This window comes from Sorex fumeus, unplaced genomic scaffold (genome assembly GCF_029834395.1).
Source record: "Sorex fumeus unplaced genomic scaffold, SorFum_2.1 ptg000034l, whole genome shotgun sequence".
Classification (NCBI taxonomy): Eukaryota; Metazoa; Chordata; class Mammalia; order Eulipotyphla; family Soricidae; genus Sorex; species Sorex fumeus.
This window is the reverse complement of record NW_026606091.1, coordinates 37704854-37849032: the sequence shown is the minus strand read 5'-3', so window position 1 is coordinate 37849032 and position 144179 is coordinate 37704854. Positions and strand designations below refer to the sequence as shown.

The following is a 144179-nucleotide window of genomic DNA, read 5'->3' as shown; positions in this document are numbered from 1 at the left end:
ATATTTTATGCTAAACATTATTTTACTGATGATAGTATGCAATGTCATAACACTTAAAGTTGTGGATCAAAGTGAGAGTATAGTGTGTACAGCATTTTCCTTGGACTCTGTCAACCCAGATTCCATCTCAAGTATCATATGTGGTTCTCTGAGCCTATTAAGTGTTATCCCTGAGCACTGACTCAGGGGTGAAACCTGAGCACCACTATGTAGCCCTAAAACACTGTCACAGTGTCCTCCCGTTGTTCATTGATTTTGCTCGAGAGGGCCCAGTAACGTCTCCATTTTGAGACTTCTTGTTACTGTGTTTGGCATATCAAATATGTCATGGGTAGCTTGTCAGGCTTTGCTGTGTGGGCGAGATACTCTCAGTAGCTTGCCGGGCTCTCCAAGAGGGGTGGAGAAATCAAACCCAGCTCGACCGAGCTGCCTGCGCACAAGGCAAACGCCATATCACCGTGCTATTGCTCCAGCCAGTAGCCCTAAAAACAAAACAATATTTTTTAATTTACAAATAAAGAAATTTATATATTTTATCAATTATTTTTAAATTGTCAATATACTTGGCCTAAAATAAAAAGAAACCCTATAAACACAATAATAGGTATATATACCATATATAACAGAAAGGGTTTTTATTCAAGCTACGTAAAACAGTCACAATATTGCACAAAACAACTCCATAACCAACTTTTTTAAAATGAAAAAAGATGAAAAGACAATTCCCCAAAGATAATATACATATGGCCAGTAGGTGTATGGAAAAGTGTTTAATGCCACTTGTTTTCTGAAAAATGCAAATTATAAGAAAATATCACCTCATGTCAGTGAGAATGGTATTAATCAAAAAGACTAGAAATAACCAAAATTGTTTGGTCTGGTTCAACCTCTATGAAAACAGTATTGAGACTTCTCAAGAAAATAAATAGAGACTCCAGTGTTTCCACTTCTTACCCTCAATCCCCAAAGTACAAAAAAAATCAATTTAATAATAATAATAATATATATTCACTCATATATCCAGGGTGTGAAAACAGTTCAAATAACCAAAAGATAAATGGATAAAGTTGCAATATAAATCCATAATAGAATAATATGCAGCTTTAAGAAAAGATAAAATTTTGTTCCTTTCTATAACTTTGGTATAATGGGAAGTCAACATGTTATGTGAAATAAATCAGAGGGAGAAGGGCAAATGCTGGATTATCTCCTTTGTGATTTATAGAGCAGCAAAACAGGAAATAAATTATATCAGGCCAAGACAAACTATTGGCCTTGGATTCCAAAACATATTGTCAACCAGTTTGGGGGTGAGTTGGAAGGAAGAGCTGGAGTTCGAATAGAAGTACACAAAGACAGGTGTAATGGGACTTTGACTCTTTGGTAGTGTGAGGTGAAGTGATTAAGTGATTATGTACACTAAAAATCGTAAAAACTTACAGTACTATAACCATGTTATATAAGCTATAATAAGTGATAATAATAATATACAAAATTAAATAAAATCAATGTAGCACTGTCCTCCCGTTGTTCATCGATTTGCTCGAGCAGGCTTAGTAGCGTCTCCATTGTGAGGCTTGTTACTGTGTTTGGCATATCAAATTCATAAAAGGTAGCTTGCCAGACTTTGCCATGTGGGTGAGATACTCTCAGTAGCTTGCCAAGCTCTTCAAGAGAGGTGGAGGAGTCAAACTCTGTTCAGCCATGTTGGCTGTGTGCAAGGCAAACACCCTACTGCTGTGCTATCCCTCTAGCCATAAATAAAAGCGGAGGGAAAAGATCTTATTTTGCATTCCTATCTCTTCACTAGTACATGTCACTTAATCTTGTTGCTAATTTTAAACTGCATAAAAAATAGGTAGTGGCAATTCCCTATAGGATAGTCAGAAAATTATGGGGAATACAGAGACTGTTATTTGTGCAGAAAAGATTACAAACCTATATGAATAGAAGGACTTTAACTTATAGGATCTGACAGTTCTTTAGAGACTGCTTGTTGTTGTAGTTTCCCATAGTTCTTTTGGTTATTCTACTTGTGAAATTTGAACAAGCAAAAGCAAATTTATGACTGGTAATTTTTATAAAATATAACCAATGCCATTTTAACTAGTACTAATTATATTGAGATTTTTTAATTAGCCCTTTGGGTAATGAAGACAGAAAATAAAAAATAATTATTAAAGGCAGATGTCATTTACCTAAGTAAGTATTCTTCATTCTATTACAAAGCAAGTCCCTAATGACTAGCTATTAAGATGGACTTTCTAGCTATTAGGTAGGTAATGGATAAAAGGGAGTTTGATTCATTGATTTTGATGTGTATATATTCTCAATGGGGTTCATGAATTTTTATCATTTACTCATCAAGAATTCTAAAACTAAATGCTGTCTTCACATTATTCATGGGGTGAATTTGGTGCTCGCTTGTTTAATTGACTAGAAAGCATTAATACACCAAGATTGATAGAAGTTGAATTTGGATACTTAATTATTTTTTCAGTATTACTCTGGTAAGATGCTTGTAGATGAAAATTTACTATGTTCAAAACAAGACATATTTTTTAAACCAATCTATGATGATGCTGGAATGTTTTTTTTCTTTAATGCTGAATTTATAGCACAAATATTCTGATCCTAATCTTTTTGACAATGAAATGTCATAAAACACTGTATATTCTATTGTGAAATATTATGTGTCTTTGGAATTTAAAATTTTAATCTATAAATGAACAAATGGATCACATCACTTCTTTAAAAGTTTTTAATTTATGTTTGCTGTATTCCAAGTGGGCTAGAGCGATAGCACAGTGGTAGGGCGTTTGGCTTGCACGCAGCCAACATGGCCGACCCGAGTTCGATTCTTCCGCCCCTCTCAGAGAGCCCGACAAGCTACCCAGAGTATCTCGCCCGCATGACAGAGCCTGGCAAGCTACCCGTGATGTATTCGATATGCCAAACACAGTAACAACAAAAGTCTCTAATGGAGATGTTACTGGGCCCGCTCGAGCAAATTGATGAACAACGGGAGGAAAGTGAAGTGAAAAGTGAAGTGTTCCAAGTAACTTTGGAGTGGAGATGATAATAGCTCTCCTATCAAATAACTTAGTTTTGTAATAGAAAGAAAGTATATTATTATTATAATATGAAGCTACTACATAAAAGATGAAGCATACTTAAACTTAGCTATGACCAAACAAAATAGTATGTGTTTTCACCTTTGCTGAAACTGAGGAATCTCCTCAAACCAACCTACATTTCATAACATTTTGACAGATAAACCTGACCTGAAGAATAATCTTTTATTTGTTTGTTTTGGGGGCCAGATCCTGCAGTGCTCAAGAACTACTTCTGACTCTGTGTTCAGGGATTACTCCTGGCAAATTCAGAGCACCATATGGGGTTTTGAGAATCAAACCCAGGTCAGCAACATGCAAGGCAAATATGTTACCCACTGTACTACGGTTCCCGTCAGAGAAGAATAAATAACCTTGAGGGATTTTGGACAGATATTTGAAAATGTTGACTTCCAGGAAAGAGCATAAATATCTTCCTCATCTCCTATAATAAAACTAAAATTAATGTTTCATTGATAATATCTTTTCTCTAAAACTTAATTAAAAAAAGTTTCTCTAATTTTAAGTGTACTCCTGAAAGAGTAAGCACAGGACTCTTTCAACATGTAATTTGAAAAAAATTTGTACCGCATGATTTCTATCTGGTGAGTATATTGGTTTCCTAGGGCTGCTGTACTAAAGTAGGACAACTGGGGGCTGGGCGATAGTACAGTGGGTAGGGCATTTTCCTTGCATGTGCAAGCCACCCGGGTTCGATTCCCAGCATCCCATATGGTCCCCTGAGCACCTCCAATAGTAATTCCTGAGTTCAGGGCCAGGAGTAACACCTGTGCATTGCCGGGTGTGACCCAAAAAACAAAAACCAAAAAAAAAAAAAAAGTGGAAATTGTCTCTTAGTTCTGGATTTTAAATGTATAAAGTCAAAGTGTTCTTAGTGATACCTGGTCCCTGAAATCTGTAGCGTCAATTCCTCTTTGCATGATGAGTCATTATTAAAACTGTTTATAGTTTTAATAATGTTTTCAGCATTCTTTGGTATTCTCGAACTCACAGCATCTCAATCTCTGTCTCTCCTTTTCCCGTGGTGTAAGTATATATGTGTGTTTTCATGTGTGTCTTTCTGTCTGTTTCACAACGTTTTCTATTTGCTGTAAGGATTCCAGTCAGATTCAACTGGAGTTTGTCGCAATGATCCTAGTGATTAAACTCAATTGTATCCGCAAATATATATTTTAAGTAAAGTCACATTCACAGTAACCTTACATGATGGCAAATGAGACAAGGATTAAAACATAATTTGAAGAATTCAACTCAACCTTAAATAGTTCATTTTCATTTGGGGGCAGGGTGGGGCAAACCCAGTAGTGTTCATGGCTTACTCCTGCCTCTGCTCAGATATTACTACTAAAATGGCTGAGAAGGCTTATGTAGTCCCTGGGATTGTACCCAGGTCCCATGCACACAAGTCGAGTGACTGATCTCTGTTGCTATAATCCCCACACACATTTCTATTCTTGTAGTTTCATTATTCTATATACAAAAATTATTTATTAGAAAGTATATTTCCCAAGTGAGTGAATCTATCATATAAATTCATATTAGCATGCACTTCTCTAATAGAGTATTTAATACTATTTTAAAAGAGAACCCAACAAAATAAAATAAAATTTAACTTAATAATGGTTAAGGTGATTGAAATATAATGAATTGAAAGCATGGGAAAAAGACAAGTCAGAAAATCACTTTATGTATTGATGACAGAGGCAGTGAGGTTTAAGAATGAAATAAAATTCATTCATGATATAGAAAATTTAATACATTTTAGCTAAATATTGCCTAGAAACCCTAAAGACTAAGAAATTCCAAAGGAAATGGATGATTCTTAGTGACAACATATCAACTTGGATGCAGGAAAAATATATTATTACAACTTTAAAATGTACAAATGGTAGGAAGTCAAGTACTAAAAAGTACCCTGAGTGGACTGGAATGATAATACAGTGGGTGGGTAGGGAGTTTGCCTTGTTGTCAGTCAATCTTATCTCCATCCCAGGCAAATATATGTAATATACCTAAATAATTTTGTTATTCAGAATATGTTACTACAATATGAGTAACAATTCAGGTAAACAATTCTACTTGACTACTTTCTTATGATTATGAACATAAAATAAAAGTGGACTCTAACAACTTATAGATCATTAGAATTTAGTCTAAAGTTTTGAAGATGACTTACTAACAGGAATTTATCAATATGTTATTTTAATAAATTATAGAAGGAAACCACGTTATTTTATCAAAAATATAGAAAAGAGTTAATAAAGTTCAACCAAGATTATACTAAAAACAAAATTTGACAATTGAATGCTGCACAATGATTTTCATTATTGATGTCTGCTAGAGTGTAATAGGAAACAGACTCTGTATAATTTTGTGCTAAATACTCATGTTCCACTAAGGAATGGGTAGAATCAAGATATATTGTTTATTATGATCGCTAGTACAGGCTGGAGTGATAGCACAGCAGATAGGTCATTTCACTTGCACAAGGCCAAGTCGGGTTCTGTTCCTCCACCCCTCTCAGAGAGGCCGGCAAGCTACCGAGAGTATCCCGCCCACGTGGCAAAGCCTGGCAAGCTCCCTGTGGTGTGTTTAATATGCCCAAAACAGTAACAACAAGTCTCACAATTTGTTCTGAGATGTTACTGGTGCCTGCTCAAGCAAATCGATGAACAAGAGGAAGACAGTGCTACAGTGCTGTGATTGCTAGTATAATGTTAGAATGGGAATATCACAAGGTGAGGAAAATTTTCTTCATCTGCTATAAACTGACTAATGTAAATAACATTTTTGATTTCTAGAATATGAGTTTTTCAGTAGTAATAACTGAATTTTTATGAATATGTATATAATATATTCACATAGCTTTGTAGTACCTCTAATATGTGTATATAGGCACTTTATTTAAAATATATTGTTTAATTGTTTTTGTTATATTTATTTATTGAATCACTGTGGGGAAAGTTACAAAGCTTTCAGGTTTAAGTCTTGGTCATACAATGATCAAACCCCTTTCCCTTCAGCAGTACTTATTTTTCATCACCAAGAACCCCAATATACATCCCCTCCCACTCCTCCCAATGCCTGTGAGGCAGGTGATTTCTACTTAACTCTCTCTCTCTCTACTCTGATTACATTTATTATTTTGACAAAAGATGCACCATTATTGTTGAGAGTTTCTGCCCAACAATCAGAACTGCTGAAAAGTGTTGTGAAATAATTTGTTTTCTGTAGCTGTTTATGAGAACCAAATGATGCCATTTGGTTCTGATCTGATTTTTTATCTCTGATATTCTACTACTTAAGTCTGGAGGGATTTCTGCCAAGAGCCGGATAATTAAGAGATTGGTTCCTGTGCCTCTGATGCCATGGCCGTGCCGGAGAGCCATTCATGGGGGGCAACTTGTGACCCGTGTGAAGGACGAGCCAGTACCGCCCCCCCTTACCATGAAGCTGCAGTTACCCTGTCACCGCCAGCTCATACCTGGCTTTTCAATAAGCTCTGACACGGCAGCCACCTTGCTGCCCGGGGAAGGGGTCGGGGGAAGGCAGAAGGGATAGACACCCTTTCCCTCCCGGGGAGGCATGGCACCGTAGTTTAACACATAGTCTATTCACTTTTCTGACACAAGCTGCCGGGCTCTGGATTAAGTCCTCTTGTCTCTAGAGCCAAGACTGTGCCGGAGAGCTGCTCATGGGGGGCGGGGAGGGGGCAACTTGTGACCTCGGTAGGGTATGAAAGATGAGAAAATATATTGTTTTAATTTTTAAAAATTATTATGAAAATTTATCACTTAAACCATAGAGTTAGAGAACAATAAAGTGATTTATGATGACAAAACTTTATCAGATTTTTTATCTTTATTGCATTTCAGGGATATCAGGGAAAAAAATTGGTTCCTGTGCCTCTGGTGCCATGGCCGTGCTGGAGAGTCGCTCATTAGGGGCAACTCATGGCCAGGGTGAAGGACGAGCCGGTACTGCTCCACATTTCATGAAGCTGCAGTTGCTCCATCACTGCTGGGGCAATTTGATAAATTTTTTTAATCAAAAAAATTGATGATTATTCTAGTTGAGGCATAATGTACTTTAGCTTAGTCCAAAGAAGATTTTGGCTGATTCTGATGTCATAAAAACATTTGGGTCTAATACTGAAAACACAGTAACAAGTCTCACGATGGAGATGTTACTGGACCCGCTCGAGCAAATCGATGAATAACGGGAGGACCGTGACCGTGAATACTGAAAACAAGCTTATGTTAATATCTAATGTGACTGTGAATATATAAAGTGAAAAAATATAACCTCAGTCCTATGATAGTTGTTTTTATATGATTTTCAAACTGAAGCTTATTTCTGCTAGTAGGTAAGTTTCATTTCTCATAAAGACATCTATGGCTCTTCAGAGAGTTAATTGCCAGCTACCTGTTATTTAGTGCTAAATTAATTCTTAGTTCCATTTCTTATATATAATGTTCTGTGATAGTACTTTAAAAAATTGTTACACCATGATAGACCATCACAAAGCTATTCATGATTGGTTTTCAATCATACAATGTTCCAGCATCCATACCTCTATTAGTGTATATTTGCAAGCACCAAAGTCCCCAATTTTCCTCCCATCCCCACCCCTCACCCTACCACAACCCCTGTGCATCTGTTTCTGTGGCAGGCACATTTCTTCTTGCTCTCTCTCTCTCTCCCTTTGTGCATTATGATTTACAAATGGCTGGAAGCTTTGGGGTGTGGATATAACTTCTTGGGCTTCTGAAAGTACAGGGTGGAGAAGGAGGTGGCCCATCTTGACCTTGAAAGAGTTTGGAGCTTCAGTCACAAAACCTGAATACCCCAGTGTTCAGCCGAGTAATTTCTTGGTGAGGTCCAACCCAAGATTGTGTAGTCTGGCTGGGGGCATGATAGAGATTTTGGATTGTGGAAGCAATTAGCTGTGGGGGACTCTGCTTTCTAAGGCACTGGCAAACCTGCCTACTTTCAGTGTACCCCGTCTGTACAGCCTTGTGCAGGTCCAAGGTTAACTACATCTTCTGATATCTTTTGAGATTTATTTATGGGTCTCTGAAGCAAGGCTGGTGCAAGAGCTTCCAAGGTGGAGCTTTAGTTAATTTTGGAGTGACTGCTGGTACTTCCAGGAGTGTAGGGTAGTGTGGGGAGGTAGCCTCTAGACAGTCTCCAAAAACTCAGGATCAAGTTTTCAAGAAATCTTGAGGTTCTGACTCCAAGAGATCTTGGAGATTTCAGTTGCAAAAGCCCTATACTCAAATTTCCAGCAGGTTAATATCTTGGTGAGGTTTTCCTGGGAGAGTGGAATCTGGCCAGGGCCAGGTGGTGATTTGGGTTGTGAGAGCAAGTGGCTCTGCTTGGAAGAGTGTTGGCAAACCCTCTCCCCTCTGAAGTACCCCATCTGCACAGCCTTGCTGGGTCTATGATTAATTGCAGCTTCTGATTCTTATGAGATGTATTTATAGGCCTCTGAAACAAGGCCAATAAATGAGCTTGCATGGCTGAGCCAGAGGTGACTTGTGGGCATGGTTCCCATATACCTAACTTTCAGAGGTTTAATTTTTCTGAAAACTCGATCTTGAGTTTTTGGAGCCTGTCTAGAGGCATGGTAGCAATTTGGGGGTATCAGGCACACTGAGATCACCATCAGGCTGCTGATGCACATACTCCGAAGGTCCTGGTTGACCTTTCAGTAGTGACACATCCCCTGGGCCCCTGTAGCGATAGCAAGCAGTGGTCCCAGCAGATTCAGGACAGGTCTGGACTGCTAGAGTATGCAGCTTGATCACTTTGGGTGGTCTGTAGCCACCAAGTCCAGAATAACTTGATTGGGAGCACACACCCCCACCTTCGTCTCTAGATAGTTGGCGCCCAGGGAGGATTTCCTCCATGATATACTGCAGGCTGTGTGGGCTGGTCCATGGAGGAAATGGCAACAAGGTCACTCCACCGGTGACCGATTGCCACGACGCCATAGAAAGGATCTGTAGCAGCTCCTCAACTCTGGGACCTCAACACCCATGCTCTGCAATGGTGCCAAGCTGGACCTGAAGAGCCCTATTCAGACTCCTTATAACTCTGATGTTGCCCCTAGCACTGAGAGTTGTAAGACCTTCATCAGCTGGTGGTCACATTGCTGCCATCCTCACGGGTTCCCCGTGATAGTACTTTTCTTATATACTTTCTCATCAGGCTATGACTTCATTAAAATAAAAATTAACTCACAGTGGAATTTCACCACATTATTATTTATATTATTATTTTACCCTATTATTATTTAACCAAAGATTGGTAAAATATAAGGACTCACACACATAACAGCTCAAAACAACACACGTTTATTATCTCTCTCCTCTCCAGGGCAGTAGACCCAGTGGATCAAAATGTCCTGGGGCTTAGATCTGAGCAGGTTTTGGGGGAGAGGTTTGCAGCCCCTCAGGCCACTCCACCGTCAAGCCTGCAGTGAGCCACCAAATCCTGCTCATGCTCTGAATTTCTTTTAGTTCATCCCTTAAGCCTCCAGACCAATTCTCTGCTTTACCATGTGCCGTGCAATTAGAGATGGTCCTCTTGGATGATCTGGATCATCTAAGTCCCTAACCTTAAGGGCATCTACAAACTTCCTCCAGCCAGGACACCGTAACCTATTCACAGGTTCCAAGGATGAGGGCACATGGGCATCTTAGAAAGAGGGGGCATGCAGCCTACCATGATTTGTTTCACATCCCCAAGAACTTGATGTGACTCGATGAACCACTGTGCCTTTGGGGACTATGCTTCAGCTCCAGCCTTCTGTGGCTTTAATTGCTGTCAGCTCTTTGGCACGTGCTTGTGCAGCAATGAAATGTCTGCATTTTCTGAAGTTCCGGCCCTGTGAACCCATTTGATTTTTTGTAGACGTGATTTCAAGTCTGGGCATAATTCTCTGTCAACTGTATGATCTGCAAATATTTTCTCCAGATTTATGGGTTGCCTACACATTTTCTTCAACTTCTATCAGAGAGTGGATGAAAGGTTTAACTTGTCCCTAGGTCTAATTTATCATTGTTCCCCTTTTTCTGTTACTGGTTTTGGAGTTTGGGGGCACACCTGCTTGTGCTAGGCTGATTCCTGGTTCCACACTCAGAAATCATTCTCTGGGTTGGAGCAATAGTACAGCGGGTAAGGCATTTGCCTTGCATGCGGCCGACCCGGGTTCGATTCCCAGCATCCTATATGGTCCCCTGAGTACCACCATGAGTAATTCCTTAGTAGAGAGCCAGGAGTAACCCCTGATCATTGCCAGGTGTGACCCAAAAAGCATAAAAAAAGAAATAACTCTCGGTGGGGTCAGAGGACCATATGGAGTGCCAGAGATCAAACCCAGACTGGCTGCATGCAAGGGAAATGCCCTACTTGCTGTCCTATCGCTCTGGCCTCTTAAGCATTTGAGCTGATTACAATATACATACAGGGTTAAAACTGCTCATTTAAATGCTTGCAGATGTATAAGTGGAAAAGCATAATGCAGGAACAGAATAAAGGAGAATTTTCTGGGCTAAGATATTTTTCCTACTTTATATTTTCTTGCATGCTGTCTACCAGGGTTTTATTCCTCAGTTCATCTCAGAGAGCCCAGCAAGCTACTGAGAAAAACTCACCACTCGGCAAAGCCTGGCAAGCTACCCTGGACATATTCGATATGCCAAAAACAGTAACAACAAGTCCCACAATTTGTTGTGAGACATTACTGGTGCCCTCTCGAGCAAATCAATGAACAATGGGAGGACAATGCTACAATGCAGTGCTACTATTTATGAAACTATAAACTGAGTGTACAAAATAAAAAATCAGCCTTCTTTGGTCTGAATCAAAGTGCTCTGGTTAATCCCTATTATATAGATATAGATGACAAAAATACTCCTGTAGCAGAAATGAAGCAAAATATGCCTAAAATATGTGTAATTAAAATTTATGGTTGCACAATGTATAAAGGCAGAAAATTCAATTTTGTATTTTGAGGAACCAATCAAAATACTTAAAATCAATTGTTACAGGGATAATAAATTCATACTCAATCTTCCTTACAATTTTCTGACAGAATGGAGTGCTGGCTATCATATCATCTAAGGATTCCCTTATGTGCTTTAGTCTGTCAGCTAAAAAAGATTCAATTGATTATGACAGATGGACATGAAGTCTGTCACAGTCCTGATGGATTGAGCAGGAAAAAGCTTGATAAATGCTTTGAGACAGATTATGTCTTGATAATTATTTGTGCAAAGTCAATTATCTGTGCTGAGGACTTACTGTAATCTTTTCTAGGAATATTATTATTGCCTACTAATTAGCATACACTTAACCTAATTTTAACTTAAAATATCTGCTAATTTTATGTTGAAATGCTTTTTTGTAGCCATAGAGAACACATCTCATCAAAATCATCAACCTTTTATTTGCACTTTTTAATATTATGGGTATTCTGATTTGTTTTATGAGCATTAGTATTAGATTTATTTTAAATGTGAAATATAAAAGTTTGACTAGATCACAACTGTATAAATTATAATTGTATACAGTGTTATACCATCAATATTATATATATATATATATATGTGTGTGTGTGTGTGTGTGTGTATGACCCAGAATGCTTCCACTGCTCCACTCTGTATCCTGCCTACACGGCAGAGCCTGGCAAGCTCCCCATAGAGTATTCCATATGCCAAAAACAGTAACAACAAGTCCCACAATGGAGATGTTACCAGTGCCCACTTGAGCAAATTGATGAACAATGGGAGGACAGTGCTACAGTGCTACAGTGTCCTACATATTCCTAGTTCTATGCTGATTTACAAGACTTTAATCATTATTTCCACGAGGCTTTTGGATTTAAAATTCAATTAGAGGGGAGAGAGAAATTCCTCCATTCACTAGACAATATTCTATGTATACAGTAGTCCTTGGGTTCCATCCCTGACAATGCATGGCTCTCAATCATTGCCAGATATGGCCCTGATGGTCCCCAGTCCCCTGAATCTCAGCAATACCTAACTACTGGGTCTGAGAATGAACCATCAGGGAGCTATTTCTAGGAGTGTCATTGGGAACCTAAAATCTTCTGGAAAGCTTTATGAAAAATACTCATAAAAATTAAACCTTTGTAATATTTTTAATTTGTTAATTGAATTTGGGAGAGACTCTGCCAAGTAGTACTCAGGATGCCCGGAAACCCATTCTGCAAATTCTCAGTGAGCCAAACCTTGCACTGGGAGGGTGTAAAGAGGCAGTGTTTCTTATGCACTGCAATGCTGAGCATTACCTAGGCCACCAGACAGGTGCCCTATGACCTCCAGAACTGTATGGGAAAAGCCTAGTGACATCCAGGATGGTGGTGCTTGACGGACCAGGTGGTACCACGTACGAAATAAGAACTATAGCCTTATATTCTATGAATAGGATATCTCTTGTTTCTTGAAAATTGACTTTTTGTGGAACAATACTACACATATATTGATTAGTCAAATAAGAAGAAATGTAACTTTAGAATTTTTAATGCATGCAAGCAAGATGCTAGGCTAACATGTTTATAGACCAGCAAAATAGGAAGGGGCTTTATGTGGGAAGAATTATTAATTGAATGTATTTCAGAGTCATTACTGAATCTTAACAAATGGATTTCTTTCTTCAGAATCACTATTTTTTTTCAAAACAATATTCTCCTTGTTTTCCTTCACATATTAGTTTAAAAAGAAAGTGGCGGTGGTGCAGGGGGTTCCTTCTTCTTAGTCTACATGTTATAGTCATCCAGCTTAGAGGATCTCAACTCCTTCCTAGGAGCTCCCTGAACCTCCAATCCCACTTCTTTGTTTTTAATCGCTGAGGTCTTGTTTTTTATACTTCCTTGGGGTTTTAGTTTGCACTTTCAATTGACTTCCAACTTGTTTGATGTTAATGAGAGGAACAGCTCAGAGATGAGAGTGTTCAAAATAAAGACAAAGCCATCATTTGTCATCCTCCTTATAAATTTTTTTTCAGTATTGAATCTGGGCTGGAGCAATAGCATAGTGGTAGGGTGTTTGCCTTACAAGCGGCCAACATGGCCGACCCGAGTTCGATACCTCCGCCCCTCTCGGAGAGCCCGGCAAGCTATCTCGCCTGCACGGCAGATACTCTGGCAAGACACCCGTGACGTATTCGATATGCCAAACACAGTAACTACAAGTCTCATGATGGAGATGGTACTGGGCCCGCTCGAGCAAATCGATGAACAATGGGAGGACCATGACCATGATTGAATCTACCTCTTAAACTTAGTCAAGGGAAAGGCCTAGCTCAAACTCTTGTAAAGTGATTCCAGTATCTGGACGCATAATCTTCTCTCCCTCTTAGGTTAGAACTGGTTGTGCTTTTCTATATTGTAAACTGTAAGACCCAAAAGGAAAGAGAGAGAGAGAGATAGAGAGACAGACACAGAGACAGAGAGTGACAAAGAGAGAAACAGAGAGAGAGAGAAACAGACAGAGAGGAGAGAAGTACCTGCCATAGAGGTAGATGGAGGGTGAGGAACAGGAAGGAAACTGGGATATTGGTGATGGGAAATGTACATTAGTGAAGGAATAGTGTTGAAACAGATGGCTGAAATCCAATCATGAAGAACTTTGTAACTGTGTATCTCACTGTGACTCAATTTAAAAAAAAATGACAAATTGAATTTCATTAATCAAGGAAACAAACAGTCGATGGGAAAACATTTTCAAAAATGACATCTGATAAGGGATTCTATTCAAAATTTACAAACAGCTCTTTAAACTCAACATTATATACTTTTAAACTAGCCAAATATCTTAACAGAAGCTTTACTGTAAATGAGATAAAGATGGCCAAAAAATCTATAATATTGCTCCTCATCATAAGTAGTCAAGGAAATAAAAATTAAGACAATAATCTTCATGTACTTTCCTTTCGTTTTGCTTTGGGGCAGGGGATGGGGTTCAGGATGGAAATATCTAAATATGATGGTGGGAAAGTGTAATGGTGGTGGGATTGGTGTTAGAATATTAAATGTAATCAAATATTGTGAACAACTTTGTAAAAATAAAATAAAAATTAAAAAATGAATTTCAAAAAAGCAGTGCAGTATTATTCACTATAATTCTTATTCAGCACATTAGGAGTCCACATATGTTTATCTTTAATTCACTTTCTAGTCAACAAAATATATCATTAACTCCCCTTTTCACTTTTAGGAATCAGGCAACATTTTGTTCTGTTTCTGTGCAGAATATTGTGGATTCAATGATAAGTGAGATTACACAGCATTTGGCTTTGTGTTATTTTACCTGTAATATCCGTTGTGAATAATGCCCTATTTTAAATGGTAAAGTCCTTGACCTTGAATACATTACAAAACTTTTAGCATTTTTTAATTGTCTCTGCTCATGTTTTATTTTTTTTACACGTTGTTTTGGAATAGTCAAAGAGAATAGTCAAAGACATGCACACAGAGGAATGTCAATTAACATCTCTATTATGTATCCATTGACTATTTATTAAAGCTTTCATTTACTTCTTTTGTGTTTTGATTTTCATGATTTTTCATGAATATTGATTCACTACCATTACTGTCTAAATTATGTGATATGGAGAGGTGGTATTTCTTGATTTTGGGTATTTTTCTTTTATCTTTTTGCTGGTAGTGGTGGTGGTAGTGGTGGTGGTGGTGTGTGTGTATGTGTGTGTGTGTGTGTGTGTGTATCCCTTTTTCTTAAATATTGACACTTATCTTTACTCTTTAAAAGGCCCTTTTAATGTTTCCTGCAATACTGGCTTAGTGATGATACATATCTTTAGCTTTTTCTTACTTTGAAGTGTTTTAACATATAATTTAATTAAATAAGAGTGATTTTTAAAGGTATTGATAGTTAAACTTTATTAAAGAGATTAGCATCAATCCCACAACCAGTTCAACTTCCCTCACGAGTGTTTCCAAGTTCTCTCCCACTCCACCAGCCTGCAACCTTGACAGGTACATTTTAGTTTGGATTTTATTTGTTCAGTTGAGTGTGTGGTTTGGATATATGGCTATAGGACTCCCCGCTTTACCTATGTGCCTGAGGCCCTAGGCTTCTGCTTTCCCATTACTTACGTTTCTCATCGTCTTCCTTCCTATCCCCTCAATTTCCTTCCTTCTTTGTCCTTGTCCTCTCTATACTCTGGAGTCAAGTTTAATCTTGGAACCTTCCTTATACAACACTGAAATTGTTTCATATACCACAGATAAATGAGATCATTCCTTGTTTGTCCATCCTCTTTCAGCTTACTTCACTCAAGAAGATGTCTTCTAGTTACATCCAGGTTGCAGCAAATTGTATGATTGTATCATTCCTTGCAGCTTCACATTGTGCATATCTACCACATCTTCATAATCCTGAAAATCTTAATCAATATTTCTATTTAACTGTTAACATTTCCTGGTAAAGAACACTTGTTGAAAGAGCTATCCTTCCAACACTTTGAGTAATATATATATATATATATATATATATATATATAATATACATATTTATGACTACTGATAATTTTATGGGTTCCCTTGTATGTGAAAACCTACTTTTCACTTATTGCTTTAAAAGGCCCTCCTTATATTTTTAACTTTTTTTTAAATTAAAATGCATCTTGAAACTATCTGGGCTTTTTGTACCTATTTTCATAAAAGCAGGAATACCCCTTTCCTTCATAAATTAGAGATGCTCTCAGTCAGTATTCCTAGAAATATATTTTCAGGCACCCCTTATCTTTCTATGCCTCAGAGCCTATGATATACAATTTTCTTCCAATGTTTTCCTAAAATTTCTGTAAGGTATCTTTTGACACTGAAAATTATTATTTTTTTTTCTCACCAGGGTCAGTTCTATCATGTCATTATCTGATTCACTTATCTGCTTTTTTGTTTTTCACAGTCTGATGTTGAGTCATATATATTTTTCAGATTAATAATTTCATTTTCCAGCTATCGATTTCTGTTTAGATGTTTCTTAAATGTTCCGGTTCATTCATTTTTCTCCAAAGTAGGTGCACATTTTTACAAACTATTACTTTGAGCTGTTTATTGTATACTTTAAAAATTATGCTCATTTATTTATCATTATTTTGTTATCGTGAGCTTTTAGACATGTTTCCGTGTCCTTATTTTGACCGACTCTCGTTCATTCTACTACTTCTCCTTGTCTTATAGCTTTGATCCTTAAGTCTTGTGAAGTCCAGCAGAACAAATCCCTAAAGCCAACAAAGACAACTATTTCATATATGTTCCATCTATAGACCCTGTCTGTCCTTTACTAAATACTTGAGACCTGGTGTGAGGATCTATTCACCCAACCAATGCATGGTACATTCAGTATCATGTGATGGATAGTTAAGACTCTGGATTTATGTCAAGCACAGTGTGTTTATATGACATAAAGTGGGTTTGTTTGCTTGTTTTGTAAAGGCCCGGCTTGAAAAAATGTTCACCATTCGTGAATTGTGACAGTTACTCCAGGCAATAGTACACACCAGAGTGTGGCATGGATGTTTGGGGTACAAGATGAAGATGGAAACTCTTTCTGTATTTTTGATGGATTTATTAGTTGTGGTTTTTTATCTTAGTACATTTTATGTTTCATTTTCTGAATGTGCCATGGCTCTTTACCTATAAACCTACCAAAGGATATCTTGACTGCTTATGTGTCTTAGTAACAACAAATAAAGATGCTATTTCAAATTTGCATGAATATTTCCAGCAAAAAACTGCTTTTAGATTTTTTAGGAAAAAATACTAATGAATGTTATTATCAGATTATGGAAAAATATGTTTAGATTAACAAGGAACTGAAAACAGTCTTTTAGATAAGTGTCTGTACCATCTCATCTTGAGAATGAACATTCCTGTTACTGTTTCCTTGTAAGCATTTACAGTGTTTCTGATTATGGTCATTCAAACAATTGGGCACTGATATATCATTTTTACTGTCTTATCAGTAGTCATATATATATGTATATATATATATATATATATATATATATATATCAAAGTGTTGGAAGGATAGTTCTTTCAACCAGGTGTTCTTTACCAGGAAATGTTAACAGTTAAATAGAAATATTGATTAAGATTTTCAGGATTATGATGATGTGGTATATATGCACAATGTGAAGCTGCAAGGAATGATAGAATCATACAATTTGCTGCAACATGGATGTAACTAGAAGACATCTTGTTGAGTGAAGTAAGCTGGAAGAGGATGGACAAACTAGGAATGATCTCACTTATCTGTGGCATATGAAACAATTTCAGTGTTGTATAAGGAAGGTTCCAAGATTAAACTTGACTCCAGAGTATAGAGAGGACAAGGACAAAGAAGGAAGGAAATTGAGGGGATAGGAAGGAAGACGATGAGAAACGGAAGTAATGGGAAAGCAGAAGCCTAGGGCCTCAGGCACGTAGGTAAAGCGGGGAGTCCTATAGCCATATATCCAAACCACACACGCCACTGAACAAATAAAATCCAAACTAAAATGTGCCTGTCAAGGTGGCAGGCTGGTGGAGTGGGAGAGAAATTGGAAACACTCGTGAGGGAAGTTGAACTGGTTGTGGGATTGATGCTAATCTCTTTAATGAAGTTTAACTATCAATACCTTTAAAAATCACTCTTATTTAATTAAATTATATGTTAAAATACTTCAAAGAAAGAAAAAGCTAAAGATATGTATCATCACTAAGCCAGTATTGCAGGAAACATTAAAGGGCCTTTTAAAGAGTAAAGATAAGTGTCAATATTTAAGAAAAAGGGATACACACACACACACACACACACACACACACATACACACACCACCACCACCACCACTACCACCACCACTACCAGCAAAAAGATAAAAGAAAAATACCCCAAATCAAGAAATACCACCTCTCCATATCACATAATTTAGACAGTAATGGTAGTGAATCAATATTCATGAAAAATCATGAAAATCAAAACACAAAAGAAGTAAATGAAAGCTTTAATAAATAGTCAATGGATACATAATAGAGATGTTAATTGACATTCCTCTGTGTGCATGTCTTTGACTATTCTCTTTGACTATTCCAAAACAACGTGTAAAAAAAATAAAACATGAGCAGAGACAATTAAAAAAATGCTAAAAGTTTTGTAATGTATTCAAGGTCAAGGACTTTACCATTTAAAATAGGGCATTATTCACAACGGATATTACAGGTAAAATAACACAAAGCCAAATGCTGTGTAATCTCACTTATCATTGAATCCACAATATTCTGCACAGAAACAGAACAAAATGATGGCTGATTCCTAAAAGTGAAAAGGGGAGTTGATGATATATATTGTTGACTAGAAAGTGAATTAAAGATAAACATATGTGGACTCCTAATGTGCTGAATAAAAATTCATTTTTAATTTTTATTTTATTTTTATAAAGTAGTTCACAATATTTGATTACATTTAATATTCAAACGCCAATCCCACCACCATTACACTTTCCCACCATCATATTTAGATATTTCCATCCTGTACCCCACCCCCTGCACCAAAGCAAAACGGAAGGAAAGCACATGAAGATTGTTGTATTTCACCAAGAGACCATTAAGCCCTTCTATAAAAGATCAACCATATCCACATAGTGACCAAGCTCATTGAGGTTTCAGGAGAGTTCAAGATGCCGCTCTAATGGTCATTGATTTAAAGAAGACCTTTGATTCTGTTAAGACTGAAGCCGTCGTCGAAGCCCTAGCCAAACAGGGCGTTCAAACTCAGTACATCAGGATCCTCTGTGAGCTGTATTAGGAATTCACCAATACGATCTCACCATTCTACAAGGAAGTGATCATCAACATCAAGAGAGGGGTTCAGCAGAGTGATACCATTTCATGGAAAATCTTCAGTGCCACCCTCGAGAACATCATGCGAAGACTGGAATGGGAAGAAATGAAGTTAGACGGTCAACTACACCACCTCTGCTTTGCTGATGACATTGTTCTAATAACACCAAACATTAACCAAGCGGCACAAATGCTGGCGGACTTCGACCATGAGTGTGGAAAGGTCAGACTGCAGCTGAATCTCACCAAGACGTATGTTCATGAAGAACAGACTCGTTCCTGACATTCCAGTTGTTATCAATGGAATGAACATCTCCAAATGCAGCAGTTATGTGTACCTGAGTTGAGAACCAACTTGACGAATGACCTGGCATCTGAGATGCGCTGGAGGAAGAGAGTGGTGCGGAAAGCCTTCAAGAAGTTGTTAAGAGAATGAGGAACCTCTGGTTCCAGGCACATCTTTTCAACTCCATTGTTCTTCCTGCATTAACATATGCCTCAGAGACCTAGGCCCTATGAAGAAAACAGGATGAGAGCGCTATTCGGGTATCCCAAAGAGGAATCGAAAGAGCTATGCTTGTAGTATCACACTACACTCAAGTGAGAAGAGGAAAGCAGAGTTGCAACTTCCGTCGAAGATCGAATATCAGAAGAACTGCCCCATTTGCCAAGCCATCAAAAATCAGATGGGCCAGATACATAGTGCGATTTGGAGACGACTGCTGGACTAGAGCTGTTAACAACTAGATTCCACGGGACGTCAAAAGAGCACCTGCAGGGCTGGAGCAATAGCACAGCGGGTAGAGCGTTTGCCTTGCACGTGGCCAACCCGGGTTCGATTCCCAGCATCCCATATGGTCCCATAAGCACCGCCAGGGGTAATTCCTAAGCGCAGAGCCAGGAGGAACCCCTGTGCATTGCCGGGTGTGACCCAAAAAGCAAAAAAGAAAAGAACACCTGGCTGCCCACCTACAAGATGGTCGGACTTCTTCGTCAAGACCCTGAACAAACGGTTTGATGCACTCCATGTTCTTGGAGTGAGCAGATATCATTTGGCTACATTAGCAGGCGACAGGGTCGAATGGAGACGTTACTGGTGCACGCTCAAGAAAATCGATGAACAACGGGGTGACAAATGATTACAAGTGATAAAAGATTACTAACATTGTTAAGGTTGAGCCTTGTGTACTTACATACATTTATACATCTGTAAACATATGTTTCCCTCCAAGGTTGGTTGCCTTCTACTTTAAACCCCACAAATATAGTGCAGTACTCTTAGAATTTTAATTTTAATGTTGTATATCTAAAACGTTATAGAAAACTGAATTAGGATAATTATTTAATCATTAAAGTAGCAGAAGAGAGATGTTTATAGATCTCATTGCCAAGAGGCATTTCAGTAAAAATAGCTCATCCTTATTGAGTGCCTACTATGTGTCACATTCTGTTGAATTATTTCATATGTTTCATTTTATTGGATCCTCAAATAGACCTATGAAGAGGTATTATTTAGTGTTCATTTGATTTTTTAATTTAAACTTTTTTGGTGCTTTGGGGGGGCTGGAGCGATAGCACAGCGGTAGGGCATTTGCCTTGCATGCAGCTGACCCAGGTTCGATTCTTCCGCCCCTCTCGGAGAGCTGGCAAGCTACCAAGATTATCTCACCCGCACAGCAAAGCCCGGCAAGATACCCATGACATATTTGGTATGCCAAACACAGTAACAACAAGTCTTACAATGGAGACATTACTGGGCCCGCTCGAGCAAATCAATGAACAACAGGACAGTACTACAGTGCAATGCTAGTCTTAGAATGAGTGGTGTGGTGTATGAGATGTTTTGGCTGTGTGGTCCAGGAACAGTTTCACTCATGGGTGAGGTTTGGCCAGAGCATGTGGAGTGGCCGTGAGCATGGCAGCGATTGAGTTCTGGAGGTTTTAGGCTATTGGGCTGGGTCTTTTGGGGCAGGCGAAGCCTCACCTGCACCCCTCTCGGGTGCCCCAAGTGAAACAGCCTGGCATGCCATTCTGTGGCATGGCTATGGCTGAAATTTGTTAATTTCAGATCCTAAAAGTTGATAAAGTACAGTGTGAGATAATGAATGTTAAATTCTTGGATGAATATTTGCAGTAAGTACCTCTGTAAATCATTATGAATACAACAGTGTATAAAAAGTATTACATGTTAATTATAGCTCATAAAACCAGTAGGGAGAATTATCAAACACACTACAAATAATTAGGCCTTTAAACTGATTAAGATAGTGCTTATACTAAGGAAAAAGGAAAGAAGGAATCATAATTGCATATTACCAAATGTAAAAACTGATCTGATAATGCTACATCTGTATTTTATGTTTGCAACAGCATATTTTCTGGAAAAAATAAAAGTGGAGAAATGTTTAAAAAATCAGTAGCTGCCAAAATGAAGGGTGGAATGAATCAGCAAAGCAGAGAGGTTTTAGAGCATTGAAATTATTCTGATGTGTGGAAGTAGTAGATAAACATTATTACTTTTGCCAAAATTCATAGATTTATAATAACAAGATTTCACAATAATTAATACTAATTTTTGACACTTTGGTAATAATGAGGTTACACTGTATGTTCCTATATAGTAACAAATGTACTATTTTTATAAGCTCCTCATCAACATTTTTTCCCACACATTTTGTTGTGATCCTAAAACTTCCTAAAAGAAGTCTATAAAATATAATATAAAAAATACAAAGAAGATCACATGTCTTCCATTAACAGCTAGCATTTGGTTTAAAATTGATTTTTTTTTTTACCATGTGGTTGATAGCTCAGAAACTTTTATAATGAAAAACAAGGTCTTGTTCTTTATAAGAATATCTTTGTTACTTTACTTGGTAAAAATATAAATTAATTTTAGAAGTAAATTTATTTCTATACAAAAAATTAAAAAAATGCATCTTTTAGACATGTACAATAAAAACTTCCAATGGAAAATCCAAATAATGTTCTATTTCTATTTTTAAGTATATAGGTAATGACTTGATGTAGACAGATAGTGCTTTATTTTTATCCCCATTTCAAAGTGTTATAAATACAAATAAAATTTTACAAAAGAGACCAGCAAGCACTTATAATGAGAATATTGAGAATATTTGGCATATTTCTAGTCATGTCTGGCAAATTAAGCTAGTTATCCCGGTACTGATCATATTAGAGAGATAATCAACAATTAGAAGAACATAAAGTTTTTTAGTTAAGGAGACATTTATTGGTCTGTGGAAAATAACACTGTAGTACTAAAAAAAATACAGAAGTTCGTATTCTGTATTTGAAAAGGTGGAAAGAAATACTCTAAAATATGTTTGAAATACCTATAATAAAATACCTCATATGTTTTATAACTATTATCCCATTCAAATTTCAGAGATTACTAGATTTAGAAATATAATATATAAAATTACAAAATTCAAATTTAAATATAGACTTTTGTGACTTCAAAGTCTTCTTAGAGAAAGACATGCCAGATGATTTCACTCCTATGTTAGATACAGGGTAGCAAAGAAAACTGATAAAACTAAAGAAAAGAAAATCTTTGGTTTTGATCTAAAAATAATGAGATCAGAATTACTATTAGGCTATGGTGGAAGGATATGGGAACTATAGTGGAGGACATGACATAGTAGCATATATAAAGAAGAGTGGTAAGTCATAATTCTAAATAAATGCAATCTTATTAGCCAACATTATTTCAAATTTTAGAAGTCTATTCTATTTTCATCATGTTAACCTATGTCTCACATACTCACATAGGTCATATTCCATCTATCAGGCAATGGTTTGGATACTTAAAAACATTAAATGAGATGTAAATGACAGCATTTCATAATTCCTCCATCTTAGAAATAACTTTGGGCAAACAGTTAAACCAATAACTAGCTCCACCCAATAATTTACCTTGTAACCCAAAGGGCATATTATTTTATTATAACACAAATGTTCCTTAGTTTCAGTTTCAAACTAAACAAGATCATCTTTATTGAGAAAAATTTAATAGACTTACAAGGATGTGAGGGTAAAGAAAGAAAGGAATATGTGTTCAAGAGAAAGTGTGCTTGAGAGTAAAAAAAAAAAGTAGGAAAATACCCATTCAAGGGAGATTAAAGGATTTAAAGAGCTAGCTAACAAGCAAAGAAACATCGTATTGTGTTCAAGAAAGATTATGGTGGCTACAGTGGTGATGGGTATCGTGTTGGAAAATATCATTAGTAGTACTGTAAACCACAGAATGTCAATAAAAGAAATGTTTAAGTTGGAGCCCGAAATAGCAAGAAGACCATCTAATAAACCAATTCCCAACTCATCAACGGTAGTACAAGAGAAATTTGAAGATAATTATATACTGGAAATTTCCTTCATTTCTATTTTCTCATGTTTGATTAGACTCATTCCAATTCTTAAATCTAGCCAAGTAAAATTAAGTTAGATTGAGTCCACTTTAAGCCGGATGGTAAATACAGGCCATATTCACCTCCACTGATGCTGGTCTCTGGGAAAACATATTATAAACTGAGTATAGGATACAGGAAAATAAGAAGTTCTATAACAATATGAGTCTTTCATACCTTAGTACAACCTAGCTCTGGTGCCTAACACTAAGGAAATATTAATTGAATGAGTCATTTCTAGATATATTTTAATACATCAGTGACTAAAATATATGAAATGGAAGTGCCTGTAAGTTTTAGAGTAGCATGGGCTTTAATTGCAAGTTTAATGCTGCTCATGGGTTATTTGACGGTGAAGTTATTTGTTTACTTTTCCTGATTTATTTGAATTAGGCCCAGGCTGCTGAGCCCAGCTGTTTTTTAAAGTAAGAATATTTATTTATTATTCACCTTACATTACACCTTGACAAGTTTTTAGCTCACTAAAGTTATTAACATGCATATTGAATATGTTATTGTCTTGAAAACTGCTATCTGAAGCACATATGACATTTGGATTATATAACCAATATTGAAAATTTGTGTATAGACAGCTGGCTAAGAAAGCGAAGGGGACTCACTTACAGGTATAAAAACTATAAACGCATGCTTTTATAGTGGGTAAAGGATTTTTCAGCATAAACTTCTCTTGAAGAAGAGATGTATTGCAAATAGGATTTAACTCAAATGGGACAAGTGAGCACTTGTAAATACTAAATAAAGTGAATACCTTGGTTCATTCTAACAATTTGAAGGTACAATTAAATAGGGTTTCTTGAAAACAGCTGAAACCTGAGCCTTTAAAGATATCTTCAATATTTTGGTCAAAGTAAATCAAAACTGATATTTATGTTCTGACGCTTTGGTATTAAAATCTCTTGTTTGCCTGGAAAGACTGGATTGATTGCATAATTTCCAGGTAGAGGTGAGGTGATCATGGTCCAATTTAATAAGAAATAACAGCTAGTAAAGATCACACCCAGTCATGCAGTCAGAGTTATGCTCTCTGAGGTGAAATTATTTGTCCGAAGCTTCAGTGATCTCAGTAAATCTATCACTTGGAGTATCAGCATATATCACACTTCTGAAGGGGTGATAACCTCAGTTTTATATTGACAAGAGCTTCCTTGGTGAAATAATAGAGGTGAGAATCCTAATGTTACCACTCTAGAAATGTTCATCTGACGATTGAGTTCTGGAAGCCTCTTGAATTCCATCTCTTCATGTGTAGAAAGAATAATAGGGGACAAGCAATTAGCACTGAAGTCAGCATGCACCCAGAAGTTAATTCAAAACTGTGCACCAAATGCCCACGTTCCACAATAACATCGCTGGCTACAGACCTTAAGACCTCACAACACTGCTGGTGTGACTTTGGTGGCCCTGGCATTGCAATCCCAAGCAGTATTATATTCCCTTGTGGAGCTGTCCTCACTGAGCCAGAATCACTAGCCTCTCAGCATTGTTTCAGAGCCCCCAAAAGAATAAATAACATATTAGTTTTCCATTGTTACCCTAAGAAAAGTTTGTTTATCTTGTTATTTTACAGTTCAGCCAGTTTAGAAGTCATAAAAAGAATCTCACTGTATTAAAATCAAGGCATCAGCAGAAATGTTTCTATTGATGCTAAGGGAATGAATGTGTTTCTTTTCCTTTTATAAATTCTAGAGGCTACTAAAATTATTAAATTTATTTTGTTTCATATTCTATTGTTAAAATAAACAACATAGTACCTCTAATATTTAATAGAAACACACTATTATTTTAACTGTGATCAGAAAAAATATTTAGGGACAAGACATGGTATAATGAGTAGGACACTAGCCTTGCACTCAGTCAATCTCTTGCATTTTTAAATGGTCCCCTGGGCCCCACCAGGAGTGATCCCTGAGCATAGATCCAGGAGTAAGCCTGAGCACTGGTTGGTATGATGCAGAAACAAAAAAAAAACTAAATTTTAAGTACTCAAGAGATTAGTTGGGGGGGGGTCATAAAAAAATCAGAATAGCTAAACCGCACTATCTCCTTGACCCTTTTTCTTATTCACCAAATCGTTGAACTAAATAAACTCAATAGTACCAGCAAATTCCATCTTTCATATGAAGTAACATGTTATCAAATTTCTGAAATTAGAACATAGGTCTTGTAAGGATGATATCATACCTGATCACAACTTTCATAAAACTCAATGTTCAGAGCTAAGAATAGATATTTTTTATTTTATAAGCATTAGAGCTTGGATTAAGTATATCATAATTCTCAGTAAAAATGCTCCTTCTCCCATACTGTAACAATTGAAAAGATAGACATTGCATTAAACTATTAGTGTATGCTAAAACATATTAATTATTGTAAAGGAAAAACATTTTCTTCAAATTGAGAGTGGGTCATAAAATACTCTACTTTTGTTTTACTTGAATATTTTATATATTATAACATGTATGTCTATTAGAAGTCTACAGCTAAGTTTTTTCAGAGAGAGATTAAAATTAAAAACGCATTTTGGGGCTGGAGCGATAGCACAGCAGGTAGGGCGTTTGCCTTGCATGTGGCCAACCCGGGTTTGATACCCAGAATCCCATATGGTCCCCCGAGCACTGCCAGGAGTAATTCCTGAGTGCATGAGCCTGGAGTAGACCCTGTGCATCGCTGGGTATGATCCAAAAAGAAAAACAATGCATTTGGAATACCAATGCAAGCAGTACATAGCAATAAAGGTAGAGTTCAGAAAATAGAAAATGAAATTCATTGGGATTATCAGTAGTTAACATTTCTCTGAAAACTTGTAAAGAAAAATACATGATAACATTTACAGTCTAAAGACAAAATACAATATCTTCCAGGACTGACAGACTTTCATAAAAATCTTAATCCCAAAAGGATTTTTTAAAGCTTTCAGCTACTTGATCTAGTTGAGCAACTGGGGAATTTCAAGACAAAGGAATGCTTGATGTTTCTGCAAAGCTGAAAGGAGTTCAGAACAGAGAAAGAGGATTCAATATGGGAAAGAAATAAGGCCAAAGGTGACTATAATCATTTATAGATTTTTGGAGCTGTTGCTCGTTGCATTCAGCATAAAATATGTGTTCAATCCAGTCTTACCTAGATAAGTGAAAGGGTGACCTTAGGTGACCACTAAGTTACAAATTTTGTGTCCTATTTATGTTGTGTATGTCTAGGAACAAATTTACATCAGAGAATATCTTTGATTATATGTGAAAGAACATACATTCCTCAATAAAATTATAATATCACAATATCTTTAAAGATTATAAGAAATTCTTAAATGTAAAGTGAAAAACCGCCTTAAAAAGTCTCAGTTTTTTGATTTCCATCACAGTCCCACATGACTGAGTGATTTCCCAAAAGTTTTGCTACATGGGCTCCTGGGAGCAATAATTAAGTGTACAATCCCTAACTCACTGTGCAAACACAAGTCACTGCAGAAACAACAAGAACAAAGTAGAAGGGGGGTGAGATAAAATTTACCTAAAAGTTATTTGGTTACTTATAATTAAAAATAATTATGAACAATTGTGACCTTCACCAACAATGTTGGTGGTTCTGTGTTCTGGTATTTGTTTCCATACTTTGGCAACCCATTTGTTGAGGAATAAAACCTCATATTTTATTTTTTTTGTAAATGGTTTCACAATAATTGATTTTAGATATTTTTAATTTATTTCATTTGCATATTTTATTTATATACTTCTTTTGTTATGTTTTGATTATTGTACAGTAATGGAATTAAAGATACTCCCTCCAGTGCTATTAAAAAATATAATCCACACTAAAAAATGTAAACATCCATAATACTATAATATTATGTTATGGTATTATAGTAGAATATTGTAAACAAAACTGAAGTATCATTGAATAGACTAATTGGGTGATTTTAGTACTGAAAGGATTTGATTTTATTCAGAATAAAATGAAAAATAGAGTGATCTCTTTCATATAAGGAATATAAGATAATATAGAGAATATCAAATAGTCAATGGCAACAGCCCCTGGAGTGCCTGGAGAACCGAGTTAACCAAGAGGGTAGAAAGGGAGAGTTGGAACCTTGAGATATTGGCAGAAGCAGACTAATATTCTGGTAATGGCATTGGTATTAGAACATTGTAGCCCTGAAGCTTTGTTATTAATAGAACTAAAAATCACAATGGCTATGTAAAATTAATAACGTAAAGAAATAAAGTTGTGGAGCTGCAGTCATACCACAGCAGGCAAGATGCTTGTCTCCCATAAGACAGACTAAGGTTTATTCCCCTATACCCCATGTAATCTCATGAGCCCTGACAGAGGTAGGAGAAAGGCCTCAACAGCACTGTGCATGGTCCAAATTTTTTTTAACAAAGAATAGAAAAGAAATTTGTTTGCAAGGTTAAGTTTTTAAAAATGCCTTTGTGTACTCTTTGACAGAGCAAATGTGATTTCTGGGTATGGCTCCTGTAATACAAGAGGCATTATTAGGACAGAATTTGTGTTTCTTCAATAGAGTCGACTCCACTTTTCATACTTAAAGGCACTGTTTACAAAGTATTATAATAAGATGATCATACAGACAATACAAACCCATATTCTCATTTAATGTTAGAGTCAAAGGTGGAATAGAGTTTAGTTACTTTATTCAGATTGAATCCTAGTTAGTTTGAAACCTTAAATTTCAACCTCATCAATTCGGGTCATTGAGATCATCTGATAATCTCTTAATTTGATGGTTTATATTTATTCTTTGAAATTTTATGAATAACAAATATCTGCAATTTTAATTAGCATGATATGAAACATGGTATTTGTAAAAGAAAATAATTATATCTTTTGAAAATTCATCTGAGTTATTCTTGTTTGCTGCATCTTTAAAATTTGCAAAACATACCATCAAAAATAAGAGAAACCATATACATTGGGACATTCATATAAATTTAACAAATAGAGTGTAAAAGTTTTCTTTTATCAAGTTACCCTGTTGACCACTTCCAGAGAGAGAAACTAAAGAGACAGTAGTATGGATGTAGAGAGCTGCATAAGTTGATTTAAAAAGCAAAAATTAGAGCCTAAGAGTTAGAACAGGGACTCAGGAGTTGCCTTTTGGTCTGTTTGCCAGCCAGCCTCATTTAAGGTCCCCAGTTTATGCATGGGTTCCAGAGTCCTAGATGTCCTCCACAAAATAAGCAGCATAAAAGTCAGAATTAGAATGATAGGATAAATGACAATGAAAAATATTCCTTCAGAAAGGAAATAATTTGTGAAAGACAAAAGAGTCAGAATGCAGGATTCATCTTCCTTGTATTATACACAACTTTAGAAATATGTTCAGAATAGCACGGTGTCACAGTATTCAGTCTTTGCTTGACTGCTTCACATCATATTGCAGATCATAGCCAGATTTTGTAAATCAAATCAACTAATACATATTCCATTTCCCCTATCTATTCAACTTATATTTTTGTCATAATATCCAGTGAAAGGTATAACCACTAGATTGTACTCCCGTCAGTAATTACATGTTTTTGATTGCCCCATTTTAAAATATTTTTCATATACTTTAGTTTTCTGAAAATTAAGATAGTAAGATAGTTTTATATATTGAAAGTGGTTTAGCAGAGGAAAGACATTTAAAGGAATACATATTTCATTTTCTGTGTGCATAATTTTATTTTACCATTTAAAATAAGATGTATATGGAATGTATATGAAAGTGCATCCATAAAAACATGACACATTTTGAGCACTTATGTATACATATGATACATAAAATATTGCATATTTTATACAAAACTTGTAATTTATTTGAACTCCAAACAAGAGTTCACATATTTCATAATATTTATATATTTGGTTTTAAAACTGTGTTTAGTACTGGTATTGGAGAGAGCTGGTAGTCAACTGTAGGGTGTTTCCCTTGGAAATGGCCAACCTGGGTTTCATCCCCAGAATCTCATATGTTACTCAGGAGATGAAACCCAGGTTAGGCAGGAATAAGTCCTGAGCACAGCTGGGTGGGTGTGATTCCCAAACCACACACACACACACACACACACACACACACACACACACACAAGCATGCACACACACATTTTTAGTAACAATGTAGAAGGATTCATTTGCTATTTTAGATATTTATCTTGAAGCCAAAGTAGAAACTAAATTGCTTATAATGTACTGTTTATAACTTTAAAAGAATCTGATTAATACATTGATATTAATCATAAATTATAGAAAATTTTGAATTTTTTGTTTTCCATTCAGATATGTGTAAGTCATAAGAATCATTCATACAGTAATTCATACAAAATAAAAGGGTATTTAAATGATTACATTTGTAAGTTGTTCAGCAAATGTTTTCTTCAGGAAAGCTTTCAATGATTCTAACAAAACTGTGTTAAGACATTTGATATAACAAAAAGTAGTTCTTATTACATCCTACATACTGATAACTGAATCCAGCTGATGCCAGATGAGAATAAAGCACAAACAATAAAAAAATGGACAGTATTGCTTTTTTAGTTTACTGATGCAGCTGAAAAAAAAATATATCACCTAGAAATAAAATGTTCAAAGGACATTTAAGTGGGAAAGACTGTAATGATAAATAAAATTGCATTGTCTCTCCATGGTCCATAAAATTGAATTTTATTTTATTCTAATTGGTTTTTGATTTAAAACAAATAAAAAATCCCTATAGGGGAAGTTTAAAAAAGAACATTTTGAGTGTATTTATTTTATGAGGTTTGACCCTAGTAGTTATCTACTGTACTATGAACCATTTCATCATTATTAAAGAATAAAATATTGAATCTCTTAGTTAAAAAATATTGTAGGAAAAGCACACAAAATTGCATATTAACCTTAGCTTCAAGTTATTTAAATAAGTAGACATTCATACCTGAGTAATGTAATGGTCAGAGCAAACATTAACTACTTATCTAAGTCTTCTGAATTTTCATTTTCTTGCAATTAACTATGAGTGAGACATAACTAATAATGTTTGAAAGTATATAATCTTCCAGTTATCTTTTTAAGAGGTGGTTATATTCACTCTACTTGATTCTGTACATATTGTAAAATGAGAAAATCCTCAACCAATTTATAATTGCCTATAACAAATGACATGATTTCTCTGACTGAGAGGAATTAAATATATGGCAGTTTATTTAAAACTATGTTAACCATCAGGTATATAAAAAGGAATTAATCAAGATGAAAATGAATAATAATTCAAAGACTAAGATATTTCATAAGACACATGATGGAAGGCAGTATGATACTTTAAAGTAGAAAAATTGTGGAATCACATGGAATTAAGTAGATTACTTCAGTATTTGAAAGCCCATCATGAGCAAAGGGATTATGTCTGTTTTTAGATAAGTATTTTAAATATAGATTTATATTTAAGTGAAGTCCGCGTCTTGTGCAAGATTGGTTCAAGTGTGTCTGCTACCTAAGATAATAAGCTCTAGTTTGTATATGGATTGAAGCATTAATTCAAATATATTAAAGAGTTTTTTAATGTAAGAGTTATGTAGGTATTATCTCTTCTGTACTATTGCTATTTTGACTTTATTACTGAATTTTTTGATGCATTTTTATATTATTACTGAATTTTAACAAGCATATGTCCCCTACATATGAGATTGTTATGAGTTTATGTATATTTCATTCAGCTAGAGCATTGACTATCAAAGATTAATGACTTTAATAGTAATGTAACTAATCCAGATTTTACTGATGTGGTATGCATGTTGAAATTTCTCAAGGAAACAGGTTGTTTGTATATAGTTCACTAACTGAAGTGAAGTGAGGGGCTATCCAAAAAGAGCTTATAGCCTTGTGCAATTAAGAGGACTGAGTTCTGAGAAGGCAACTGCAATTAAAATTTGTAAAGAAAAATTCTGTAGAGAACATAGGCAAACACACGACAAAGATATATATACACACACACACACAAAAAAAGATTTAACAATGAACAATTCCTTGATATTTCAGTTCAGTCATAGTCTGTGTATAACTAATACCAGCCTACCAGTGAGTTGGATAAAATGAGATGAAAAATGTACAATTTCACTGACAAATGAAGCTTAATGAACTGTACATACAGACATGCTTGTGTGTGAATGTGCGCAATCACACACACACAAACTTTGTTAAGACTGACCAAAATCAACTCATAGAAAATAATGATCAATATATAATAACAAAGATATTAAAGACAGGGGATGTATAGTAAAAGACTTATCTACAGAGACAAGTTATTAGATACCATGTGAGAAACATGGGAATTTATATTTCTAGTGTTTTATTGTAATTGTCTCTCATATACTTTTTGTTCATGTACACTATATCAGTAAACTGTTAGATTATAAATTACTACCATATTCACCAATTTTACTGAATTCTATGGCATAGGACTTCCGGGAGTGTAGAAGTGGTATATGACACTTCTTTAGAAGGAACCTACATTAATCAGTGATTTAATTAGCAAATTGACCAGAGCAGGAATGGAATTTGTTCCTTGACCCCACACATGTGATGTTTAATCACATACACAGTGATATTAAAGGTATATAATGCCCTTTTACTTGCATAAGTATGTTGCTCATATACTTAGGAGGCTACGCTGTCTGAGAACGCTGCAAGAAATAAACCTGCATCATCTCAAGACCTCTCAATGCTCTCTTGTTATTGCTGGGTCTAATTGGATCACTTTTCTGAAACAATGTGTACTTGAAACAAAAATTCTAATTTGCAATTTAACTTTTTGAATTATCTTTTAAAATGATTTTGGAAATTACACTGATATAAATATTGATACAAAATCTATGCATAATACTTCATGTGAGGAAGGATTATGTGGTGACAATAGAGTTGATATTTATTTAGAGAATGCATTAGTGCAACACACACAGCATATACGTTATATGACTTATTTTTGTTTTTTTAGCCAAAGGAGAAAATCTTGGCTCTGTGCTTAGGGGATTTCTTGGGGTACTCAAGGGACCATGGAGTATCAGATATTGAACTCAAATACTGATATATATATATATAAATATATCCAGAAATATCAGATACTGCTCTCAAATGCAAAACTTGGGTTCAGTCATTGAACTATTTCTCCAGTCCAAGATATCTAATTTAATCTTTAAAATTGTCCCATTACGTTAATATTTCTCCTGATTAAAATTGTATGCATGTGAAGGAACTCTACTCAGGCAGATGAAGATTTAAGTTATAAACTCTAAGAGCATTGATTTACTTTGTTTATGGCACACACAACTAACAAAATAAAAAAATACTAACAAATTTCTCTTTAGATATTAATTGCAATAAAATTTTGCATGACAAAAAAAGAAAATATTTTAAAAATATATAATATGGTCAATTTATCTAACAAAAACGTAGTCTGAAATTTTTGCCATCTTTTAACTTCCACTATATATTAACAGAAGCTTTAGCTATTGTATATGTACATGTGTCTCATTGACTATGATTTCATAATGATGAAATACATTTTGAAAAGGCTACTTTCTTCACCCCAAAGCATATAAGATATAGAAACTATGGCCAAGTAGTTGCAAATGTTAAAATAAACCAAGCAAATTAGTTGACTATAAACTCAAGAGTCACATGCTCTTTCCTTGGCCAATTTCCAGGACCTCCCAGCAATTAGTAGAGTACCAAATAAAGTCTTTATTCTAGTGGTATTTATTTAAAATAACTTGCCAGGATTTATTTTTAAAATTCTCTTTATAAGCTAAAAATAAAAGTGAGGAGAAAATTATGTTTCAGTATCATGCTTTTAAAAATTATCTAAAACAATCTGTTATACTAGGAACAAAATTGGCTTTGTCCTCCAAATATTATACCTGTCTTTTAGACATGAGATTTCTCCATTCTTCATGTTGATGCTATGGTTTGAGAAAAATGTCGCTTCTTTGTTAACAAGTGTGGACAGATCCAGACCAGTATTTATCTCAGTCCATCTTACTACTAATACCTGACATGGCTTTCATGGGAAAAAAAAAAGTGGATCCTGCCCTTCAGTTCCCCAGTTCCTTGTGTGGGGTGGTCTGTTGATATAGACATGACCTGACCTTAAAACCTTCTTGTTATATTTATTTCCCCTAAGCTTGAGGGCATGAAGACTGCAGAAGGTGGACAGTATGGAACCACAGATCTAGGCAACTGAGGCTTTGGATCACCCTCTAAACATCCCTAACTGCACTGAAACTCCTTTTCTCATTGCCCCAAAGTCAGTAGGAAATTGCCTGATTGAACAGACTCCCATTTCCCCACTGCAGTTAGAATCTTGTCTTTGAGAGTAAGGTAAAGGAATAGAAGTTTAGAGTTTCTCCTCACAAACTTCTTCATTTTAGCTGTTTCATTTCTGCATGAAAATTCCTGCAACTTTATCTCAGCTCTCCTTAAAATTGGAGGCCCATAGTTTTCTCAGGGCTGTAAATTATGTACCTAGGCCTTTGGCTAGATATTAAAGATTCTGTTTAGGCCAATGGGAAATATGTAACCTAAAAGGTTTTAAGTAAACACACAGCAGCCTAAATAGAAATGTAAAATGTTAATTTTATTTTAGCAACACACAAAAAACGCTAAAATGAATGAAAGGTCTCTGTTAAGCAAAGTCCTAGTTATCCTATAAAAACACCCAGGAAAGGAGCCATAATTAATGTAGCCTTGTGGTAAATTCCTCCCTTAAGGGCAAGAGGATTTCTTTACCTTCTACTCTTCAATCAACTTTTCTGTTTTAAAAATATGCATATTTAAAAAGTAACAGGGTAGGGGCTTTATTAATTGAAATGTAATTCTCAGGAGTAGGACAACAGAAGAAATAAAACTGTTATTTCTGTTTCCCTCTAGTATTTCTGCTTCCTTAAGACACATTGAATAATATATACAGTCATGCACATTTTACTTTCAGGGGCATCAATTTACAAAAAGACTTTCATTAAAGCACCTTGAGTTTGAAATCATCTTCTCTGAAAATTATTTGAAAAGAAAGCACAATAATTTAATTGAATGACTCACTCTTCTGATATTTCACTGAATACATATACCACAATATGGAATAATTCTTATTTTCTCCGTTGCTAGTTTTAAATTCCATATTTATCTTTAACTCTGTGTTTTAATATCACATATGAATTACTTGTAGGTAATTACTTAGTGTTGCAAGCAGATGGGGGGGGTATACTGGTAATGAGTTTTTGGTAAATGATAAAATAAGAAATTACCCAGCCCTGAAATAGCTCAAAGGTATGAAGAGCTACACCTTTGAAATGCAAATCCTGAGCTCTTTAGAGAACATCAGAACCACCCAAAAGCTGAAAGTGAGGCCCTACCCAGAGAAAGAGAGAAACTAAAGGAAACTATAAGGTCCTGTTAAAATATTAACCCCTGAACATAGATCCCAGATAAGCCTTGAGCACTACTGGGTGGGACCCAAAGCCCCTCACCCGCGAAAACAAAGCAAAGCAAAACCAGAAAAGATATCTAGAATCCAAGACTTTTCCAGTGACAACCACCAATCACCCTTTATATATACAGAGAATATCTAGATTAACTTTCACATGCATATAGAGAACTCCAGGCCAAGACAATTTGGAGAAATAATATATAACCTTCTCCCAAAAGCCATTTTTGGCTTTTTCGCTTTTTCTACTCTGAAGAAGTCCTTGTTCGCTCTACAGTGTTCTTTTTCTCTTTCATCACAGTCCACTGAGTAAGTTTCTTTTAATAAAAACTGTTGATTTAGTATTTCTCCTCCTTCTGAAATCCTATTCTAAGGAGGGAAGAAAAATTATTGAATTTTCTTTCCTGCAAAGAGCAACTGCTCCCCTCCAGCCCTCATCCAAGACTTCCTGTGCACTCAGGTGGTGGGGACCAGTTCTTGTACCCTACAGAGTCAGTGGGCTTCAGATGCAGCTTGATGACTGCCTAATGGGCTGGCAGTTAAGCCACCATTGTCATGTACATTGATGCTCATAGCCATTTTTTTAAGTTTTGACCCACTCCAGGCATTTCCCATGAGGCAGAGGTGGGTTGAGCAGAGAGGTGGAAACTTCCTCCAGGGTACTTTCCTCACTCCCACTTTACTAAGCAACAGCAACATTTAGATCCTGTATTTGTATCCACAGACCCAGTCTTGTTTTTTAATTGGTGAGTTAGGGTTGCTATGTAGTGACTGTAGTGACTAATTGCTATATTCTATATTTTATAATTTGATGTTATGCTAAGTAACCATCTGTGTTGGTTTGCTCTTTGCCGGTTGGCACCATTGCTGCCCTTTTGCCATGATGAGGCAGTGAACTGAGAGTTCAAGATGCCACTTTGTCTAATGTTCATCAATTTAAAGAAGGCCTTTGATTCTGTGGAGACCAAAGTGGTCATCGAAGCCCTAGCCAAACAGAGTGTTCAAACTCAGTACGTCTGGATCCTCTGTGAGCTGTACTAGGGATTCACCACCAGAATCTCACCATTCTACAAGGAAGCGATCAACATAAAGAGAGGGGTTCGACAGGGTGGTACCATTTCACCGAAACTCTTCAGTGCCACCCTTGAGAAAGTTATATGATGACTGGAATGGGAAGAAATGGGAGTGAAGATAGACGATCAGCAACTACACCACCTCCTCTTAACTGATGAGATAGTTCTAATAACACCAAACATTAGCCAAGCAGCACAAATGCTGGCTGACTTCAACTGTGAGTGTGGAAAGGTCGGACTGCAGCTGAATCTCACAAAGACAATGTTCATGAGAAATGGACTAGTTCCTCATGTTATTTCCATTTGCTCTCAACGGAACAAAAATCTCCGAATGCAGCAGTTATGTGTACCTAGGTCAAGAACTCAACATGACAAATGACCTGGCACCTGAACTGTGCAGGAGGAAGAGAGCAGCGTGGAATGCCTTCAAGAGAGTTGAAGAAGTGGTTAAGAGGAAGAAGAACCTCCGGCTTCGGGCACATCTTTTCAACTCAACCGTTCTTCCTGCACTAACGTATGACTCAGAGACCAGGGCCCTACAAAAACAGGATGGAAACGCTATTCAGGTCTCCCAAAGAGAAATCGAAAGAGCTGTGCTTGGAATATCACGTTTGACTCAAGTGAGAGGAGGAATCTGGAGTTCTGACCTCTGTCAATGCTCAAGAATCAGGGATGCTGCCTCGTTTGTCCAGGTGTCAAAAATCAGATGGGCCTGACACGTTATGTGATTTATAGATGACCGCTGGACTAGAGCTATTACTGACTGAATTTCATGGGATATCAAAAGGACATATGGCCACCTACCTACAAGATGGTCGGACTTCTTCGTCAAAATCCTGAACAGATGGTTTGAGGCTCTTTGTATTCCTGAAGAGAGCAGACACTATTGGGCTACACTAGGACTCGACAGGAACAAATGGAAACATTACTGGCACCCGCTCAAGCAAATCAATTATCAATGGGATAACAAGTAATACAGATGATGTTATGCTAAGTTTTTTTTCCAGGATTTTCTAATTATTGTCATTCTTGGGATAGTTTTTAGAGTTTTCTTTATCATTCTTTATTACTTCTAAGTACCTCGGCTTCATATTTTTATTTTTGATATCATAAAGGGCTGGAGCGATAGCACAGTGATAGGGCATTTGCCTTGCATGCAGCCAGCCTGGCCGAGCTGGGTTCAATTCCTCTGCCCCTCTCAGATTGCCCAGCAAGCTACCGAGAGTATCTTGCCCACGTGGCAAAGCCTGGCAAGCTGCCTGCAAACATATTCGATATGCCAAACACAGTAACAACAAGTCTCAAGATGGAGACGTTACTGGGCCCCTTCGAGCAAATCGATGAACAATGGAGGACAGTGAGGACAGTGACAGTGACAGATATCATAAAGTACGTATCAGTATATTACAGTGTTTAAAATGTTTAGAAGCAATTATTCTACTTAAACCTTATAATAGCCCTTTGAAAGGTATCAATATTCCTATTTTATTCATAAAAGAAATAGGACTGGAAGATGAAACAACTTTATGGATCCAGCCTATAAGCACAGGAAGTCTAGAGTTGAGTCTGTTATATAACTCAAGAGGCATAATGTGTAGTTTAACATATAAGTAATGACTATCAATGAAATTTTAGTGCAGCAACTCTATTAAGTTAAAATTTTAAATAAGGCAAAATTGTCTAATGTGACAACACAAACTAATGCATTTTTCTTTTCATCATTAAAATATATATATATATATATATATATAGAGAGAGAGAGAGAGAGAGAGAGAGAGAGAGAGGTTCTAGCAGCTTCGGGAGGGACGCACATGGAGCAGTGAGGGAGGAAGGGGATACCCGCTTAGCCAGCCAGATCAGCCGAATCAACCCTGGTGATCAATGGGGTGACAGATGTCGCAGTCAGATCGCCCTCACATCCTCCTGCCCCCGGACCTGGCTGTCCTCGCTGGGGCCCCTTGGAGGGAGCGGGTTGAGTTTCCCTCCCCACCCCGACCAGGGCTCTGGCAGCTGAAGACCTCCAGAACCAACCATCACCATGCTGAGACACTCTCCACAAGCAGGAAGGTACCGGCAGAGGAACAAAGGCATGCGGGTCCCTGGGCTGAGATCTCCAAGCCTGCTCGAATCGGGGCTGAGCATCCTCCACCCAGATCCTCCAAATTCCAGTAAGCAGGGGTCACACCCACCAACTGGCCCCCTGGCGCCATGTAATCCCATCAACGGCCAAGACCCAGAGACTATAAAACCCAGAGACTATAAAACCCAGCATGTGGCCACATTTGCGCCCGAGCGATATCTTATTATGACATCTTATTATCTCATTCCTACTTTGGACAAACTGGCAGGCTACCGAATGTAACCTGCCCACACGGCAGAGTCTGGCAAACTCCCCGTGGCATTCCCAATATGCCAAATACCAGTAACAATGATGGGTCTCATTCTCATAACTCTGAAAGAGCCTTGGATATGGCACTTTTTAAAAAATCTCATGGTTAGGACAAAGGAGACATTACTGGGGCCTGCTCGAGGCAATTGATGAATGACAGGATGGTCATGATCGTGATCATGATATATAAATATGTATATATATATAGAGAGAGAGAGAGTGAGACAGAGACAGAGACAGAGACTGAAATAGAGAGAGAAAGAGATCTTAAAAATTTGGTACGAAGTTACAAATGAAAGTACAAATTTTTGAGAAGAAGAAAGAAAGAATATTCAATAGTTAGTTACTATATGCCCACTACTGGGCTAGCTAAAAATACACATTTTCCTCATGTATTAGAAACAGCATCATTTTGAATGACATAAAATATATGCCACCTGACAGATGGTTATTTTTTCAAAACATTGATGTTTATCAACTTTTAAATGCAAGTTAATGAAGAGAAACCTAGAAAAAGTTTTCTTTGTTAAATAAAATAGGTTTTTAAATCTCAAATTCAGGGACAATGAATTATAATCACTTTATAACTCACTTGGATGTCAAATTACATATGTCTGATTAAATCAATAGTCCTTTGTAAGAAACATACTAAAAATATTTAAATCAAACGGAAGTTTAGTCAGATTTGACTTTATTAAAGAAAATTCAAAGTAGACATTGATTATACATACTTTCATTATGACATTATTTATATTCCTTCTCTTTTGACTTCACTTGAAAGAAAGTTCATTTCTTTTTAAACAGATAATAAACGATACAATAGAGACTTATCTTTACCAATTACCCTGTATAGGAGAGCAGGAAATGAAAAGGGAAACGTAATTAGCCTAGATAAATGGATTCATGACCCCATTAATTTAATGGCAGGGGGCATTCAATACATAAAGAATTTTATCAAATCTTTCTAATCATTATCATTTTACAAACACTTTCTTTGGAGCTTTCTCCTGTTAAGTCATACTTTATCAGAGATATCATTATCCTCATGGGGTGAAAATTTCAACCCAGTTAATGAGGCCATTCAGAACATAAAACAACCCAAGTTTGTTAATTGTATTGACATGTGACTCATAACATATGTAAGAGAATTAAATTTTATTGGAGAGAATAGACACTGGTGAATCAACCTTGCCCATGGTCAAACCTTGGTTTCACCCTCTATAACACATGTGGTTCCTTGAACACAGACAGGGTATAAGAACTAGGAATAAACCCTGAGTACCACCATGTATGGCCAAAATTCACTCCTGTCCCAGAAAAGTAAATTGTACCTTTAAAAAATACTGTCAAAAAAGCTTTTTAAATATCTCCCTCAGAAAGGTTTTTAAAATCGAGTCTGCTTTTACCAGAAAAGCAATGTTGTGATTTTTTTTTGTATGTCTCCTTTATTTTTCACAAACTTTTTATGGAAGTTGAGCAGTACTGCAACTATTAAATTATACACCTTGAAAGAATTTGGCATAAGTATGCATCTATAAATCCATTACCACTATCAAGATTACAAAAAAATATTTCACATACATCCAAAGTTCACTCATGGAAATTGTGATTCCTCTTACTCATTGTCCCTTTTTCTTCACCAAGTTCAATTTATATATACGACAATGTTCTATTAATAGACTCATTTGGTATGTAATCTTTTATTTTTTTTATTTATTTTTTTATAGTTTATTTCTTTATTGAATCACTGTGGGAAAAGTTACAGAGCTTTTGGGTTTAGGTCTCAGTCATGTAAGTATCAAACACATTTCCCTTTACCAATACTTATTTTTAACCGTGAACCCCAACCCAATAGAACCCCACCTCCCACCCCTCCCAATTCCTGTGAGGCAGATGAGTTCTAGTTAATACTCTATCTACATTGACTAGATACATTGTTTCGATAGAAGATGCACAATTATTGTTTAGAGTTTACGACCCCCCCCCCCAATCAGATATGCTGAAACAGCGTTGTGAAATGATTTGCTTTCTACAGCTTGGTTTAAGAATAAAATGATGTCGCGGCCGTGCGGGTATGTACTCTTTTAAATACGCTCTTTTATTTATTCATAATAATATTCAAGTTAAACCTGGCATCACTGTATGTAATAATGTTATTTCTTTTTTAACTAGTATTTTATGCATATACCGGGGTGTTTTATTCCCTCACTTACTAGTATATAGATTATTTTCATGTTTCTGGCAGCTATCTTTTTGGATACATATTACTCCACGTGCATATTTTCTATGATCCACAAAACATTTTTAATATAGGCATAGTATACTGTATGTGCACTAATACTTTTAACAGAATTTAATAAAACTAAATCTATATAGATAAGTTTTGATTTCACAATTTAAAGTCTTTTAGAAAAATCAAAATAAAAAATGTTCAAGGTAACAAATTAGTGAGTACTTGCTTTTTTATTTTTCTAATTTTGCCTATATTGTACTCAATTTCTAGAAGCTTATTGCATCATGTTTTGCTTTGTCTTTTCATTAAAGGAAATGAACCCTATGTATAACTGGGTCACTGTCACTGTCACTGTCCTCCCGTTGTTCATCGATTTGCTTGAGCCGGCCCAGTAACGTCTCCATTGTGACACTTATTAGTGTGTTTGGCATATCGAATACATTGCAGGTAGCTTGCCAGGCTTTGCCTGTGCAGACGAGATACTCTCGATAGCTTGCCAGGCTCTCTGAGGGGCGGAGGAATCAACTCAGGTTGGCCATGTTGGCTGCGTGCAAGGCAAATGTCCTACCGCTGTGCTATTGCCAATCAAGGATATTATTATATAGCCAGAACCATATTTTCCATGTCTATTTATGGCTTGATATGTATGGCATATGGCTGATTTCTAGTAACTGATATTTGTCAGTATTATAAATCAGACCTATAAATAACTTCCAATGTCATTGCACTCTACTTATTTTTGTACTTTCTTATGTACTGGTGATGTGCTGATATCTAGAGAGCTTGGAAGCTATATACTGACAATAATAGAGCTTTGTCAGTCTAGATACTGAATATACTGAATGTCTTCACAGAGTATTCTTTCCCTCCACATTAAGAATCAGGATCATAATTGTGAATATTTTATTGTAACCTAAAATATATACTTTTATATGTCTCCAAACCTAATTATGTATTTAATGGTCATCTACTGACTGCCTGGTATCCACGAGAAATTTTTGTTTATAATTAATGCTAATAATATAATGCTTATTAGATGTCAGAGGCTACAATAGTACTTGATATGCATTCGTTCATTCAATTGTACCACAGTCTTATAAATGGGTACCAAAATGCTCATTTTGCATATGCAGAAATTAAAACTCAAGGGATTTATATCACTTTTCAAATGTTACGCAGCTGGAAGATGACAAAACAAAATTCAAACTCTGGAGCCCATATTTCTGATCCCAGAGCTATCCTGCCCCTTCTTTTCTAAGAAATGGAATCATATCAACAACAACAATAAAGAATCTATGCACATAGCCTGGGAATGTTTTTAAAAAAATAGGAGACTTGGGAGAAACAAGCACTAAATAGATTCAGAATTTGTCATGAAAGAGGTAACAATAAATATAGTAAACACTGCAATTTTTAAAAAAGGTATAATGGAATGACTATATAATATGTGAAAGTTATATTCTCAGAGTTAAATAGTTTCATAATTTTACCAGTAAGTTAATGACAATACTGATTATTAAGATATATATGAGAATAAGTATATAAAGTATGTACAGATATTGCTCAGTTTCCCTTTCAACTTTTAAATTTGAAACTTTAGTGAAACACCAAATTACCTCAAAAGCAAACAAAAAATCGACAATAGGTTATATAAAAGAAAATAAGAGGGGAATGGGAAATATATTTTTTGGATACTATTTTTGAATAGACTTGAAATATGTACAGAAACAAATAAAAATGCAAGAATAAACAATGAGGGGGAGAAACAAGAGCACAAAAGTGCTATTTAATGACTTGAATAAGAAAGCATATTCCATTAGAATGGAGAGAGTATCAAGTATAATGTTTAGTCTATGAGGATCAAAGAGATAGTATAGCAGGTGGGTCATTTACCTTGGATAGAGCCAACCTGGATTTGATCCCTGTAAGATACACTGACTTGTCCTATCTGCCTTGCTACAGGGAGATTAGGTTTATTGGGTTACTCCCATCACAGTGCTCCCATTTATCTGTGTTTTTTTATAACCTCTTTCCTTTATGCTCTGCTTCTCCTACTGGTCAATCACCTTTATTTCCTAAACAGACTCTGTTAACTTGTAAATATTCCTTTTCTCTTCTCAAATCCTTTGCATAGTTAATTCAGAGTACTGTCCTTTTTGTATAGACACAAGAAGATAGTTAATGTTATGCTGTTGTAACTTGGGAGTTAATTGACTTTGAATGATATTCACTTCTGGGATCTACTTTCTTGACTTAAACCTCAGGTGCTAGCCTTACTTCCTAGCACCCCAAAAGCAGGGTCCCAATGAGGGACTGGATGGACTTATGGCAAGCTGTGAACTACCCTGGTATCAAAATAGGCCAGGTCAAAGCACCATAATAATTAACTATAAGTTAAGAGCATGGTCATGGACAAATTCTATTATGATCCAAAAACCAATAGCTGGATTAGGACCCTGCAAGGTTTAGAAAAGATTAATCTGGCCTGAGCACTGGTAGCCTGAGATGTACAGTGAGATTTGCCCAGGAGAGCCACCCTACAAGCTTAATGTATCTCTTAATGTGTCCATACAAAATAACTAATACTAAGAATTAGAATTAAGATGTTAACTAAGATGTTACTTAAGTTATTGGACTAAGGAGAGGAGAAATACCCCTAAGTGTTATTTTGCCCTTGAACAGAAGAAAGGCTTTCATATGTTAATTGTTCTACTGGATGGGGTGTGATGGCTACCTCAATGCAGGGAGTTGGTGAGAGACTAGAGAGAGAACAGGCTGCAAGATAGACTGTGGGGAGACTAGCATGGGGGACAGAAGGAGATGGGAATGAGGGGCAGTGTGAGACTAGAATGGGGAGCTTCGAGAGACTGGAACAGGTGCATGGGGAAATGGAATAAACGGCAATTGATCATCAACCAGCCTGGCCCTCATATCCTCCTTCGCCTGGCCATGTCATTGGCCGTCCCCAGTGGGGGAGTGACCGAGACCACCGAAAGCAGGAAGAGAGAAATCTGCGGAGCTTCCCAACTTCCTGGTGTTTACACAGATCCCCAGAATTACATATACTCAGTCGACTTCCTGAAGTGACCTCTGAAAAAGAGCAAAGAGTAAACCCTTTGTGTTTCAAAGCTTTAACTATAAATCACTATTTTTGAAGTTTTGTTTGATATGCCGTCTTGAAGAATTTTCTGTGGCTGACTCTTTTATCAAGCTTCTCGTTGTTTCTTATATCTTAGGCACACAAGAAATCCTTTTCAACCCTCCCCTCCAGTTTGTGATCTCACTTGAATTTCAAAGGTCCAATACTTGATATGTCCACCAGAAAAAGCTAAAACCTTTTTCCTCTGAATGATTTATGCATCTAGAGCTGAAACTTGAGAGCAGGCGTGCTACTTAATGTCCACAAATAGATCACTGTAAAATTGAATTTTGGTTTTCTCTGTACATTGAAAAGTAGCACTGAAGCTTCCCCATCTCATTTTCTCTGATGTTCATGCACACAAAAACACTTGCACACACACACACACACACACACACACACACACACACACACACTTATACTCATGTAGTTCTGATTTCTATAATTTAATTTCAAATATTTTCTTAGTCAAAACAAAAAAAGATTCACGAATAAAGTTAATTACTATAGTTTTTCCTTGTCTTCTGAAGACTATGAAGAACTCAGATTAAGATTTTTATCTCTGGGCAAAAATCCCTTTCTTTCTAATGTTTACAAATGAAAGCTAATAATACGTTTTTGCAGTTGCATTACTTTTAACTGTGGAAGTTTTCCCCAAGAGTGTAGGGTTTTGTAGTTAGATAAATATGCAATCTGATGAGAGATTTTTTTTAATTAATTTGAATAATGAAGTTTGAAAATTTTTGACAGTGTTTAGATAATCCTACAAACTACTGAGTGATCTCCTATTCAGATTTCTTTGGAGCTAATTGACTTAAAACCTGTCAAATCTGCACTCATGAACATTGCAGTGTTATGTTGACAGTAACATGATATGCTGGATATGATGTTCCTCATTTGATAATACAAGACAAAATTAGGGGAAAAAATCAATATATTCCTTCTATATTTATTGACCTTTCCAAAACAGAATATAATCAATAAGACTTGTTTTTTCACTGCCATCTTCATTCACTAGTAGCAGCATCAGCATTGTCATTTTCTTAAAAGGAAGTTTGAGGATCAATTTAACTGTGAATAAATTTCAGTGACCTACAACTAATCTATCCTGTGAGCTGAAACTGCTTTGTTATAGTCACTGACAGAGGAGAAAATTTGAAATCAAATCTATACAATACCAGTGTAACCAGTGAATTGTTAAAGATTATAAAGAACAGTAATTTACCATAATACATAAGAAAGAGCTTCCTTTCTCATTGTATTGTGTATGATTAAGATGTCCCTTTTTTTCTGTTCATAAAATAATGGACTTGAGGAAGCATATTTCAGCTAAAATTATAGATTGTTTTAGAATTATAAGTATGGTTTTAAAGTGTTATAATTGAAGGTAAATAACTGCATTTTCTTGTAAAAATATACTGATTTTACTCAGTGATTCCACATAGGGAGATAATTACAGGATCCTAAGATGAAGTAAATGTCTCTAAGTGTTTTCTCTTATACAAGATGATAGTGTAAGAGATAAATCACTTTAGTAGACTAGAAGACTATTTAAAGTGGTTATACTCAGAGCCCTGGGTGCACAGAGGATCCAAGACAAAAGTCAAATGATTCACTTGATTCGCTTGCTGTACTTATTGTATGAAACCTTTTGTCATATTTTGTGGTGACATGCTTTATTTTCAAAAGTTCTATTAAAGTACATTGAAGGCAGTGATTTTAACACCGCCTTCAATCTAGAACTTGTTTCTGTTTAGATGTTTCCCACATTATCAAATCTCATTATTTTAATGATCACAACAAAATAAATTCAGTTAGTGATTTATCTAGTTTTAGCAATAAGGCTAATCATGTTTTCATATATATTTGAAAATATCTGGAGAATTATTATTTCCTGTGTGAGTTCATTATAACTACTCTCAGTGGTTTAATGCTGGTTACTGCTATTAACTCTATCATGACATCTCCTAGTAACATCCTGCATTTTCTAGAAAATGTCTTTCTAGGCTGTTTTCTACACAGTAATTTCATTTCAATTATACTCATTCTTATCTCACTAAGGTATTTTTTGAGGTTAAAATATCTCTAGGGAGAGAACAAAAGGGAATGCCCTGCACAGAGGCAGGGTGGGTTGGGGGGGGGGGATGATGGGTGGGAAAGATACTGGGACCTGTGGTGGTGGAAAATGGGCACTGGTGGAGGGATGGGCATTTGATCATTGTATAATTGAAACCCAAGCACAAAAATTTGTAAGTCTACAACTGTACCTCATGGTGTTTCACTAATAAAAATTTAAAAAAATAAAATAAAATATCTCTAGGTATAGTATATTATTAAGCTTTCAGGTATACAGAAATATAACTTCTATTGACCTATGGTTATTAATAGGTCCTACTCAACTTTATAAAGCCTTAAGACATTTGGGCCTGCCTATTTAGTATATTCCATGAAGCAGACCATTTCTCACAAAATAAGAACAGCAATGAACTAGAGAGACAGTATAGCAGGTAAGGCTCTGTTTTATGTGCGGCTGACCTAGGGCCAATCTCTGGTATAGCATATAGTGCCTGAGAATTGCTACAAGTGACTTTGAACACAGAACCAAGAGTATGTGCTGAGCATTGCCAGGTGTGGCAGGAAAAAAAATGATAAAAACAATAACAAAAGTACCAACAGTTCTATCCCTGTCTAAGGATTCAATTTAACTTTACAGGACCCATAAAAGAAGGTTTTCACCCAATTTTGACTTGAAGAATCTTTTCCCTTTCTTTATTTTTTTCCCAAATATCAAACTTATCTACAGATAATACATATTATATATGCCACAGAATTCAGAGGAACACTTCTTCTTCTTTTGTAAAACAAACAAATACCAGAATAAAAGCCCAAAGTGGATTTCCCAGACATTCATGATTTCAAGCCAAATCAATTCAATACCCAAACTAGTATATAAATCATTGAAATATGTTAAATATTTAGCATCTCTTCAATATCCTGATTCTTAAAAATTGAGTTTATAAGTTATTTAAATATATACAAAATGCTGTAGACTTAAGGAACTAATTACATTTAACAATAATAATTTTGAAATTATTTTTCTTGCTGGAATACCATTAATCTATCACTGTATTCTTTTAGATGAAATTCACTGTGAATATTAAGTACACTATCTGCTTTTACTTATGTTGATTAAGGTATTTGTTTGACCAAATTAAGCATCATGTATTTACTGAGTATAAATTAATTAGGCTTATTCTGAATTTAAAATGAATTCATCGAGTATATGATTAAATTTAATATATCTAAACAAATAGTTATGTGAGGTCTTTAGGCATATAATTATGAACCATTAAATTGCCACACCAATTCATTAGCTAACTATAAACAATAATGATTGTATAATGTTTTTATTTGTTCAGATATTTACTCAAAATATTATATTTAACTGTTTTCTTTGTGTTCTTATTGCATCATAATATTGACACATTTATCATTTCATGTTTATCTTTGTTTTCAATAAAATTTAAGTTCTAGTCTCAGCAAGGGCTGGAGCAAAAACACAGTGGGGAGGGCATTTGCCTTACATGCAGCCAACCTGGGTTCGATTCCTCCATCCCTGTAGGAGAGCCCAGCAAGCTACTGAGAGTATGTCGCCCGCATGGCAGAGCCTGGCAAGTCCCTTGTAGTGTATTCATACACCAAAAACAGTAAGAACAAGTCTCACAATGGAGACATTACTGGTGCCTGCTCAAGAAAATCAATGAACAACGGGAGAACAATGCTACAGTGCTACAGTGCTACTCTCAGCAAGTGCAATCAGCTGATAGTGTTATTACAATTCGAATTTTACATTAAAGACACAGGTATTATTTGTTTTCGGATCATTTTACCAAACTTTCCTCACTCCTACAATTTCAAACTCTTGTCAACAATAACTTTCTACAGTTTTTAAAAATATGACTTAATTTTAGATTTTTTGTCATTGATATCATATGGCACTTATCTTAGTTTTGCTTAAGATTGGGTCAATTTATTTTAATTGCAAATGGTAGGATAGATTTTTCACCAGAGTTGAATAATATTTCTGTGTTATTTGTGTATGTATCTCTATTTTATTCATATACCAATGGGCACACATGATGTTTCATTATGTAGACTATGAATAATTAGGCATTGCATTTAAATTGCATGTCCTTTTACTGTCAAATATAGAACTCTTCTTAATGTTTTTAAAATACAGTCTGTTATTTTGTTGATTGTCTCTTACTTTTTGTAATGTTTCTGTGTAATTATGTTCATGATATATATCTTTAGAAGAATATCACAATGTAACTCTCTGTACTTTTTTGCTGTATTTTATCAAAAATGCTTTAAATCATTAAGCCCTAATATGCCTTATACAGTTTCAAGTAGTGTCATTACTGATATTCTTTTTGACCATTTAATAAATTTCTAAGTTATGTTTAGATTATTTCTAAAGTGGATTTAGGTTTATATTAGATTAGATTTTTAATTTTATTTTATAATTTTTAGATTTTTATTTAGATTATTTTATATTTTTATTTAGATTAAAATTGAATTATTATTTTATTAAAATAAAATTACTTTATTAAAATGCATTAAACTTTATTTCTATTAGATGTGAGTGTATGGCGTAAGGAGTGATTTTAAATTATGAAAAAATATTCTTTATGAAATTATAGACAAACACGTGCTTGTGGAATTTTCCTGGTTTTATGTATACTCAATGTATTGTAATATTCATTTTTGTGGATGGTCAATATATTCCTGTCTTCGCCAGACAACGCCCATTCACATGACTGTGTTCTTTTGTCATTATTTAGCACATTCTATAGAGTAAAAGTCAAACATTTAGGACAAGTGCTTTTCCTACATCATCCTAAAATAAAGTATCACTTGTCATTTGTCATCCCATTGTTCATCAATTTGCTCCAGCAGGCGCCAGTAATATTTCCATTTGTCCCTGCCGTGTCCTAATGTAGCCCAATGTCATCTGTTTGTTCCAGGAACATGAAGATCCTCAAACTGTTTGATCAGGGTCTTGATGAAGAAGTCTGACCATCTCGTAGGTGGGCGGCCACGCATTCTTTTGACATCCGTGGAATCCAGTTGGTAACGACTCTAGTCCAGCAGTTATCTCCAAATCGTATTTCATGTCCGGCCCATCTGATTTTCAACGCCTTGCCAAGAGACAGAGTCCCTGATTCTCAATCCTCAATGGAGTGTGCTACTCAGGATTCCTTCTCTCACTTGAGTGAAGTGTGATACTCCAAGCGTAGCTCTTTCAGTTCCTCTTTGGGAGACCCAAATAGCGTTCTCATCCTGTTTTCATAGGGGCCGGGTCTCTGAGGAGTGTGTTTGTGCAGGAAGAACAGTAGAGTCGCAAAAACAGGCCTGGAGCAATCCTCTTAATGCTTTCAAGAGCTTTGAAGAAGTTGTTAAGAGGACAAATAACCTAAAATAAAGTCATTGTTTAAATAGTGCTAATTAATGGAAAGCTAAAATCTATTTGTTAGGTCCACTCAACAATACCAGACGCTTGCATTTCCCAGTATCAATGAAGACACTGTGTAAACACACACACACACACACACACACATCAATCATTTAATATATACACAGAAATATATACATTTAGTCATTTAATATATGCATACAAATATATACACACATACATACATTAAAAGTGAAAAACTGAATTCACATTTCTACTCAATATTGTAACTTGTATTCACAATTAATTATTGGACACTGAATAAAACATTTTCTATATTATTGAATAAAATTACTAATTGTGTAACTTCCCCACTACTTAAATCTCTCATATGCCATCACTTTCTCCTTTTTGCAGATGCCATTCTCCCTGCAGGTTTGCTACAAAGTCTGCTACATTTTAATGTAAAACTCTCCCAACCATATTGATACCCAAAGCTTCCTCCTTGACCTCCTGTCTCCGACTCACCAGACGGTAAGGATACTGCATTCTCACGTGGGAATCTTTCTGACTCTCTTAGGAATCAGAGTTTCTTATCTGCCTTTCTGCCTGAAGCCCTCCTCCTACAGTTTAAGCACAGACACTGGGCCCTAAAATGACATCACTGCTAAAGCTGCAGGAAGCAGGATTGGAGAAGGGAGTAACGTTTGATTGACTACAGTCCTCGTTTTGCTCCAGTTACTGGATGCAGAACCAGATAGTCCATGGAGATAACTTAGGGAAGAAAAAAACAAAAGGGAAATAGAAAAATAACAAAAATGTGAAAATTAATCAGAACATTTGAAATTGCTTCAGGGTTAGATAGATATTACAGAGGGTAGAGCATTTCCCTTACCTGCCATTAACATGGTTCAATCTCTAGCACTAGAGATGGTCCTCTGAGCCCTGCTTGGAGTGATCCCTGAACACAGAGTCCTGAGATTAACTGAATAGGACCCCAAAACAAAAAAAGAAAAATATTTTAAAAAATAAAATACATAATTTAGAACAGTCAAGCTAGCAGTAAGATATCTTTAAAATGCACTGAAGCACTGTCATCCCGTTATTCATCGATTTGCTCAAACGGGCACCAGTAATGTCTCCATTGTGAGACTTGTTACTGTTTTTGGCATATCTAATATGTCACGGATAGCTTGCCAGGCTCTGCTGTGCAGGTTGAATACTCTCAATAGCTTGAAGGGCTCTCCAAGAGGGACAGAGGAATCAAACCCAGATCTGCCACTTGTAAGCCAAATGCCCTACTTTCTGTGCTATCACTTCATTATATTTTTTAAATTTTTTTAAAAAAGTAATAAAATTTTTATTTTTGTTTATTTATTTTACTGTGTCTGGCATATCGAATACGTCACAGGGAGCTTGCCAGGCTCTGCCATGCTGGCGAGATACTCTCGGTAGTTTGCCGGGCTCTCTGAGAGGGGCGGAGGAATCGAACTCGGGTCCGCTATGTTGGCTGCGTGCAAGGCAAACGCCCTACCGCTGTCTCAGGGATTACTCCTTTCTGGCTTTATGTGAAGGGTCAGTTGTTATAGATTCGGGGCAGCGCATGAAGTGCTGGAGATGGAATCAGAGTCAGCCACATGCAAGGAAAGCACCTTACCAGCTATATTATTGCCCTAGCCCTTATGTTTTCTAATTATAATGGTGTGTACTACTCATTTTCTGTCATATATCCTGCAAAATAAATCATTCCACATGTTTTAATTTGTTATTTTATTTCATTATTTGCTTAAATATTACATTTGTGATAATTTAAGCCTATAGTTTATTCTGTTGCTGGAATATAGAAAAGAACAACAAAATATAGGTTTACTAATTATTGGTTATGAAAAATTGAGTACTTTATTATTATTGGCTTCCTCTTTTTTGCACTGTAAAACATTTAAAGCATTTTTTAAAGTTCTACATTCTAAGCCATAAACTAATATATAATAAAACTAATGTGTCCTCATAAAATGAAAAATATAAAATAGTGTGAATCCATTTAGAGTTTCTGGTTACAGTCTGAAGTATTCCAAGTAGGCAATTAAGTTTGCAAGTGACATTGAAAGTTATGTTCTTGAGAAACTATTATAGCTTATTTTACTTGCAAAGGTCTTGTATAAACAACAAGAATCATTCAAAATGTTTACAATTGAAAATAGCTGAAATGTACACAAACATATGAATAGCTAAATGAATGTGATGTATTAATGCAATAAGTTATCTGCAATAAGAATATATGTTTTATTGATGCAAAAATGGCCTGTAAGTATCTAAAAATAGATATAGAATGCAAAACAACAATCCCCAAAAGATTATTTTGTTATTGCTAATATGATAATAAAATGAGTTATGAAGTTTATGTACAATTTACATATAATTTTTCAGTAAATGGCAAAATGCATGGTTTCTGCTCCTACAAAAATTTGTTTAGTCACTCAGAGCCCACTTCTTTTCCTTTTTTTCTGTTTTTTGGGTCACACCCAGTGATGCACAGAGTTTACTCCTGGCTCATGCACCCAGGAATTAGTCCTGGAGGTGCTCAGGGGACCATATGGGATGCTGAGAATAGAACCCTGGTCGGCTGCATGCAAGGCAAACACTCTACCCACTGTGTTATTGCTCCAGCCCCTCCAGGCTTATTCTTAAAAAAAAATCAGCCCCTCCAGGCTTATTCTTAAAAAAAATCAGTTACAGTAATTTTACTAAATGAGTTTTTAACTGCAGTAAAAATGAATGGTTTTTATGTTTTGTAAAATTGTAATACAGAAGACCACTACCATGTAAAGGTAAAAGGCATTCTTAAGGCATTGCTTATACAACTTTTAATATGGAAAATAATAAACTTAGTAACAAATGTAAATTAAATTCCAGCCTGTAATTCAAAATAGATGGAAAATATATGCTGATTAATAGCTCCTCTTTGTGTATCTGTTTTTATGATGCACAGGCATCATTTTCCTTCCTTTGATTTTTGATTGTGAACCTGTGAGAATAGTCTCATATTCAATGGGGTCTTTTTTCCCAGTGCGATTGATAATTGCTTTAGGAACTTTTTGTTGTTGTGTAGATTTTCTGTTGATACTGAAGGAATGGGTCATAATGCGTGGGACAAGATATCTTTCTGATGGGAATGTTCTTTTCTGTTAGGAAGTGAATAATATTAAAGCACTGCAAAAAAAATTGTGTTAGAAGAAAGAAAGAAAGTCAATTAAGAAAACTATACTGGACAATGCAAAATAAAGGAATTGAAAAACTGTGTCAAGAAAAATTAATGCTGACCCAGAGAGATGCTACAACTTGTTGAGTGCTTTCCTTGCATGCAGCCTTTGATTCCAGATGGTCTGCCACGTTTCTGCTTCGAGTTATCCCTGAGAACAGTTTCCAATTTTATGAGGGATAGTCAAATTCTTTAAAACCATTATTGCTTTTGGAAATTACCTTTAAAGAAAATGAAAAGTATGAATAAATGCTAAACAGAATTAGGATACACACTGAAATAAATGCATTTGATTGCCTCAGTATCGAGAACTTCTTGCCACATATTTTTTCTCTTCCACTCTGGCTGCGAAATTAAACAATTCATTCTCTAGAATTCCTATTCTTATATTCCTAAGTCTAACTTATACTTTTTAAAATTTATTTCATAAATTTTTATTTTTAACAAAATTAAGCAAAAAGAGTCAAGGCACAATAATACTGGAGAGATTGTAGAAAAAACAGGCTCTAATATTTTCAGATGTGACAGCACATTCCAGAATCCCATGGTAATCTACTGACAGAAAAGAAGAATCAGTATCTTTTATGTTGACAAATTTTATGGTGTTACTTACAGAATTTTAACTACGTATTTTTTTTTATTTTAACTGGTGCATATTTGAGAAATTTTTAATTCTGTGATAAATCTCGATATATAAATGTCAGAGAAGAGTATATATTCTAAATTCACATATACTGTTTTTAAGTATGTATGGACTATAAAGATTCAATAAGACCTTATGTCACTGCAAAACTTTTAAAATACTGAAAATGCAGCATAAGAAAACAAAAGATCTTTGTGTAGTATATTTTGTGATGAAATTCTTAAAACAAAAATGTCAAAATCTCTTGCTTGTTAATTATTGGTTAGGGAAACACAGGTGTGCTTTTTTATTATCTTTTATCTTTTTTTATGAGAGTACACCCTAAAATATTTAAAGCCGTAAAACGTGTATATATTGCAGTATAAATTTATATCTGAAGAAAAAAACACATGCTTCTCTGTGAAATTATAAATAAAGAGTCTATAAATTCACTTTGCATTTTTGATGACATCTAGATTTTTTGAATGTGTGATTGTGTTGGCAAGTAACACCAAGTTAGCAAGTAAGTTCAGTGGGAAAAAGTCCTCCTAGGAATAAAATGTATAAAGTTATGAGAAGAAACCACTAGTGAAAACATCACTACTATTCAAGGCAGTGTTTTTTGAAATACATAATTCCTTTATGAATATCAAATATGTATAATTTATTTTGTATACTTTTTCTCATTTCAGAAATGCAATGTTTACAATGGTCTATTTGGAAAAAAATGAGTTTAGTCTAAAAGCACAAACTCAAATGAATTGTTAGCTCAAACTATTACTATGTAATCCCATGACCTTCTCTCATCTATACCTTGCTTATTTGAAAAATAGGGGAGTTTAAAAAATCTGTTCTTTTTTATTTAATATGAGAAGGTTGCTACTTGAAGGAACTACCTGATAAGGATAAGAAAATTTGTCACTTGTATCACTTGTCATCCCATTAATCGTTGATTTGCTCGAGCGGGCACTAGTAACATCTCCATTCGTCCCTGTTGCATGCTAGTGCAGCCAATGGCATCTGCTCGCTCCAGGAACACTAAAGAACTCAAACTATTTATTCAGGGTTTTGACAAAGAATTATGAACATCTTGCAGGTGGACAACCATGTGTCCTTTTGACATCTCATAGAATCCAGTCAGTAATAGCTCTAGTCCAGCGGTCATCTCTAAATTTCACTATGTGTCCGGCCCATCTGATTTTTGACGCCTTGGCAAACGACAGCATCCCTGATTCTTGGTTGTCGACAGAGGTCACAAATCCGGATTCCTTCCCTCACTTCAGTGATGCATGATACTCCAAGCATAGCTCTTTCAATTCCTCTTTGGGATATCCAAATAGTGTCCTCATCCTGCTTTCGTAGGCCCAGGTCTCTGAGGCATATGTTAGAGCTGGAAGAATGGTGGAGTCGAAAAGATGTATCCGGAGCTGCAGGTTTTTTGTCCTCTTAACAACTTCTTCAACGCTCTTGAAGGTACTCCACACTGTTCTCTTTCTCCTGCAAAGTTCTGATGCCTTATGTTGAGTTCTCGACCCAGGTACACATAGCTGCTGCATTCGGAACTGTTTGTTCCATTGAGAGCAAATGGAATGTCAGAGACGAGTTCATTTTTCATGAACATTGTCTTGGTGAAAGTCAGTTGCAGTCCAATCTTTCCACACTCATGGTCAAAGTCAGCCAGCATTTGTGCCGCTTGACTAATGTTTGGTGTTATTAGAACAATGTCATCAGCAAAGCAGAGGTGGTGTAATTGCCGACCGCCTATCTTCACTCCCATTCCTTCCCATTCCAGTTGTGCATGACATTCTTGTGGGTGACACTAAAGAGTTTTGATGAAATGGTATCACCCTGCTGAATCCCTCTCTTGATGTCAATGATCACTTCTCTGTAAAACGGTGAGATCTTGTTGGTCAATCTATAATACAGCTCATGGAGGATCCTGATGTACTGAGTTTAAACGCACTGTTTGGCTAGGGCCTCGATGACTGCTTCAGTCACAACAGAATGAAAGGCCTACTTTAAATCAACGATGTTAGACAGAGAAGCATCTTGAACTCTTGCAAAACCTCAATGAGCTTGGTTACAGTGTGGACATGGTCAATAGTGCTGAATCTTTTTCAGAACCCAGCTTGCTCGCATGGTTGTCCTTCGTCTAGTGTTCTGCCTATTCTATTCAGCATGACTCAAGTGAAAAACTTGTAGATGACAGACAACAGGCAGATCAGGCAATAGTTACCGATGTTGTGGATGTCTCCCTTCCTGTACAACAGAACGTTCTTCTGGTTTTCCATTGGGACAGAACCTTGCATTCAGACAGATAGTGTATAAAGAGCCAAGCCAGTGTATTGACGAGTACTGGAGGCACATTCTTCAGGTGTTTGGTTCTGACCTTGTCTGAAATGGGTGCTGTATGTGTCTTTACCAATGAAATGGTGTGTTGGAATTCATAAAGGAGAACGTTGGGAACGACATATTCATCCTGTGGAATTTGGTATGTGGGCAGGTGGACATGGATATCAAAGAGATCTGAGTAGAAGTCATAGACAATCCATTGTCCTTCAGGAAAATGTGATAGATCCTTTAGGATGTCGGCAGGCAGTCATCTTGTAGTTGGCGAAAGACAGATAAGCATTGCAAACACTTTACCCAGCTTCTGCCACATCGACCAATGCTGCTGCTCTTCTATCTTTGAGGTCTTCCTTTATCACTTCTCTGCACTGCTTTGCAAGCTTGGATGTTAGCTTGTGGTTGCCTGAGGCTCCTGCCAAATCATGTTGGCAAATGAGCTTGGAGAGTTTCCGAAGACAAAGAAGATTTAAAATGATAATTTATTTGATGATAAACATGAAAATTATGGACATTTTGATAATGATATTCACCTGATATTCACATACTGGAAGAAATATAAATTGGATGTTATATCTAACAATTAAATATAGACCTCATTTGACATTTTCATTTCATTTTTTTCATCATCCTGTTAATCGTCGATTGCCTCGAGCAGGCCCCAGTAACGTCTCTTTCATCCTAGCCCTGAGATTATATTCAGGGCTCTTTAGGAGAATGAGACCCATCATTGTTACTGGTATTTGGCATATTTGGTAGGCCACGGGGAGTTTGCCAGACTCTGCCCTGTGGGCAGGCTACATTCGACAGCCTGCAAGTTTGTCCAAAGTAGGAATGAGATAATAAGATGTCATAAAAAGATGTCCTGATAAGATGGCGCGGTTCCGGGATCTGGATTTTATAGTCTCTGAGTCTTGGCCGCTGATGGGATTACACGGCGCCAGGGGGCCAGGTGGTGGGTGTGACCCCCGCCTACTGGAATTTGGAGGATCTGGGTGGAAGATGCTCGACTCCAATTCGAGTAGGCTTGGAGGTCTCGGCCCCGGAACCCGCGTGGCTTTGTCCCTCTGCCAGTACCTTCAGGTGTGCGGAGAGTGGTCTCAGCATGGTGGTGGCTGGTCCTGGAGGTCTCCGGCTGCCGTAGCCCTGGCCGGGGCGGGGAGGAAAGCTCAACCCGCTCCCCTCCAAGGGACTCCGGGAAGGAACACCGAAGCGCGGGGGCAGAGACTGCACTGCTCTCGTCCGGGATCTGGATTTTATAGTCTCTGAGTCTTGGCCGCTGATGGGATTACACGGCGCCAGGGGGCCAGGTGGTGGGTGTGACCCCCGCCTACTGGAATTTGGAGGATCTGGGTGGAAGATGCTCGACTCCAATTCGAGTAGGCTTGGAGGTCTCGGCCCCGGAACCCGCGTGGCTTTGTCCCTCTGCCAGTACCTTCAGGTGTGCGGAGAGTGGTCTCAGCATGGTGGTGGCTGGTCCTGGAGGTCTCCGGCTGCCGTAGCCCTGGCCGGGGCGGGGAGGAAAGCTCAACCCGCTCCCCTCCAAGGGACTCCGGGAAGGAACACCGAAGCGCGGGGGCAGAGACTGCACTGCTCTCGTCCGGGATCTGGATTTTATAGTCTCTGAGTCTTGGCCGCTGATGGGATTACACGGCGCCAGGGGGCCAGGTGGTGGGTGTGACCCCCGCCTACTGGAATTTGGAGGATCTGGGTGGAAGATGCTCGACTCCAATTCGAGTAGGCTTGGAGGTCTCGGCCCCGGAACCCGCGTGGCTTTGTCCCTCTGCCAGTACCTTCAGGTGTGCGGAGAGTGGTCTCAGCATGGTGGTGGCTGGTCCTGGAGGTCTCCGGCTGCCGTAGCCCTGGCCGGGGCGGGGAGGAAAGCTCAACCCGCTCCCCTCCAAGGGACTCCGGGAAGGAACACCGAAGCGCGGGGGCAGAGACTGCACTGCTCTCGTCCGGGATCTGGATTTTATAGTCTCTGAGTCTTGGCCGCTGATGGGATTACACGGCGCCAGGGGGCCAGGTGGTGGGTGTGACCCCCGCCTACTGGAATTTGGAGGATCTGGGTGGAAGATGCTCGACTCCAATTCGAGTAGGCTTGGAGGTCTCGGCCCCGGAACCCGCGTGGCTTTGTCCCTCTGCCAGTACCTTCAGGTGTGCGGAGAGTGGTCTCAGCATGGTGGTGGCTGGTCCTGGAGGTCTCCGGCTGCCGTAGCCCTGGCCGGGGCGGGGAGGAAAGCTCAACCCGCTCCCCTCCAAGGGACTCCGGGAAGGAACACCGAAGCGCGGGGGCAGAGACTGCACTGCTCTCGTCCGGGATCTGGATTTTATAGTCTCTGAGTCTTGGCCGCTGATGGGATTACACGGCGCCAGGGGGCCAGGTGGTGGGTGTGACCCCCGCCTACTGGAATTTGGAGGATCTGGGTGGAAGATGTTCGACTCCAATTCGAGTAGGCTTGGAGGTCTCGGCCCCGGAACCCGCGTGGCTTTGTCCCTCTGCCAGTACCTTCAGGTGTGCGGAGAGTGGTCTCAGCATGGTGGTGGCTGGTCCTGGAGGTCTCCGGCTGCCGTAGCCCTGGCCGGGGCGGGGAGGAAAGCTCAACCGCTCCCCTCCAAGGGACTCCGGGAAGGAACACCGAAGCGCGGGGGCAGAGACTGCGTGAGCGCGCCGGCCGGTCCCCATGATCCCGCCCAGGCCCGGAGGAGCCAGCACCTCGAGAGCTCGGAAGCAGCGTGCTGTTTTCTGCCCTTGTGTTCTTGTTCTGTTCCCTGCCCTCTCCTCATTGTGACGCTGCCCCTCCGGAGCCGCGGGTTGGCGACCTTCGCGTGAACGTGTTCATTTGACATATGGACTGTATTTTGCAGAGAATGTCTCCTCTGTAGTTCAGGAGCACGAAAGCCACTCCCTGATGTCTGTGTCTTGGCAAAACAGGCCTTATTTTTCAATTAAGTTTGAGTGACATTGTGTTATTAGAACCCAAAGTTCATAGGGTCACTAGGCCTATGCTATTCCACAGGGTGTTGAGAGGTTCTCTTGTGCTATGGATTGAATTCTAGTTATCTAACACTTTGAGTTATCTTCCTGACCTCTGGGCCATACTTTTTTAATAGTATTTTAGAAAATTTAGTTTACTCTCTAATACTATGCTGTACCAAACAGTGTACATGAAGCTGCTGATACAATGACATTTGGTAAAATTGTATTTATTTAACATTTTTAAAGAATGTTTCTTTTGATATTTCAAAAATTAAAATTAATAATTCAAAATTAAAATAAAATACAATTTTACCAAGTGTCATAATACCTTCATTTATAGTGTTCTTAAATGAAGGTATAAATAGGTGTATAGGTCATATTGCAAGGCAAAAAGAAAAAAATTCCCTGAACTTAATAAAGTTTCCTTAAAAGTACTCTTTCTCATTAGGTTTGCTATTTTTATTTCTTCTTCAACGCTATGTAGTGAAGAGAATTTCCTTTCTCCATTTAATGTTACTACTGCCTTTATTATAAATTAACTGCCCCTATCTATCTATCTATCTATCTATATATATATATATATTACATTTTGGAATTGGAAACTATTCTCTGTTGATGGGAATGTTTTCTAGTTCAACATCTATGAAAAGTAGCTTGGAGGTTTCTTCAAAATGTCAAAATTTTGAATTTTTTAAAAGTGAATGTTCAGAAACTTGTTTTATTGAAATTATTGGTTTTATTAAATGCTGAATATGACTGCATGAAGAAATAGTTTGACATTTCAAATACTTGACTCAAGTAGAGAAACAAATATATTTATAACATCACATAAATTTTACTCAAAATGCAAATTTTAAAGTTGAAAACAGAAGTCTATTTGCTTTGTTCTGTGCCACAACTATTCCCAGCTGTGATCATGCAAGTTATAAATACATATACAGCAGCTAAGTCTTGGTTAAAAAAAATTGCCAAGTTAAATGACATGAATCATCAAACAATTTCCTTTCATCTTAACTTCATAGGAGATGTAAGAAGTATTAAGAGTATGTAAAATACTACCGATCAACCCAAACACAATTTTGACAATTTTAGCAAATTATGCTTGTCACATCTGGACTGAAAAATAAACTATAGAAATTTATTACTGCTCTTTAATACTGTCATAAAACTCCTCTGATATTCAGTAAGAAACTGGCAAATTATACACTAGATATAATTCATATTTCCTAGAAAAGATAAATATCTTATTTCATACAGAGTTGCTTCTTCTATGAAGAAATTTTTTATCTAATATAATAGGAAATGTATTTCATGAGACTAGTGACTTTACTAAATGGTAAAAATAATGACATATAAAGTTCTTCAATTTAAGTGATAAAAAAGATTGCTAAGTGTTGACTTTAGCCTTTTTTGAGCATTATCTGCTCTTTATATAAACTTAAAACTTTTATAAAAAAATTTTTTTAACTAGCAACGATAAGTGTATCACACACCCTTATTGTTCTGCCTTTGATCTTTAAGATTCACTTGGGTTACTTCCTCCTCCTCAGACACCTCTGCCAAGACTGACTCTTGCTGGTCCTTGAGGATATATCACCAAGGAAATTGAAGGCTGACCCTTCCCATTTTCAGAAATGTCTGAAGCATCAAACTACAGATTGTGTTATCTGTTTTCTCCAGGAAGAGGTTAAAAAAACAGGTAAAGTAACAGAATTTCAGAAAAATTAATCAAGGAAAGATAAAAAGAGCAGGGCAATAACCTTTCTATTCCTTTTCTTGTTCTCTGGTATGAAACATGATGATATTCCATGTGGATGCATGACTGGTTTTGTCTGTCCTAAAGAAATGAGTTGTTTAGTTATATTCTATACCTTTTACACTCAGTGTCCTGGGATTACATCAGTAAGCATTAACATTTGTCTTAAGAAGGTGCTTTTAGTTAATAGTTGTCTTCATCTGCCAGGGAATCCAATACACAAAATAGTTATAATTTAAAAATGTTATTAAAATTGTGGTACCCAAAATATAAGAAGTATGTCACAGTTTCTGTGCCACTTCCAAGGTATCTTTTTGGTTTAAATTCCACACAGAAAATACTATAAGTGTTTTATGAAATGTATAAACACTTATAGAAAACTCAAAAGAGTTGTATACTGTCTCTAATGTTCAAAGTCCAGTGGGATGCTGGATCTTTATTTTGACAATAGAAGCAAACACAAAAAAAGTTTTTAATTTGGCTAAAGAAAACCTTGAACATTGTGAATTTGTTCCAAATGTACTTTGGTAGAAGTCTTTTGAATTTACTGGTATAACAATGTATAGAAATTCTTCTGCTAAACCATAACATGCTTCCTGGTATCAAATGGCAGAGCATTTAATAATCACAGTCTCACTGGGACTTCTCTAAGTACTCTTTTTAAATTGGTAAATCCTTGCCAATTATCCTATACCCATGGAATAAAAAGGTATATGCAAGAAATAATAAATTTCTACTAATTCCTCAGATATTAAAATCGTAAACGTACCTTGAATTTACCCAAAGATTCCCATCACAAGTTATTTTCGAGTACTTGAATATTCACTAAAATCCATTAAGTCAACTCAAATTTCTCTGTGGAGTAATAAGTGAATAAGTGTTTAGATCTCATAGAGTCATAAATGTTTGAGTCTCTAGTCTGAAATTCCTTACATTTTGAATAACCACCTATTTTTAAATCCCTCTTGAAGACAGGAAGAAATCAGCATTGCTTCCAACAATCTTTTCTTTAAAACCTCTGAATTTAAAGGAGGGAAGCAGCAAGTGATTAGGCTACAGAATATTTTTAAAAGCTTCATATTACTTAATAAGGCTCACTGTACTTTCCAAGCATTTCAACTGTGCTTTGTGGTCATGGAAGGTCAGCAAAAGACTTTCTGATGCTTATTTTGAGGGGAGGGGTACAAAAGGGCAGGGTCACACCCTGCAATACTCAAGGCTTTTACCTGACTTTGTATTCAGGAATAACTCTGTCTGTGCTCAGGAGATCATATACAGTGTTCCAGGCATCACATAGAGTTACCACATAATGTTTTCAATCTTTAAGGGCTATATATTCAGGGGTGAAATCATCAATACACACATCAATCTATTTTCTGTTTGAGGATTCTCTGACTCTGCATCACAGCCCCATTGTTTCTGAATTGAGCCAGATAGTTTATACCTTCTGACTGGTTCAGAATTATACTTTAGACTTATACAGAATCAAATTGGAAATATCTATTACCTAATTGTTATGATAATTGGCTTTGACCAAATTTTAACTTAAGGACTATAGAAGTTTATAGGAAAGATGTGATGATTGCAAATTTCTCAAGGTTTATTTGGGTTAGTTTTCCATTCTTGACAAGGTCACATATAACAGTTTTTTTAGCCTATTATGAATATTAATCAGTGTCTTATATATTACTAGGGCAAGGGAGCTGGTTTCAGAAAAATCTACTGAGAGTTTACTTAACAAGGACCTATTGAAAATATGCACACACATAAAGTAATACAGCACAAGTAGACACAGCTCTGAAAGAATATATAACATACAAACCTCAAAAATGTGTTCTGTTGGATCACTGGTTAAAGAAATTTTGGTACATTTACACAGCGGAGTACTATGTAGCTGTTAGAAAAGACAAAGTCATGAAATTTACATACAAGTGGTACTACATGGAAAATATCACGTTAAGCGAAATGACTCAGAAAGAGAGGGATAGACATAGAAAGATTGCATTCATCTGGGAAACATAAAGTAACAAAATAGGAGACTAACACCCAAGAATGGCCGAGATTAGTACCAGGAATTTTGCTCCATGGCTTGGAGGCCAGCCACACATGCTAGGGGAAAAGGGAGCTCAGATAGAGAAGGGAGCACCAAGTAAAGGGTGTTGGGAGGATCCTCCCAGGATGGGAGAAGCATGCTGAAAGTAGATTATAGACCAAACATGATTGCCACCCACTGCCTCTCTTGCAAACTACAGGACTCAAAAGGAGAGAGAACAAAAGGGAATGCCCTACCACAGAGGCAGGGTGGGATGGGGGGTAATGGGGGGTAGGAGGAATACTGGGATCCGTGGTGGTGGAAAATGGGTACTAGTGGAGGGATGGGGTATTTGATCATTGTATAATTGAAACCCAAACACAAAAATTTCTAAGTCTACAACTGTACCTCATGGTGTCTCATTAATAAATATAAAAAAAAAGTATTCTGTTGGATTCTAATTTATCTAAAATAAGTATTGTAAACTGGAAAATGAAGCTAAGCTAAAAGATAGTCTTGGAAAATTGCTATTTATCATGTATAAAAAGATAAATCCCCCCTTTCGTCCCCCTGCCCCCTAGGTAGTCAGAGGGATACTGGGAATATTGGTGGTAAAAAATTTGCAATAGTGGAGGGATGGGTACTCAATCGTTGCATGACTGGAATTTAACCATGAAAGACTGTAACTGTATCTCACAGTGTTTCAATAAAAAATGAATTTAAAAAAGATAACTCAAAAAGATGAGATCTCACTGGGGCCTCCAAGGGCTGGAGCGATAGCACAGCGGTAGGGCGTTCGCCTTACAAGCGGCCAAAATGGCCGACCCGAGTTCGATTCCTCCGCCCCTCTCAGAGAGCCCGGCAAGCTACCGAGAGTATTCGATATGCCAGACACAGTAACAACAAAGTCTCCAATGGAGACGTTACTGGGCCCGCTCGAGCAAATCGACGATCAACGGGAGGGCCTTTACCTTTACCTTTAACTCAAAAAGGGTCATAGAGGTAGGACAGGGTTTAAGGTGTTTTTTTTTTTAATGCAGCTGACTTGGCTCCATCCTCTGTACCAGAAGGGGGTCCTGAGCATTTCCAGGAGTGAGCACTGAGCACAGAGGCAGGAGTAGACTCTTAGAACTGCTGTTAGTATGGACCAACAGAACAAGTAAGCATAAATTATAACAACAAGTAGTTATAAGTCAAAATGTAAAACTTAAAATTATAACTATCAAGAAACAAAAACAATATTTTATAATTATGATTTTTGGCTCAAGATTTCTTATATATTTAGTAGCACAAAAGATAAAAGAGAGCATGACAATAAGTTATTATATCTAAAACCTTCTCTTCATAAATCATTAGGAGAATAAAATAATGTGCCAGAGTGATAGTATAGTGGTAGGGCACTTGCCTGGCACAAGGCCTACACAGGTTTTATCATCCGTAACTCCATATGCCAGGAATTATTTCCAAGTGCACGGCCAGGAAATTTCCTGAGAACCTACACCACCAGGTATGGCCCAATATTAAAAAAACTAAACATAAAAATGTGATAAAATATGTATTTTATGCATATAATATATACCTTACTGAAGAATATTCATAAACATTTGAAAATTAAATAATAGAGCATAAAATGTCCATTTCACAAACATTTTTATACAAAGTTTGAAAAATTATTCAAGCTCTTAGAACAAGTTGTCATTTTACAGATTAAAAAGGTTCATGTGCAAAGGGATTTCATATTACTATGAATAAGAAAAGTAAGCTGACATCATAAGGAAATATCTATTTAAATGATTAAAGATATAACTATTATTATAAAAGGAACTATGTCAAATTTTAGATACAATGTAAACACCGGGAAATCTCAAATATTTCTGGAGAACAGAAAATGGTGAAGCAATGGAAACATTCAATTTTTTCAAATGTAACCTTTATATGCTCCAACAACTATGTTCCTCAATTTTGGCACAAATATATAATTCAACTTTTATAAAAAAAACCTGTATAAGAAAATTTTATAGTGATTTTATAATAAAATTCCAACTTTTAAAATAATTCCAAAACGGTTCAATTGTTAAATGGATTAGAATATAAAGATTATTCATACAACACACATTCTAATGTGCTGTGTTTAATGAAATAAGTTAAAATCAAAAGACTAATTATGATTAATTTACATTACAGAAGAAGGAAAACACTGCCAAATTTCTTGCAGAGATAAATTAATTGTATGAAATAAATTGTTGAGTAGAGGACGAGAATAATGAGTGATGGGTGATGAAGACAAAGTTTCACTGAGTTTCAGGAAGATTTTTACTGAAAGTGTTGCTTTGACTAAAACTGTAGACTAGGCTAAGAGATGAATTACAAATAAACCATACAGTACAATATAATATTAAGACAAGAGTTGAGCTAAATGGAATGTTTTGTAATAGCAAAAAGCAGGAAATTATATCACCAGCTTCAGTACTGAGGCATTTGCATGATTTATTCTGATTATGAAAACATTATAATAAGATATAGTTTATGATGGGCTGGAGCGATTGCAGAGCAGTAGGGCATTTGCCTTGCATGCAGCCAACATGGCCGACTTGAGTTCGATTCCTCCGCCCCTCTCAGAGAGCCCGGCAAGCTACCGAGAGTATCTTGCCCGCACGGCAGAGCCTGGCAAGTTCCCCATGACGTATTCGATATGCCAAACACAGTAACAACAAGCCTCATGATGGAGACGTTACTGGGCCCACTCGAGCAAATCGATGAACAACGGGAGGACCGTGACCGTGATAGTTATATGATAATATATGAAAGAATTTCTATCAGGAATTTTAACTCACTTTTTTCTGAGCTGTACCCTGTAATGTTCAAGTTTTACTCGTGACTCTGTGCTCAGGGATCATTCACGGTTATGCTTATGGGACTTTATAGGGTTTCCGGGATTGAACTCAGGTCAGCCTCATCAAGGCTAGAGTTTTAGCTACCATCCTATTTCTCTGATGCAGGAATTTCAGCATTTATGAAATCACTAAGATGAAAACATTGGCATTTATGTGGTATTGTGTATATTCTCATCTGGGGAAGGACAATGGAGGCATTTCATGTAACTGAAGGAATTGAGAAGTTCTTCTGAAGCAAGAAAGTTAATCCTCTAAAATTCAGTATTATTCCTTATAAAGGTTCATTGCATATTGACAAGAAGAGATTCATTTTAAGTTTATAATAAGACTAGAGGTGTAATCAGTTTTATGACATTTATCACACCTTTCTTAACACTGTCACCTGAGGTTCTCTGACAGTGAAGTTCTCTGGCACCAGCAAATCACAAAATTGAAGTAAATAAGCAGACAGTGAAAACAATATAAGTAGCACTAGAGGTGCATGAGAAATCACTGTCAATGGTAGATGATTTTTGATGCTACGTTCTGAAACCTTATCATCACCTGTGTTCTCGCCTTCAAGATGTTGTAAAATTGAGAATATGTTTTTAATATGCAGTATAATGAAAGGTTCATTTCAACTGTCTTACAGCATGCTTTACTTTATTTTTTGTTTTTGCTCAAAACTGTTGCACTTAAATATTTTCACGTTATTTATCTATGTTTATCTAATATATGACTATTAAAATATTGAATACTGTTCACAAAAGTAAAAAAAAAGTAAACGGTACTAGTACAAATTTCGTTTCATTTATTAGGGCTGGTTTTCCTATTTTGTGGCATTTATCAAAGTATAACCTCTACTGAAAGTAACATGATTTATAATAACTATGGAACGATAGCACAGCAGGTTTGCCTGCACGTGGCTGAGCTGGGTTTGATTCCTGTGTACCTCTCAGAGAGCCCAGCAAGCTACCGAGAGTATCCCACCTGCATGGCAAAGCCTGGGAAGCTCCCTGTGGTGTATTTGGTATGCCAAAAACAGTAACAACAAGTCTTACAATGGAGACATTACTGGTGCCCGCTCAAGCAAATCAATGAACAACGGAAGGACAGCTCAGTGCTATTTTTTTACTTGGTTTTACTTTAAAATATTATCAATAATATTTTAGTGTCTTCAAAACTGTTTGAGACTTTTGATTTAAATGTTCATATAAAGATAGTTGAGAACTAATTACGGCTATTTTTACAGAAAAACAAAAGCAACCCCCTGAGCAGATTAATAAATTAGTCATTAATATACATTGCGATTTAACTAAAACATTAAATTATATAAAATATGTAATGAGTATGATAAAGATTAAAAATAAATTTTCCTGATTCTTAAAATTGTTTTAAAGAAATAGGTAACAAAATACACATTTTTTTAAAAAAATAATTCTAAGAATTAGGAATATGTTGAAGAATCATGAGAAATGTTACACATTTTCAAATACATTACCAAAGAACTTGATGACATTAGGGAGATGGTCAATGTCTTTGACTTAGAGATAGAAGCATAAGAACCTTATTAGGTATTCAAAGATGAGTAGCTTTTTATGAGTTTATCCCCCAAACTGGAAATGTGTCATTATCAATAAAAACTTTTTTTTTGTCACACCTAGAGATGCAGAGGGGTTACTCCTGGCTCTGAATTCAGGAATCACTCCTGGCGGTGCTCAGGGGACCATATGGGATGACGGGAATCAAACCTGGGTCAGCTGTGTGCAAGGAAAATGCCCTACCCTCTGTGATTTCTCTCTAGTCCCTTAATCAATAACAACTTAATCACATAGACTTCCAGTCAACTGTGTTATTTTAATTACATATATATGTGAATATTTTAGTTAATAAAAGATGCATTTTTGTTTATTTTAAAAATAAACTGAGAACTGGATAGATAATACAATGGCTAAAGGGCACTTGCTTGTATGCGGCTAACTGGATTTAAACCTCTGTAACTACATCATTCTCTAAGCAGTGCTAGAACAGAACCAGGAATAAGCCCTGGGCATGTTTGGGTGTGGTCCCCAAACAAACAAAGAGTTGAGCCTAGAAATATCTATATATTGAGCACCAATATATGATAAAATTCATTATGTGAAAGAATTCAGAGCATTTTTCTAATAAGAATAATATACAAAGTTTGAATGATATGACTATTTCTTCCACAATTTAATTGATTAGGTTTTTTATTTCTGATGTAAAATACATAGGTGGATATTTCAGTGAATAGCATATTAAGTTCAATAAAGTACATAAATGAGAAATGAATCTCTCTTTAGAGTGCAATGATTTCCTATGTTTGTTAAATTCTCTCTGAACCTTAGTTTTCTCATCTGCTAAATTAAAAAAAAAACACAATAGTAATCTAATTAACAGTACTATTATGTAAGTGTTTACATTGTAATGTGCTTAGTAAATGTCAGGTTATCAGAAATGTATAATGTAATGAGTCTTTTCCTATAATTAAACTATGATAAGAAAACCAAAATTAGAAATAAGGGATTAGCAATAAAAATTAAAACATGACATATACAATCTAGAAATCTCCTAAAATTGTCATTCAAGAATTTATTAAAAAAAACTGCTGTGCTGCTGAGGAAATATAACAGACAGCTAATTTAGCAGAATACATTATACAGTTCACAAAGAGAACATATATATGCATTATATGACCAAGAAGAAATCATTAAGCAATAATGGTGTAGAAATATCTATTAAAGTTCTGAGGAAAACTGTTGATTAATTTTTGAGAATTATTTTAGATAAATATTTTAAGCTTCCATAAAAATTACCAAGTTCATTAAGAATATTCTATTTTAAATATAAAAATAATTTATATTATATTAGATAATCAGTTTAAAAGAGAACATTGGAAAATCTTACTAAATATACAATTTTTTAAAGCAGAAATGGTGTTTATAAAATTAAACAAGATTTCATTTGTCTTTAGCATTTTACATTTTTGTTTAGCATTTTTGATACAAAAACAAAAGATAAGGATGATAATGCTAGGAGTGATCCCTGAGAGCAGAGGTAGGCTTAAGCCCTGAGCAAGCAAAGAATGATGGCATTATAGCCAAGCTATTCTCCTGTGCTTGTGCATGTCATTGAGTACTAGAATAGCATTCATTAGGGAGGACATCTGGTACATTGATAATTCAAATGTCAGTTTGGGAAAGACAGTCCTCAAGGGTAGTGATATTTAGATTTACTTTCTATCTAACTACAGACAAATGCTTTACCAATGAGTTATATCCCCTACCTCCTTTATATCTGGAAACTTTTACTTAGGCAATAAAGAGAAAGTGACAAGCTCCTATCCATACCATGGGGGCATTTATAGCATAATTCAAGGAAAGAAGAAGCAGAAAACGAAATATGTAAAGAGCACAATTTTGAAATAGGTTTTGGGACTCTAAAGAAAAATCTCAAGGTTAACTGCAATGCATTTGGAGGTATTACCTTATAGCTGGAGGCAGGGGTCTGTTCATCTATTTTTTATTCAGTATAATGCACTGTAAGCAGCAAATTCTGAAATACCCCTGAAAAGCAAATTGAGTATGGTGATACAAATCAAATTCAAGTGTTAAAATACATGGATACAGTTAGAATTTAAAAAAATACCCCCTACGTCCAGCTATTAGTATTAAGTGAAAGATTTAGAATCAGTTCAGAATCATTTAAGTCTAGAAATGGAGCCAGTCTAGAAATCTGAACGGCTAAAAGGCACATGAGAAAATGCTCTACCTCATTAATCATCATTAATCAACAATGAAATATCATTTCACACCACAGAGACTGGCCCAGATCCAAAAGAACAAAAGCAACCAATTTGGCGCAGGTCTGCGTGAAAGGGACGCTCCTTTATTGCTTGTGGGAATGCTGAATGGTTCAGCCCTTTTGGAAAACAGTATAGACGATTCTCCAAAAATTAGAAATTGAGCACCCATTTGACCCAGCAATACCAGTCCTGGGAATATATTCCAGAGAGGGAAAAAGTATAGTTGAAGTGATATCTGCACTTGTTTGTTCATTGCAGCATTGTTTACAATAGGTAGAATCTGGAAACCTGAGTGCCCGAGAACAATTGACTGGTTAAAGAAACTTTGGTACATCTACACAATGGATAGCACAGCGGGTAGGGCGTTTGCCTTGCATGCAACCGACATGACTGACCCGAGTTTGATTCCGCGATCCCTCTCAGAGAGCCCAGCAAGCTACCGAGAGTATCTCGCCCGCACTGCAGAGCCTGGCAAGCTTCCCGTGACGCACTTGGTATGCCAAACACAGTAACAACAAGTCTCACAGCGGAGACGTTACTGGTCTGCTTGAGCAAATCGATGAACAACGGGAGGACAGTGCTACAGACAGTGCTACAGTGCTACACAATGGAGTACTATGTAGCTATTAGAAAAGATGAAGTCATGAAATTTACATACAAGTGATACTACATGGAAGGTATCATGTTATGCGAAATGAGTCAGAAAGAGAGAGAAAGACATAGAAGGATTGCATTCATCTGGGGAATATAAAGTAACGAAATAGGAGACTAACACCCAAGAATAGCCAAGATAAGTAACAGGAGGTTTACTCCATGGCTTGGAGGCCAGTCGCACATGTTGGGGGAAAAGGCAACTCAGATAGAGAAGTTAGCATCAAATAAAGGTGTTGGGAGGATCCTCCCAGGATGGGAGATGCATGCTGAAAGTAGACTATAGACCAAACATGATTGCCACTCAATGCCTCTTCTGCAAACCATGGCACCCCAAAGGAGGGAGAGAACAAAAGTGAATGCCCTGCCACAGAGGCAGGGTGGAATTGGGGGGATGGGGGATGGGAGGGATACTGGGATTAGTGGTGCTGGAGAATGGGCACTGGTGGAGGGATGGGTACGTGATCATTGTACAACTGAAACCCAAGCACAAAAATTTGTAAGTCTACAACTGTACCTCATGGTGTTTCCTAATAAAAATTAGGAAAAAAAAATAAAGAAATGGAGCCATACGATCCTGTCTAAGAAGCGAGAATGATAGATGCAGGTATCAGTCATCATCTGACAATCAACAAATAATAAATTGTCATCTGTGTCAAAAGACTGGTTTTATTGATCAGCCAATCCTTGTCAGCAAGTTGAATTGTGGATAATGTCAGAGATTGCCCTTTGGTTGCCAGATTTTCTGCCCACCTGGTTCCAGAGGATGTCAGTGAAAACAAATCGTTCTCTTTTATATCAATGATAGACAAGCTCTAGAAACTGCAAAGTCTAATGGGAATGAGTGGCATTACCACATATGAGAATAAAATTGACAATATTGTCTAGCCACACACAGTTAAAAATGACAAAATCTCATGCCTTGGTACTTCTGGAGCTGGAGAAATAGTACAGCGAACGGCATTTACCTTACATGCAGTGCACCTGGGTTTGATCCCCGGCATCCCATATGGCTCCCCAGGCACTACAAGGAATGATTTCTGAGTGCTGAGCCAGGGGTGGCATCTGAGCATAGATAGATGTGGCCCCAAAGACGAACAAACACAAAAAAGACTCATGTTTGGGTAACCACTTTCAGGGGGAAAAAAAGTAATGATAGATTCACACATGAGATTCCTTCTTTCTATTTCTCTTATTTCCTAAACAAAACCTTTCACTATAAAAACGTTAGAGAGACTGGGGAGATTGCTCAAATAGTGAGAGAAGATGCTTTGTGTGTATTAAGCTCTGAGTCTATTATCTGATACTTTATGCCCTCCATCCCAAGCACCACATCAATGGCCTGTGCCCTGAATGGTGAATATATAAAAAAATCATATATTGTTTTTATATTTTAATATAACTACAGGTACAACTTAACTGATAGTTTGCTATATTTAGTCTTTATATTCAAGAAAGCAAACAACATAATTAGTTTACTCAAGTTCTTTCTTCATTGTTATTTAGTCATGTATTTACTATCTATAATAAAATGTATATGTGGACAAATTATGTTTCTATTGTTATTATGAATGGTCATTTTGTTTGCTTCTCTGGTCACACTTAGCAGTACTTGGAGTCTGCTCCCTGGGTTGAGGGGTTACTCCTGCAGTTCTGGGTGATTATGTGCTGCGAGAGATAGGACCTGGGCCTCTAGCATCCAAGCATGCACACTAGTCTCTTGAGTTATCTCTCCAGCCATGAATAAGTTTTTCTAAAAATTAGTACTGCAATTATATAAGAAATTGGTAAGTTTCTCCTTATGTAGTTATTAATTCAGTATCTTGATCTTGACCCTGGAATAATGTTCACAGCAGATATATATCTTGCATTCTAGGTCATCATGTTATGTGCAAAATGACAATTTTACCACCGTGAGTCTTGCATTCAGTATATTCAGGAATACATTATATAAAAGTGTCAATTTTTCTCCTAGCCCTGAGATTTTTTTTTTTAAAGTGCCATATTCAAGGCTTTTTCAGGGTTAGGAGAATGAGACCCATCATTGTTACTGGTATTTGGCATATTGGGTATACCACAGGGAGTTTGCCAGACTCTGTCGTGTGGGCAGGTTACATTTGGTAGCCTGCCAGTTTGACAGGCAGAGGAACCCAGGGCCCAACAGCTGAAGACCACCGGGGCCCAGCCAAGGCCATGCTGGGACCACTCTCCACACACTTGGATGAGCCTCACGCATAAAAGAGCTGGCAGAGGAACCCAGGTGTGTGGGACCCGGGGCTGAGATCTCCAAGCCTGCACGGTTTGGAACTGGACCTGCCAGTAACTAGACAATTACACCCACCAACTGCTGTGTAACTCCAACAACGGCCAGGATCCAGAGATTATCACACTCAGCTCCCGGAAGCGCGTGGCCGCATTCACGGCTGCGCGACATCTTATCATCTCATTCATAATTTGGTCAAACTGGCAGGCTACCAAATGTAACCTGCCCACACGGCAGAGTCTGGCAAACTCCCCGTGGTATACCCAACATGCCAAATACCAGTAACAATGATGGGTCTCATTCTCCTAACCCTGAAAAAGCCTTGAATATGGCAGTTTAAAAAAAAAAAATCTCAGGGCTAGGACGAAGAAGACGTTACTGGCACCTGCTCGAGGCAATCGACGAACAACAGGGTGGTCGTGATCATGATCGTGAGGATACATTCACTATTTGTGAATGTTTCAACATTTATGATTCATTATAAATGTTAAATTATAGTATTTATTGAGGTGAACTTTTCTTAAACTTTATGTAAATTTCTTTAGTATTATGCCAATATTCCTTTAATATGTACAAAATTTTTATGCAGTTATAAGGACATGCACATAAAATCAGGAATAGACACCTATGTAATTTGCTGATATTAGCACTCTGTTGGTCAGCCATTACATGTCACATCCAGCAGTGTCCTTGGGCCTGGTCCATACCACATGGTGCTCAGAAGTCACAAAACAAGACACTCTGGCTGTTTTTCAGGGCTCCCCTGGATATTTCTATACATCTTTGGCAGTGTCATATGCTACCAGTATTAGGGGCAAATAGTTGATCTTAGAAGTATGTTTCATTTAAAGTTGTATGCATTAGGATGGCGGTAAGGGGATTGAGATCAAACCCAGTGATGCTCAGTCCTTACTCCTGGTTCTGTACCCAAGGATCTCTCCTGGTGGTGTTTGAAGGACCATGTGCAGTAGAAAGATTGAACCAGGGTGTGATAAATGTAAGGCAAGTGCTTCACCCTGTACTATCTCTCTAATCACTAAATTAATACTCATGTTATGGGCTGGAGCGATAGCACAGCAGCTAGGGTGTTTGCCTTGCATGCAGCCAACCCAGGTTCAATTCCTCTGTCGGTCTTGGATAGCCTGGCAAGCTACTAAGAGTATTCCGTCCTCATGGTAAAGTCTTGCAGTCTTCCTGTGGCGTATTCTATATGCCAAAAACAGTAACAAGTCTCACAATGGAGACATTACTGGTGCCCGTTCAAGTAAATTGAAGGACAACAGGGGACAGTGCTACAGTGCTACAGTTATTAATTATATGCGCTATAATAAAACTGCAGTTTAGAAACTCTTCTAAATTTCTTTTAGCATGTAGTGAATTCCTTTGCCTGATGTTCCATCCTTTTCAGAAAATTGTTTCACCGTTCTCTTTTGAAACGCAAAGATTAGATTTGAAAAAGTCATAGCCCAAAAACCTAAGTAGAGAAAGTCAGAGGAAAAAATATTTAGATGAAGCCCTTGTGAATGGAGCCCTGCTCACCTACTGTGATATTTTAAATAACTTCCTTATGTATTTGCATCTCCCATAGTGGGTGTATTTTACCCCAGGGGCATATGCCTGAGCTTCATATTGTCTGCACCTATAATTTATGAAATAAATTAGGCTCCTGAGGAAAAAAATATGGCCCTGGTTGTTTACATATCCCACTTCACTTTTCTTTTATCTGCAGGGGTCACATACATTTCTTTTTAAACTTATTTTAAGAAAACTAGAAGGGTATTCCCAAACTGTGGTTGTTGGCTTCTTATTTGATTGAAGTACTCTTTAGCAGAGTGCAATTTTTTCACTTCTGCCAGTGAGGCACGGATTTATAAGACGAATCTCTAGCTTTATCATGCTTTCAACATAGAAACATGGCCAGTTATCATTCTACTTTTATGGATTTTGTGAATTTTATTATAGAGATAGTTATAGACATGCTATAGGACTATTCTCTTTAAATAACTAACTAACTTAGAGATGCATTTTGCTTTGGAAGTAAATTTTTTTTCCTTTCCTGATTTGCTTATGTCATTTTAGCACTTGAAGGCAGAATACCGCCTTTCTTGTCTTTGTAGTTTCTGTCTCTCTGAACCGATATTTTACACACTTCATTTACATGTTTAGTCTCAAAATACATAGGGATTTAACACATTCATAGATACTTTCTTTTCTTCATTTTTTAATTCTTAAGTCAAATAATTTTTAAATGTCACTAAGGGATTCTTCTTTGTTGTCTCTGTAGTTCTCAGATATTTGTTCATACAATTTATGCTCTTGTTTGAATATTTATATTCACTTGCATTTAATATGCTTCAAATATTTTATCAAAAAAAGACTTCTTCCTTTGGAAATAGATTTTCCTTGAATTATATAATTACTATTAATATTTGAGCATTTGATTGGTTTTTGCATTGATTTCAATTTTATCTTTGAAACATTATAGTTTAACTATATCTCTTATTTAATTAAAGCTGATTTTATAGTCTATGATTTTTTCCCATTTATATCAACTTACATATCTTAAACATCTATTTCAGATGGTAATTTATTTTATTTATGATACACTTCATCTACAATATTAGCATTCTAACGTTCCTACAGAAAGATGTAGCAGGACATGTCTGGACTTGAATCTGTAATGACAATCTGACAGTCTTGAATTCTGTAATGGACTTTAATTTTCTTTTAACATCTTTTATTCCTCATTAATTCCAGTCAATTTCCTAATTCTTTATGTACGTTTCGGGGTCCATATTAATTTTGAGGGTGGTGGAAGTTGGGAGATTGAAAACTTTCCAAACATTTTACTTGTATGATAAGACAAAGTGGTAAAATACTATGCTATTTTTGTAATATATGTCTATTGCAGCAATGTTGGAATTGCAGCAAACATTCAGAAACAAATGTATAATCCTCCAAATATAGTACAGTATGCCTCCTCACTGGCATGTTATGAATATGATAAGAGGTGAGTTCTGTATTAATATGAAAAACTATCTAAGATTTTTAAATTTCATTTCTTTGTGTTCTTGGACTGCATCTGGTAGTACTCAGTGCTTACTCCTGGCTCATTCTCAGGGTTCAGAGGACAATATGGAGTGCTGGGGATAAAACCTGAGTCAGGTGTGTACAAGACAAGCACCTTACCCTCTATACTCTCTCTCCAGTGCCTACTGAAGATATTATTAAAGAGGTAGAGAAAACTTCAGAGCTGTGCATAAAATATTATCATTTGTGTAATTAATATAAATTAATACTCACATCACTTAAAATTTCAAAGGCTATATAAAAATTTTAATAGTTATTATACCACAAAGAAAAGATTTAATTGATATATTGATTTATTTTAAGAATTATACTTCAAAATCTATCTCTTGATTTCAAGGAAACATTGAAGGAAGGTATAGTCGAGTAAACAAATAATAATAATCATTTGTATTGTATTATATGTAGTGAGACAGAATGATCAAGTCTTTTAGGAGAATCAAACATTGTACTAAAAATTTAAAAGAACTTTTGATGTTAAAAATTAGGAAATGAACATTGGGGGACAGAGAGATAGCTCAGCTCATAGGGCTGGCTTATATGTGGTTGACAAGGGTTCAATAATTGGCTTCACATATGGCCTTCGTAGCACCACCAGGTGGTGGCCCATGGTGGCCCTCCCGTTGATCGTCGATTTGCTCGAGCGGGCCCAGTAACGTCTCCATTGGAGACTTTGTTGTTACTGTGTCTGGCATATCGAATACTCTCGGTAGCTTGTCGGGCTCTCCGAGAGGGGCGGAGGAATCGAACTCGGGTCGGCCATTTTGGCCGCTTGTAAGGCCAACGCCCTACCGCTGTGCTATCGCTCTAGCCTCCAAACAAGCACCACCAGGAATGGTCCCTAAATGCCGAGCCAGGATTAATCCCTAAGAAATGGTGGGTATGAATCAAAAATCAAATGAAAAAAACTAGAGGAACAATTTGAACATGTGGCTTTCAGATAACTTTATAATATGCACATTAAGAAAACTTAAATCTTATTTTATAATTCTCATATGCATTAAAATATACTCATATATAGTATGGAACACAATATAGCTATTAAAAATTGTACAGCAATCTTACTAAATTATGTATCAGTATATGCATGTACATGTGTTTATACATGCAGTTAGACACAAATACAAATGTACACACGTACATACAAGTGCATATATGAATATGTTACAATACATACATAATGAACACTCTGGTGGATACTTATGATCACACGCATATTTACATGCATGTATACATAGCTATATCTGCATAAACAAATACATGATTCTACACATATTTGCACTGCCAGGTTTGTGGGTTGTGACATTTTGAGGGACCTCTATGCAGGACCTGGGGATGGATGGAGCCACTTGACTAGTGATTTGGTGCCAGGGTCATAGAAGTGAACAAAACAATATTCAGTGGTGCTCAAGGGGATATGGAGGACAGAGGATGGAACTGGGGGGGGGGGCATCTTATGCATACAGAAATTAGCTCCAACCCTATGATCTGTCTCTCAGCCCCATCTTTGTCATATTTTAACTTGCGCAATTCACACCCCACATCTTTAGTTCTGTAATTACCTTAAAAAGTAACCTAACAGCTATGTACTAGAGAAAACAGCAACCAAGACCCCCTCTCCCACCCCTTCCCCAAATGGCATGGCAGAATGAGTTTATAATACCACCATTTTCACTTAATCCTAACCATTTGATCTGGAGGGCACTGACCTGGAAATGTTAGCTCGGCAAGATTGTCTTTATTTGATCTGACTCAGCTCAGTGCAAACAATTTTACCTTCAGGGTATTTGTAGAAAGCTATCAGTGGTTATTGTTTAACTGTGGACCAGCCTGAGGTAGCAATTACAGTGGGGGGAACAAGAGACCAAATAAAGTACTTCGAGGGAAGAGCTGGAATAAGATGTCAGTAGAAGAGTGTATAAGAGTAACAGATATTCCAAAGAATGCTAAATGTTATTTATTGGGGCTGTGAGCATGTACAGGACAGTCATTATTATTTAAATTTTTGTTTGTTCTTTTGGGAACCATACATGGCAGTGCTCAGGGAAATTCTAGCTCTGAGGTCAGGGATCACTCCCAGTGGACCTGGGGACCACATGGGGTATTGGGGATGCAACCTTAGCTGGCACACAAGTAGCAAGTGCTCTACTCACTATCCTGTCACTCTGTCCCCAGATATATTTGACCTAGTGAAACAGTGAACAGGGAATGATTCAGTGGCACAGAGCACTTTCTTTGCAGGAACAAAACCTTGAATTTGATCTGCAATTCTGCCTATCTAGGTCAATTGCAGTCCTGGGTTCCTGCTGTTTATGATCTTCCCATCATAATGTAGCAAGTGGTCTCTAGCCCACCACAACCAGGCATGTGGGAGTACTTCAAATAGTGCTTGAGCCCTTGTAACAAACCTATCTAAAGACATGCGAACACAATTGTCAGGAGTGTGATCCCTGGGGAACAGGTGTGTGAGCAGTGCAGTGAACCCCCATGAGCGTTGCAAACAGAATCTCTGCGAGCCCTGAAACTAATGTCGTATCATCCTAATTGAGCACAGGAGGCAAGGTGAGATCACCACAACCGAATGTGTGGTTCCTCTCAAACATCTTAGTCAAATGTGTGAAAAGTACAGACCCATATCATTGAAACAACAAGAAGAAATAGGAAGGAAATGAAAGGGAAATGCATTGTTTCAGTAGAAGATCTTAGTCTCTATGGAATGGACCCTATTTCCTGTACTATATCCTTAGTCACTGGTATATCTATATTTAAGATGTCTAGTAAAACAATATGTTCATTTGAAAAAACTAAAGAAAAGAGCATGAAAATCTGTTGCAAAAAAGTTATGTCAAAGAAGTATTAAACTATTTGATGTGCATAATGAGTGTATAATTACTCTCTCAGAACATTTCGATAAAAAAGAAAGTAGTTACTAGTTTTTATTTAGATTATAAGGTTGAACACTCATTTTAAAAACTCATTTATATAACAAAAAATTTCTCTGTTTCAACACCTTTCTTTTGTTCCTGCTGGTTTGTTGTCTTCTCTTTTGCCCTCTGTTTTTATAGAGTCTGCGAAGGATTCTAAAAACCTGACACATCACTGGTACCACAGCTACTTAACTGATTATGGGTAGATTCCTCTTCTTTTGTAGCTTGAAAAGATTCAATGTTAGAAAAATTTGACAACAAAAATTATAAGTAAAAGTGTGTATTAAATATTTAATTTTGATGTAAATGACATAAGAGAAACTACAAGGCTATTTTTATTCAGAAACACATTTTTCTTCATAAACATAAAACAATAAAATACCATATTAACTAATGTAAATGCACTATAGATTGTATTTTCATTCATGTCATAATAGGTATGTTTTCAAGAGCTATTTACCCACATTATTACATAAATAATACCACTTTCTAAAAATATTGAGATAACATTGATTTATAAGACTTTATATTTGTCTGCTTTGGGGATCTAACTTTAACACCTAGTCCCAATTCCAAAGTGTCAGATATTCTTCTTGACAGCTCTTGATCACTTCCACCCTTTTAATTAACTCCCCCACTTCTTGTGTTGACCTTAGATCTGGGGTCAGGATGCAACGGTTTGTTTCTGGTGGGATGTGTCTGTTCTCGTATGTTATTTCTTCATTTATCAAATGAGTGCGATCTTACTTATCTTTCTCATTTTAACTTCTTTGTTTTTATCTTTCACACTTATCTTTTGTATTTATCATTCTCATTCTAACTTGTTTATTTAGCCTAACCCCCTCTGGTTCAATTCATGTTGTAACAAAAGACAGTATTTATCTATTTTTTTTATAGTTGAGTGATATTCTCTTATGTATATACACCAGATCTTGCTTCTCCACCAATATGCCAATTGGGAACTTGGATTGCTTCACTGTAAATTGCACTGTAATGAATCTAAGTATGCATATGTCTTCTTGACCTAGTGTTCTTGATTTCTTTGACTGAATACATGTATGTATGCATATATACGTATGTATATGTATCCCATATGTGTGTATCTATATGTATGTATGTATTCTGACTATTTATTGAAGACATGTTTTGTTCTCTATATTATATTCTTGTCTACTTTGCTATAAATTCATATGCTAATATGTCTGTTGATATATGTGACTATTTAGGGCTCCTGGAGTCTATTTTATTGTTTTATGTTTCTACTTTTATCCCAGGAACATTATTTTGAATAAAGTAGTTTTGTCTTATAGTTTAAAGTTTAGGTATAAGATTAAAGCTTTTATTATTGTTCTTTTTTCTTCAGAATGTATTTGGCTACATGGGGTCTTTATAATACTATTTGTAAAAGAAGTACACAATAACATGAAATTGCTCCCAGGTAAGTCCTGGCTAAAGTGGGCTTTATAGCTTTTACTTTTGGGTATAGCTTCGGTTTAGGTGGTACTCAGGGGCTTTTTCTGATGTGGTACTCAGGGAATTAGAAAGTACTAGAGAATGAATGAACCCAGGCCTCCCACATGCAAAGTATATGTTCAAACAATTGAGCACTCTCTTTGGACTACATAAAGGGTGTATGTATAATAATGTAGAATAATGTTGTAATTTTTTTTCTGTAATGAACAACCATGAGAATTAATTTAATGAGAAAAAAAGCATTCAAGTTAAAAGTAGTGAATATTAATCTAGATTAAATAAGACAGGCACATCAATAGTGATAAAAGTTAAGTCAATGACCTGACTTCCAATAGCTAATTTAGGAACAATTAAAAATTAAGAAGAGACGAATACAGTTTACAATATATTTTTTAGAGTAGAATTAAAGTTGGGAAGATAAAGTTGCAATTAGTTTAGATTTGCCAGAAGTGCCAATGTGAGATTTTTAAATGTAGCTCCAAAGAACTTGTCATAAGAAGATTGAAAACTATATTTAAATGCACAGGAATAGAGATGAATCATGACTTCCAAAAATAAATAATGGCCCAATATCAGGTGTCAACGGATGCACCAGGTAGAAAATGTGAATCTCTTCAATCAGAATTAACTACAGACACACAACACACACACACACACGCACACACACACACACACACACACACACACACACACACACCACTCATTTCTAAAGAGAATTTCATTTATTTTTATTCATTTGATGCAGAACTTTTGTTTTTTTCTTCATCAGATCTCCCTCATAATACAATAGATTTCCCATTGTTAAATTGATATTGCAAGGGAAATAAGTTTTTAATACCAGGTATAGACCCTCTATTTTAATGATATGTATGTTAGATAACAACCTTCAGTATTAGCGAAACTGTTTTAGTTTGTCTTTTCATCAGATGGCAAAAAGTCATCTAACTTCTTTGGGATCTTGCACCCCAAGAACTGGCTTCCCTGGCTTTTAATACACTCTGATAAAATCAGACTGTTTGATAAGTCAGGGTTCCCTCAGTTGTGAAAGATTAAAAAAAAATAATAACTATTGCAGTTAAGTCGAAGGGAGAGATTATTACAAAATGACACAGAATTGAAGTAGGGAGTCTTTGATACTTGAATGTTTTCCTAAATTGTTGAGATCTACGTTTTCTGTAGTCTTGGCTTCTTTCTACAAATAAACTTTTGTTTTTAAACTGCAAGGTTAGAAACTTTCTGTTCCATATATTTCTTGCTCGCACATTTTCAGCTACATCTCTAAATTGAAGTGGATTGCTTTTTCTTTTTGATCAAAATATTCAAGCAAATTTTGACTACTTAAAGAAATATTTGTGAAAAAATGAATATAGGGAAAAAAAGTTTGTTGCCAGAAATGTAAGGTGGACTGGATCATGAAATATAAAATAAGAGGTACTTAAAGAGAAAGATTCAGTATTACTATTTGGTCTTTTTAGACTGCAGAACAACAAGAAATTATCTTCATGATCATATTTACAAATGGGGTGATGCATATTAATGTGTAAGTATTGAAAAGTTAGTAAAAAAATTTTCCTCCTTAGAGAATCAATGATTACAGGAAGAGCTCACAAATTAACTTAGTTTTGTAATTAAAACAGAAACCCTGCTATTTTTATCTTATCTCTGGGTACAAAGTGCTCTCTACTCACTTCCCGCCAAGGGACATGCTGTTCACACTTATTTCTAATGTTGTCAGAAAATGTGTTAGTTTTGTTTCCATAGAGCCTAGTTATCAAATATCTATCCCTAAAGGGTGAATTCCATCCCATAAATTTATTTTGTGACTTTACAAATCACTAATTTTATGCTTTATTTAAACAAGTTTATTTGCATAGACTCACCAAGAGATATAAGTTAATATTTAAAAATCTCTTATCTCATTTAATTCAAATAGAAACATATGTTATTAAAGCATTACAGCTGATATCTGTCTGGAGATTTTATAGCCATCCTGTCTATAATTGTATATGTTAATGAAATTATTTTGAATTTTTTCTTTGTTTTGAGGCCACACTGATCTGTGCTCAGGACTTTCTCCGAGCTCTGTACTCAGTGATCACTCCCGGAAGAGTTTGAGGACCCATATGGTATGCCAGGGATTAAACCTGGGACAGTTGCATGTAAGGCAAGCACCCTAACCTCTTTGCAATGTCTCTAATCAGTCCCTCTCTCTTGAATGTTCTTATTCCTCTCTACACAATCAAAAATCTGTTTCACTGTTATTTAAATAGTACCCATATACTATTTAAATATAGTAAACATTAGTCTTTGCTAAATATTCTTAGTTTGTACTTTTATTATTAATTAATATTGTAAGATTCCAGATAAGTTTGAAGACATAAAAATATCCTGTATTTTGAATGAAAAAGGTAAACACTGTTATAGTGAATATAATTCAATAGTGGAAAATGTTAAACTTTATACAGTTAAGAATGAAACAGTTTTTATTTGCATGCTGACACCAACAATGTGGATTTATAATTTATGTGCTCCTAAATTGCAGATTAATTGACTGAAAATGTAGGTAAGGACTGGTATTTTCAATGCTCTACAGAATTTGAACCTGAGGGAACATATTTAGGTAGATCAAATTATAAAAGTTATTACTAAAAAGATGTCAGCCAAACTTTTAACATATTCTTAGAGGCTGAGAGATCACTGGTGACAGTCTCAGAATGGTAACCTCAGAGACAGTGAAATTTATATCAATGCTCACATTCTTTTCTTTTTTGTTTTTCATTTTTTTTGGGAGAGGGTCACACCTAGTGATGCTCAGGGGTTACTCCTGACTCAGAACTCAGGAATTAACTCCTGGCGGTGCTCAGGGAAACATATGGGATGCTGGGAATCGAACCTTGGTCGACCATGTACAAGGCAAACAGTCTACCTGCTGTGCGATCACTCCAGCCCCACTCACATTCTTTTCTAATAAATACTGGAACATAATTTTAGCAATTCCTAAGAAAATATCTCTTTTTTGTGAAGGCTAGAGGGGAGAGGTTACATCAGCCACTAAAAGAAATTCAGAAAAATACACCTGGATTCTACTTCCCTTCACCTATTTCCAAAAGCATTAAATTGTACAAACAAAGGTTACCAACAGTATTGCTCTCAAAACTGGAAACCTATTGGGGCCTGAGTAATAGAACCGTGGAAAGGGCACTTACCTTCTATGTGTTTGAAGCAGAATGAGTTCACACATGTGAGAGGACTCCAGCTCTGAAAATGATGGCAACTCATCCCACCTTCCCATAATCAATGACACTAACAATGATGAAGAAAGGTGAAGTATTAATTTACAGTAGGAAGAGACGTAAGGATGTGAAAGACTTTCTTACTTCAAAAAAGTTAACTCTAAAATTGAGGGTGGAAAAATAATGAGAAAAATTATGTGGAAAAAAAAGGTCTTAAAAAAAAGAGAAATTTGATTTATGATTAGAAATTGAGCTCCCATTTGACCCAGCAACATCACTTCTGGGAATATATCCGGGAAATGAAAAAAAGTATAGTGGAAATGACATCTGCACTTGTATGTTCATTGCAGCACTTTTTACATTAGCCAGAATATGGAAAAAACCTGAGTGCCTGAGAACAGATGACTGAAGAAACTTGGTACATCTACACAATGGAATACTATGCAACTGTTAGAAAAATTAAGTCATGAAATTTGCATATAAGTGCATCAACATGGAGAGTATCATGCTAAGTGAAATGAGTCAGAAAGAGAAGGACAGACATAAAAGGACTGCACTCATTTTTGGAATATAAAGTAACAGAATGGGAGACTAACACCCAAGGATAGTAGAGATAAGGACCAGGAGGATTGCTCCATGGCTTGGAAGATGGCCTTACATGCTGGGGAAAAAGGCAGTTGAGATAGAGAAGGGACCACCAACTAAAGGATGCTTGGAAGACCCGTTTGGGATGTGAGATGTGCACTGAAAGTAGACTATAGACCGAACATGATGGCCACTTAATACTTGCATTGCAGACCACAACATCCTAAAGAAGAGAGAGAGAGAGAGTAAAAGGGAATGTGCCTGCCACAGGGGGTGAGGGGCGTGGGGAGGATGGGAGGAATATTGGGAACATTGGTGGTGGAGAACGGGCACTGGTATTTGAATATGGTTCCTGCAAACCAGAATTATCTCTAATATTTTGCCAGTTTATATGTTTTTCTCTAAAAAAATTTCTGGTCTCAAGCTCCTCCTCCCTATTTAAAGAAATAAAGCATTTATATTTTCACTTGTGGGTTCTCTGTTGTATTCACAACACTATCTCTGCTCTAGCCATCTCAATCTCTTTGAAATTGAGATATTACTTTTCTCAACATGAAGCATAATTAACTTTATAATAATGTGCAAGAGCTTCAAAAACTTGCAGTACCAAAAGAAAAAAATCTTCAAAACTCTGATATTTTAGTTATCTAAAATGTCATCTTATTGAAGATTATAATGTGACTAAGCAGTGATTGTGTGAACAATTTTCGTGATTGCAAACGTCCAGTCTTTGTGTAGTTCTATGCACACTGATTATTTTTAATATTGTGGATTATATTTTATGAGATATATTGCTAAATATATTTAATATAAATGTAAACTATCTGACTTAAAATTATGCCACACCAATATCATATTTGAAAGTGAATTCCTGAAATTCCTTTATGTACTTTTATTTTATTCAGCTTTACTAACTGTTCAAATTTAATTTTGTTTGCCATTACTTGACAATATTATATATTCAAAAACACATTCCTGACTATTTTCAAAACAGTTTACATTACAATTGTACATAAACCACTTTAATATTTTTATTATTGCTAAACAAGTCTTCTGTTTTTAAAATAATGAAGATTTGTTATTTCATTTTTTCTTTGGCACATATTTTCCTTTGGCATACTCACATACATAAAGTTCTTTTATAACCTACCTTATCCTTTAAGTATAAATGAATCTAATATTGCATGCATTTCTCGATTGGTCCTTATAAAATATTTATGTTTTTGCTAAGCCTTTAATATATTACTCTTTCATAAAAACGAGCTTGCATGCATTTACCAACCCCATTGTTCTCTATTACATTAATGTCTTGCTATAAATTAATCTCAAATTTCCTGATAGTTTATTTGTCTTGCTTTAAAGTATCTTGAGTAGTACTTTATTGTTTTCCACCAAATAATTGAAGAGATATACAACTTTTCTTGATATAACATTGGCCACATTTCATGTTTGATAAGATGTATACTCATTTCCAGTTATTTAAAAATAATTTATACTTTAAATATTAACCATTTTCTCAATTGAGGATTAAAATTGTTGCACAAATTCCCAGAATTTTAATCTGTGGTGCAGAGAATCTTTCTCATCTGTCCTTTACTTATTGATAAATTAATTTCAACATAAAATAATTAACCTTTTAGAATCTTATAGAAATGATATACTTTTCTTTATATTTATAAATTATCAAGTTCTTCATCTCAGTAAATCATTAATTTTAAATATACAGTACATACAAAAATGGAATGTCTATAGTTTACTCAAATAGGACATCATTAGGGAAGAATCTGAACTTAGAGCAACCAACCACAGCAAAGAGGTGAAGAATTTGAGGACAATAGAGCTCTGAGAAACTCCCTGAATCTTTACCAAGTTGCCACAGTTAATTTTTACTGGAAAATTTAAATTAAGCCATGTGTGTAAAGGGAGCTGTTAACAAAGTAATTCCTGCTGGATCAACCTACTAAATATGTTTCTGCTTAATTGTACAGCAATATATTTCCCAGGGTGCATGGTAGGAGACGCTAAGATAATGCTGTGTAATCACAAGGTTTTAGAAAACATATCTCTTCACTGTCCAACATTTGTCCATATAATTTTTCTTCACAGATTAATTTGGGGAATTCAGTAGAGCTGAATTTTATTACTCTAATAAAAGAAAGCAATATTGTGAAACTAAATCCTATAGGATAGGAGTATTCTCTAGAGCACAGGGATATTTTTAATCATATTTCATGGATTTTTCTCATGGTAGAGAGATCTATTTTCATTCATTCAGTCTTTGAAGAGTGGTAGGAGAAATCTAAAAATTCTATAGATTTCATTACATTTTTGAAAGGTGCAGGGATATTTGTGAGCATGCGTAGAGAAAGGAGCTTTGTATGTATGGAAAGTAGAGGTCAAGTTTAGTTTTTAAATTAAATACTTCATTTAAACAACTACAAACATCATGCAGGGAGTTAAGTGGGCTTCTGGAAGTTTGCTACAAGAGAATTTAAGTTCATGCTTATTGTTAGGCAGACGAAAAGAATGAAAGAGAATAGGAATCTGACTAGTGGTACAAAAAGGACTCAGAAGTTTTGCAGTCCTAGAATTGTCCTGTCACCTGTGGTTTGTAGTTAAATATGGTATAGGTGGTGATCAGGAAGCAGGCAGTGGAAATTTAAGTATTGCAATAAAATCCTGAATATCCATAGAAACGGGGTTTATGCTGGGTCCTTGAAGATAAGGAATTATTTTGAAAATGCAATTGAACTGTTTATTCTCAGTTACAGTCCTGACATGAGTATTATATCTCCTTTACTCAAAGCAAGGTAGCAATTTTTGGGGGTGATAACTACATAGTCAAGCAAAGAGGAAAAACATAGACATAGGAGGATTTATAGTATGCTAAAAGAAAGAGTATTGAAATAGTTCTGAAATTCTATTGCTCCTCTGAGGCACTAGGGCTGGAGTGATAGCACAGCGGTAGGGCGTTTGCCTTGTACGCATCCAACATGTATCTCGTCCGCACGGCAGAGACTGGCAAGCTCCCCGTGACGTATTCGATATGCCAGACACAGTAACAATACCTAGAATAGTTAAGAAAATCTATGCAACATGGTCTTTGGGAGATGAAAACAATAAAAATAATATTCTATTATTAAAAAAATTTAGTTATACACTTTGATTTACATAGTTTACAAATGGTTGTCATTCAATGTTCACTTTATAGTCCATTTTATGATTTCATTGTTTTAAAATTTCTGTCTTGCGTGTAGTAGAACAAATATATTTATAAACTTTTGGTGAAGCATTTTACAGCTTTACAAGATAAAATCGTTGATAAGATTTTCTAAAATTATATGTGTATGGCTGGAGAAATAGGATAGCGGTAGGGCGTTTGCCTTGCACGCAGCCAACATGCCACGACCCGAGTTCGAGTCCTCCGCCCCTCTCGGAGAGCCCGGCAAGCTACCGAGAGTATCTCGCCCGCACGGCAGAGCCTGGCAAGCTCCCCGTGACGTATTCGATATGCCAGACACAGTAACAACAAAGTCTCCAATGGAGACGTTACTGGGCCCGCTCGAGCAAATCGATGATCAACAGGAGGGCCTTTACTTACTTACTTACTTATCATAATAAAGTTTAAAATCAGAAGAGATTAAATAGATTGACACCATTGATTGTATGATTTTGAAATATTTAGGACAAAAGTGAGATTTGGCTTAAAATAAAAATATTGATTGCATTATTTGTATTTTTAAGTAAAGAGATCATTCATATAATTAGCTGATATTCTTAAATTTTGTGATGCTGTATCAATATGGAGAATATAGAACACAAGCAAATTTTTGAAAATTTCAAACTGCCTATTCTCTGATCCAAAATAATAAATGGATGGTAGAAGTTGAAATGTAGAAAGAATTATTTATCCCTGTAGTTTTCACTAACTACTAAATAACTACTTTCAAATATCCATAATGTTCTCCATTGTCTCTTCAGTGCTCTGGATCTTGTTTTAAATTTCCATTTGCCATCTGGTTGTGTAATTCCTATTGACAAAAGATACCAGAAACTCAATTTTTCCTCAGTGCAGTCAGATCATTTTTGTCTGTAAACACCAAGACTATTTGTTGTTTTCTTTAAAAAACCAGGACTTTTGGAATTTTATTTTACTATAAAAATTCTAGATGATGATGCTTGTGACAGAATAACGGCAGACTGCTTTTAAAATTTTTATCAGAATTTTGGGCATCAGGCTCAGACCTTAGCTCTAGCACTCTATTTATATGAAATAAATGTTTGGTACTATATTTTCTAACATCCTAAGCAGACTGAAAATTTCATGACAAGACAAATCAAAACAAATCCATAAAAACTTAGCACTTTCCATTCTATTAGGCATTTATTCACTTAATCACTTAACTTCCCGTTAGTCCTTGATTTGCTTGAGCGGGTGCCAGTAACGTCTCCATTTGTCCCTGTCGCTTGCTAGAGTAGCCCAATGGCATCTGTTCGCTCCGGGAACATGAAGGGCCTCAAACCGATCGTTCATGATCTTGACGAAGAAGTCTGACCATCTGGTAGGTGGGCGGCCACGTGGTCTTTTGACATCCCGTGGAATCCAGTCGATAACAGCTCTAGTCCAGCGGTAATCTTTAAATCTCATTACGTGACCAGCCCATCTGATTTTCGACACCTTGGCAAATGAGACAGCGTCCCTGATTCTTGATCGTCAACGTATGTCAGAACTCCGGATTCTTTCTCTCATTTGAGTGAAACGTGATATTCCAAGCATAGCTCTTTCTATTCTTCTTTGGGAGACCTGAATAGCAATCTCATCTTGTTTGCGTAGGGCCCAGGTCTCTGAGGCATATGTTAATGCAGGAAGAACAGTGGAATCAAAGAGATGTGCCCGGAGCCGGAGGTTCTTCATCCTCTTAGCTATTTCTTTGACGTTCTTGAAGGCGTTCCAAGCCGCTCTCTTCCTCCTGTGCAGCTCGGGTGCCAGGTCATTTGTCATGTTGACCTCTCGATCAAGGTACACATAGCTGTTGCATTCGGAGATGGTCGTTCCGTTGAGAGCGAATGGGGCGTCAGGAACGAGGCATCATCACCTTCTACAAGATCATTGTGGGTGATTTTAATGCCAAGATAGGACCGAGAAGATCAGCTGAAGAACTTCACATCGGGACCCATGGCCTAGAATGGAACGAACAGGGTGAGAGACTGTCTGAGTTCATCATGTCAACCAAGACCATTCATGGTACTCACAGTTCCAGAAGGCAGAATCTAAACGATGGACATGGGAGTCTCCCGGTGGACGATTCCACAACGAAATAGACCACATCATTTTCAATCGATGGTTTTGCCTGACTGATATCGCTGTTGTCCCAAAATTTCGAATGGGATCGGACCACCGTCTCCTTCGTGCAAAATTCTACTTCACAGAGCGGGGAGAAAGGGCTGCAAAGTTCAAAAAGAGAACTCCCAGAATGACCACCAACTGGGAACTCTTTGGTACTATTGCGGCAACATGGGAAGATGCCATTGTTGACAACATTGACGAGGAATACGATCAACTGGTTCAGCACCTCCATGAATGTGCGAGGAACACCAAGAGAGAGATAGCCACAAAAAATCGCCTATCTTCGAAAACTCTTGAGCTAATTCGCCAGCGTGGTTTGACGCATGCCTCAGGCAACCGCAAGCTAACGTCCGAGCTCGCAAAGCAGTGCAGAGATGTGATCAAGGAAGACCTCAAAGAGAGAAGAGCAGAAGTACTGGTAGATGCGGCAGAAGCCGGGAAAAGTATTCGTAACGCCTGCCTGTCCTTCGCCAACTACAAGACCAAGATGACTGCCCTCTGACGTCCTGATGGATCCATCACATCCTCCAGAACGGCAATGGAGAAGATTATCCATGACTTCTACTCAAATCTCTTCGATAGCGATGTCCACTTGCCAACATACCAAATTCCACAGGATGGATATGTCGTTCCCAACGTTCTCCCTTCCGAAATCTGACACGCCATTTCGTTGGTAAAGAAACAAATAGCACCTGGCCCAGACAAGGTCAGACCTGAACACCTGAAGAACCTGCCGTCAGTACTCATCAATACACTGGCTCGGCTCTTCACTCACTACCTGTCTGAATGCAAGGTTCCGTCCCAATGGAAAACCAGCAGGACCGTACTACTGTTCAAGAAGGGAGACATCCATGACATTGGCAACTAACGCCCGATCTGCCTATTGTCTGTCATCTACAAGTTGGTTCACTCGAGTCATCTTAAATAGGATTGGCAGAACACTAGATGAAGGACAACCATGCGAGCAAGCAGGGTTCCGCAAAGGATTCAGCACCATCGACCATATCCACACAATAACCAAGCTCATTGAGGTTTCTCGGGAGTTCAAGATGCCGCTCTGCTTAACGTTCATTGATTTAAAGAAGGCCTTTGATTCTGTTGAGACGGAAGCGGTCATTGAAGCCCTAGCCAATCAGGGCATTCAAGCCCAATACATCAGGATCCTCCGTGAGCTGTATTGCGGATTCACTACCAGGATCTCACCATTCTACAAAGAAGTGATCGTTGATGTCAAGAGAGGGGTGCGGCAGGGTGATACCATTTCACCGAAACTCTTCAGTGCCACCCTCGAGAACATCATGCGACGACTGGAATGGGAAGGAATGGGAGTGAAGATAGATGGTCGGCAACTACACCACCTTCGCTTTGCTGATGACATTGTTTTAATAACACCAAACATCAGCCAAGCGGCACAAATGCTGGCCGACTTTGACTGTAAGTGTGGAAAGGTAGGACTACAGCTGAATCTTACGAAGACAATGTTTATGAGAATCAGGCATTTATTAAGTGAAGAAATTATCAAATGAAGCTCAAACAACCTTCAGAAAATTTTGAAAAAGGAGTATATCCAGTGAAACTTCTTTTCTCCCTATTTGCACTGTCGTCTGTTTGTTTATCAATTTGCTCGAGCGGGCACCAGTAACGTCTCCATTGTGAGACTTTTTGTTACTGTTTATGGCATATTGAAGATGCCACAGGAAGCTTGCCAGCCCTGAGAGTGAGATACTCTCCGTAGCTTGCCGGGCTCTTCAAGAGGGATGGAGGAATTGAACCCAGGTCAGCCACGTAGCACCATCCATAAGTAAAACAATGTATTTAATTTCCTCTCCTATTCAGACTGACAGTTTACATATACAAGAAACAACATTGCTTTAGTATTTTGATTTTTATATGGTAATTATATGACTCATAAAATGCCTTCCTATTAATAGCAATGCCAATACTAGATGCTTTATTAAGTCTGAATGATATCTTCATTTTTTATAATATTTAACCTGGTAAGAAAGCAAAACAATAAAAGAACTGCTAAGTCTTCCTTATATTTTATTACTCATAATTTTTAATTGCAGTAGTATGTGAAACTGTGACAACTCTTCTATTTGTGAGGTAGGTGAAATAAAAGAAATGTTTCTATTAGCATCCTCTAACTTTACTGTTCCACAGTAATATGTGGTACTCTTTAAATTACTTGGCTCCATTAAATATCAGCAGGATCTGTAATGTTGAAAGCTGATACTTCAACAATATGGGAATACTCTGAAGCAATTCGAGAATTAAAAGGGTGGCTTCTAACATCATTTTACTGTATTTCATGATTATGTCATCACAATATCAGTTGCTAATATATTTTTGTTAAAATTCACATGAAAAGATAGGTAATGTTATATGTATATCGACATATGTACATATATATATAAAATATAACTCTGTAATCACAGTTCTGTTCATTGCTTGATCAAATTTTATGCCAGAACCATATTGTTTTATTCATTATATCTCTATGATATTTTGGGACTTTATACTTTTGGAACACAAGTTTCTTTTAGCTTAATTTTTTCCCTAAGTGATTGTATTGATTGTGTCGAACAGTTTAATTTTATGTTGAACATAAGAGTATCTGCTCGAGTGGGCCCAGTAACGTCTCCATTGGAGACTTTGTTGTTACTGTGTTTGGCATATCGAATACGTCACGGGGAGCTTGCCAGGCTCTGCCGTGTGGGCGAGATACTCTCGGTAGCTTGCCAGGCTCTCCGAGAGGGGCGGAGGAATCGAACTCGGGTCGGCCATGTTGGCTGTGTGCAAGCCAAACGCCCTACCGCTGTGCTATCGCTCCAGCCCATAAGAGTATTTAAGAGTATTTAACATTTATAAAATAGTTTATACCACCTTACAGATTACATTACTTTTTTACAGAATTTGCTTATATATTATATTGACTTTCTCATTAGAGAATTATTTCCTATTTTGTCACTCTAGAAAGGCTGGTCAGTTAAATTTATATTGGTAATTGAAGTTAGCTACTTTTTATGATATTGATTGTTAGAATTATTATAAATCAGGTCTTGCACTTGTTATATTTTTATATACAAGATGTATTTAATTATAAGAATAATAGAGAAAAACTAAAATATCCATACAGTTTTCTAACTACATATTTTAATTTTATGATAAATGATATAATAACTTGAATTTCCCCCAGTTTTCAAGTAGAAAATCATATAATCTCCTATCATAAGTAGTTTTCCACTTCTCTTCAAAATTAGAGGTCATATTTCTTCTAACTTGTAGATAATAAAGGTGAATGTAGCAGTATATTTAAATGAAACACATTATTCCACTGACAGTTTTTTATTTTAAACAATTGTTCTTATACAAATTGAGTTTTTTCTGATCATCTACTTTAAAGTATATTTTATTAAGTGGAAAATCATAGTAATAGAAACGTTTGTATTGCTGAGTCAAACTCTGTATTATTTTCTAAAATCTAAACCTCATCATTCCCAGGACATTTCAAAATTTGCATTTTTGCTCGAGCGGGCCCAGTAACGTCTCCATTGGAGACTTTGTTGTTACTGTGTCTGGCATATCGAATACTCTCGGTAGCTTGCCGGGCTCTCCGAGAGGGGCGGAGGAATCGAACTCGGGTCGGCCATGTTGGCCGCTTGTAAGGCGAACGCCCTACCCGCTGTGCATTTATTATGAATATTTGGGGTAAAATATTTAGAATATGGTCCCTATTCTAAAGTGCTTCCTTCCTTCAGAGTCTCTTGAATCATCTGTGAATTCCATATTATTTTTGGAAGTGATGGGGGCTATGTGAGATGGTGAGCTCACCCAGCACTGCTTACGGCTTACACTTCTGGTTCTATGCTCAGGGATTTCACCTGGAAGTGCTTGGGGGAACCATATTCAGTACCAAGGGCATAATCAGGTTCAGTCTCATATAAGAAAAATGCCTTAATCTTAATGTTCTCTCTCTGGTTCCATTAGACTGGGTTCTTAACTACTGTGTCTGTTCTTTTCTTCTTTAAGTAGTCCAAACAAAAAGTACATATTGTTTTACTTTAAAAGATGTTGCAACTAAATATTTCTATTGGAGCGCACTCCAGATTTTAAATTCAAGATGGTCTTGTATTTTTTTTTTCAAAAACATTGTCTGCTATAACTAACGTTTTTCTTTCTTTGTTGGAGAGGCCACACCTAAAGGTGCTCAGGGTTTACTCCTTACTCTAAGAATTAATTTAGTTAATATATAATCTCCAAAACACCTGGAGGATACAAGGGTGGTTTAAATTTTGAGCATTTTATCTATTATTATTCACATAATAGGTATTAGTTAATTGACTTCTCACTCTATTTGGCTGATATGTATTGCTCGAGCGGGCCCAGTAACGTCTCCATTAGAGACTTTGTTGTTACTGTGTTTGGCATATCGAATACTCTCGGTAGCTTGCCGGGCTCTCCGAGAGGGGCGGAGGAATTGAACTCGGGTCAGCCATGTTGGCCGCTTGTAAGGCGAACGCCCTACCCGCTGTGCTATCGCTCCAGCCCTGATATGTATTAAATCATTAGATAATAATGTCAGTAGTTTTTATTTTTATTTCTAAAAATATAAATGCATTTGTATATTAAGTAATAGAAATTATAATCAATTACACATAGCACAGAGGAATTAATTACTTGAACTCTTTCAGAAATTTATTATGTTGTTATTTTTGTAGACACACACCATATAACTTTTGAGCTTTAAGCAATTTTATGAGTTTTTAACAATATAAAAATGCTTAGCAATACTTTGGGAAATTCCGATCATCATTTAAAATAGAGATAAGGATGTAAAAGGATAATTTTAGTAGACAAAGTTTAAGAGAGAAAATGAATTACTCAGACTGGCAAAAATAAGAAAAAAGTGGTGGGGTGGGTTTTGTGACAGTGTCAGAAATGTATTAGCAATATTGAAAGGAAAGCAAATGTTTGCAGGTAATACATGAATTAATTAAAAGGTAGATATTCCAAATAATTACATCTTTTTAACATTTTCTGAATGTAAAGGACCAGAAATGTACAGTAGGATCTATTGAACTCAACAGGACTTAATATGGTAAGAAGATACAATAAAACTGTTTTATTGTCCATGATATGGTACAGATATACAATAAAACTATTTTACTGTCCATGACACCCTACAATTTTACTTATCATTTTTAAGGATTTCATATCTATTATCTTTAGGTATTGTTATTCTTATAAAATGCAAGAATTTTGACCAAAGGTTAAGATAAACTGTTGGTATTGAGTAATAGCTTTCTGTTAGGTATCATGTTCTCTACATACTTTATCTCATTTAAGATTTACAATAACAGGAAGGTAAAAATTATCATCATTTCACTATAACTTATGAAACTCAAAGAATTTTAATAGCACATAAGAGGAAAGCTAGTATGCTTTAGAAAAAAAAAAACTTATATCTATTACTGGTCTTAAAGAAAATTAGTCTCATTCCGAAAAACTGATCATTACTATCCAAACCCCACCATAAAGACATTATGAAATTATTATTAAATGAGTTCAGTAAAATATAATGGATTCATGGATATAGACTAAAGAGAAATATTGTTTTAATTAAACTGGAGCTACATGAAACTTGTTACTTTATTAAAAATTTGTGCCTTTACTATTGGATCTTTGTATTCTTATTACAGCTATGTAAGATCCACAAGAATTAGCCTGGTTGTAATGTCCAAGATTCTCGATTTGTTAGACTGTAATATTGGGCAAGTATTTAATATATTTGTGTTAGATATTTTATGTGTAAAATGAACTGAAATAACCTAAGTCTATATGATTTTGAGGATTATATAAATTATTTAATTCTATATGATATTTTAGAATTATATATGTGTGTGTTTATACATGCATATGTTTTCCTTTGGTCATTAAGTCTTTAAGACAGTTTGTTACTTTTTGATGATGATCACAGTGCTAAGGGTGGGTGTCTTCCAAGCAATTTCCAGGCAATGGAGTTGTGGGTAGGGTAGATTATTCATGGCAAAATTTATCCAACCAATTCACTGGTTAGGCCCATCAGTGTCAGGAGATCACCAACCAGAGCTACCAAGCTCCTGGAGCCATATGGTACCAAGGATTAAATTTAATAATTTTAAGTATGAAAAACATGTATTGAAAACATCAGAGCTATGCCTCTACTCCGAGGAACGAATTACATTTTATCCACTAAGGAAATAAGTTTTAGAAAGGCAACTTACCCAAGATAATTCAGACAGTTACTGGCAGTTCAAGTTCAGGCAATCCGACTTATATGTTCCCTATAACTTATCACCGCATTATACTGCTTCCTCTATCACTTGTGAATCCACTCAAATATAAAAGCATCACTATCTTCAAGAAGGTGATTTCCATGTGTATCAATAACCAATATCCAGACAGAGCATCCAAAAGTCTATGGAGGAAGTAAACTAGGTTACAATAACAATAGCTAAAAATAATTGAGCACTCTATTTAGATTTACTCAGTTAACATTCAAAATAAATACTATATGGGTGTATGGTGCCGCCAGCAGGTCCAATTGTACCTGTGAGGCGAGTGCATCAGCAGCCTCATGGCGCCTTCAGACTTCCAGATACCCCAAAATTGCTGCTGTGCCTTTGGTCAGACCCCAAAAACTTGGGGCAAAGTTTACCAAGAAAGTAAATGGCCAAAAGTTAGGTATGTGGGAAACACACCCACAAACCACCTCCGGCTCAGCTATATAATTGGAGGCAAGGCCTCTTTGGTTCCTGATTGAACTGCTTAATGGACATGATCCCAGAGACTCAGAAACGAATCTCAGAACCCAGTGGCTTTAGGTAGAAATGCGTCTGGTCTCTGCAGTAGGCTACCGGTGCTGGGCCAACCCAGGTGGGAATAGGTTTCGTGCCTTGGCCTGTTCCCCCTGGCAGCCCAGTGGCCGCCATCCATCTGAGGCCACTGGATAGTCACATTTGGGACCCCAGTGACGAGACAAACAGGGCCTCACGGGATGAGGGTGGAGCCGGGCTTGTCCTCCCCACCCCAATGAGATCCCAAGTCATCGCCCACATATGGCCTCTCTGGCTCCTGATCAAGCTGCTTAATGGCCATGATCCCAGAGACTCAGAAACAAATCTCAAAACCCAGTGGCGTTTGGCAGAAATGCATCCAGACTCCACAGTACATTACTGTCGCCGGGCCACCCCAGGGAGGAAAGGGTGTTGTCCCTCCACCTGCTCCCTCTTTGCGACTTGGTGGCTGTCATCCTCCAGAGGCCATTGGACAGTCAGATTTGGGCCTGCAGTGACGAAACTTGTTGGGTCTCATGGGATGGAGGGGGGAGGTGGAGCCGGGCCTGTCCTCCCCACCCTAACGAGACCCCAAGTCATCGCCTACAAACGGCCTCTCTGGCTCCTCATCAAGCTGCTCAACGGCCATGATCCCAGAGACTCAGGAGCAGATCTCTAAACCCAGTGGCTTTTGGCAGAAATCCCTCCAGATTTAAGTGTTAAAATTTCAGAATTTCAAAACCACATGGCCCTACTGCAGCCACACGACATCATATGTTATTCATAACCAGCAATAGAACACAAATTGTCTATTGTTGCCTTTTCAGCAGATCTGAGTGTTGGGGTAAAATCTCAAATAATGGTGGGTCTGGTGTCGAAATAGTGAATGTGATCAAAGTAGAGAGAGACTAATGTAGAAATCATCTGCCCCACAGGCAGGGGGAGGGTGTGGGATGGGGTATACTGGGATTTTTGGTGGTGGAGAATGGGCACTGGTGAAGGTACGGGTGTTTCATTGTATGACTGAGACTTAGACCCAAAAGCTTTGTAACTGCTCTCACAGTGATTCAATAAATAAAATTATAAAAAATGGAAAAAGGAAAAAAAAAAGTAAGGTGGAGTTCATGCACAATTCAATCAGCTAATCAGTGGCTGAATAAATAGCAGTACTCCTACAAAAAAAGAGAAAAAAACAAAATAAATACTATAAAGTAGATACTTTTGTTGTACATTTTATATATGAGAATATTAAATATACAGAGATGAAATAACTAGCTTAAGATGTCACAGTTAGTGGGCTAGAATGATTGGATGCACTTGCTTTGCATCCTGTTCACACAGGAATATCCCCAGGGATCAGTCCTAAGTCAGGAAAAGATCCTGAGCACTGCTAGTTTAAGGACCAACATTTCCCTTCAAGATAGCAGTTAAAAGACGTGAAATGCAAGTTAAAGGAGAATCAGCATTTAAAATGTGTCTCTTTCTGACCAGGTTATCAGTGTGGTACTTAGCTACCCTATTGACTTGTTAATCCATTCTCTTAAAAACTTGAGGTAATAAATATTGAAATTGAAAACTCATATTTAAATATATATTATATACATAATATGTATGAATTGTATTGTAAGAACAAAAGCAGATTTTCCTGTACTGGTGAGTTCTTAAAAACTGTATGAAAGATTTGAATTCAAAACTCAGTAAATGAAAAATTAGAGTTTAATTATACAAATACAGGTGGGTCCTGGTCCTTCCCCAGAAGTCCAGCCTCTCCTTTTAGGGTGTCCCATGACTGTCTACTTGTCTCCTGTAAATGACGGTCAGGTGCTGTCCCACCCTGGCCTATCCCTTGAATGTTGTCTCTGTCTTGTCTCTGCTCTGCTCTCTATAACTCATGTAAGCTTTCCTCAGTTTCTGGCCATGGCCAATTGTCTGAGACTCCTGTGTCCCATATTCTCCTTCTGTCTGGTCCTGCATGGACCTCCTGTACTGGATCCAGTGTCCCAGTCTACCTGATCCTGGAGTTCCGGGACTGGGGGCCTCCTTTCATTTGCTTCCAAATCTCACCCCAGGCATCCCATTCTACATTCTCATTGGCTACCTGTTCCTTGGGTGGAAATTTAAAGTGACCTGGTGCTCCACACCTCAGCTCCTGCTGTATCATTATGATTTGTATATTCATTATGCACATCTGCATATGTACACATATATCTTCTATTTCAATATACTATCTTCAGTTCACTATATTACAGCTAATTTGCATTAATGCTTTCTCTCTATCACTGTCTAACCTAAGCTAGGAAATAAGAAATAATGGGAGGGCCGAGTTTGCTGCACAGTGATAGGTTATATGCACATAGAGGGGTTCCTCTATTCAATTCCTAGCATTACTGAAGAAGCAACATGATAGGAAAATTACACCAAGAGAAAAATATGCTGATCTGATTGAGGTGGAGTTTGTCACAGTCCCATTTCTGTGGGCTTTGATTAGCACCAGTCCTAGCTAAATTAAATAGTGTTAAATCACTAAAGCATTATCATTGACGGAGACTTAATGACTTATTTATGTTAACAAGTGATGTTATCAAACAATTTAAACATTGTCCTGATTGCAAATACTGATATTTTAATTCCACAAATGCTTTTTTAAAAGGAGTTAGTGAATAAAGTGCCTATTTTAAAAATTCAATAAATTCACAGAGTAAACAACAAAAAAGGAAAAATAAAGGGAGAAAGTTCTTAAAATATAGATCATTATCAACCACTCATAACATTAAGATTTAATCATATATATTTTCAAATATCATAGCACAGCATTTAGAAAATTTACATGTTTAAATTAATAATTAGCAAAAACTGGGGATTAGAGAGAAAACATGAAGGACATAACATGAATTATTCTACAGGAAAATTTAGAAAATTTATTACGTTAAATGCAGAACTGGATGTGACTTTTGTAAGTAGATAGAAATAAAAACAAACTAAACTTTAATGTTTGTTTTGAAACAGATATGAGATGAGTCTGTGACACTGTAGCATGAGTTACAAACAAGTTCTATATAAAAAATGAAATCTAGAGGTGTTACAGTTGATTTGGAAGGGAAAGGAAAGGGGATCCAGCTAGCCTAATCCTCTAATTAGTTATTGAAAATCTTACCAACATGAAGGATAGTCAGATTGCCGAAATAGTCATTGAATTGGTAAGAGTAGAAATAAGATGACTAGAGGGGATGCAGGATGGGAAACTTTTCTTTTGAGCACTCACCTCTGCCCATGGAAAGCAGCAGTTCTCACCTTTGTGGTCCGAGAACCAAGGAGAGACAAAGGGTCAAAGAGCCATAGGACTACAGACCTTGAGTGGAGGACTATGGAGCCTCAGCAACAGAATGCAGAGCAGCCAACCTCAGACTAGGAGCACGGTTCATGAGACAGAGCCTTGCAGTGCCACATGGGTCTCTGGATGAGTGACTTCATGTACTGGAATGGTAAGTGAGGGAACAGTACGAGTGACAAAGCATAGTACACAAGAAAAGAGAGGATGGCAAAGGGGCAGGACAATTGGCATCATACGCAGGTGAAAGAGAGAGAAGCCAGTAGAGAGGGATCTAGAATTACCAAAACTGCATAGTAAAGAAACTTTAATATCATAGCATAGGGAGTTTTGTATGCTAAGAGAATCCAATTCTCTACTCATGAGTTAGACCAGTTCCCAAGTAACAATATGATGGATATGTAGGATGGATCAAAGGGTGTGTGGTTAGGTCCATGAAATGGTAAACATCAAAGTGAGATAAATAGATTTAAATGGCAGTCTAAATTCCTTGGGAATAATAAAAAGCAACATAGAGGCTAGGTAATATCATGTGCTTTAGCATAAGCCTACCCAAATGAAAATCCTCTACTATTTAAAGCTGAATCATGGTCACTGATGTACCAAATTCTTGAGTCTATTTCTTTTCTATTAAAAGGGGACAGTAATAAGAGCTTTTGCTTCATAAAGTTTATATGCTCATTAAATAAGATATATAGTAAATTCAAGAGTTTATCATTGTCCACTACATTGTTCCTATGGAGATGTTACCTTTTAGTATCCCAGAAAAATGTATTGTTTTTCACTGTATTCCAAAAGGTATCATCCTAGAAAACATCAGCAAGTCTTAACCCCCGTGGTTTCCTTCTTTCTGGAGTGCTGTCTCAATATTTGATCTTTTATAGTTTCTAACTGCACTCAAAATTGGTTCATCCTAGTAAAACTCTTCCTTGTTTATGAACTTCATTGCCTCCAGTATTGTAGTAACTGGCAGATAAGTTGAGAGATAAAAAATTACAATCTACTAGTTTGCTCTCGTTTCAAAGATCAGGATCCATCTACTTCATTTCATATTAGACTGATATCTAGAGATTCAGACATATTTTATGTCAGACATACACTTTATCCAATGTTTATAACTTTAGCAGGAATTTCTTTTTTTGTGTGTTTGTTTACTAAAAGCCACCATACTGGTACAAGGTATAGACAAAACTCATCTATAGAATTAATTGCTCTTTGCAATAAAAAAAACTGCTGAATTTTCCCCTATTTGTTGAAATGTATTTTCTATATCCTTTCAATGCAGTCTCTGGAATAACAGTAAAACTGACAGGTTAATGGTGAAATTGGTTTTCATTAAGAATCTCAATGAAAATGATCTTTATAATTTTTTGTTATAGTTTTTTTTCATTCTTGCAGAACAAAAAATGCCCAATTTTTAGAATCACAATGAAGATAAATTAAGCTTTCTTTTGATTTGGGAACCACACCTGCAAATCCTCCAGGATGGTCCTGTTACAGGTTTGGGGACCATAGTAGGGTGTGTGAAATCCAACCTGGGTTTGACTATGCAAGGCATGCACCTTACCTCCTGTCCTATCTCAAAATTTAAAACTGAAATTTAAAACTGAAAATTTTTATATCCATGATTGTGGCATCATGATGAAGCTCTTAGTTGAAGATCTAAACATCGTGAAATAGGAAGAGATGAGAAACACATTTTTTATCATAACTGTATAATACTATGAGTTTAGCAATCACTGAAGTTCATCTGTACTCTGCCAAATTTTACGTCTCTTTGTTCTCCTAAACTGTTTCAGGCTGGGTTTTTTACTCAGTTTTCAAAAGTGAGTGTTTGAACTGATAGTTTTGCAATTAACAAATTCTTTTAACAAAATCTTTTGAATGATACTTATTATTCCCATAATCTAACTAAGAAAACTCAGAAAAGGGAAATGCCCATTACTATCAAAGATTTTACTTTGAGGTAAATACCTATGGTAAGGAATGACATACAATACAAAAAAGCAAAAGTTTAGAGGTAGAGCAATAGTTAGCAGTTGAGCACAAGCTTTGCATGCAAGGAGTCTGGGTTTGATACCCAGCACTGCATGGTTCCTTCGAACACACAGTAGGGAATAACACTTGAGCACCAGCAATTACGGTCCTCAAACAAAAACAATATAAATAGTAAAGACAGTTTAGGAAAATATATTTTAGATACATCTTATTTTTGTGCTTTTCAACCATAAAATTACTTATTTAGGGCTGTTTTTAAGTCATTTATTAGCATGAGCCCTAATTATTTTGAGTCTACCACTTCCATTGCTGAGCTTAATTAAAGGTCATATTTAATTGTGATTGTGACAGCTTATAATTTTTCTGATTTAATTTCAAATGGTGAGTACACAAAATAGCAACTATTTCTGGAACTATCTAAGGATAGTGGCTAATTTTATTTCCTTCACTAGAACTTTGATTACTATAGCTATACTCAAGTCTACCATCTACTAGACCCAACCATTAAATACTCAAAAATTTAACCTATTTAGTAGAAATGGTGTGGCTTTTTGTTCTTATTTTCTTTTATAAAATAAAGAGGTGTATTAAAGAATTAGAGAAATACCAGATATTAACAACTTTGTACCATACAAATCCAAAAATCTTCTTTAAATAACTGTGATTGCATAGCATAATGGATATTATATTCTTACAATCATCTGACATTCCACTTCAATGTCTTTTTTCACTTTCCAGAGCAAATAAATGGTAAGGTGATAACAAGCATATATACCTTTACTGGGTGAAGTAAAACCTAAAGAATGTGCAACAGTTATAGTTATAAATATTCAACACCAAAAGAGCTTGAAAGGTAATTGAATTAATCATGTCAAAGACTCAATGGTATTAAAAAAAGTTAAAATAGCAAAGATTTGTTTTTCACTTAGAAGAAAGATAGCACAATGTACATAAGAATAGAAAAATGCCATGGTACAATGCAATATTAAGAATTGTAAAGAATATGAAGTGAATGAAGCCTCAAAAACTACTCTCAAACATTCAAGAGCATAAACATTGGAAAGCAGCCTGACAACATAAATTGAAATTGTTACATTCTGATTTAGTAATACAACTTTTAAATATTTATCCCAGTAAAATTGTTTTATAGTCAATTGGGAACAGCACAATAGTCTAAGTCACTGACACTGTCACTGTCCTCCCAATTGTTCATCGATTTGCTCGAGCGGGCCCAGTAACGTCTCCATTTTGAGACTTGTTGTTATTGTGTTTGGCATATTGAATATGTCACAAGTAGCTTGCCAGGTTTTGCTGTGCGGGCGAGATAATCTCAGTAGCTTGCCAGACTCTCCGAGAGGGGCAGAGGAATCGAAGCCGGCTTGGCCGGGCTGGCTGCACTCAAAGCAAATGTCCTACCCCTGTGCTATCGTTCCAGTCGCCCATAGTCTAAGAAACTGAAAGCAAATGATATCAACTGTATAATAGTTTCTATTCAAATTTAATAATTATTTTCACAAACATTCTTTAAAAATTTGAATGTAAATTTAATTTCACATGTTATAAACAATATAATTTCTTTCAAATGTTATGGAAATAGCTTTAAAAGATAAGGGCCAAAGAGATAGTGCAGTCGGTAGGGTGTTTGTTTTGCAGGTGCCCCATCTGGGCTCCATCCCAAATCGTATAGGGTTGTGGGGCCCCACCAGAGTATTCTCTAAATTCAGAGCCTGGAGTAAGCTCAGAGCATTGCAAAATATGGCTAAAAGCAAAGCAACAATAAGAAGAATAGTTGAGAAATTTTAACATAAATGTTTTTTAAAGTGTGTGTGTATGCGTGTATGTGTGTGCATGAGCTTGGGTTCAATTCCCAGCAAAATCCCTGCCCTTAATATAAAATCTTCTGAGCCAAAAGAATGATTGGATAAAAAATTAATGAAATTAAGAATATTAAAATTTTATCTTAAATTTAAATATAAATTCTTTGACGCATAATCAAGCTAGAATTTTAAAATTTTGTAATTTTTTTAAACATTAATGTTTATCCTAATTATATTTGGAGAATTTTAATTTCAGAGATGGTCATTACTAGCCAATACACCTTCTGCTCCTAAGATATCAAACCATAAAGGTAAAGGTAAAGGTAAAGGCCCTCCCGTTGATCATCGATTTGCTCGAGCGGGCCCAGTAACGTCTCCATTGGAGACTTTGTTGTTACTGTGTCTGGCATATCGAATACGTCACGGGGAGCTTGCCAGGCTCTGCCGTGCGGGCGAGATACTCTCGGTAGCTTGCCGGGCTCTCCGAGAGGGGCGGAGGAATCAAACTCGGTTCGGCCATATTTGCTGCGTGCAAGGCAAACACCCTACCGCTGTGCTATCGCTCCAGCCCAAGATATCAAACCATATATCTAATAATTAGCAATTCTTACTTTCTTCTAGACACCAAGATGTGAAAGTGAATTGGGGCCAGTGCAATAGTATAATGGGTAAAGCATTTGAAAAATGCAATAAAAACAAACTAAAATGTAATATATTACATAATAAAATACAGAAGAAGAGAGGATACAAACACAGGCATAAGAATTTTGGAAACCCCTCAAAAGTGGCTCTCCGGCATGGCCATTGCCCTAGAGGCACATGGACCTAATCCAGAGCCCAGCAGCTTGCAGCAGAAATGTGAATAGACTATGCGTTAAAGTACGGCGCAGTGCCTACTTCCCTCCGCCCCCAGAGAAAGGGTGTCTGTCTCTTTTGCCTCCCCTTCTCCATCCCCCGCAGCCCCGCAGCACAGTGGCCGCTTCCTCAGAGTTTATTGGACAGCCAGGTATGAGCCGGTGGTGATGGGTCACTGCAGCCTCATGGGATAGGGGGCAGAACCAGCATGCCCTTCATGCCCTAATGAGGCCATGAATTGCCCCCACAAATGGCTCCCTGGCATGGCCATGGCCCCAGAGTCACACAAACCAATCTTGTAATTATCCGGCTTTTGGCAGAAATCCTTCCAGACATAATTAGTAGAATATCAGAAATCCAAAATCACGTGGCCACTATCGAGGTTATGAGACATTATACGATCTGCATAACCAGCAATAGAAGACAAATTATTTCACAATGCCTTTTCAGCAGTTCTGATTGTTAGGAGGAAATTCCAAATAATAATGTGCATCTTTTGCTGAAATAATGAGTGTAATCAAAGTAGTAAGAGAGAGTTAAACAGAAATAATCTGCCTCACAGGCATTGGGAGGGGTGGAAATGGTGGTATATTGGGGTTCTTGGTGGTGAAGAATGTGCACTGGTGAGGGGATGGGTGTTTGATCATTATATGACTAAGACTTAAACGTGAAAGATTTGCAACTTTTCTCATGGTGATTCAATAAATAAATTTAAAAAAATAGAATTTTGGAAAAGTAGGAGCTGGAGTGATAGCACAGAGGGTAGGGCATTTGCCTTAGAAGCGGCCAACCTGGGTTTGATTTCCAGCATCCCATATGGTACCCCAAGAACCGCCAGGAATAATTCCTGAGCGCAGAGCCAGGAGTAACCCCTGTGCATTGCTGGTGTGACCCAAAATTTAAAAATAATAAATAATAAAAAAAAGAATTTTGGAAAACTATGCCAGGGGTGTGGTGGAAATATTTCTAATTTTTCACTTAGCCACTTACCATTTATTCATTCGTATGCATCTATATATCCATCCATTTGCCCAATCATCCATCTGTGCATCAAATAATGATCTCTTTCCTCTCTCTCTCTCTCTCTCTCTGTCTCTCTCTCTCTCTCTCTGTCTCTCTCTCTTACAAACACACACACACACAAACACCGAATTTTGTAGTCTATGTGTCACTGGTAAATTTGTTTTTAATTTTATTTGAGTTATCATGGTTAGCATTATTCTTTATAACAGGATTTCATGCACACAATATTACAGCACCATACCCATCACCAAAGTGGCTGCTGTCCTCCACTATTACTGGCAATTACTTTTTACATAAAGCACAATTTTTATGTCAGTTATGTCATTTATACTATGTCTATGTGAACAAACATAGAGCTTCTTCTATGTAAGGAACTATTCAAAGTCTTTTTAATGCAAAGTAGAATAAAATAAAATTCTCTTCTTAGAGGTCATTGAAAGTGGATTGAGTAATATTATGATATATTATATTCAGTAGAATAAGGGAGAGAAAATGTGAGGCATTGAAATATATGTTGATAACAGCAGACTTCACAAAAAACATATTATTTCACTTATTTATTTATTGGCTTTTGGACAACATCTAGCAGTTCTCAGGACTTACTCTGCACTCAGAGATTATTCAAGGGATCACATGGGATGCCAGGATTGAACTCGGTTCAGTTGTATTCAAGGTAAGTACCCTACATACTATACTATCTTTCTGGATCCAATAATATCTTTATTTCTTAAGTATATTCTTACAGGAAAATATATGAACATCATCATTAGTTTCAGCTATTTATGTTAAAAAGTAAGGTCTGTTATTTTTATTTTTGTTATAAAACTGAAACAAAATTCCTAATAAGATATTTTCTTTACATTATCTGATTCCCACTATTTCTCAACTTACAAATGATTGTAAAGTTATCATTATAATTTGTCACCTCAATATCTTGCTCAACTAGATGCAGTCTAACATAAATATTTGTGAGTTAATGAAATGCAATTTTAGTTCTGTTTCAACAGTTTTCTGGTTTCAAAGACTATTTTTTCTCTGAGTATACATACCTCTGCCTGAGGCATTATGTATGTATATATATATATTTTTTTTCAGTTGGGAAGGCTCTCTGCAGTGGTACCTGGGTAACTATGTGATGCTGGGGATTAAAGTCAGAGCTCTGGAACCTTTGAGTTATCTCCCCAGCTCTTGAGATATCATCCTAAAGTGACATCTACAATCAATTTTTAAGTAGGCATTGGCCCATCAAATTTTGCACAAGCACAAAATCTGATTATTATTATTTTTTGCTCCAATCATCCATATCAAGAGAGGGGTTCGGCAGGGTGATACCATTTCACCAAAACTCTTCAGTGCCACCCTCGAGAACATCATGCGACGACTGGAATGGGAAAGCATGGGAGTGAAGATAGATGGTCGGCAACTACACCACATACGCTTTGCTGATGACATCGTTCTAATAACACCAAACATCAGCCAAGCGGCACAAATGCTGAACGACTTTGACCGTGAATGTGGAAAGGCCGGACTATAGCTGAATCTTACGAAGACAATGTTTATGAGAAACAGCCTTGTTCCTGACGCTCCATTCGCTCTCAACGGAACCACCATCTCCGAATGCAACAGTTATATATACCTTGGTCGAGAAATCAGCATGATGAATGACCTAGCACCTGAGTTGCGCAGGAGGAAGAGAGCGGCTTGGAATGCCTTCAAGAGCATTGAAGAAATAACTAAAAGGACAAAGAACCTCCAGCTACGAGCACATCTCTTTGATTCCACTATTCTTCCTGCATTAACATATGCCTCAGAGACCTGGACCCTACGAAAACAGGATGAGAACACTATTCGGGTCTCTCAAAGAGGAATCGAAAGAACTATGCTTGGAATATCACGATTCACTCAAATGAGAGATAGAATCCGGAGTTCTGATCTTCGTCAGCGCTCAAGAATCAGGGACGCTGTCTCATTTGCCAAGACATCAAAAATCAGATGGGCTGGACACGTAATGAGGTTTACAGACAACCGCTGGACTAGAGCCATTACTGATTGGATTCCACGGGACATCAAAAGATCACGTGGACGCCCACCTACAAGATGGTCAGACTTCTTCGTCAAGACCCTGAATGATCGGTTTGAGGCTCTGCATGTTCCTAGAACGAACAGATACCATTGGGCTACGCTAGCACGCAACCGGGATGAATGGAGACGTTACTGGCACCCGCTCGAATAAATCGATGAATAATGGGGATTAAGTGATTTGCTCCAACAACAATATAGATAAATTTATTATTTTATTTATTTAATAAATAATAAATTTATTAAAAAATTAATTTCATTTTAAATTTTTAATAATTTTATTATTTTGGTCCAACAATGATATAAAGGTAAAGGCCCTCCCGTTGATCGTCGATTTGCTCGAGTGGGCCCAGTAGCGTCTCCATTGGAGACTTTGTTGTTACTGTGTCTGGCATATCAAATACTCTCGGTAGCTTGCCGGGCTCTCCGAGAGGGGCAGAGGAATCGAACTCGGGTCGGCCATGTTGGCCGCTTGTAAGGTGAACGCCCTACCCGCTGTGCTATCGCTCCAGCCCCATGGTGATATAGATAAAATATTTGGATTAACTGTTTTATTTTCTTTATTTTTTAATTAAAATAACCCCGGTTGGGACTGGAGAGATAGCACAGTGGGTAGGGCGTTTGCCTTGCATGCGGCTGACCCACATTCCACTCCCAGCATCTCATATGATATGGTCCCCTGAGCACCGCCAGTAGTAACTCCTGCGCGCAGAGCCAGGAGTAACCCCTGTGAATCGCCAGGTGTGATACAAAAAGAAAAAAAAACACAAATTTGTTCACTATGCAATTGTTTCAGTTATTTACTGTTCCTGGAGTGATAGCACAGCGGTAGGGCGTTCGCCTTACACGCGGCCAACATGGCCGACCCGAGTTCGATTCCTCTGCCCCTCTTGGAGAAACCCGGCAAGCTACCGAGAGTATTCGATATGCCAGACACAGTAACAACAAAGTCTCCAATGGAGACGTTACTGGGCCCGCTCGAGCAAATCGACGATCAACGGGAGGGCCTTTACTTTTACTTACTTACTGTTCCAACACCACCAGTGTGACCTTCCCTCCACCAATGTCCCCAGTTCCCTCCCCCGCAACCTGCCCCTTTAGGCACATAACAAATTTACTTTATATTATTTGTTCAAACAAAACTTTAAGAAATAGCAAATAAAATGATAAGAGAATAAATTAGTAAGAGACAATTTGTGATTGCTGTATGATTTTAACCTATGTAAATAAGGAAAATAAAACACCTTAATAAAACAGGATAAAATATTGATTAAAATTTATTTTATATTTGGATAAGATTATGGAAATAATCATGCTTTCCCTGTCATTAACACTAAAAAAATTCTGTGCCAACGTATTTTGGATTTTTCATGAAATAAATAAGGCCTAATTGTGTAAACTCAGAAAGCAGGCAGTGGTGCTCTATCTTTTCCGCCATCTGCGTTCGGTAGTCTCGGGCCGCTTCCCCCACACCAGGGAGGTCGATGGCGATGGGCAGGCAAAGGAAGGAAACGAGGACCAGGCTAGTTGGAGTTAGTTGCAGTTTATTCCATTCCCAACTCCATTCTCCTGTGATTCTCCTCCTGCTTCTTCCTTCCCCATGCTACTTCATTCCCTTCCCGATCCCTCTTCGTTCTTCATCTGCCTCCCTCATTCTCCTTCTCCTTCTGGCTCTGGATCCAGATCCCCAGCCCACTCTAACAGTTGAGTTTAATCCACCCCCTACCCCCATGAGTGGTTGGGGCTTACACATAGGTGTGGTCACAATCAATAGGGGTAAAGTTCCTTCCCTCAGGGAAAACTGCTTCTAAGACAGATTCTCATTCAGAAAGACAACCCACCCAAGAGTGGAATCCCATCGGTGTGTTTTTCCTCTCCTTGTCCAACAAACATATAAGCATTCATAATATTAATCATTTTGTATGGACACAGTGGGGCTGGAGCGATAGCACAGCGGGTAGGGCGTTCGCCTTACAAGCGGCCAACATGGCCGACCCGAGTTCGATTCCTCCGCCCCTCTCGGAGAGCCCGGCAAGCTACCGAGAGTATTCGATATGCCAGACACAGTAACAACAAAGTCTCCAATGGAGACGTTACTGGGCCCGCTCGAGCAAATCGACGATCAACGGGAGGGCCTTTACCTTTACCTTTATGGACACAGTAAGAGATATACTAAGCTTATAGAATTGCTCTCCTGGGCTCATCTTGATCTCAGACTACAGTGCTCAGTCAGACTAGTCTTTTCTACCCCTAGCAGGGTCCAAGTCTCATTCTTACTCTTGGATCATGACATCATTTTTCCATGATCATGCCCTCAACTTATAGTTGAGTATTGTGGTGCTTTGGCCTAGCCCATTTCGATGGCAGGGTAGCTCACTGCTTACCCTGGGTCCATTCAGTCCCTCGTCGGGACTCTGCTTTTGGGGTGCTAGGAACGAAGGGCAACTGAGGCTTAAGAAAAGGAAGCAGATGCCGGGAGTTAATAATATTCGAAGCCAATTAAATCCTAAGTCACAAAAGCATTATAATAACCATTTTCCTGTGTCCATACAAAAGGAAATTGTTTTAAAGTAAACTATTCAAAAGATATAAGGGGAGGAGAAAGGCAATATATCACTTACCATAGAAGTTTAGTGTCCTAGAAGGATCTGACCTTACAAATTAACAGGAGCTGATTAGGAGAAAAAGCTGATTATCTGGTTGGGGAAGAGAGCATAGAGAAGAGAGAAGTGGTTACAGATAAACAAAGGAATGGGAGTGACTCTGGAGCACTGTGATGGGTGTAATCTAATAAACCTAAGTTCCTTGTGGCAAGGGAGAAAAGACAAATCAATGTTACCCTACACCTACTTATGTAAATTATCCTCCCTACTGTTTATATAAAGACACTGTGGTTTGCAAAGTTGTTTATGATGATTTGTTATTTGCATTCAAAATTCCAACACCAATCCCACCACCATTATCTCCAATTTTTCCAAATACCCCTCAAGTCTCACTTCATAGCAGTTCCAGAATAACTTATTTTATATTGTTATCAATAAATTCCTAACAAAGTTTAGAAAATCATCTCCTTAAAAGAAAATTAAATTGCTATATCTCAACATGAACACATTAAGGCTTTGTATGAGTAATTACTAAAATGTTATTATAGGTTAAGTCTTCTATGTTACCATTTGGTTAGTCAAGATTGGTTGCATTCTGTATTACATCCCATCCAATCTGCTGTGCTACTACTGGATTATCAGTGTTGTAGAATTTGGAGATGCTGCATGGCTGTGAAATGTAGCCACGCGCTCCAGGAAATCCAGAATTTCTAACTGGCTGAAAGAGCTGGAGTTAAATTTTTAACCAGGCAGCGGCTCTGGGGTGTGGACATGACTTCTGGGGCTTCCAGAAGTACAGGGACATGGGGAAAGGTAGCCCATCCCAACTCCAAGAAAACCTGGAGATTTCAGTCACAAAGATCCGCATAATCAAATTTCCAGAAGGTTAATTTCTGGGTGAGGCTCAGTCCCTGTGTTAGCTGTTTTCAGCAGATTAACAAATACAATTAACATATTAGATGGCTCACAGTATATACAGAAAAGCCAAGGTAAAGTTTTAATACTTATATCTAGTTTCAAGATATGAATTCCAGCCACGGTAAAATTTGTGTATTTAAATTCCAATTCACACAAATCCCTTTGCAACATAGATAAAGCTACAAAATGACAATATCAATGGAGAATAAGTGACACCAGAATATCTACCACTGTTCCTAAAAGCCAGGTAATTGCTCTGCCTGGAACCATCTTCAGATAATGTAGTGTATGTGCTTATTTTTCACATTGACTTCTCTTAATCTACAGTTAGGGTAGATTTTATATAATTTAAATAATAAAGATCATAACCCTTATCCCTGTGTTTAAAAATCATAGATGTATTTTTTAATTTATTATAGATTAGGCAGCATTATTATAATAGTATTTATTTCCATGGTTGTGATTAGCAAAGTTACTGGGTCTTCTTCACTACCACCACACTGCCCACATTATACCTCTATTAATATCTCTTCATCTTCCCTTCTCTCTTCACTGTTTAGAAAGTTAATTTCTCAATGTACTAACTTGCCTACAAATGCCAGTGCTATGTAAAAATAACTCTAGGTAGCTTTAATGATCAACTAATTCATTACACTATCAAATGAACATTGATATTCTAAAATCAGAAATAGAAAACTAAAACCAACTATATTGTCCTAGTTTTCTTGCCAAACAAAATTCATATTTTTATATATGAAAATATTTTTCAGTTTATCACATTTACAGACCTTTAAACTATATCAAATTACTTATTAAAAAATCAAACAGTTAAGTCATTGCATTAGTTCATAAGAGGTTAGACCAATAACACACTACAATTACTACTGAAATAGGAATCGCATGGTTCAATGAAGCTATTTGATAAAAATTAAACCATTTAATGTAAAATCTGCCAAATCTGTAGAGACAGATACATGAAAATAAGAAAAACATATAGTGAAAAAATAAATAAGTAAGGCATGCAGCAGCACACTTTTTTGGACAGTAGTTCTCATGTGACTCTGAATGTGAATAATCAATTTGTAATTTTATTCAATATGACTACCCATCTCTACTACTATTCATTCTAGTTCTCTCTATTCTCTGTTATGTTTGTTCATACATATTTAAAAATGGAAATTCAAAGTTGGAAATTTTTTGGAATAACATAGTCATGTTTACATTTAGCACATATCAATTAACATTGTTCAATTATAATTTATATTTAAAAATATGAATTTGTTTAGGATTGTTTCCTACCTCAAAAATCATTAGACATGTCCACTTTTATCTTTTATGAGGTCATAATATTTCTACCATTAGTGAGTAATTTGTCTTGATCACATATCTGCCACTATAATGTTTGAGGTTTTATTAAAGTCATTGTATACTTGGCTTTTCTAATATGACAAGAATTCTCAAAATAAGCAAATATATATTTTACATACTCATAATTTTATTAATAATTATTTTACTTGATAACTTGATCACTTGACATCCCATTACTCATCCATTTGATCAAGCGGGCACCAGCAACGTTTCCATTCGTCCCTATAGCGTGCTAGTGTAGCCCAATGGCATCTGCTCATTCTAGGAACACAAACAGCCTCAAACGGATCATTCAGGGTCTTGATGAAGAAGTCTGACCATCTCATAGGTGGGCGGCCATGCGATCTTTTGACGTACCATGGAATCCAGTCAGTAATGGTTCTAGTCCACCCGTTGTCTCCAAATCTCATTATGTGACCAGCCCATCTGATTTTCGACACCTTGGCAAATGAGACAGCGTCCCTGATTCTTGAGCATCAACGGAGGTCAGAACTCCGGATTCTTTCTCTCATTTGAGTGAAACGTGATACCCCAAGCATAGCTCTGTCATTCCTCTTTGGGAGTCCTGAAGAGCATTCACATTCTGTTTTTGTAGGGCCCTGGTCTCTGAGGCTATGTTAATAAAGGAAGAACAGTGGAATCAAAGAGATGTGCCTGGAGCCAGAGGTTTTTCATCCTCTCAGCTATTTCTAAGATGCTCTTCAAGGCATTCCAGGCTGCTCTGTTGTTCTGCGCAACTCAGGTGCAAGGTCATTCGTCATGTTGACTTCTTGACCTAGGTACACATAACTGTTGCATTTGGAAATGTTCATCCCATTGAGAGTGAATGGAACTTCAAGAAAGAGACTGTTTCTCATAGTCATTGCAATATTTAAATTATTTTACAGAGCTAATATTTTTCATAAAGTCCTAGATCTTGTAAGCCATAAACATTTGTGCTTTTATTAATATAATTGTGATTTGTGGGGCACATTTTGGGGTTATACCCAGCACTTTTAGCTCTTTGCTAAGTGATCACTCTCAGCAGTACTCACAGGATCATAAATTGTCATGGATCAAATGAGACTTTATTTCCTGTACTATTTCTCTGGCCCTAGTTATTATTTTTTGTTTGTTTGAGGGCCACACATGTGGTATGAAGTGTTTATTCCTGGCTCTGTGCTCAGAGGTCACTTCTAGTGGTATTCATGAGATCAAATGTGACACCAGGTATTTAACTGAATTGTGCATATGTAAGGCAAGCACCTTACCCACTATACTATCTCTTACCCACTATACTATCTCTCACAGCTATAATTTAAAAAAAATTTCAAATTATTTTAATACATCTAAAATCATCAACCCCTAGTCCCATTAAGAAATCTATAGACTCCTCTAGCTATTTAAGAAAATAATATTATGTAAGTGCTAGAATTATTTCCTTTTAAAGATGGAAAAATAAGATATAGAGAGGTTAATTAACAATAAGAGGATTGCACAATGATTACTGGGGTGAGAATCCAGAAACAAGTGGTCATACTTTATAGTCACTACTCTAATAGAGATAGATTATAAAGCATCCTAAACCACAGCAAGTTCCAGTTTATAAATTTTCTCCTTTTTCAAAATGTATATTTTATGCTACCTAACACATTATTTATCTTATATTAAATATCGGTTTGAGTAATAAGTATCTATATTTGTGGCTCCAATCTATCTATTCCTCTGATCTTGATGTTAGTACTATATATATGTACTATGTATATATATAGTATAATAAATATTTGATAAAAATTTTTTAAAAAATAATAGAACCTGGGTACTATGTCTTTTTAAAAGTATGAACTGTAAAGAATAGTAAACGAATGTATTAATAGATTAATGTGTTTAGTAATTAATTTAGTAATAGGATCTTACATAATTAAAATACAATACAGATAATTTAGAAATAATATCTCTACTAAAAAGAGTCACCAGAGTTGGAATACCAATGATTAATTTTCTCTGTAACATTAGGGAAGTTATATTTTCTCTATTAATCTAGGAAAAGAGATACTAGATTAAATTATATTTATGTTGTGTATAATTATGATAGTCCCTTATTTATCATTTTAAGTATCTTTCTGAAAATAAACTATTGCCCGTTTGGCATATTGAAGTTTGTATAAAAGATATTATAACCATTAATAAAATGCTAAAATCATAGCATACTTCTAAGTGTAGAATTTGCATTTGTTTTGAGTTTTGGCCCCTAAGTATATAAAAAAAAAACCTTCTCTGGTAAAACAGAGCATTTTGTTCTAAGCATTTGGCCTAAGCAATAGGCATGATTTATTGCACATGTTGGTTCAGACTGTGTCACTAGAATCCTCTGGTTAATGTCGCCAGTCTACATCTGCAGGACTTAGTGACACTGTTATTAATCACAGAGAATCAAAAAAGGATATAAAGAAAGCAGGAAAGAAAATAAACTAGGTCTCTAAAAGAGTGCATTCTTATCTTAACCTAATTATAATAATCCTCTTAAAAATGAAAGATTCAGAAATGTCTTAGCAGAAAGACAAAATAAAGAAAAAAATAAAAGTTCTGTGCTTTTTAGCAAGCTTGAATTAGAATTTTAATGAACAGAATATTCTTGAACTCATTTGTAGAGGCTACTGCTTACTGTTATCTTACCTCTCACTGTGTCTTTGGAGTACAGCATTTTAGGAACATTTAGGGATCATTTTTCAAAAAACGTGTTCATTTTACTATTTTTCACATATAAAACTTGAATCTTTTAATCTATTATAGTAGCTAAAAATTATTTCAGCTTCCTTCAGTTCAAATGCATATTTTGGTATAAAGAAATATGGCTATTATATGAAAATTTGTAGTTGAAATATAGTGACATACCTAGAATGAACAGGCACTAGGATTTAGTAGAATTTCAAAATTGACTCAGTCACTCCTGCTGTTTACATTCTTTGTGGGCTGGAGTGATAGCACAGCAGGTAGGGTGTTTGCCTTGCACGTGGTCGACCCAGGTTCTATTCATCCATTCCTCTTGGAGAATCTAGCAAGCTACCGAAAGTATCTCATCTGCATGGCAGAGCCTGGCAAGCTCCCTGTGGCATACTCAATATGCCAAAAACAGTAATAACAAGTCTCACAATGGAGACATTACTGGTGCCCGCTTGAGCAAATTGATGAACAATAGGAGGACAGTGCTACAGTGCTATGGTATTTATAATTAGAGCCAAGCTGTCTCAACACCTCAGTAGTATTAAAGACTATATTCCATTTAAGACTTTGTTTTTATAAGATATAAACAAATGGATACAAAGAAATACTCCAAAAAATTCATGTATGTCTAATTCCAGAACCTAAAATTTGTAGATGTTGACTTTTCTTTAGTGAGATTTGTTTATGAGTTGGAAATTTACACATTGAATGTGTGGGTCCCACGCTATAGTATAACATCAGAACTGAATACTTTTTTGTTTACTTTTTTTTTTATTACCCACTCAAGGAAGAGCGCATTTCACTTAGGCCATTCTATAAAAATTGAATAGGAAGATCCTCTCTCAGTCAATGAGAGAACAGGAAGATTGTCTCTCAATGAACACTGCAGGAATGATTCCCGAACACTTTTGAATGTGGTCACTAAACCAATATAATAATAAAAAATGATAACAGGAGCATATTGCAGTAAATGGGCAGCCAGTTTTGTTTCAATTGCATTGAATTGAGGTGTGTGACTGGAGTGTTTTGAAGAACTTATTGTTTAGAAATGTGGCCTAGAAGATTAGGGAAAGGTGCATTTCTCAAGTGATAAAATTGTTCTTGAGGATAATTAATTTAAATTTGGCATGATTTTTGTAGTTTAGATTTACCCGAGACATCTTTTCCCTAAATTATTGTTAATACTTAATTTATAATGCAAGTATACAGGGATAGCATATTGGCAGTGAGAGAAACAAAGTAAATTCATGTTTAATCTCTGAATGGTATTAAAAGTTAACTCTGCAGTATGGGATTCCATTGCAAGTGTACATGGCTTGAAAGAAAGGTTAAATTTCAGTACTCATACTTCTTTAATTGCCTGGTATTGAGAGGCATCAGTATGACAGTATTCAGAGTTTCTCACCAAAACAATCTCCAACATAGCATTTCTATTTTTCAAATGTATTAAAACTTTACACATGGGAATAATTTTAATTTTGACTCTTAAATAAGCAACTTCATGCTATAACTATCATTGACAATATATTGTAAAACCATAGGATAGTGTGCTTGACTGCCTTAGAATCCCGTAGTGAGATTTTACTATCCATTAAATCACTGGCAGCTCCTTGTGAGTGATCTTGGTTTTTATCAAGGGTCAAACTTTATATTACCACCTTGAATATCCCATATTGCAAATCACTGACTCACAGGTAATCAGATCTGGACTCCTGGGGTTTATTCTACTCTGATTATAGTATTAGTTTAACTGCAGATGAATTATGAAACTACCTTTCTCACCAAAAACATTTCATTTTGCTATGTTTTATTATTTATGGTTTTAATTTATATGTGTGACATCACACTTGTGATTATTATATTTGTTCTATTATAATAAGTTATAGTAAACTGTGATTAGACTATACGAGTTCTAAAGTAGACAGACACTTTTTACTAATATTTATTTCAGGTAGTTGTTGATTAATGGACTTTAGATTTTCCAACAGTTTTTAGATAACTGATTGTTCATTGGTCAATTAGAAATTAAAAATTATTTCACCAGAGAATAAGTACTAACCTGGTTCTTTGACAGAAATTTTATTTATTTAGCTGCTTATCAAAAAGTTTTTCATAGTGATATCTAAAGAATGTTTGTAAGAGTGTTTTGAATACATAATTAAACTGTCATGGTTTTACTGAAAAAAAAATTTCCTTTCTTGACCAGTAGCAAAGATATGTGTGACTGGATTCAAATTTTATTCCTTTAATCTAGTCTCCTGGTTTTCAACATAAAAGACAGGAATTATTTTCCTATGAATTTATAGGAACTTGAGTTATCAGCTTTGCCTATTATATACCTTTAGATACTATCATTTCAATAATTAGAGAAATTTACTCACATGTGTATAAAGGTATAATATCTGAAGATGCAACTGAAACTATAAAAATAACTTATAATTGAAACAGAGGTATTAAATGCCTAAAACTGGCAAGCAATAATTATAAAATTCTTGCAAATACATAAGTAAGTGACAGTATAGTAGCAGGAATTCAACATTAATTTTTACAAGAAACAATGTAAACTTTCTTTACTTTGCCATTAAAATATAAAATATATTTGAAATCTATAAAACAAAATAAAATGCTAATTTAACCAACATGTAATATTTTGGTATGAATTTTATTGTGCACAGTTTGAGAATAGCAAGTTACTCATTTTTAAAGTATAAATACTCAAGAAATGAATTACAGATCACATGACTTATAAAGATATCACAATACCCTAAACAAACACTGAAAGTCCCCACACTTCTGTTGTCAAATGTACTGTGTGTACAGAGGAACATATTAGGCAAGAATCATGTATAAGCATGTTCACAAAGATATGGTTTTATTAGGATAAAACTGCAAACAAAATTGATGTCAATAGGATACTTAATAAAGACATTACTTTATATTCATAGAAAATTCCGTGTGGAAGGTAAAAATAATGACTTTTATGAAAGTGTCAACGTCTTAGCATAAATATCTAAAATAAAGTATTGAGTGAGGAAAGCAAGTCCTACTACATACTTATTACCTGGTGATGCTGATCTTTGAGATAAATAGATGACCAAATGGATCCGTTTATTATAATCTTTGAGGAATTGAAAATACTCTCTATGTAATGATTTACACCTTGCCTGCTCTTTCATTTAACTCTAAACTCACTGTATGTTTGTAACCTATGGCTTAATTTTAGAAAAATGAAATAATGAATAACTACTCAGAGAAAGAACAAAGAGAAAATATTGTTTGCATCTTTTTCAGTACTGCCCCACTCTTAGTCATTTATTTTAGAGTAAAATTAATATTTGAGCTGTACAAAGAAAGCGGTTTTTGGCAAATACTTTTACAAAAGTAAATAAACCATAAATGTGAGCACATCATATATATTCATAAAATCCTTTAAAATTTTCATACACTGTGAATCTCTAATAAGGTTTTATTGCCAGTTAGTAATAATACCATGAAGAACACGTAAAATTATGTTAATCTATTTACTGGTGCATTATTTTAGCTTTCTAGCTAAGGGCAACTACTCCCTAGGTCCCATACTCTTAATGGTCATCAGAAATCCGTTATGGTTTTACAAGTATAAGTATAATCTATAATTTTAAGTATCAAGGGAGAAATGTCTACTCTAATTAAAAGAACATAAAAGACAGCTTTTTAGTGTGTGAACAAGCTGGACTTGGCTATTTAAAGATCACTGGCAGTATGTACTCTGCTCCAACTTACAATGAGGTTGTGTATCTCAATTTCATCTCCTAAGACTTTAGGGAGCTTAACAGTGCTTGATTTATCAACAGAAATTATCTTAAATGATGATTTTGTTTTCAAATATTTTATTAAGAGTAATTTAATTAATGTGTGCTGCACACATGTATTTAGTTTTAACATATTTGCTTATATTCTCTTATATACATTTTCCCTCGCTCCCCAAGAGCCCGACAAGCTATCAAGAGTATCCTGCCAGCACAGCAGAGACTGGCAAGCTCCCTGTGGTGTATTCAGTATGCCAAAAACATTAACAATAACTGGTCTCATTCCCCTGACCCTGAAAGATCTTCCAATATGTCACTGTTGAGAAGGACGAGTAAGAAGAGGCTACTAAGATCATAGGGCTGGGACAAATGAAGACATTACTTGTGCCCACTAGAGCAACTCGATGAAAATGGATGACAGTGATACAGTGATACAGTGAATTTAATTATACAGCGAATTTAATTAATTTTTTCTGAAATTAATTTAATTGTCTCATTTAAATTCCCCTGGCTGGATCTATAGCACAGTGGGTAGGGTGTTTGACATGCACAAGGCTGACATGTGTTCGATTCCTCTGTCCTTCTTGGAGAACCCAAAAAAGCTACCAAGAGTATCCCACTTGCATGATAGAGCCTGGCAATCTCACCACGATGTGCTCGATATGCCAAAGATAATAATAAAAAAAAAGTCTCACAATGGAGACTTTCAGCCTGTCTGCCTGTCCCATCCCAGCGCCCCAGCTGAGCCAGTCCCTCTTCCCCCACCCCCCAGGTTAGTTTTCGTGCCGTCTCTCGGACCCAGGGCTGGGATCCCAGCGTGCAAGTCTCTGGAGGCGTTCCCCTGAACGCTGGGAGGAAAAGTGGAGTTCAGCCTGTCTGCCTGTCCCATCCCCCCGCCCAAGCTGGGCCTGTCCCTTTTCCCCCAGGCAGTCTTTACTTCCTGGACAGACACCAGGTATCCGTGGGGGTGTGGCTACTTTAGAGGTGGGCGTGGCTTTAAACGTGGGCGTGGCCTAATTTCGGCCGGACAACGCTCACACGGCCGCAGGTACTTCACTAAAATCAAGACATATTACCCCTACACATACACAACAACATGAAGAAAAAACGCAAATCCCCGCCACAGGGAGACCACAAGGAAATAGGTCTAGAAGCCTCAGTAGGTGCTAGCCACCTTAGGGACCTCTCTGACAAGGAGTTCAGATATGAAGTCATCAAGATGTTCAATCAACTCGATGAAACAGTCACACAGATACCCGCTAAACTGAAAGAGGACATGAAAGAAACAATCGATCGCACAATTGACAAAATACAGCAAGAAATGAGAGCCGAAATTGGAAAGCTTCGCACAGAAATGGCACGAATCACAGATTGCATAGATGAAGTCAAATCCTCACTCACTGCCCTCAAAAATAGAATGACCACAGCTGAGGAAAGAATCAGTGACTTGGAAGATCAGCTGCACCAAGCCAACAGACAACAACAAACAATGGCAAGAGACCTCAAAATAGCTCAAGACCGAATCAGAGTCCTACGAGATGATTCCAGAAGAAACAACATTAGAATCATTGGACTACCAGAAGCTCAGGGAAACAATCCCAATGTAAAAACCATGCTTAAACAAATAATCGCTGAAAAATTCCCAGAGCTCCACAATACAGCCATTCAGATTGAAGAAGCCCGAAGGGTGCCAGCTAAAAGAGACCCCAACAGAAACACTCCAAGACATATTATAGTTAGAATGATTGATGCCGCCGATAGAGACACAATACTGCAAGCAGCAAGGGCAAAAAAGGAAATCACATACAAAGGAGCACCCCTGAGATTCACAGCAGACCTATCAGAGGAAACCCTACAAGCCAGAAGACAGTGACGAGATATAGTAAAAAAACTCACTGAAATGAATGCCTCACCAAGAATACTCTATCCGGCTAAGCTCTCACTCAAATTAGACGGAACGTTACTCTATTTTCTAGATAAACAGCAGCTCAGGAATTTCATAGACTCAAAACCAAACCTAAAACAAGGACTAATGGGACTACTATAAGACAAGACAAACCCTACAACCACAACACACCCGCAAAGAAACATGACACAAAACCCCATAACCATATTCTCTCTCAATGTTAACGGTCTAAATTCACCACTGAAGAGACACAGAGTGGCAAAATGGATACAGAGACAGAACCCAACATTCTGCTGCCTACAAGAAACTCATCTCAACACACAGAGCAAACACAGACTCAAAGTCAAAGGATGGAAAACAATCCTGCAAGCAAACAGCTCCTGTAAAAAAGCTGGGGTGGCCATACTAGTATTCGACAACATTAATTTCATCTTGAAAAAGACTAGAAGGGACAGTGAAGGCCATTTTCTATTCATCAAGGGAAACGTACAACAGGAAGAAATCACACTCTTAAATGCATATGCACCTAATGAGGGAACAGCTAAATATTTAAAACAAATGCTAACAGATTTTAAGGACGACATTGCAAGCAACACAATAGTACTTGTAGACTTCAACATTGCCCTATAACCTCTGGACAGATCAACAAGAACAAAACCCAGCAAGGAATCATTGGCTTTGAAAGAAGAAATAGAAGAGAGAGGGCTTGTAGACCTATACAGGGCCTTACACCCCCCCCCCAAAAGAATACACATTATTCTCCAGTGCACATGGAACATTATCCAAAATAGACCATGTGCTAGGACACAAAACATACCTCAACAGAATAAGGAAGATAGAAATAGTATCAGCCATCTTTTCAGACCATTATGCACTGAGGATAGAAGTGAATCATACACAGACACGGAGAACCAAATCAAACACCTGGAAATTAAACAACTCGATGCTGAACAAAGTGGGTCAGGAACGAAGTCACTGACAAAATCAAAAGATACTTGGAAACGAATGAGAATGAAGAAACGAGCTACCAGAACCTATGGGATGCAGTGAAAGCTGTATTAAGTGGAAAATTTATAGCTCTGCAAGCATATCTTAGGTCTGTAGAAATGGTGCACATAAACAACTTGACCTCACAGCTCAAGTCCTTAAAAAAGGATCAACAGAAAGAGCCTAAATCAGGCAGAAGGAAAGAGATCATAAAACAGAGCAGAAATCAATGACATGGAAACCAAAGAAACAATCCGAAAGATCAATCAAATCAAGAGCTGGTTCTTTGAGAGAATAAACAAGATAGATAAACCACTCGCAACACTCACAAAGAAACAGAGAGAGAGAACCCTAATAAACCGAATCAGAAATGAGAAGGGCGATATCACAACAGAAACCAAAGAAATCCAAATGATCATCAGAGACTACTTTGAAAGTCGGTATGCCACGAAACAAGAGAACCTAGAAGAAATGGACAAATTCCTGGACTCCTATAATCGCCCAAAGCTGAATCAAGAAGACCTGGAGTATCCGAATAGACCTATTAACATCAACGAAATAGAAACTGCAATCAAAAGTCTTCACAAAAACAAAAGCCCGGGCCCAGATGGATTCACTAGTGAATTTTTCCAAACATTTAAAGAGGACCTGCTGCCAGTCCTTCTCAAGCTCTTTCAGGAAATTGAAAAAACGGAAACTCTCCCAAACAGTTTCTATGAAGCCCATATCTCTCTAATACCAAAAGGAAAAAAAGACACCACGAGAAAAGAAAACTATAGGCCTATATCCCTGATGAACACGGATGCGAAGATACTCAACAAAATACTAGCAAATAGAATTCAACTTCTCATCAAAAAGATCATACACCATGACCAAGTAGGATTCATCCCGGGGATGCAAGGCTGGTTTAACACTCGGAAATCAATCAAAATAATCTACCATATCAATAAAAGAAAAGATAAAAATCATATGATCATATCAATAGATGCAGAGAAAGCATTTGACAAGATCCAGCACCCATTTATGATGAAAACCCTAGCCAAAATGGGGATTGAGGGGACTTTTCTCAATATAGTTAAAGCCATATACCACAAGGCTACAGCAAGCATCGTCCTCAATGGCAAAAAACCGAGAGCCTTCCCTCTAAGATCAGGGACGAGACAAGGATGTCTACTCTCTCCGCTGCTGTTCAATATAACACTGGAAGTACTTGCAATAGCGATTAGGCAAGAAAAAGATATTAGGGGCATCCAGGTAGGAAAGGAAGAAATCAAGCTCTCACTATTCGCAGATGATATGATACTATACTTAGAAAACCCTAAAACCTATATCAAGAAACTTCTAGATACAATAGGCTTGTATAGTAAACTGGAAGGCTATAAAATCAATACCCAAAAGTCCATGGCTTTCCTATATGCAAATAGTGAAAGAGAAGAAAGAAACATGAAGAAAACAATCCCATTCACAATTGTGCCCAAGAAAATCAAGTACCTGGGAATCACCTTAACTGAGGAAGTAAAGGACCTGTACAAAGAAAACTACAAAACGCTACTTCAGGAAATAAAAGAGGACACGAGGAAATGGAAAAATATCACCTGTTCATGGATCGGGAGAATTAACATTGTCAAAATGGCAATACTTCCCAAAGCACTGTATAAATTCAACGCAATTCCTATTAGGATATCCATGACATTCTTCAAAGAATTGGAACAAACACTTCTGAAATTTCTATGGAACAATAAGCCCCCACGAATAGCTAAAGCAATTCTTTGGAAGAAGAAAATGGGAGGAATCAACCTCCCTAACTTCAAACTCTACTACAAGGCAGTAATAATTAAAACAGCATGGTACTGGAACAAAGGCAGAGCTGTAGACCAATGGAACAGCATTGAATATACTGACGTTCCCCACCCCCCTCAAGCATACAAGCGTCTAATCTTCGATAAGGGGGCAAGAAAAGTGAAGTGAAGTAGGGAAAGCCTTTTTAACAAATTGTGCTGGCAAAACTGGACAGCTACATGAAAAAAATGGGTTCAGATCTCTGCCTAACTTCATGTACAAAAGTAAGATCTAAGTGGATTAAAGACCTCAACATCAGACGGGAATCTATAAGATACATTGAGGAAAATGTTGGCAAAACCCTTCATGACATAGAAGCCAATGGCGTCTTCAAAGATGTCATACTGCTGGCCAAGCAAGTGAAAACAGAGATAGACAAATGGGACTATCTTAAACTAAGAAGCTTCTGCACCTCAAAAGAAACAGTGACCAAAATACAAAGACAGTCTACAGAATGGGAAAGGATATTCGCCAACTACACATCTGATAAGGGGTTAATTTCAAGGATATACAAAATACTGGTTCAACTCCACAAAAAGTAAACATTCAATCCCATCAAAAAATGGGGAGATAAAATGAATAGAAACTTTGACAAAGAAGAAATACGAATGACTAAAAGACACATGAGAAAATGTTCCACATCATTAATCATCAGGGAGATGCAGATCAAAACCACAATGAGATATCACCTCACACCACAGAGACTGGCCCACATCCACAAGAACAAAAGCAACCAGTGCTGGTGCGGATGTGGTGAGAAAGGGACACTCCTTCGCTGTTGGTGGGAATGACGACTGGTTCAACCCTTTTGGAAAACAGTATGGATGATTCTCAAAAAATTAGAAATTGTGCTCCCATTTGACCCAGCAATACCACTCCTGGGAATATATCCCAGAGAGGCAAAAAAGTATAGCCGAAGTGACATCTACACTTGTTTGCTCATTGCAGCACTCTTTACAATAGCCAGAATCTGGAAAAAACCTGAGTGCCCGACAACAGATGACTGGTTAAAGAAACTCTGGTACATTTCCACAATGGAGTACTATGTAGCTGTTAGAAAAGATGAAGTCATGAAATTTATATACAAGTGGTTCTACATGGAAAGTATCATGTTAAGCGAAATGACTCAGAAAGAAAGGGATAGACATAGAAAGATTGCAATCATCTGGGGAACGTAAAGTAACAAAATAGAAAACTAACACCCAAGAATGGCAGAGATTAGTACCAGGAAATTTACTCAATGACCTGGAGGCCAACCACACATGTTAGGGGAAAAGGGAGCTCAGAAAGAGAAGGGAACACCAAACAAAGGGTGTTGGGAGGATCCTCCCAGGATGGGCGAAGCATGCTGAAAGTAGACTATTGACCAAACATGATTGCCACTCAATGCCTCTTTTGAAAACCACAGCACTCAAAAGGAGAGAGAGGGAAATTCCCTGCCACAGAGGCAGGGTGGGATGGGGTCTGGGGGGGTGGGAGGGATACTGGGATCCGTGTTGTTTGGAAATGCACACTGGTGGAGGGATGGGTGTTTGATCATTGTATAATTGAAACCCAAGCACAAAAATGTGTAAGTCTGGAAAAAAAATAAATAAAATGTTTTTTAGTGGAAAAAAAATTTTAAAAAAAATATTTTTCTTTTTGCAATTTGAATTTGTCTAGAACTTCTAAATTACACTTATGAACAGGAACATTTTGTAATATTGCCTATTTTTTGATGTATAATGTCTACAGTGTCATCCTCTTTTTCATTCTTGATATAATTTTTATTTTCCCTTTTCTTGGTCAGTCATGCTAGAATATTGCAAATTTCAATAATCAAAACAAATTTAACTTTGCCAATTTTATGTTTCTTTGATTTATGCTATCCTTTTTAGCTTATTTCTTTGACTTTAGTTACTTAAGGCTTAACTTGTTCTTTTTTTTGGTGAATGAATTAAATCTTTTTTGAGTATAAGTATGTACACTCAAAATTTTCATTCTTAGAAATTAAAGGTATAAATTTCCACCAAAAAAAGTCTCACAATGGATATGTTACTGGTGCCTGCTCGAGAAATCTGAATGGGAGGACAGTGCTACAGTGTTACTTAAAGTCCCCTAAATAAGTAGATGGATAATTTCTTCCTCTGCCACCGTCTTCTTCTTCCTCCAATTTCTTCTTCCTCTTCTTCTTCTTCTTCTTCTTCTTCCTCCTCCTCTTCTTCTTCTTCTTCTTCTTCTTCTTCTTCTTCTTCTTCTTCTTCTTCTTCTTCTTCTTCTTCTTCTTTTTCTTTTCTTCTCCTTCTTCTCCTCCTTCTCCTCCTTCTCCTTCTCCTTCTCCTTCTCCTCCTCCTCTTCCTCCTCCTCCTCCTCCTTCTCCTCCTCCTCCTTCTTTTCTTCCTCCTCTTCCTCTTCCTCCTCCTCCTCCTCCTCCTCCTCCTCCTCCTCCTCCTCCTCCTCCTCCTCCTCCTCCTCCTCCTCCTCCTCCTCCAGAATTACTCCTGGAGCTGCTCAGGGGACCATATGGGATACCAGAAACTGAACTCAGGTTGACTGCCTGTAGGGTAACACCCTACCCACTGTACTATCATTCCGGTCCCCTTTTCCTTTTTTCTATTTTTATTTATTCTGTATTATGATATTATACAATTTAATAAATACTTTTATCTGTTAGCATAGAAAAAGAAAATCATCATTCTACTTGTTTCCTACTTCTACTAAGTCTCGTCGTCATGGATCCCAGAAGTTATCTCCCATATCCATTCACAATCCACAAGAGCTCTAGTATCCACTTTGAAGTAAACGTCACAACTCAAATTATCAGAGTCCTCTATAATTTAAGGTCTTAACAACATGCTAAGAAATTGGGATAGCACAATCAAGTTTAACATTTTAGCATTTGTTACATTAATAGAGAATTCAGCATAGTAAGGCATGTTTTTTCATACAGAGATTAGTGTGATCTAATGTTAGAATGGTATCTTTGGTTACTGCATGTTGCACTCTATGAACTTTTAAAATGTCATTTTCTATATGAAATCACTTTTTTAAAAATCTCTAGTATATACAAGATAAGGTTCTCAAGTGATTTGTAACAATATGTTCTCAGTTTTTATCTTAACTTGTTTTTTTTTAAATTTCTTATTGAGGGAAGATTTCTTTACAAGACTGAACATCCTTTAAGTATACAATTTTATGTGTCTTCAAAATATATGTTCCAGAATGCTGCCCTAACTAATGAATCAATCTCTATCATAGTACCGCAGTGTGTTGAACACTGCCATCTTTGATCACTCCTTTCTCCACTCTTTCTGTTATTTTTAGATCTACAGGGTACAAGGATTTTTTTGCCTTTAGCCATATCTGTTAAAAAAATGTTCTACTTTGCTCTATTATACATTTGAATAAGATTAGATGGTATTTGTCTCCTCCTGGCCTATTTAGCATGACACCATGGATTTACAGTCATGATAATGTGAAAGCCAAGATTTTATCTTCTTTGAGTAGTATTCAATTGTACATATTAAATTTCTTTACTCATTCATCAGTCCTTGGGCAACGAGGTTGTATTTACATCTTGGTCATTGTAAATAATACTGCAAAGAACATTAAGGTTCAAAATCCATGTGGATGCATTTTGAGTTCTAGAATGGCCTGGGACCTTACAGTTTAAATTTAGCATTTCAATTAACTTTCATCAAATAGTAAAAGTTCTACAGTTATCTAAATTTATAAGTAAAAAATGAAGATTCAAAGAAATCAATACCATGTCAAAGTCACTTGAAAGTTTGGCAGGACAGGAATAAGAACCAAGTCTTAGACATCTCCAGGAACATCCCTGAAGGATATAGGTTATATTTTAAAACAAAGTTTACTTTTCTTTGATCACTGAAAAGTTTATACTGCTTTCAATTTCCCTTACTGCCATGTGCTCTGAGGAAATGACTAATTCCTAAGAGATACTTTGATGACATAATTTATACATGCAAATGGAAAAATATATTAATGAAAATATATGTTTTGAAAAAAATTATGCTTATCCTTTAAAAATACAAAAAAAATAGGGGATCACGTGATACTACAGTGGGTAGAGAAATTGCCTTGCATGCATCTGACCAGGGTTTGATCCGCTGAATTTCAGGCGGTCACCCAAAACCACCAGGTGTGGTTCCTGAGTGCAGAGGAAGAGAAAAACCTCTGCATTGCCAGGTGTAGCTCCCAAACCAAACAGAATTAAAAGATTAAAAAAAAATAAAATTATATAAAAATAAATTCTGGACCCTAAAAATTAAAAAAACATGGCAAAATGTGAGAGTAAGGAGAAACAAGAAGTTCAAATACTATGTATAGTTAAACACCTGATGCTTGAGGTTTTCTTAAACACCACTAGGCACATATTTGTTTGGCTTATAATAGTTTCTTTTTATTTTATTCATTTATAGGAGACAGGGGTTGAGCCACACCTGGCGACACAGGACTTTCTCCTCGCACTGCCGTCATTGATCAATTCTGGTGAGCTTAGGATACCATGTTGGGTGTGAAGACTGAATCCAGGCATATATGTTAAGGCAAGTTTCTATCTGCTGAACTGTCTCTCGGGCCCATAAGCTATCTTTATAAAGTGCACAGTGTCAAGTTATTTTGGTAAAGTGTTATAGCTTTAATCCATTTTAATATTACACACAAAAAAGTAAAGGATGAGAATTTCTTTTTATAAAATTCTGCTAGTAAGGTGTTGCATACATTTAAATTTATTTGCCTTGACTTTCACTACGTTAATTAAAATATGATGCTTTTAATATCAATAGAACTGTATTTCAACTTAATTTGATAGTAAAGCTTCCCAAATTTATCTTACTTATTGATAAGTTTATTTTATAATGTTATGTCACAGCACTCCAACTCACACAAATATTTATTTTGGGGCAGGGGAAAGGGATTCTCAAGAACCACTCATAAACCCAGTTGCATTTCAGGTGATAGTCAGCTGGGATAACTGGTTTACTGTTCACACTATACAAGGTGATGCTCTGAGGGCCATATAATGCTGGTTTTCATACTCAGTTTCCTGGATATACAAGATTGCCCTGACCACTTACTGGGCTCTTTCTTTGGCACTGTTGTAGCTGGAAATTATTTATTAATTATTTATTAATTAATAATTTAACTGAATTTTTAATTATATAGCACAGCGGGTAGGGCGTTCGCCTTACAAGCGGCCAACATGGCCGACCCGAGTTCGATTCCTCCGCCCCTCTCAGAGAGCCCGGCAAGCTACCGAGAGTATTCGATATGCCAGACACAGTAACAACAAAGTCTCCAATGGAGACGTTACTGGGCCCGCTCGAGCAAATCGACAATCAACGGGAGGGCCTTTACCTTTATATAGTATATATTATGGTATATCTTACTTTTTCTCTTGTACGTTTTTTTCACACGGATACATATGATTGCAGTTTCTTTATTTTATTGCTGTACATTGTATTTTATTAATAAAATGCATCACATATAAACTCTTCTGATAGGTCTTCTAAGTTATCTCTATTTTAAATCTATTTCAACTAATATTATTATATTCTATCAATGATTTCTTGTCTAAAGTTGAGAGTTACATATAAAAAAGGGTACCTTAAATTACCAGATTTTCAATATCTCATGATGCAATTACATGTATACAAAGGAAGTTTCTCTCTAGTTTATTCAGAAAGCTTTATAACTCAGTAGATACTAAAAACAAATGGTGAGTAAGAATGGCTAGATGCATCTTATTTTCTAAAAAAAACTCTAGTTGAGAATTATCTGAAAGCGCTTTTGATTAACAAAATTAGGTGGTTGAGCTTAAATTTATACATTTGGTAAGCCTTCCAGAGTAAGAATTAGTAAGGCCATAAAGATTTTCATATTATACTAATGAGGTTGAATTAATTATATGAATAATGAGCTATTTTATATAAGGCCAGGACATAGTTAATTTTAGATAATATGTTTTAGTATCTGTGGTAATTCAATTGAAAATATGTACTAGTATAGTTTTGAAAAAGAAATCTTGAAAGATTAAAAAGTGTCCTAAATCAGATTTTCAAGGTCCTATAGCACTGTAGCACTGTCCTCCCGTTGTTCATCGATTTGCTCCAGTGGGCACCAGTAACGTCTCCATTGTGAGACTTGTTGTTACTGTTTTTGTCATATCAAATACGCCAAGGGTAGCTTGCCAGGCTCTGCTGTGGATACTCTTGGTAGCTTACCGGGCTCTTCAAGAGGAACAGAGAATAGAACCCGGTTCAGCTGCATGCAAGGCAAACATCCTACCCGCTGTGCTATTGCTCCAGTCCTAATAATACCTATACGTTAGATATATTCAATACAGATGGGGCACCATTATTAACACCTTTTATCAATTAAATGAGGATTAATGAGAGAAAACATTACCTGATTTTGAGATTTGAGTTTGATGTCTACATAAGTGACAAATAAATAACATCAAAATATAAAAGAAAAAATAACTGTGGAATTACATAGCGGTAGGGCGTTTGCGTTGCACGCAGCCAACCCAGGTTTTATTCCTCCGCCCCTTCTTGGAAAGCCCGGCAAGCTACCGAGAGTATCTTGCCCACACAGCAAAGCCTGGCAAGCTCCTCGTGGCATATTCGCTATGCCAAACACAGTAACAACAAGTCTCACAATGGAGACGTTACTGGGCCCGCTAGAGCAAATCGATGAACAATGGGAGGACAGTGACAGTGACCGTATTCTATGAAGTACACAAACTAAAAATTAAGTAAGAACACAGGAAAAATGAGATTTAAAGGAAATTTAGATGCACTTATATAATCTTCAGTATGATTTGATTGTAAAATAAAATGCACACAAGCACACCATATGACTGTGATTAATAGTCAAAAGCATCTACATATGCACACCTAGTGTGATTTTCACTACAAGAAATTAATGGACAGCATTATAAATCATAATACACTGAGAATGAGAACTCACTTATCAAAAACGTCTCTGTGAAATAGAATGTGAATCTTATAACATGGAAAAAATGTAATCCATTTGAAAACAAGCCAGCAATGTTCTGTTCATGAGAATCCTTGTCTGCAGAAGACAAGGATTTTTTAAAAAATAAACTCTTCTTAATGCAGAAAATGAAAGCAATATTATCTAAATATGCACTCAAAATAGTAATTTAGACAAATATTTTCCAACGTTTATATAAGCTTCTCCTTAGGATAAGAATAGGTAAATTGAATTTGGCTTTACATCTATTGTTTTTGAAAATCATTTTATACAAGGGATTTTCTTGCCAATTTGCATGTGTTTTGCCTTTCTATGCCAACATCTTATTTGCCAAGATGTTATGTGTCAAGCTAACCTTTATTTTTGCCAGAAAACATAGAAGCATAGTAGGGTTTCCTTAATGTCTGGAAAGGAAAACAACTAATCTTATACATAGGACAGCTGGAGGTTCATGTCCTCAGGGGATGGAGTTGAAATAATACAAAAAAATAGAAAACTTTTGTCCGATGAACTTCATTGATTGAATTTCTAGTTTTATAAGTATTTACAATTAGGCTATGACAGATTGAGAGAATTTAAATTTTAAGCCTAAAGAATCTTTGAATTGTATTATTTTTTCATTAAAAAATACATAAAAATACAATGAATCGAGGCTGGAGCTATAGCACAGCAGGTAGGGCGTTTGCCTTGCACACTGCTAACTGGGGTTCAATTCCCAGCATCCCATATGGTTCTGGTAGCACCTCAAGGAGTAATTCCTGAGTATAGATCTAGGAGTAACCCCTGTATATTTCCGGGCTGACCCAATAAGCAGATAGATAGATAGATAGATAGATAGATAGATAGATAGATAAATAGATATAGCATGACTACACAAACACATTGAGTCATGATTGAGTTATGATCAGGGATATAAATCAAATATTAAGTAGCATTTTTTCAGCAGTGGAGCTTATGCAATACATATTACAATAAGACTAACAAAGCTATGAGGCAGAAGGGCATTCCTTCCCAGAGCTTTTAAACTACCAATCAAATATAATCTATGTATCTATGTGGCAAGGTTCAATTTAGGAAACACAGACCCATACACATGTATAAAACTACATCTATATATACTATTCTTGCTTTTCCTAATATGCATGGGCATATTTATGGGAACTGTCATTTGTATTGATGAAGCGTATGCAAACGGTAAGAAAAAGGTCATTCTTGCATAGAATATCAGAAAGTGTCAGTAATTTGAGAAGTAATGACTTAAAGGCTTAGGAGAAATGAAGAAAACAGAATGGTCTGCTTCATGATTTATATGATGCTTACCAAATGGCATATGCTCAATAAATCATCTCCATCCCAAAATACTTGTGATGGTCCCCAGAAACAGTCCTAAACCAGGCATAAGGTACAAACAGAAAAAGTGAAGCAGAAAGATTATATGGAGATTCTTTAGATACTAGAGAAGACTTTTGAAAGTCAAGAACTAAGAGCAATGCATTAGATTCATAGACACAACTATTCTAAATAGTATTATGGATCATACTAGGTGGAGAAAATTTTTAATGTTTAGTTGCGTTTTAGAAACATGTAATTCAGTAATCCATAATATTAATAGCAAATTTTATCTTTAGTTATTCAAAGAAATAGTCTTCAAAGTTAAAAATATAAGAGAACAAACTCACCAGAAAAATAATCTAATAAAACTTATATTTTAGGATAAATTTCAGAAAAATGTGTATTCTATTTTAACCAAATATAAAGAATGTTTATTATATAAAATTCTTGTAAATATAATATCTATTCACATTTTTATAGCTTAGAAATATACTTAAAATAGTATTCTTAATAGAGGTGATGATTCTGAATATTATCTGGAAACATTACAGTAAACTAAAACTACATAATTTTGTCACTTCTGCATCTAAATAAGAGATCCTCTACGATACAGCTTAGTATACAATGTTTTGGTTTTAAGGTATTTTAAAACTTTAAATTCGTTGAAATACAAGTATCTTTTTAACTCTCTTTTTAAAATTCTTTACAGAAGTGTTGTAATTTACAGTACTGTCCATGATGGCTTCATTCATGCATCATTAAAGATACACAATAATGGGGCCATATCAGGCATTGCTAAGTGCTATTTATTTGATCAGGATCAGTACAGCACTGAAGGTACAGAGGACCAAAACTCTGCTAGAGATATAACCAGCATTGGCCATATATAAAGAAAGCACCTTACCCCCGTACTATCTCTCTGACCTCTATTTTCTGGGATATATATATATGGTTTTTTTTTTGGCATTTTGGGTTACACCCAGTGATGCTCAGGGGTTACTCCTATTTCTCTCTCAGAAGTTATTCCTGGCAGTGTTTGGGGGACCATATGGGATTCCAGGGATCGAACCTGGGTCAGCAAGGCAAATGCCTTATCCACTGTACTAACTGGCCCCTGGGATATACATTTCTTGATAGGATTATTCTTTATGATTGATTTGATCTTCATATATATTCATATTTATTCTTATTTTATTTAGTTGTATACTTTCTGTTTATGCTCTTAACATATTTTATATACATAACATTGAGTTTTGCATGCTGCTTTATATCTTTTTCTTGTAATAAACTTATTAATTTTAGAGCAATTCTAAAAGAGTTCATAGAGTTTTCTGCATGCATAATAATACCATTGTCTGGAAGTGCTAGTGGTTGTAATTTATTCTTTAAAATATGATTTTAATTTTTTTCTCTTTATTATACTTACTAAAATGTCCAGTACAAAGTAGATGTGGTATTAGCATCCTTTCCATTTTATTCTGAGTTAAGATATAAAACATTTAATTCACTTCCCATTAAATACAATGTTGCTATTGTAGCACTGTAGCACTGTTCTCCCATTGTTTGATTTGCTCTAGCAGGCACCAGTACCATCTCCACTGTGAGACTTGTTACCGTTTTTGGCATATTGAATATGCCATGGGGAGCTTGCCAGGCAGGAGACTCTCAGCAGCTTGCTGGGCTCTCCGAGAAGGGCATAGGAATTGAACCCGGTTCGGCCGTATGCAAGGCAAACACTCTACCGGCTGTGCTATCGCTCTAGCCCACTAGTATTGTATGTTCATTATATATTTGTCAGAGTAAATATATGGTGGTCAATAAATTGATTTTTCTTCTTTATTTAAACACTGTGTCTTACAAAGTTATTGAAAATAGTTATTATGGGTATTTTTCTTCTTTATTTAAACACTGTGTCTTACAAAGTTATTGAAAATAGTTATTATGAGTATTTAATGTTCCAACACCAATCTACCACCAGAGTGGCTTTCTCTCCTCTATGTGTCTATTTCACCAACTGCCTTCCATACATGCGACCTTACCACAAACAAAATTATTATAACTAAATTGCTAATGGAATTATAAAAAAAAACTGCAATAAAAGAAAATTTGTGAAAATTACTGTATCTCACCATGGGTCCTTAAAGTCCTTGTTTAATGGTGTGCTAATCTCTTTGTTGTTAGTTAAGTCTTTAATTTTTTTAATTTTATTTGTTTATTGGGCTTAGTTGACTTCTCTGTTACATTCTATTTGGTGTGCTTCAATTGGGATGTCACTGTCACTGTCCTCCCATTGTTCATCGATTTGCTCAAGCGGGCCCAGTAACGTTTCCACTTGTTACTGTGTTTGGCATATTGAATACGTCACGGCTAGCTTGCCAGGCTTTTTTGCCCGTGCGGGCAAAATACTCTCAGTAGCTTGCCGGGCTCTCTGAGAGGGGCGGAGAATCAAACTTGGGTTGGCCATGTTGGCTGCGTGCAAGGCAAATGCCCTACCCACTGTGCTATCACTCCAGCCCAATTGGGATGTCAGTATTATGGAATTTAGAGGTGTACTATGGTTGCATATCCAGCTGCATGATTCAGTAACTCTAGGATCTGTAAACTGAGCAGATGAGTTTACATGATGATGGTTGTGGGAATTGGATGTGGTTTCTGCGACTGATGGAATTACAGAAGGGTTGGGGGAGGTTGCCTGCTCCCTTTCTTTAACAAGACCTCAGAGTTTTCAGCCTGAAAACCAGTGTACCTAGAATTGTTGGTTAGATGTATCTATGGAGATTAGTCAAGAAGTAGAGTTGTTGGGTCATTGGTGTGACAGCAGCTGTAGCGTATGGGCGTGGCTGCCAGGCTTCAGCAGGGTTGGGACTGAGTCCATATGATACCAAGATTAATCCTGAGATATAAGCTGAGAAACTAGTGTACCCACAAATTTTATCTGCTTGGCTTGCATCTCTTATGAAATGTAGCCATGAATCTGTGAAGTTGAGGCAATTGATTTATATTTTATATTCACAACATTGATGGTAATTAAAAGTATTCTAGTTACAAATTATAGGAAGTACTGAAATAAGAATAGGGATGGGAAGTGTAGATGTAACAAAGTAAAATTTGACGATGAGTTTTATTGATACAGTTCCAATCCTTAGTAAATGCCTTATTCAAATTAGTACATTAGGTTACATACAAACCACATTACCAATAGCATTTATTATAAAATTTATCTGTTGAGTATTTTGATTGTAGTGCTAGGGATAGAAATCAATACTTCACACCATAAATCAAGGATTATTTTATGTGGCACTGTTGATCTGTCACTTCCACTAAGGAGATGTTACTTTAAGTATTTTGCTTGTTTGGTTGGTTGGATTTTGTGCTAGAAATAAGAATAGGTTGGGAAGTGTAGATTTTTGAAATATATATTATCATCATCAATACAATCACCCAGTAGTGATTATACCTGGCTTTTCACTTAGGGATCACTCTACTGGGGCGTGGACAACCATGTGTACTGTCCCTTGAACCCAGGTCAGCTGTATACAAAGGAAACAGCCTACCTGCTATATTATCTCTCCTGCCTTATTTTGGAATTTGTAAAGTAAGCAGACTTTTCAAATTAACAAAGTTGCAAAATGATTTAAGTAACTATGAACTATTAATATCATTCAGTGTGACTACGCTATTATTTTTTAAAAGGAAGATAATATTAAAGGGTGATAATAGATTGAATATAGATATGATTGTTCTTTTCTCTGAAATACCAAATTAATAGCAGAATTTAAATTAATTTTTCTTTCTTTACTCATAATATATTTCATATGAAAAGAATGAATGAAAAAGTAACAGGTTTTTGAAAAGATGAAATATATATTTATTAATGATGCCCCACCCCCAGAATCTATGCTGCTTATTTCGTCAAGTAAATAAACAAAGGATATATATGAAAGTAACTAGTCAGTGATCCAAAAAAATATGTAATCAAACCTAAAGAGTATTAATATAATCGACAAGCAAAGATATTGATGAAAGCTTTCTTCATTCACTTTATTTACCAAGAATTTCATAATACATTTTGTTCTGAATCAATAAAGTTTTAACTCTAATAATAGATGTTTTAAGACATTTTTGAGATAAATATCAGGGCTACATACTATACTAAGTGCTGTGTTTTAAAAATTAAATTTATGTGATTTTGAGAATGATCCTTAGGATATCAAACTGTTGTCTCCATTTTCTAGAAGAAAAATGTTAGGTCTAATTTTTTTAATTTTTTTTCTCAAGGAAGCACAACTGGCAGTGCTCAGGACTTACTCTGGACTCTGTGCTCAGGGATCATTCCTGTTTGGGACCTGGTAAACCATATGTGGTATCAGGGATTGCACTGGGTCAGCCACTTGCAAGACAAGCACACTACCCCAGTAATTAGTAGTAATCTGGTCACTATTATTAATATTAATCCTTTAAAAGTATGGCAAATTAGACAATGGTCTTTTGTAAGCCTGAATTTCCAATATGGACATATGCATATACCCAACCTCTTCAAATTATAAATATTAAGCAGTACAGTTTGTATAGTCTTCATTACACCAAAATCAGTTGTTTGAAGAAATCAAAAGTTCCAATACCATGATTGAAATATTCTAAGACAGTAAATAGGAAAATGCAGCAACGGAACATGACCTTCAACTGACCCTCACTGAGGCATTTACAAGGTGTGTGAAACCACCCATCACCTCCAGAGTAGAACAACTGCCATCAGACTGTAGCTTAGTGATTGTAATTGAAACATATTTTCTCACTTATATTCTTGAGTAGAAAATGAGACATAAAAATATTGTGATTGTTTTTCAGTTACTTTCAGAGTATCTTGTATAGCAATAGAGAGCTAGAACAAAATGTAGTACTATAAAAGGGTGATACTAGAATAAAAACCAACTGTGGAATTAGTTTTGGCATTGGGTTATGGATTATGTGTGGGAGAGGCTTGATGAAACTCTTTATGAGTGAGGATCATGAAACAAGAAGGAGTTCCTTTGATATGCTGCAGAACAGTTAGCGACACCTTCGCCTGTGCTTACATAGAGTTTCACATGGTCATGCCTGATGATCTCAGGTCTAGATAAGAGATTGCCTGCTTCATATTGAAATTTCCACATTAATTCTTTTATCTACCATTATACAATATAAAAAGAATTACTAAAGAAAATGTTCTTGAATTTGAAACACAAAGGCTCAGAAAATACTTAGAATTTTATCAATCTTTACTAAAACATCCAGGGGCAGCTCAAAATATAAATTGGTCTTTGCTTCCTCAGTTATCCCAGGCCAGAAGGCATCTGAAGAAGCTTCTCTACTGAAAAGTATGTGCCATTTAAAAAGTAAAACTAAACCCAAAGCGAGGTCCTGCCTACCAAGGCCGCTACTGTGTGGAGACCATGGGGCAAGCCACAGTCACCATGTCAGATCAGGAGGCAAAATCTTCAGCTGAGGACTTAGGGGATAAGAAGGAAGGAGACTTCATCCTTTCTAACAGCTACATAGTACTCCATTGTGTAGATGTACCAAAGTTTCTTTAACCAGTCATCTGTTCTCAGGCACTCAGGTTTTTTTCATATTCTAGCTATTGTAAACAGTGCTGCAAAGAACAAACAAGTGCAGATGTCGATGTCACTTCAACTATACTTTTTTGTCTCTCTGGGGTATATTCCCAGGAGTGGTAGTGTTGGGTCAAATGGGAGCTCAATTTCTAATTTTTTGAGAATCATCCATACTGTTTTCCAGAAGGGCTGAACCAGTGGGCATTCCCACCAACAGTGAAGGAGTGTCCCTTTCTCGCCAAATCCGTGCCAGCACCAGTTGCTTTTGTTCTTTTGGATGTGGGCCATTCTCTGAGGTGTGAGATGGTATCTCATTGCTGTTTTGATCTGCATCTCCCTGATGATTAATGATGTGGAGCATTTTCTCATGTGCCTTTTTGCTATTCAGATTTCTTCTTTGAGAAAATTTCTGTTCATTTCATTGCCCCATTTATTGATGGATGTTTTCTTCTTGTGGAGTTCAACCAGTACTTTGTATATCCTTGATATCAACCCCTTGTCGATGTGTATTGGGTGAATATCCTTTCCCATTCTGTAGACTGTCTTTGTATTTTGGTCACTTTTTTTTTTTGAGGTGCAAAAGCTTATTAGTTTAAGATAGTCCCATTTGTCTATCTCTGTTTTCACTTGCTAGGCCAGTGGCATGCAAGTGGTACTACATGGAAAGTATCATGCTAAGCGAAATGAGCCAGAAAGAGAGGGACAGACATAGAAAGATTGCATTCATCTGGGGAACATAAAGTAACAAAATAGGAGACTAACACCCAACAATAGCCGAGATAAATACCAGCAGGTTTACTCTATGGCTTGGAGGCCAGCCACACACTCTAGGGGTAAAGGCAGCTTAGATAGAGAAGGGAGCACCAAATAAAGGGTATTGGGAAGATCCACCCAGGATGGGAGTTGCATGCTGAAAGTAGACTATAGACCAAACATGATTGCCACTCAAGGCCTCTCTTGCAAACCACAGCACCCAAAAGGAGAGAGAGAACAAAGGAGAGTGCCCTGTCACAGAGGCAGGGTGGGATGGGGGAATGAGAGGGTGGGAGGGATACTGGGATTAGTGGTGGTGAAGAATGGGCACTGGTGGAGGGATGGGTACTTGATCATTGTGTAACTGAAACCCAAGCACAAAAATGTGTAAGTCTACAACTGTACCTCATCTTGTTTCACTAATAAAAATTAAAAAAAAAAAGAAGGAAGGAGAATATGTAAAACTGAATGTTATTGGACAGGATAGCGGTGAGATTCACTTTAAAGTGAAAATGACCACACATCTCAAGAAACTCAAAGAATCTTACTGTCAAAAACAGGGAGTTCCAGTGAATTTACTCAAGTTTCTCTTTGAAGGTTCTAGAATTGGTGATTATCACACTCCAAAAGAACTGGGAATGGAAGAAGAAGATGTGATTGAAGTTTATCAGGAACAAAGAGGGGGTCATTCAAGGGTTTCGATATTCTTTTTATTTTTCTTTTCCCTCAATCTTTTCTTTATTTTTAAAAATAGTTCTTTTGTAATGTGATGTTCAAAAAAATAATTGAGAGCAGGTACGCAGTCTCTTTAAAACATCTGGTAATTTGAATTCTAGTGCCCATTATTCATTATCATTTGTTTTCATTGGGCTGATTTTTGATGATCAAACTTCAGTTCCTACATATTGTCCCCTCCTTTTAGAAAATGACTTGTGTGCACAGAAAGGCCACCTTTTGCAGGAACTATGCATTTTCAGGCTTGTGATAATAAGACTGACCAATCCAAGTGTCCATAATGACTTTCCAATAGGTCCTGAAGTTCTAGCATGTGAATGCTTTATTCCTGGACTATGCCTTTTAGTGGGAGATGGAAGTTTTTCAGAAATGAATTTTGGAAAATGACCTTTCCTTAACTTGAAGCTACTTTTACAATCTGAGGGTATGGACCAAAAGAAGAGGAATATCATATTGGAAATGATATGACAGCTATTATGAGAGTAATGAATAACTCCAAATATGACTTCACTGAAGAGAAAGCATTTTAAGATTAAGGAGAAATCTTGTCAGAAGATCCCAGAAAAGTTCTTTTATTAGCAGTTAAAGTTATTTCTGCAGAAGTGTATACAACAGAACACTGACCTTTTTTTGATTTTGTTTGTATTTTTTGGACTGGAATATGGGTTTTAAATGGACATTGTCTATACCAGCTCCATTAAAATAAACAAAATATTTGTAAAAACAGTAAAAAAATAAAATAAAATAAAAAACATAAATCTAGGAAAGGAGATCAGAGATCCCTTAAGTGGTAAAACATAGATAGAGTCCTCCCATTGTTCATCGATTTGTTTGAGTGGGCCCAGTAACATCTCCATCTTGAGACTTTGTTGTTACTGTGTTTGGCATATCGAATACTTCACGGGTAGCTTGCCAGGCTTTGCTGTGCGGGCAAGATACTCTCGGTAGCTTGCCGGGAACTCCGAAAGGGGCGGAGGAATCGAACCCAGCTGTGCCAGGCCCGCTGCATGCAAGGCAAACGCCCTACCACTCCTACCACTGTGCTATCTCTCCATCCCACTGGTAAAACGTATAGCTAGTATATGCCAGATCCTGAGTTCACATCCTTTGCCTTCCTGAACCTCTGCTACTAGCCAATGTAGCCTTAATGGCCTCTGAGCACCAATGTCCTTTACACTATACTGCTACATCCTAGTACCAAACAGTCAGTTCTACCTGGCATGCACATTACAGAATATACTCTCAGGATCACAGAGCACCAATATATATATATATATATATATATATATATATATATATGTATATATGTATATATATACATATATATATATGATTAAAGAAAACTCAGGCAGAATTCTCACCCAAAGAAAATGTCTATGACTATCATCGATTGTATAATCATGTAAAATTTCTTTATTTGATATTAAATTCTGGTTTACATTTATTTTGTTTTTGAGGCCATGCCCAGCTATGCTCAGAGATTACTCCTGACTCTAGTGATCAGGGATCACTCTTGGTGGAGCTCAGGGCACCATACATGATGTCAGGGATTGGACCTGGGTCAGCTGTATGAAAGGCAAACTCCCTACCCACTGTATGATCATTCTGGCCCCGTTTTCTAGTCTATGATTAAAAGAACTAAAAGGGAGGTTCTCCCATGAACTGTGTTGTTTTCAAAAAAAAAACTGCATGCAACTGTTATAGAATAATTGCTTACACATATGAAAAACATCTCTGAATTTGAGAAAACTAAATTTGTATAAACATTTAAACTCAGAAAAAAAAATTCAGTAAGTTTTCTGCAAATTGAACTCTATATCTTAATTATTCATAGATGCAGGATTTACAAGGATTACACAAAGATTTGTTTGAAGACTGAATTTATAACGGTCTCCACATTTTAGAAATAGTTTCGCTTGGCTCTAGCTTCATGTTTAGAGATTGGTGTCACTGAAAAAATTAAATCAGGTTTGACTGTTTAATAATAAGTGTTGCTAGAGGTCTGAGGCTATATTGATACTACTGTTCAACACATTTTCTTGTGATGGAAAACTTTTTATAACAGTAACATAAGTAGATGCTATCAAATCAGTTTTATGTTGAGTATACCCTGTGTGTACATTTCTGCTTCTCTAGTATACAGGATTATTTTTTAAGTTTAGAACATTATTATGTTTAGTTGTACCTTATAATTAAAAATAAAATGCTGTGAAATATATATGTATATATTTTAGTAGCACCATCCTCCCATTGTTCTTTGATTTGCTTGGGTGGGCACCAGTAACGTCTCCATTGTGAGACTTGTTGTTATTGTTTTTTGGCATACGAATACTACATGGGGAGCTTGTGAGACTCTGCCGTGCAGGCAGGATACTCTCGTTAGCTTGTCGGGCTCTCCTCAAGGAATGGAGGAATCAAAGCCAATGGGTCAGCTGCATGCAAGGCAAACACCCTACCTGCTGTGTATCACTCCAGCATATATTTTATGAATTGTCATATGCAATCCTCACAATTGTATTGGATACACATTCAGTCATCTTTTTGGAGAGAATTTTGGGGATAAACTCAGCTGTGCTCAGGGCTTATACCTGGCTCTGTGTTTGGGGATCACTGCTGGTGGGGCTGGGGGACAGTCTGCAATGCCAGGGACCAGCCCAGAGTTGAATGTATGCAAGCGGATACAGTGCCTAAACAGCAAACATCATTTTTGTTGAGAAAATTGGCTACATGTTATGTTAAACAATTCACTGAAACCATTTCTAATTATAATCTGGTTATAAAAATAATTTGTTCCAAGATTATCAGAACTATTTGCATGAGGAATCATATACAGGAAATCAGAGGACTCTTATTATTTCTATATGAGTTGATAAAAATACACAAGTTTCAAAATGTTTTTTTTTTTTAGTGCAGTTGATACTGAGATTTAAGTGTGACCAGAATTGTCATCAAGATTCAAATGTGAAATGTGCTCCTCTTGACCTGGTATCTGATCAAAGAACATTTCAATATAAGGAAATATGGTAATGGTTGTGTACATATCAGAAATGTGTTAGAATGGAAAATATTTCCATAAGGCAATAAACCTGAGTTCTTCAAAATAAATTATCTTTAAAAACAGAAAAGTGAAGACTCTATTAAGAATTAAAGAACACTCTCTTCACATTATTCTAGGTACTTTTTATGTCACAAATACTAGTTTTTAATTATGAAACTTAAATTTTGTTTTTTTTTGAGAATTCATGTATCAGTGTTTAGGTGGTTGTTTTGTATTATTATTATTATTATTATTATTATTATTATTATTCCAAACAAGCATGTTATTTGGACTACACTCTATTAAAAAAATAGAAAAGATTTTGGAGGTGCAGTTTCAGTTTTTACGCCTACTGTTATACTGTACAAATCATCTGCCTCAAGATATGATAGTTATGACATTTCTGGCCAGATATGTAAAAAAAAAGACACAAGAAATTTTTTTAGGAGCTGACCCCACGTGTGGCTCTTTGGCATGGCCATGGCTCCAGAAGCACAAGGACTTAAACCAGAGCCCAGCAGCTTGCTGCAGAAAAGTGAATGGACTATGCATTAAACTACGGTGCCATGCCTCCCCGGGAGGGAAAGGGTGTTTCTTCCTTCCACCTTTTTCCCCCCCTGGCAGCATGGTGGCCACTGTGTCAGAGCTTATTGGAAAGCCAGGTATGAGGCGGCCATGACGGGGCAACTGCAGCCTCATGGGAAGGGGGCCGGTACGGGCTTGTCCTTCACGCCCTACTGAGGCCATGAGTTACACCCCATGAGGGGCTATCCAGCCCGGTCATGGCTCCAGAGGCACATAAACCAATTTTGTAATTATCAGGCTCTTGGAAGAAATTAGTAAAATATCAAAAATCAAAAATCGGCTATTGTGGCCGCATGACATCATATGGTTTTCATAACCAGCTATAGAAAAAAATTATTTCGCAATGCCTTTTCAGCAGTTCTGATTGTTGGGTGGAAATTCTAAATAATAATGGTGCATCTTTTGTTGAAATAATGAATGTAATCAAAGTAGAGAGAGAGTTAAGCAGAAATCACCTGCCTCACAGCCATTGGGAGGGAAGGGAGGGGGTTTCTTGGTGGTGAAAAATAAGTGCTGGTGAAGGGAAAGGTGTTTGATCATTGTATGACCAAGACTTCAACCTGAAAACATTATAACTTTCCCCACAGTGATTCAAGAAATAAATATAAAAATGATGATAATAAAATTATTTTTATGATTATATTAAAATCATTTTTTAAAAATAATTTTTTTATTTGTATTTGGCAAATGAAATAACTTGCTCAGCTTACCTCCATATAAATTACTCAGTCTCAAGGCTCAGAAGCTTAGGATTTTTTGTGGATTTTTTTTCTTTTCTTGTGTGTGTGTGTGTGTGTGTGTGTGTGTGTGTGTGTATGGGACACATCTTGCAATGTTCGGGGGTCACTTTTATAACAATTTTCATTAGTGAAACACCATGTTTTACAGTTGTGGACATTACAAGGTTTTGTGCTTGGGTTTCATTTATACAGTGATCGAGTTCCCATCCCTCCACCAGTGCCCATTCTATACACCCAATGATCCCAGTGTCCCTATCACCGCCCAATCCCCCACCCATTTCATTCCACCTCTGTGGCAGGCATTCCACTTTTTTTCTCTCTCTTCTTTTGCCTACCGAGGTTTGCAAAAGATGCACTGAGTGGCGATCATGTTCGATCTACAGTCTACTTTCAGCATGCATCTCCCATCCTAGGAGGATCAGGACAACACCTCTGACCTCATGTTCCCTTCTCTTTCTGAGCTACCCTTTCCTCTACCATATGCAGCTGACCTTCAAGCTATGGAGTGAAACTCCTGGTACTTATCTCAACTATTCTTGGATGTTAGTCTCCTATTTTGTTACTTAATATTCCCCAGGTGAATGCAGTATTTCTATGTCTGTCCCTCTCTTTCTGACTCATTTCACTTAGCATGATACTTTCCATGTAGTACCACTTGTATGTAAATTTCATGACTTCCTCTTTTCTAACAGCTACATAGTATTCCATTGTGTAGATGTACCAAAGTTTCTTTTACCAGTCATCTCTTCTCAGGCACTTGTGTTTTTTTCCAAATTTTGGCTATTATGAACAGTGCAGCAATGAATATAGAAGTGCAGATGTCATTTTAACTATACTTTTTTGCCTATCCAGGATATATTCCCAGGAGTGATATTGCTGGATCAAATGGGAGCTCAATTTCTAATTTTTTGAGAATCATCCATACTGTTTTCCAAAAGGACTGAACCAGTCAGCATTCCCAGCAGCAGTGAAGGAGAGTCCCTTTATCACCACATTCACACCAACACGGGTTGCCTTTGTTCTTTTGGATGTGGGCAAGTCTCCGTGGTGTGAGATGATAACTCATTGTTGTTTGGATCTGCATCTCCCTGATGATTAGTGATATAGAGCATTTTCTCATGTGCCTTTTAGCCATTCGGATTTCTTCTTTGAGAAAGTTTCTGTTCATTTCATCACCCCATTTTCTGATGCGGTCGCGCGCTTCTGGGAGCTGGATTTTATAGTCTCTGAGTCTTGGCTGTTGATGGGATTACCTGGCGTCCTGGGCAGTTTGTGGGTGTGACCCCTGCCTACTGGATGATGGAGAATCTGGGTGGAGGTTGTTCAGCCCCGATCCAGGCAGGCTTGGAAATCTCAGCCCGGGACCGGCATGCCTGTGTTCCTCTGCCGGTTCCTTCATGCGTGTGGAGAGTGGTCTCAGCATGGTGGTGGCTGGTTCTGGAGGTCTTCAGCTGCCAGGGCTCTGCTTTGCGTGTGGAGGTAAACTCAACCCGCCTGCCTCCAAGGGGACCCAGTGAGGACAGCCAGCCGCTGTGGCAGGAGACTCTGCGCCATTCTCTTCCGGGAGCTGGGTTTTATAGTCTCTGGATCTTGGCCATTGACTCATGGCCAAGACGTTTGCACCCAGGCGACATCTTATTACCTCGTTCTTACTTTGGACAACCTGGCAGGCTACCAAATGTAACCTGCCCAAACGGCAGAATCTGGCAAACTCCCTGTGGCATACCCAATATGCCAAATACCAGTAATAATGATGGGTCTCATTATCCTAACCCTGAAAAAACCTTGAATATGGCACTTTTAAAAATCTCAGGTCTAGGACAAAGGAGACGTTATTGGTGCCTGCTCGAGGCATCGACAAACAACAGGATGATCGTGATCGTGATTGTGATTTTTTGATGGGGTTGGATGTTTTCCTCT

The 144179-nt window shown here is 36.7% G+C and overlaps 1 protein-coding gene across 1 annotated transcript; it reads left to right on the top strand.

The window, feature by feature from the left end:
* The first annotated feature begins 136268 nt into the window (after positions 1 to 136268).
* LOC130026642 (small ubiquitin-related modifier 1-like) lies at positions 136269 to 139776 on the top strand. The gene is made up of 3 exons (XM_056117473.1): positions 136269 to 136313; positions 137603 to 137857; positions 139732 to 139776. The coding sequence occupies exons 1-3, from the start codon at positions 136269 to 136271 to the stop codon at positions 139774 to 139776; spliced, it is 345 nt and encodes a 114-aa protein (XP_055973448.1).
* Positions 139777 to 144179: the final 4403 nt, after the last annotated feature.

Coding starts and splice junctions, on each gene's coding strand:
- LOC130026642 (XM_056117473.1), top strand. CDS start 136,269: ATGTCAGATCAGGAGGCAAAATCTTCAGCTGAGGACTTAGGGGAT. Junction 136,314..137,602: donor CAGCTGAGGACTTAGGGGAT/AAGAAGGAAGGA, acceptor ATTAAAAAAAAA/AAGAAGGAAGGAGAATATGT. Junction 137,858..139,731: donor AAAGAGGGGGTCATTCAAGG/GTTTCGATATTC, acceptor AATTATTCATAG/ATGCAGGATTTACAAGGATT.